The sequence below is a fragment of the Nyctereutes procyonoides genome, unplaced genomic scaffold, assembly GCF_905146905.1.
Source record: "Nyctereutes procyonoides isolate TBG_1078 unplaced genomic scaffold, NYPRO_anot_genome, whole genome shotgun sequence".
Taxonomy (NCBI): domain Eukaryota; kingdom Metazoa; phylum Chordata; class Mammalia; order Carnivora; family Canidae; genus Nyctereutes; species Nyctereutes procyonoides.
In genome coordinates, this window is record NW_026575032.1 from 16,121,615 (window position 1) to 16,265,615 (window position 144,001).

Consider the following 144,001-nt stretch of genomic DNA (forward strand, 5'->3'; position numbering starts at 1 on the left):
CCTACTCTTAATTTAGAATGAGGTGTAAAACATCAAATCATTTTGACCAGTTTAATAGTAGTACAGCCAGTATTCAAACCCAGGTCTGCGTTGATTTCAGAGTGCTTCCTTCTTTCTTCACCAACGTGCCCCCCCCCCTTGGCCTTGAGGGAGTACAGTCGGAGAGAAAAGTGATACATGGGGGAGGAAGAGATCTGTTCAGTGAGAAATGGCCAGACACCCGAAGCAAGTATTTTGTAGTACATGTGCGCTACAGTATAGAAGCAAGATCCAGAGGCCAGCTCGTGGCTGCCAGAGCAGATCTCAGTTCCTCTGATGAAGGTAGTTCAAAAGTAGAACATCTAATACTGTTTGCATACTTTGGTTTCTTTTTTCTTTTTTCTTTTTTTTTTTTTAAGATTTTATTTATTTATTCATGAGAGACCCAGAGAGAGAGAGAGAGAGAGAGAGAGAGAGAGAGGAGAGGCAGAGACACAGGCAGAGGGAGAAGCGGGCTCCATGCAGGGAGCCCGACGTGGGACTTGATCCCAGGACCCCGGGGTCATGCCCTGGACTGAAGGCGGCACTGAACCGCCGAGGCACCCGGGCTGCCCTGTTTGCTTACTTTGATGGTAGCTTTTTAGAAAGAAGCAAGAACAGTTACTCTAGGAAGTGTTTCAAACTAGAAGAAGAAATTGATGCAGATATTCTGTATTTGAGCCATTTTTTTTAAAACATCCAAGATTTTACGATAGTGAAGGGAATGTTGCATATAATTAGATAATGTGTTTTAGGCTTGAGGAAGTTTATATCCAAGATATAAATTCTGAGAAGGGATAAAAACACATGCTCATAATCGTAATTGATCTCAGTTTTAGAAAAGGAAAGGCATCCAAAAAAAACGAACGTACTTGCAGAAAGAGCTTTTTTTAATGCCATGTATAAAAATATGGCACAGGCAAGCTTCCATCTAGAGGAGAGAGATACCAGAATGGTAGAGGGCTGGCGCTTGGGCTTCTAAATCCAGGGGAGGGGAAAACAAGCAACATCAGGGAGAAGGGCCCGGGTTCTAGGTGAGGACAGCTCGGCCCAGTATGGCCTAGAACTGGGCTCCATCTCTAGGGCCTCCGTTTTCTCATCCACAGACTATTGCGTCACACCTGCCCTGCCAACCCCATAGCTTTGTGAGATGTTTGTAAAATAATGCAAACTCTCGTGTAAAATATACACAGGATCCCTGAACTTCACTTCAAAAGTTCAGAGCAAGACAGGGGAAGGGCATTGTACCTGATAAATACCATGGGTGTTCTAACAACCCACTCTTACTATTCCACAAATCATCATCTTTTAGTTTGAAAATGGAGAAATAACAGGGTCAAGAAAATTAAGCCCCAAGTAGGTGAGGAGCTGATAGAATGGCAAGATACTTTTTTTCCTACTTGTGCATACATGAGGTTGTAGGTGATCTGGTTCTTTAATCCCATGAGAGGATGCCAACCCTACTTTGATTTGTAAAGTAAAAAATAGTGCCTTGAAACAGAATTTTCAAAATTCCAGGCCCTTGTCTCCTGGATTTCTGTGGGAAGTTCGGGTCTAAGAAAACACTCACCTGAGGTTAGACGTGCCGACACGGCCAGTCCTCTTGACAGAAGACCAGGAAAAGCTTTGTTGCTGGTAAACTGGATCATATGATTCTCATTACTGATCAACGAACGTCTCTTTCGCTTTGTCTTCCAAGACCTTCAAAGCCAGACCCTACAGCTGAATCTTAATTAATCGGTAACATTTTACAATGTTGTGTTACCGTATGCGATCTGTAATGCTTTCATCTTTTTGCCATTCTTTTTTCTTTGCCTACTTTTCTTTTACCTTTTTTATCTATCATTTTGACTTTCACTTATTCTTAGGTGATGTGAACTGTCACAAATTCTTTTGGAAATAAAGCAGAGTATAAAGGATCTTGCTACGTTAAACAGATTGAGGCCTCTAGATGGAGACAAGTTGTGTACAAGAATGGCAGCGTAGGATCACGGAGCCTCCTCTCTAATATGGAGAAGCACCACTCAAGGACTGTGTCGGACCTCTCATTGTGGTTCCCACAGATTGGTACACCTGGAGAGAACACACAGCAAAATTCTGCGGCATTGTAAGATTTAGTATGTGAGAAAAGGATCATGACGTGGTAGGATAGGATAGACTTAACTCCTCAACTAACCTCTGCCCCCACCCCACCCAACCCCCCCTCCCCCTTTTTTTTTTTAATGGGAGGGAATGTAGGTTGAGGCTAAACCTAAACTAAATTGGGAGGCAGGGGAGTTCTGTTTTTAGGTCTGCCACTTACTAGCTGAACTGAGACCGAGGAGTCCATTTTTTCCTGAACTTTAGTTTATTTGTAAATACAGGCAATAGGTAAGAAAATCTCTAAGGGTTTTTAAAACATTAAACTGAGGCACTTCAACAAGATTTGCCACTGCTCAAAAATATCTTTGCAATTTTGTGGAACTGCTTCCGTATCCAGTTTGATGAAGGTCTCAAAACCAGTGTGAATTTAATAGCCACATAGGGCATCACCTAGCTTGATTCACATCAGTTTCTTAACCTCAAGTCTGGCTATTTCTAAAACTAAAATCTTCCTCAGCAGAGAACTTGCCTCTATTATTTATGTTTTAAGTTTTAGGCACTGCTCCAGGAAGCAATTCAAAAGTATTTCTGAACAATGGTAACGTTGTTGGCATTAGTATAGCTTCCCAAAATAACCTGTTAAAGGGGCGAGGCACCTTAGCACGGTGTACTGTTGTGTAAGACTCTTTCATTGTAATTACAGAGATGTTAAATAGGAGATAAAGGCCTAAGAATTGATGAAATCTACAGTTCGTAGGCTTTTCAAAAACTCCTTGTAATACTTAATAGATGTATCTCAAACTACCACTGAACATTTTAGAAAAGCTTAGGTTAGGACACAGATCCTTGAACATAAAGCTTTCCTTGATTGTATCTGGATGGCAATGTGGTTCCCAAACTTGAGGGCAACAATGAAGTTTCCTAGAGATATTTTAAAAATCCTGCTGCCTGGCTCCCGCTCCCACACACTGTAATTTAATTAGTATGGAGTGTGACCTGGGCAACAGGATTGGTAATTCTTTCCGGGTGGTTCTAATGGGCAGCAACATTACCATTGTGTTACAGTGAACTAATTAATGTGCTACAGTAACTCAGAAATAATTTGCAGATAAGCAGTATTTCACCTGTTATGACAGTGATGGTATCACTTCATTAAGGAAAGTCTTCTAAAATAGACATTTTCTCAAAGTTAGACATTACAACAACGGGATGGGGAGAAACCTCTTGGGAGAAGACAACTGTTGGTTTACAGCCTATTTATAGTTGTTTTGTTTTGTTTTTGATATGGAGGGATTTTTTTTTGTTTTTGAGATGTATTTATTTGAGAGACTGAAAGAGAGCATGAGCAGGAGGGGCAGGAGGAGGAGAGGATCTCAAGTAGACTCCACCGAGCCCGGAGCTGGATGCCAGGCTCAGTCCCACAGCCCCGAGATCACGAATGGAGCTGAAGCCAAGAGTTGGACACTTAACCGGCTGAGCCACCCAGGCGCCCCTGCAGTATTCTGCATTAAGCAGTCGTGTCCTGTCTTAGAAGTTCGCACTTTAGAAGTTGGTGATATATTGTGCTTAAGTCCTGAACTCCGCATTACTGCTGAGTCAGTGTTCAAAAAACAGTTACGGTTGCTTAAAAAGTAAAATAGATGAGAATCCAGTCCATTTCCCTGCTGCCATTGAGGTTTCAAAAAGCCTCGGAAGGGTGGTGCAGAAAGGCCAATCAGCACACTTGAAAGGGTGAATAGTAACCTCGTTCTCCTTCGGACGGGCATCACTGTGTGCCGCCCTCCTGCAGAATACGGTTGGTCTTAATTATGGGGTTGGTCTTAATTATGGGGGACGTGATCGTAACAGAGGGCTGAAGTCCAAATAAATCACAACTACAGAGGGGTTGTGTTAGGAGTGGGTCAAAGCTATAGTAACGGGGAGAAGGTGCAGTGACACTTGTGGAACTAGGGTAGGGTTATTACTCCTGCTTGGAGCAGGCCAGGTGACTTCAAATAAGAGGAGCTTAGGATACTTCGTAAATAACCCCAAAGCCCAAAGGTGGTCTTTGTGTAGAAGTTTAGCTGGTCGTTGCTTACACACGACTTTTTATATATACAGTGATCAGAGCTGCCTTCTCCATGGTGAAGTACTGCAAGGTGTGAGGCTAGCAAACGGGGATGTACCGGGTGCCCCTCCCCTACCTGCTGCCAAGGCCATCTCCCTGCTGGGACTGCCCTTTTATTTTCATATCAACCTCTGGCTTTTTTTTTTTTTTTTTTTAAACTCTTACTCGCGTAGCCCTTCCTGCTATCCTTGATAGCGCCACCCACCCCATCTGGAAATGTTCCCTCCTTTGTGCTTTAATTCTCTGCCAACAGCCCTTCATTTCCCTGCAGGTTCCTGTTCCTCCCCCTAACCCTCATCTTCAAATTCTTTATACCTCTTAGTCACTAGACTCAGAATTCAAAGTGGACCACTCTGCAACCTGGGTGTTTTCAAGCCTATTTCAGAAATTTTTATTTTGATGTCTGTCACTTCTAACTCCGTAAATAAAGTGAACTCCTATCTCAGTGAAAGCAGAATGGTCTAGAGAGTAGCTATCCATGGTCGGGCCCAGTGAGGTACAGGTGCCTGGAATGTCTGTAGGCCAGAGACGACTAAAAGAGCAGCAAGAGGGGCACCTGGGTGACTCATTCAGCTCAGGTCATGATTCTGAGATCCTGGGATCGAGTCCTGCACTGGGCTCCCTGCTCCTCTGGGCTCTCCCCTGCTTGTATGCCCTTGTTCACTCGTTTTCAAATAAATAAGGCCTTTTTTTTTATTTAAAAAAAAAAAGAGAGAGAGTAAGGCTTGGGAAGGTGGGCAGAGGCCGGATCAAAGGACTTAGATTTTAGGAAGAGATGCCATTGAAGAGTTTTTTTTTTTTTTTTAAGATTTATTTATTCATGAGACACACACAGGCAGACACACGCAAAGGGAGAAGCAGGCTCCCTGTGGGGACCCCGATGCGGGACTCATCCCGGGACTTTGGGGTCACGCCCTGAGCCCAAGGCAGACACTCAAAAACGGTTGAGCCACCCAGGCTGTCCCGCCATTGAAGAATGTAAAGCAATTGCAGCGGAGTGACAAAATCTGCATTTTAGAATGCGCTCAACTTGTAGCATGAGAAACGGATTAGAGGGAGGTTTCATAAGAGGACAAACAGCGAAGGTAGGGGGGATTGGGGAAGGAAGCTATGTAAACGTACCATCAGTAGGATTTGATGAATGACTGGAGGTAGGAAGTAAGTTGTCTAGAGTGGTACAGGTTTTTGTGTGTGGCGTGAGTAATGGGCTGCGTGTAAAATTGTTATTTACTGAGGTAAGAACAGATTTTAGAACAGAGGTCATTCAGGAGGAAACAAAATCCTAGGCAATTAGATAAACCCATCTGAGCCTTAAAACCCTAGGCTAGAACACGTTTGGGAGTGGAAACCACAGGCATGGATGAAATTATCTAACCATTAAGTTGAAGTGAAATCATGATAGTAAACACTATGAGTGCTTGCTATATGCCAGGCACTGGCTCTAAGTCCTTAATATATCCATTTAATTCTTGCAAGTACTCTCTGAAGAGACCCACAGACAGAATCTTGCAAAGCATTAACGCTAAATGGGAAACTGAAGGAGAGCAAAGCAGACTCAGACGACTGAAGTAAACCAGGAGGAGGATGTCGTGGAAAACCAAAGGATTTTTAAGAAGTAGGCTGAAACACAACATCACATAAAAAAAGGAAGTGTCTGTTTGATTTTACTACTGGATTGTTGGGCTTTAATGAGAACTGTTTCTCTGAGCCAGGATTCAGCTACCTGAAGAGAGAGTAATAGCTATAAAACTTGTCGGAACAAGGAGACCAAGAAGGTGTGAAAGGAGAGGAAAGGCTGAGTACAGGAGGAAGACACGCCTGCCTCCTTCCTGAAACAGGTGGGTAAGGATGGATGCCAGAGTGAGTAGATGCTCTTAGGGCAAAGGGTCCAGAAGTGGAGGGAGTTCACAGCTCGTGACCTCCAACCTTCTCTTCAAAAGGTATACTGGTCATTTGGGTAAGGCCGGCGGTAAGGCCGGAGCTGTTGCTGGAAGAAGACCTAGGGAATAAACAAACAGACTGCTGGTGATGGTTCAAAGGCCCTAAGCGAGGCTGGAATACATAGTGGCATCAAGCCATTGTTTTTAGTTCTCTAAGATACTGGTCAAAAAAGCAAATGTAAGCTACAGCGGTTTACAGCTTGGATGGGTTAAGACAAAAAGCCTTACCACTGATAATCCGCAGAAACACTCTGATCAGTACGTACTGTTTACATCTGTTTTTCCAAATGTAGACCTCAGGTGTACTTAAAGAGACAGAAAAATGTCTAGGAAGAGAGGTGGAGATAACCTAGGTAGTTCTGACCTACCCCAGTTAGAACCGACTAGAAATACATTGCGGGTGGGCGTTATTCACACAGTACTGAGTCCCGTTAGCTGTCCTCCACGGCAATAGACTTAGATTCTTAGCAGATGTGTTACCAAAACCAGGACACTGAGCGTTCAGTATGCTCAGCATTTGGGGAGAGGTGTAGGTAGGGTATAAGCTATTTACTCTTTGCCCTCTAAAAATATGGGAGACAGGAGGACTAGAGAAGACGATACAATTAAGCGCCAGAGAAAACTGAAATAAATATTTAGGAAATGTTTTGAAAGTAGGTAGAATTTGAGCTTAATTCCCAAATGGGATAAGAATGGAGTTTTTCTTTGAGCTTTTATTGAAAAGTACCATCAGGTATGTTTATGGAAAAGACAAGTACAGAGGGTGCTGTCATAAAAAAAATCTCTGTCGACCTAAGTATTGGTATCTGATCAAATGCACAACTGAAGGCCACAAAACATTAAGTATCAGTTTATTTAATTTCTAAAAGATGTAAAAATAGACGACTTTTCTTTGTAGTAGAAAGAGCATTAAGATGTAGAGTCACAGGCCCTAATTTGGTGTGAAATTAGGAAGTTCATGTAATCCCTCCGGTACCTCCATCTGCTAAGTTTGTAAAAGGGCTAGGGTATTACTTGATCTTCTTAACCCTCCAAAGGTCTGGTCGAGAAGTAACTGGTCTGATTTGAAATACAAATTCTTTAAGTGTGGCCAACATTAAAATAATAAACTCATTATGGTAAATAGAACATTATAGTTCATGATAGAAAATAAGTGGCAACATGCAGATATTTGCCAGATATTGATGTAATGGAACAAAACAGAAGGAAAATTTCTTCACACAGTAGGGAAGGAGAAATAAGACTTCTTAACTAAAACGGTGTCTCTATACTACTTTTGAGTATTGTTATAAATACCAGAGACCAAAACACAACATAAATTTCGTTTCTATATTTCAGAAAACCTACTTGAATACACTTTGAAACAAGAGTACAACAAAATAGAATATACTTCAAATGTTGAATATACAAACTATTATAGTTCAAATCTGAACACTGGTACTTTCCCTCTTAAACTTCAACTAAAAAAAAAAAAAAAAGGAAGGAAAACAAAAAACGAAAACACCAGGTATTAGAGCTACCTGACAAAAATTCATGCTGAGCCTGAACGTCCAAGTGACAGAAGAACTGAAACTGATATGTCTGCACAGATGCCAGGGCTAAGTGAGTGACACAGGCAGGTTACAGCAAAAGGCCAGAGCCAACTGTTAATTTGTCCACAATTAAGAAACTGACAGACTTAAAACTACCATATAAAATGTTACATGTAAATTCTATAACAATACTGTGCTAGGTACAAGATTTTTAAATTTTTTTCTTTTAATAAAAAAGCTTTACACAAACAAGCCATTAGCTTATTTCAATAAAGAAAACTGAAAATTAGTCTAAGGCCTTTGTTTTAAATCAGCTTAAGCTATATGATATAAAAAAAAATCGCACTAGATCTTTTTTGCTATCCTCTTTCTGAAAAGCTTTTGGATCCATTTTCAATTCACATTCTAAAATACCTATATTAGCAGTCTTCACATAGCACCAGTTAAGTGAGTTCTGTGTGAACACAGTAATAATTGCTGGTATGCATATAAAATGCATCAAAAATTGCTATATGTAACAACGAGATCACCCATCCCAACCCCTCCCCGCTGAAAACTATAGAACCTCTTACAGAATGTTAGTGTTCCAAGTCTTAGTGTAACTTGCTATTGTAGTGAGTTGCTTGGTCCCTTTCAATCCTCCTCCTCCTCCTCGTCGACAGGATTCAGTTGTTTCCTACTGTAAGAGGCAGTTTTCTGTCAGCATCTCCGTATGTACGTTCATTTCCCACTGAAACATGGGATAGGTAATTTATTTCCAGTAAGTCTGATTGTTTTCTTATATGCATTAAAAATGTTTTAAAGTCTTTTGACTTTTCTTGATGACCTCCCTTGGGAACATTTGTTAGTACTCCCACTAACAGTCTAAAGCCCACAGCAGAGCTGCTCTTTCATTTCTCACATGTCACCAGTCCTTCCGTTTTCATAGTTACAGGAAGGGCAATAGCTGAAGGCGCACTGACAACCACTACGTGGGTCACTGTCTTATTTCCATCTGCCGGTTTTTCTTCTTGTACCAGCTGCAAAGTTTTCACGTCATGTTCTTGCTTTTTTGCCACCGCTTCTGATTTTACCTCTGGCCCTTTTATGACCGCACTGATAACTCGCGGGGGAGTCTGGCCAGATGCCTGTTGGGTAGGCACTGATAGTCTCATTACAGGTGTACCGTGGGCTATTGAAACAGGGGTAAGTGCTCTCACAGCCAGCGGGGTTCCGACAATGTTAATGCTTCCTGACCCAGTCAGATTTGACTTTGTCTGCAGTTGACACTGTGCAAGTTGTGTAGCTGGGATGGTGATAATTTTGGCAGGCTGCATGGTGATTTTGTCTCCATTTTCAGAAGAGGCTGGCATCACAGTAGGGATTGTCTGAATAACTACCTTTGGAGAGGTTGCTGTTGTGGGACTAGTGCTGGTTATCAATGGTGCACCTGCATTAACTGACTGAACTGCCACAGTCGAGATTTTCTGACCCAACGATGTCATTACAACAGGTACTTGCATTGCCACACGAACTGTCCTGGTAGATTCAAAAGAGTTGATTTAATGTTAAACAATAGGTTTTTTGAGCAAAAAGATGATGCAAATCTAATGTACAGAAGGAATGTTCCCAAATTTTACAGGTATATGACCATTTAGAATATGAAACATCATGAAATATATTTTTAAAATGCTGCCCACATTAAGTTCCATCTGTAAAACCATAAAAAACCAATTCAAGTTAGTTGAGACCTCTACTTTAACAAAACAAAATACATTTAAAAGATCAAGCACTTTTTTTTAACATCAAGCACTTTTCAAAGTCTTGACAGTAGATTCTTAGGCTGCTAACGGTAAAAAAGGAACGTAATCGTTTTTTGCTAAAGAACTTGCTAAGAAATAAACACAAGTAGTTTCCTTCACTGACCTTGGAGCTGTTGTTGCTGACACAGATGCGGTGGTAGTAGGACACCTGGATGGAGTATCATGACCAGGGGAAGTGATATTCACAACTCTAGCTACACCTTTCTCTGCTCTGGAGCAGTTTAGAGATGAGTTTTTGCCACCACGAACAGAAGCTGCTTTCAGGAGACTCTCTGCAGACAGTGATACTCGTTCTAATGACTTTTCATCAGTAGCTGCTGCTAAATCTTCATTACAAGTTTCACTTTTGTCATCATCTATGACCACTATGTTTTTGGGCATATCCTTGAACTGATAGACAAGCCTCTGTCCTTCGACCTTTGCAAGAATACCCCTTTGGTAATAATACCTGTAATGGAGACAGTACTAAATGAGTCAAGTGTATTGTACACACACACACACACACACACACACACCGCCCAAAAAAAAAACCCACCATGTAGAAACATTCGCTTATTCCTGTTAGAGATGAGAAGGAGCTCTTATTGGCTGGGTTGTTTAAAAGGCTAAGAATCTGACTAGGAATGCAGGTGGAACCTGGTACCAAAGGTCCTTTAAAACTTTAGGTCTATAAAGTAGCTAAAAGTTCTCATTCTTAAAGGAAATAATTCAAACTAAATACTGAATATTGTATCTTACAGCATCAGCAAAAATTCAACTCTGATTTACACGGGTTATAAGAATAATCTGACATTATATAGAAAAATTAAGCTGTGCTTAAACAGGTAAATCTGTGGGACATGTGAATACTGTCCTATAAACTATGTGTCCATTTACAAACATCCCTAATTAGAAGCCATCTACACTGCAGTTTTGTGGGTTTCTCAAAAACTGACAAAACTTCAAAGAAATTTTCCTATTAAGATAAATCCACAAGAACTGAAAAGCTGTATTGGAAACTATTATTTCATCTGGGTTTAATTTTCTTAAAGGCCTCCCAACTTCCTGATTAAGGAACAGTCCTAAGTGTTAAGACACATTTTTCCAATGATGGCTGAGATTTCAGACATCTAGACCAAAATCTTTATCTCCATCTACCTCCAAGTCCAAGAACTCCTCTAGAATATCCCCCAAAATTCAAAGTTAGAAAAAGGTTAGGTTTTTAGAGCTTTTCTATTAAACAATTAATAGATAATACAGAGGCAAGTAGGTTTTGTTTAAAAATTCATTTCCTTGTATTCCTACCTCAGAGCTCGTCCCATAGTTTCATAGTTCATATCTGGCTTGTTCTTATGCTTTCCCCAAAGTTTAGAGACAGCCTTTGAATCCACAAGCTTGAATATGCCTTTTTCTCTCTGGGTCCACTTAATATACCGAGGACAAGTATTTTTATCCTGGAGTAGATCTAAAAGAAACTCCCACAGATAGGTTGTGTTTCCTTTGAAGAAATGAAAAGACATTGGTTAAAAATTCATTAATATAATTAAAAGCAAATAATCAGGGACACTTGGGTAGCTCAGTTAAGCATCCAACTCTTGTTTTCTGCAGATCATGATCTCAGAGGACTGAGTCCCATGTCAGGCTCTGCACTGGGTGTGCATCCTGCTTAAGACTCTCCCCCCACCCCCCACCCCACCTCCACTTGTCCTCTCTCAACAACAACAACAAAAAGCAAGTATTTAACTACACTGGACAAAAATTCACTACCTAATGGTAGAACAACTATCCTAGCAGTCTGTCATTAAGTATTTGATTATATGAGCAATCATTTATACAGTAATCAAAGTGTGTTGCCTAGTAAGTTTCATATACACTATATTCCACTGTAACATAATCCTAAATATATTTGTTAGTCACTAATAGTTATGATACTAATATAATAGAGGTCCTGGATTTTGTACTATTATGCATCACCTTATACTAAATTGAGTTCAGTAAAGGCAAGGCAAAGGCATAATGCGTAACACAAAGTGAACCTGAATTAAACAGAATTTTCTAATTTATTAATTTACATAGATCTAAACCATGAATAAAATTTGCACCAGTATGTTTGCTATATAAGCCCCAATTCCATGATCAAAATTCATCAAAAAGCATTTATTTGCGGAAAAGGCAAGCAATACACAGTGAAATCTGCAAAACTTGTAGACATCAGTCCTAGTGTCTTTAAAAGAAACCCATTTTAATTTTCTTTCAGGTTTTAAGTAATCTCCACACCCAACATGGGGCTGGAACCCCAAGATCAAGAGTCACATGCCCCACCCAATGAGATAACCAGGCACCCCAAAACATATTTTTCTTTGATTCACCATTATGCAGGAACTCTGAAGTGCCTAGCGTATAAATTAGTACAAATTACCCATGACTCTTTAAAAAGCTTTCCATTACCCTCTGGACTACTAGTTAATTTGGATTTGATTTTCAAGGAGACCTCCCACCTCTTAAAAACTGGCAGGTTCTTTTTTTTTGTTATTGCTAATCTCTTTCTACTGGTCACGATGCAGACCAGCAATATATACTAGGATTTCATCATATATATGTGAACAGTTGAGTAAATACGTTTGTGCTTCAGCATTAAAGTAACACAGCAACTCCTTTAACTAGTCGAGCATTCATCAAACGCTAACTATAACATTTGATCACATGACTATCCAAATCTGAAAATGAGGTATTTCTGCGGAATAACATACTCATTCATCATACACTATATGCTTAAGTGTAGTAGAGGATACAGAAAAGCATGTAAAACTTGGCCCCGGGGTGCCTGGGTGGTGGCTCAGTTGGTTAAGCATCTGCCTTTACGTTCAGGTGGTGATCCCAGAGTCCTGGGATGGAGCTTGTCTCATCAGCAGGGAGCCTGCTTCTCCCTCTCCCAGCACCCCCTGCCCACCTCCCCCCACCACCCCCCCTCCTGCTGCTTGTGCTCTCTTGCACTCTCTCAAATAAATGAAATCTTAAAAAAACAGACAAAAAAAAAAAAAAAAACCCTCAACAACACTCCTCAGGTTCTCTTTGGATACTCACTCCACCCCAGTTCCCACCCTGAAGTTAAAACTCAAAGTTCTCTATCTCATTTTAAGGAGAACAATTCAGAAAGGGAAGCCGCATTTATCAGATAAGGTAGCTCATTAAGCCTATGACAGACATTATCAGCATTTAGATTGATATTTTACAGAAGAAACACTGGATCTTTTTTCCTTAAGATTTTTAAGTACTCCTATACTCAACATGGGGCTTGAACTTACAACCCTCATGATCAAGAGTCGCATGTTCTACTGACTGAACCAGCCAGATGCCCCCTATTAGATTTTTAATTTTTAATCTTCGCAATTCAACATGTTACCTCAAGTTTGATGATACAAGACTGAAACTTTGGCAAAAACAGGTGATCACAACGTGTTTCTCCAGTGTTAGGCATAAGGTCTTTGGGTACAAGAGACCAATGATGATGGAAATTATTTAAAACACAGTAAAATAACTACAGACTTACAGTTTATCTAATATTTAATACTATTATGTAAGTTTTAAAGTTTTCAACATAAAAGACAAAACCTAAGATGTTAGAAATGTAAAATGACCAAAGACAGAAAAATATCCTAAATTTATCCTATGTTGAATTTTATTAGTTCCTGAATAAGTAACAGTTAAATGTAACTGTATTTTTTTTGTTCTAAATTTCTCAATAGACTTAATAGAACTTTTTTTTTCTCCCCTAGAGATTTAATTTTTGATTTAATTATTTAAGAGTAGATATAAGACCATCTGTTGAGGATAGAATAAACCTGAATATATTAATCCAAAATCTATCTATTAAATATTAGTCTAAAAACATTCACAGAAATGATAAATTCTGATTATCAGAACATACCTAAAACCACGATTAAAACACTACCTTAAATCATCTAACAAATTAAGAGTGCAGAATGTGGGAGGCTTGTCATTAATTTGATTTCAATGAAAATAAATTCTAAAGCCAAAATATGGTAAGGTTTTTTTTCTGATTCCCGGTATGACTGAAATTGGTTGACTAGGAGATTGAATTCAACTTGCCTTGAGAATTCTTGCATTACTTCTATCATTGAAAAAATTAGGTATTAGAAATAACTTAGTTATAAACCTACCCCCCCTTCAATTCCAAGTGGCTCTATGTGAAGAGGAATGCTGTTATACACACGTACCTCCCTTAAGAACAATGGCTCTTAAGAAGGCTGTGCATCAGTCTGCATTTTATTTATTTATTTATTTATTTATTTATTTATTTATTTATTTATTTATTTATTTTTTAAAGATTTTGTTTATTCACAAGAGACGCAGAGGGAGAAACAGGCTCCCCTTTGGGAACCCGATGTGGGACTTGATCCCAGGGCTCAGGGATCATGACCAGAGCCAAAGGCAGACAGACGCTCAACCACTGGGCCACCCGGCCATCCCCAGACTGCATGTTAGATGGCCTTTTCCAAACACAAATGCCTACTACCTTTTATTCCCCTGCAGTGTATATCTATGGCTATAGAATCTCAGTGGGGTAGGAACTGGGAAAAAGCTCCCCGAGGCAATGCTCATATATATCTCTGATTAAGGATACTACTACTACCAAAGACAGTACTTCACCTGTAGATGTATTGGAAATAATGGTCTTCACACACTTTCTTACAAATGCAAAAAATGTCAACTGAAAAAAAAAAATCATCTCAACCTCCAAAACAGCCCTCCCCAAATTACCTTTTCCTTCTCTGGGTTTCTTCTTTATACCTAACTCAGGAGACCCATTGGAAATTGGTGATTGCTGGGTCTTTGGTTTACGGCCAACTGAAAAAATAAGATTGAAACCACACATTGAAAACAGGAAAAATAATAGAAGCATGATTAGCAGACTCTGATAACACATTACTCATGAAATTGGACACTAATTTGTGGATTAATATACTCAGTGTGTATACAAAAAGTTGCATTTAAAAGGAGCATTAAAAGCACTTCTGTAATTTTAGATTACAGCAGTTAGTTGGCAGTAATTTCAGTGTATATGGCAAGTCAGGTGCTACCAACCTATTATTTACTCGGTCAGAGCCTCAATTTGCTAAACCTCTTCCAATAATGTATAGCAAAGGAAACAAATTCTAGAACAAAACTTTTTTTCTTTTCTGTTCTACAGGATTGTTAGAAAAAGCTTTACCTACCTATTGCAGAGGATCTGATAATCTGCGAGGCCCTTTGAGCTCAAACGGGGAAAAGTAAAAAATATTATTTTAAACACTCAACTGCTCTGAGCCAATCAATTCACCAGAATTTAAGCATAAGTGTTCAAATTTCCCCACCTTGATATGCAGGTACATTATACGGATAAAAAAATTAACTATCTCCCATATTTAGTAAGTGTGCCCTTTTATAAAACTTCACTTATTCACGAGAGACCCACAGAGAGAGGCAGAGAAGCAGGCTCCTCGCGGGGAGCCCGATGTGTGGGACTCAATCCCAGGACCCCGGCCGGGATCACGCCCTGAGCCCAAGGCAGATGCTCAACCACCAAGCCATGCAGGCGTCCCAAGTGTGCCCTTCCTTTTGCTTCTCTTCACTTCTACCGTAAGGTTCTCTCAGACAGACTAGCATCCACAATGAAAGGAAAAGCAAAAGCTAATAATTATACCAAAGAAGGCATAAGGCTGAAATGCCTTGTTTTCAATCCTCAGCACTGGTAAAAGAATGCTGGCTGACCAGGGGAAGCCTCCAGAAAGGCTGGGAATAGTCGAGTTTATTACAATTTGCAGATTGAGTATATTATTGCTAATTTGGTGACTGTCATACATCTAGGATTTCTGATGTCACTCTGCTCTTCATTAGCAGAGTGTATTTAGAGCTAAATAAATACCTAAAAATCAAAGTGTTTTAATTTATTTCAAAATACATAGCTATTCTCGGATTTCATTATGGTAACTAATCAGTAAGAAGTGTGCTTTGGCAAAAATAAAAATGGAAAGTTTCTCTGGTCTCCTTTATTAGAACAGAAATTAATTTCTCAATTTACAGAGTATAAATCAATCAGTGATAAGACTCAAGCAAAACAAAAAACAAAAAAAGAACAAAAAAAAAAAAAAAAACCTTCAACTTCCTTCATCAAAACGTTAGCCCTAAAAGGCCTAATTTATTTTCATATAAAGCAGTATTTCCTAAATCATACTTCTTAAGATCTAGTTTATTCATGAGTAAGAAACAAGGTTCTACAGTCAAATTAACTTTAGAACACTGTCTCACAGAGTCACAACACACTCTAAAATTGAGTTTAAATAAAAAGTTTAAAAAGTAACCTAACTTTGCACGTCCCAAATGAACTTAAGCACAAATAAATACATAATATATGTATAGTTATAATATACATTATAAATAATTTCTAAATGATCATTAAGATCATCTATTTTCAAATAAAAAAATTAATTTTAAATTGGCAAATCATTTCCTGGTTTATATCAGACCACATAGGCAGATCAATTTATCTAGAGGTCTTGGTTCCCAGCTTTTTATGGTCTTTTTCATCTTCTTTTAAATCTAAAAATTTCCTGGGGCACATGGATGGGTCATTCAGCTAAGTGTCCAACTCTGGATTTCGGCCAGGGTCCTGATTTCAAAGTCGTGAGACCAAGCCCTGCCTCGGGCATGGAGCCTGCTTGAGATTCTCTCTCTGTGTCCACCCCCAACCCCTAAAAAAATAAATCTAAAAATTTTCTAAATATTTTTTAATAGCTCCTATCAAATACAACCAGCCAAAGGCGATAGTGAGGAAGTGGGTAAACAGGACTATTAATATGTTTGCCTTTTTTTTTTTTAAACATTTACAGCAGCAAGTAATCCTTCCTTAAAAATTCTCTCGGTCATACCTCTCACAAAATACATGTAATCTCACAAAATACAGGAGGGAAGACACTCAAACCTTATTCTTCACTCTGTCCCTCACAATAACGAGCATAGACCCACCAACACCACAACAATTTGAAATACCTCTAACAAATGAAAGAAATTACCATTATTTCTAACACAAGTTTTTTTACTTTTGCCTTTGATTTCTAACATGTGAAAAAAAAAGATAAAGAAAGTGGAATTAGATGAGTACTCATTTATGCAGAATTTTATTTCTTTCAAGTTTTACTTCCGATTCAGACAGGAAAAGGACCCACTTGCTGCCCATCTCCTAGTGCTGTTGGAGGTGTGAGGGGCCTTCGGCCTCACCCATCAGGATCGAGTGAGGAGAAGTTTCAGCAGGAGTCAAATAGTAAGTGGAAATGAAATGCTCTTTACCCACTGATGAGTTTATTCCACTTAAAAGTCCTTGTTGGCAACCTTGGGTGTTTTAATTAAGACGGAAGGTACAGGGGAGAAAACAGCATTGGGCTTTTTATTGTAAAGCCCACAAAAAGAGTGGGAAGATAAGATGAAAAATAGAAAAAGTTAAAAAATAAAATGTTTTTTAAAAATAACCAAGTAAAAAAAAATAAAATAAAATAACCAAGTACCCTAAAAGGATCAGAAAGCAGACAAGCAGTGAATCTCTGATCTTCCTTCTGCTTGTCCAAAATTCGTTAGAATTCTATTTGCAGGCAACTTTCTTCAGAGCTCAAATATCAACTCCTTTAAACAGTAAGAACATCAACACAAAAATAAAATCTCGATTGATTGATACTCTGAGAATACCTAGGTAAAGATAACATCAATCATAAATCTACAGCATATATTTCCTAAGTCCCCTGATGGGGGGAAAGATATTTCACCCACTTTTCTGGAAATCTGTAAATATACTCTACCTTTTTTCTTTTTCATTGGTTCATGGCTATCTGGTGATGTAGGAATAGGAGAGGTATCCATTGGTTCAGATTCTTCAGTTGACACCTCCACTACGGTTTCTGTAATGACATCTGGCCTCATAGCAGCATGGATAAATTCTGGAGTTGATACACAAGGAGGGACAAACACTTCCACTATAAAAAAAAGTTGAAATATTAAAATTTCCCACCCCCATTAGTACTTTTTCTCATGTGGACAATTCAATATTTAATAGAGGTGAGGTTCATTTAACAATTCATCAAAGTAGGGTAAGAGCCTGAAGTTACTTTGCTGAATATGGAATACAGTTTAAAGTATGTTAGGAAATAAATGCAAAGAAAATCACCTTGAAGGAAAATGTTAATCCCATAGGTAAGGTAGGGGTCATGAGGAATCACCCCCTTTCTTCACATTTTTACATACTTTCAAGCTTACTGTAGAAGACTTTTGAGTTATTCTGACAATTGGGAAAACATTTGGAAATAAAATAATGGAACAATAGTGAGTTCTTTAACAGTCACTTTCCTTCCCACTACTGCCCACCATTATTCTCTAACTAGGTAAAACATGCACATGGTATAAAATTAAAAACATTCTTATGTGTCTCCAGTGAAAAGAAAGCACTTACAAGATCATTTCAAAATATGAAGAAAAGAAAAACCTGCTCATCAAAGCCCAAGGAATATCATCTTTCAATATCTAAAATTTTATCAAATGTAACAGTCCTGCCTGATGTCTTAAGGTCACTAAAACAGTACATAGAGACTGCCATTTGGTGTTCTGTTAGATACAACAGTGTTGCTCCAGCTTCCTTCCAAAGTGCCTGAATAGTCATGATATGTCATTACTATTTCAATTAAGAGACAGTTAATACTACTACCGTGGACTAATACATTGACTGCGCTCGCTTCAGCAGCACATGTGCTAAAACTGGATTAATACACTGACCGATATGCCCTGATTTTCTTCTCACATCACTGAATAATACATGGCATTCCTATTCTAATTGAAAAGTACAGTCGCTCTTGGTAGTTATTATAAATCCCTCTAATAAGAAGGGCCAATATTATTGAATTAAGTCAAATTAACACTCGGGCATTAAAATTAGAGGACAAAATGGCTCTCAAAGGCACTCTTAAGGAAAAAGAGACCAAAAGAGAAGGAAACTCTCAGCCTGAGAGAGAGTATGAGGAAATGGTGAAAGCTATCTCCTCTCTCCACCAAGGAAGGTTCCCTGGAGCTACTGCCTATTTACCACTGAATACAAGATAGAAAGTAGTCACGGGACACAACTCCCCCACCCCCACCTGCCACTCCCTTAAGGACTGACTACAAAGGTTAAATAATTAGTACAAAATTATAAATTTACCCAGAGTTAAGGAAATAAGACATAACGGCATAAAAAAATAGCAATTTAACAAACATTTATCTGTCTACGGTGGGCATTTTCTGTATCATTTATTATAAAAAAAAAAATAAGTATTTCAAGTATGTGAGACTTGGGAACTTTGACAAAGATCATTTATTGCTGCTACAGGTATTCATGCATAATAAACCTTGAGAACAACGATAATCCCCGCGTATTTAAGAAAAAAACCCATTGTAGATACGCGAAGTGACGTGACGTGTTTAATATAAAAAAGAACAAGTCACATACCAGGACTTCTTGAATCCCTCAAGCAGGTAGGAGATTCCATATGAAGCAGGGCTTCAGCAGCTTCAATTGTCTTATCTGTACAGTGTGCATTACTGCTATGAACTGATGCTTCCACTGGGGGGAAAAGAAGTTCTACTCAATTAAAAATGCACTGAATACATGACTAAATTAAAACGTATTACTCTATGAAAAACAAATCAATTCTTGTGTGGATAACTCTAAATTAAGTCACTGACACATATCAGTCCATATAAATTATTTACAGAAATAATTTTAAAAACGAAATCACTAGTATCTGTACTTTGCAAAATGGATGTTGATTATCAAGCAATGATTACTGAGAAACTTCTGAAATCTTATCGAAAGGAAAACAAAGAAAGACCCTTGAAATCTGAACCCTGTATCAATTTTAGAGCAAAACTAACTTGGAGGTGGTGGGAGGATGGCTGGCGATGAACAATCCCAGGAGGTCAATGATGTATCGTGATATACATACAGCCACTGAAATCAGGGGCAGGAACTTGCAGAATCCGTCAGAAACATGCATTTCCTAAGTTAAACGAATTACTCGGATTCTTACAGACCATCCGAGGTGAGTGCACCAGCACAGCACCAGATACCCAGGAACTCAATTCCCAATAACTTTGTCTCTTCTTCTTCAAGACTTCAATTTTTTTCTGGTTTTACCCAATAAATTTGCTTTTAAAGTGTCTACGTCTGTTTTCCTTGAAGCCTTTTCCAATCCTGCCACCTTCTGTAACTCCCTTTTAGCACTTACCCTATGCTGTGCTGCTTGAATAACTAGTGAAAAAGTCAAGTATACAGCGATCGTTTGGCTTTTCAAGTCCAAGGTTGGGTCCTAGACTCTGCTACTTACAGGTTACCCTAGACCAGCAATTTAATTTCTTGTAAGGCTCAGTTTCCTCTTTCCCAAAACGGAGGAGTATCACTTAACCTCATACAGTTGTGAGAATTAAGTGAGGTAATTAATACTCATAAAAAAACATGTACAATGCCTGGCAGATGGATAAGAATTCAATAAATGGTGGTAATTTCTTATCATTTCTGTTAAGATTCTAAGTTTCTTGAGGTTGTGGGGGCTATCTTACTTCATCTTTATTATCTGCTACAATTCCCAATGTAGATTTTTAATACAACAGGCACGCAAGGATTTCTTTTATATATTAAGGTTAAGAACAACCCAGGGAAACTGGCCATTCAAACACAAACTTATATAAATTATATTACCTTAAAAATATTGGATATTCTACTTGGTTCTGAAACATGAATATGTAAGTTTTTAATTTGATAGATTTTTCTCAAGATGTCCTCTAAAAAGACTAAAAGGAAGTATTTGTACATATCTTATAAACTGTATCACAAATTCACAAGTTCTATACAATAACGATACGAATTTTTAGAAACTGCTTCCAGCAAACTTTAAATTGAAAAAGAAAATTTACTTAATGACAAAATTCACTAAGCGCTAATCTAAAGCCTTAAATAGCAGTCATTTGGAGAGCATTTATTAAAAGAAAAGAAAAAAAAAAGAAAGAAAAAAAAAATCCAGCGACTGTTTTACCACCTGTTGCACATCATCCACACTCTCAACCAAGGTACTGGGTCTCTCCAGTTGCTCTTTCCATTTATGGAAATCTGCTCAAAGCTAAACAGTTCCAGAGAGGCAGCCAAACCTCTAAGTAAATCTATCTTTAGGTGACCCTGCTTACTCTTATCTGCGGCTTCACTGAAGCAAAGGATTCAATCAGTCCTTCTAGCTCAACTTTAAGAAACTTAGTAAGTATAAGATATATTGCCATTCTCAAGAATTTTTTTCAGTGCTTCCCACAATACTCACATATACTAAAGAACCCTGGAAAGCAAATTCTCAGGGTTTTATTCTAGGAACTTCATTCTCTTTAAAGTCTGCTTGTGTTGCAATTTAGGTGTTGTTTTAGGTGCTATTAATAAACTATCCCGGGTAAACCAATTCCTTATGTAATTGTATTAAGACACACCCTAAAAACCTTGCCATATTAAATAAAATAAGTGCTTCAAAGACTTGATAATACAGCAACAGAATTTTACCCAAGTTTTTAATGTTTTCAGTTATAAGCAAAATGAGGCATGCCTAACTAACAATTACAAGTAATGGTGCCCCAGGTTTTTATGTAGTTTGAGGCCCATTCATAAAACCATGATTTCACGTTAGTCATGTCCTTGGAAATCATTTCTTAAAAAGTGTATTTTCTTGCTCCTATCTCTGACCTCAAATTCCCCTTCCCCCTAAATTCAACATACTATTTCCCAGAAATATTTCACATTTACAGAGTAAAACAGAACACATACAAACTTAAGAATGCAGTTTATTAATTCATATTTTAAAATTAGGGTGAGAATATCAAAAATGCATACGTTCTCTGTGAATATTATCAATCAGATCTAGTACTCTATGTACAGTCAACATTTGGGTGTTGAGCATTTACCACATATGCCAGACCCTGTGTTATAAATGTGAAAGGTAAATGTGAACGGATCTCTGGCCTTGTGAGGCTTGTACTAATAGTTCAGAAACATAAACAGTAGTATCAAAAACACAAATGGAAATAAAACAGTTCAAAACTAACGAAAGGTATAAAATAATTTACTCTGTAAGCTAACAGCTTGTTAAGTAGAGCACTGATTTTTTTTTGATGCTTTCTAATTCTACTTTTTTGTCATTTTTATCAAGTAACTCTGAGCACATGCGAATAAATACCTAACAGCTCATACTTAGATCAATTTACAATAGTGTACCTACCAGTTTCCAAGAATACTTCACCATTTGAAAAAGAAAGCACTTTAAAAAAATTTTTGTTGATATGTCAATAGTTTTTGATAATTTTTGAAAATTTTTCAATTCATTTCGTTTAACTCAGTAATTAAAATACAATTTAAACTAGAATTATGCACAATTCTTAAGGATAAACATGAATTTAACAGTGTCGTACAATCCAAGGAAGCAAATAAGCACACTATAGGCAAGGGCTGAAAAATCCTTATCTCTTACTTAAAACTTGATTCACTGGTATCTTTTTAGACCTGTGTATGAAATTAATGGGGGGGGGGGAGCAATTCCTTTTAAAAATAGAAACAATGAAGCTAAAAGTAATCTGACAGGTATCATTTTCTACTTGAAGAGTAGTACTTGGGTGTTGCTGGTCAATTCCTCTTGAAGAAATAAACGTATCAAATAAATTTCAAAAGAATTTTAACTTTGATCATAGTGCCAAAAATCAAATTTGCTCATGTCCTCCTTTACTATTGGTAAAACTCTTCTTGTTCCATTTCCAGCTTTCTAATCAACTGGTGTTTGTATGGTAGACTATTCCAGACTCACTCAACAGCTGTTACAAAATACCAAACTTGGTAATTGAGTCTGACAAGAGACATACCTCTCAGCTTTGCAGAAGAGAATACTGGCAATGGATCTAGCTCATAACAAAGTTCTTAAAGTCAAAAATAAAAGTTAATAGCAATTTAATTTGAGAGCAGTGGGAAAAAATTAGAAAACCCTTCCCTGAATGATAGTAGTATGTCCCTACAAGCAAAAGACCATAAACTAATAATACAAGGTCATCCCTCAAGCAGGCAGAAGCAGGCACCTGACTTACCATAGCTTATCTTCTAATGCCCCAAGGCATAATAGGTGAGTGGAGAATACAAATGAATGTAATAAAAAGGGGGGGAGAGGAGGGAAAGGTGGGAAAGGTGGAACTCTGGGACACTCCATCTTTTCTGGTTTCTCTGACTTTCTAATCAATATAGTCACAATTTAAAAGTTTAAAAGGAAAAAGGAACTAAAATTATTTTCTGAAACAGGGCTGAGGGCTGCCTGATGAAAATACAACGTGAGCCACGTATAATTTTCAAATTTCCAACAGCCAGATTTTAAAAAGTGGAAACTGAAATTAATGCCTTTCCTTTAACCCAGGATAGCCAAACTATTGTCACTTCAAGATGTAATCAATATAAACGTTTACCACAGCTTGTTTTTAAGTTTACATTATTTAAAATTTTTAAAAATTAAAAATTCAGTTTTTCAGCCACAAATACAATAGCTACTGGCTATGGTACTGAAAAGTGCAGACCAAAAAAACAAACAAACAAACAAACAAACAAACACTGCAAAACAGCTACTCTCAAACTTTTTTGGTCAAAAGAAACTTTCACACTCAAACTAATGAGGACCACAAAGAGATTCTGTTTATGTAAGTCCTAATTTTAGACATTATTCTATTCTATTCAGAATTGAAATTAAGAAGACATTAAAATATTTATCAATTCATTTAAGATAATAAACCTAACACTTTTAAGTAATTTAATGAAAAAATAGCTTTTCTGTAATAAAATTAGTGAGTAGCTTGGTTGTACATTCTTGGTAAATCTTTTTAATACATGGTAGAAAGCAGCTGGATTCATATTTGCTTCTTCACTGAATTTCCTGTAAAATCAAATCACGTCGCCTCTAGAAAACTCTGAAGGTGAAAAGGCAAATAATGTCTTAGAATTATTATGAAGACAATTCTGACTTTACAGACTCCCTGAAAGAGTCTAGGGACTCCCCAGATCCTCAGATCAGAGGTTTTATTTCAGTCTTTAAGAACTGCAGCTAAAATTTATTACCAAACATAGTAGTAACACCCAATTCTATCCTCATGTCTCTATAAGCTTTAGCTTCTAAACAAGCGTACAGATGAAAAATGATGACTCCGTTTTCCGTAAGTACAGCAGAGCAGCACTTTGTCCACTTACACATAAAGGATTTTTTGTCAAGTTTTTCATAAATACTTTCTTTGCATCCCTTTGAACATTTAAGCTATAGATAACACAAGGTCTCTAAATAATCATCAAGAACATGCTCCTGCCTGCCCTTCTCCACCAGCCACATGTTTCTAAAGGAAATTGTTTTATGTTGAATTATCCTGATTGAGTCCTTAAATACTGATGTTACTTTGACTCATTTTTTTCATGAATTTTACTAATGATGCTGCAGTGACTTCTGAAAAGTAATTTCTTAAACACATTTTTAAATGGTTTATTTTTTCTTTCTTTCTTTCCTTTTTTTTTTTTTTTAACGGGGGCCTGGGTGGCACAGTCAGTTCAACCTCCGACTCTTGGTTTCAGCTCAGGTCCTTCCTTATCTCAGGGTAGTGAGATTGAGCCCGGCGGGCGTTGGGCTCCGTTGGACTCCAAGCTCAGCACAGAGTCTGCTGAAGTTTCTCTCCCTCTCTCTGCCCCTCCCAGCTGTGTTCACGCTCACTCTCTAAAATAAATAGATCTTGAAAAATAAAAACAAAAAGTGAATGTCATTCTTCCAGTTTTATTTCAACACATGCTTCATCTTTTCACATCCTAAATTGTTTTCAAATTTAACTTTTCAAGATTGATACCAGATATTTCCATTTACAGTAAACTGGAAATAAGATTTTCAAGTTCAAATTTCACAATGAACTTTGACAAACTAGACAGATGTGTCTTATCAGTTAAAACACTTAAGCTAAATTTCCAGAAAACTCCCTCCCTCCCATTTAATAACAGCGACCTAATAGAACAAAAGTTGGGTGACCGTATCTCTCAACTCTCAAATTCTCCAATTTAATTCTCAGTTTCTCAAAAAAGAAGAAACAAGTCAAAGAAAGTATACTTGAAAATAAGGCAGAACATTTTAAACTGAAAATCTTCCAGGAAATCTAGATCATAGGTACACAATACTTTCACATAAAGACTTTTTCCCTATAGGCATGTTTTTCCTGTAATCTGTTATATACGAAAGATCAACTGTGTGTGTGTGTGTGTGTATGTGTACATATATGACACACATATATATATATATATATAAAACTTTTACGTATACATAAATGAAGATGATCCAACACTGTATCCTAGTCTCACTCAATGTATAGACCGACCTGGCTGCAAGTTCCAATTTGGCACAAACACTGGCCAGCAGAAATGAACCTCCCAATTACGTAACGACCTTATTAGAGACACACCTCATTCACACCATGTAATGTAAAAAATCCGGAAAGAAAAAGAAGCCTTCACCTTCCACTAAATTATTGAAACGACTTACAATTCTAGAGCCTTAAAAGTTATGTAGAGATCACCTAGCCAATCTTGTCCTTTTACCAAAATACGAAGCGCTAAAGAAGTTAAGTCACTAACACAGAACTAGTTCTGTGACAGTGAGATGCGATCCTCCTCTCCTGACTCCAGGTCAAGGCTCTTTCTCGTACATCAAAGTTCCACAAAATGTGTCAAAGTCTTCACCACAAAAGTATCTTGTATGTTGAAATAAATGATCTTTAATGAACAAGCGTATTCATTTCATTCTTACCTCAGACTCTTCTGACAGGGAAAAAAAAAAAAAAAAGCTGGTAACTAAAGCTGAAGCCGATAACTAAAGTCGATCGTTAAGCCTCAAAAGAAGGAAAATCAACAGCAAAAGTATATCCCCTGGTACCCTAACGTAACAACACAGCACCGGTAATAGTAAGTGCTTTGTAATTGCTTAGAAGCAACAGTTATGCTGCCAATATTCAACCTAAAGCTCACCGCCTCTTAAGTCTTCACCAGTAATCAAGCCATTACAGCAATCACCGCAGTCAAATCAGCATTTCCGTACTAGGGAGATTCACAGCTGTGTCCCCACTCAGACTGTAAGACCTTTGTAAGGAGGAATCCTGCCTCACACACAGCCCCCTCAAGGGGGAAAAGGAAAAAAGGCACCCGTCTATCCTGCACATACGAACTCCACAAACATGCCTCTGCCTCTCCCGACATCCCTGGAAAGTGGCGGCAGTGGAAGTCTTTCCTGAGCGAGATCCGTGGCTCTTCATCCGCGGCCACCTTCCTCCCTCTGCACTTGGGCCAATCAGCAAACCTGTCTCGAGTTCCTTCTACGACGCGCGCTCGTAAAAGGGCTCCAGGCTGCACGGAAATGGTGGAGGAAGCAACCTGAGCACGACCGCATACGTGTAAGACATTCCTCGCAGAACGCTGTCCTCCTAAAGGGCACTTCGGCTGTTAAGATCCACGAATGCTGAGGGAGCGCGCCAGGGCCGGAAAAGGACGCTCGACCCCAGAATCCAGAAGCCGCTCCTCCCAGGGGACAGGCAGGCCGCGCTGCAGGCTGGACCCGCTACAGGTCTGCGCTCCCCGCGGAGCACCTGCGGCCGCTCGGCAAAGCGGCGGCGTCTTCGTTGGCAACGGCGGCCCGGAACCTGCAGAGGCTCGGGGCTCCCGGGGCCACCCACAGGCGCAGGCACCTCGGCACCGGCGCCGGAGCCCTGTGCCCGAGTTGGCCGACCCGGTACGCGGAGGGCCGGAGGGCCCCAAGGTCTTCCTTCCTGATCCTTGAGCTCCTGCGAGTGCCTGAAACAACTGGGAAACGGGCTGCAGGGGCCGCGCCGTGAGCCGCGATTTTCTTTCCCTTGGGGCCTTTTCAGTCGTGGGATGGGACACGCTACAGAGTGCGAGGCGGGTCGCTGCGCGCCCCACAACGCCCAGCCCAGCCGAAGCACGGAGGCCACTCATTCGGGCTCAAAGTCCTGCGGGGTCGGGCGACGCGCCCTCGTGGGCAGGAGCCCCCCCACCCCACCCCACCCCACCCCACCCCCGACGGCGCGGAGCGGGTGCGCCCCGGGCCCTTCCGCCTCCGCCGCGCCTCCGCGCCGCACATCCCCCACGGCGGCCACTTCCGTGTTTACACTCCTCTTCCCTCCAATTCCAGGCGTGCATTGTCAGCCTCGCTCCCGCCCCGCCGCCATTGGCCGGCGAGCGCCCGGGCCCGCCCCCCGCGGCCAGCGTTCTCGCCTGGAACCTGTCGGCGAGCAGATTGGGACCCGCGGCCCGTCAATCGGCGCCGGGCCGGCCTCTGCGCGGCGCTTCCGCTGCGGTGGGAGGCCTGGGGGAGGGGAGCGCAGGGGAGCGCAGGGGAGCGCGGGCCGCGCGGGGCCGCGCGGGGCCGCTCGGGGCCGCTCGGCGCCCGGGCTCCCCGCGCCGCCCGCGCCGCCCGCGCCGCCGCCCGCGCCCCCGTGCGCCCCAGTAAACGTGCCGCCCCGCGCCGCCGTCCGCGTCCTCCCCCGGGACCGCCGCCCCCGAGGGCCGGGCAGCAGCCCGCGGGCGGGGACGGGGCACGGGGCAGGGGCACGGGGCAGGGGCGGGAGGCGGGCCCCGAGGCACCCCCGGCTCCCCGGGGGGGACCGTTACCCCGGGCCCCGCGGCAGCCCCGGCCGGGCGGGCGGGCGGGCGGGCGGCGGCGGCGGAGGCGGCGGACAGCGTGGCAGGCGCCGCGGCGGACAACGGGCTCGCTCACTTCCTGGTTGCCGGCGCCGGGCTCCAGCGCTCGCGCCGCGCGCCCCGGGCCCCGAGTCGGCTGCGGCGGGTCCCGGCCGCCGCCCGCCGAGCGCAGCCCGCGGCGACAGCGCCCCTCCGGCCGCAGGCGCCCCCGCGGCGCTCACTTCCTGATCCGCCGCCTCCATGGCCGCGCTCGCCGCCCCCTCCCCGGCCGCCCCGTGACGGCGCCCGCCGCCGACCCCGGCCCCCCCGGCCCCCCCGGCCCCTCCGGCCCCCGCCCCCGCCCCCCGCCGGCCGCCGCGGCGCGCGGGGCGCACTTCGCGCGTCCCTACCGGCGCGGATGAGCAGATCCAGCTGGTTCGCGGGCCCCTCCTGCAGCGACGTCGCCATGTTTACCCCGGGGCTGGAGCTGCCGCCTCACATTGGCTTCACCGCGAGCCGCGGCGGCGGGGGAGGAGGCGGAACCCGCGGCCGGGCCACGCCGTGCGCCCCACACACTCACGCACTCGCACACACTCGCACGCCCGGATCCTTGCGCGCCGACAGGAAGCCGCGGCCGGCCCGCCTCCCGCCTCCCGCCTCCCGCCCGCCGCCGCCGCCCGCCTCCCGCCCGCCTCCCTCCCGCCTCCCGCCGCGGGGCTCAGCGGCCCCAGCACCAACGGCAGGGGCGGCGGCGGCGGCGGCGGCGGCGGCGGCGGGCGGGCGGGCGGCGCGATCCTTCCGCCCCGCGCCCACACAGGAAGTCCCGACGCCCGCTCGCTCGCCCGCCCGCCCGCCCGCCCGCCGCCGCCGCCCCGGCCGCACGCACCTGAGGCGGACGCCGGCCCGGCCCGGCCCGCGGGGGAAGCGGCGGCGGCGGCGGCGGAGGAGGACGAGGAGGAGGACGACGACGACGACGAGGCCCGTGCCCGGAAGAGCCCCGGCACCTCGGCCCGCGGCGGCGCGGCAGGTGACCCCCGCGGAGCGGCGGCGGACGAGGAGGATGAGGAGGCAGACGGCGGCGACGACGAGCCCGCCACCCAGGGGCCGCCCCGCGGGAAGCCTCACTGAAGCGACCCCGAGGGGCCGAAGCCCCCGCCGCCCGGGGCTCGCGCGCGCGGGCCGCCCCGCAGCGCCGTCCGCACCGTGAGTCGCCGGGAGTCCCCGGGACCCCCCGCCCCGCGCCTCGCTCCCCCGGGCCCCGGCCCCGGCGCCGCGCCCCCCGCCGCGCCCCCCGCCCCGCCCCGCCCGCAGCGGCCGGGAGCTCCCTGCCCCGCTCCACGCAGCACCTTAACGGGGGCGGGGGGGGGCGGGGAGGGGGGGAGGGGGGGCGGGGACACCGGGGACACCGGGGAGCCCTGGCCGGCGCTCACACCTCTCACCAAAACTGACCCGAAACCGGAATCTCCACCGTCAGGCAGGAGCTTTTCGCTCCCTTACAAAGGAAGAGCAGCTCATCTTTTCCGGAGGCAACAGGTAACGTGGCCCAAGAAGGAACACGCAGCGCGCGACTCGATGTGCAGCCTGATGCGGAACTTCCACCTCGCAACTGGCCTCTTGAGACAGATCCTGACAGGTCCGTGGTACGTGAGAATCTGACTCTTCCACACGCTGATCCCACGTATTCCCCCGCCTTGCCCTCTGAGCGCCAGAAGAGGAGCCGCACCGTGTACGGGCGTGGGACCATGGCTTCAGAAAGGCCGAGGACATCCCTGTGAGTGTGCAGCTCTTGCAAGAACACCGCTCCCTGGGCTCTGTGCGGCCCTGCCTTGCTACCGAGACCAGGCTTCCAAGAGCCGCCGGCACTTCCGAGAAACCAAAAACACCGCATTGGAAACAGCGAGTAAGGAAGGGGCGGCGGCGGCGGCGGCGGGCGGCGGCGGCGGCTGGAGGTATGGCCCGGTACAGACTTCCGGGAAAGCAGCCTGCACTATACATCCAGAACCTGAAAGGTTCACACACTGACCCCAGGAGTGTCATTTCCTGGACCTTGCCTGAGGAAGTAAGACACTCAATGGACCTTGCCTGAGGAAGTAAGACACTCAATGGGTTGTTCCCTTAAAAAGAGTTTGAAGAATCTTTAACAGCACAGTAAGATAGTAAAAATACACACGTGCCAAGTTTTGGATATGTATTTCTACCACCACCATGATTCAAACTCTGTAGGACATGTGAACAGGTGTACGTAATATACTGTATGCACGTGTGCACACTCCTCTGCATTTCTCAAGTCTTCAAGAGTAAGCAGGCGTTAATAAGCAGAATAAAAAACTGAGTAAGGATAGCTTATCATGGTAGACACTTGACAGAAATTCACACTCTACTAATGACATTACACAAAGGTCTCTCCTACATCAAAATCCCAGCTATGTCCTACGAGGGCAAAAAATAAATAAATAGCTACCTCTTCCTGAAACAAAAGCCGCTATGCGGCATGCTTTACCTTCACTTTTTTCACATGGTCCTCTCCATGTTCCTGTGAAATACATATTACCGTTGTCCTCATTTTACACATGTGCAATCTAAGGTTCCTTGACTGAGGTCATACAGTTCATGGAAGGCTGGTCCAGGATCTGAACTCAAGTACTAACTCCAGAGCCCTCAACCTCAAACACCACTGAAGCACCAAAGCAACAAGACCTTTCTATTAATTATAATGCATTTAGTACCTGTCCATTTTCTCATCTGAAAATTATTTTTTTTCTTTTTTTCTTTTTTTTTTGTAGAGAGTGAGCAAGCAGGGCAAGGGCAGGAGGAGAGGGAGAGAGAAAATTTGAAGCAGGCTCCACGCTCGATGTGGAGCTCAACATGGGCCTCGATCTCACAATCCTGAGATCGTAACCTGAGTCGAAATTGAGAGACATGCTTAACCGACTGAGCCACCAAGGCATCCCTGAAAATTCTTTTATATTCCTTCCTTCAAGACATAGAACCTGGGATCCCTGGGTGGCGCAGCGGTTTAGCGCCTGCCTTTGGCCCAGGGCGCGATCCTGGAGACCCGGGATCGAATCCCACGTCGGGCTCCCGGTGCATGGAGCCTGCTTCTCCCTCTGCCTGTGTCTCTGCCTCTCTCTCTCTCTCTCTCTCTCTCTCTCTCTCTCTCTCTCTCTCTCTGTGTGTGTGTGACTATCATAAAAAAAAAAAAAAGACATAGAACCTAATGCCCTTCTCCCTTTGAGTGTGGGCTGGCCTTAATGACTCACTTCTAACCAACAGTATAAAGCTGAAGTGATGGTGTGCGGCTTCAGAAACAGTCCACTTGATCCCTTCCTTTCAGGTCACTCTACGAGAAAGCCAACTGCCATGTCTTGAGTACACTCAGGTAACTGTGGAGAGGCCCTTTAGGCAAGAAACAACGGTATTTTGCCGACAGCCTTACATCTGAGCTAATTTGAAGACCGGCCCGTCAGCCCTAACTAAGCTTTCAGAGGACTGCAGCCTCAGGAAACACCCTGAGCTACAGCCAGCAAGTAAGCTACTCCCCAATCCTTAACCATAAAAACTACCATAAATGGCTGCTGCTTTAAGCTGCTAATTTGGGGTAATTTGTTAGCAAAGGAAAATTAATACAGAAGGAAGGCATTTAAACTCTTGTTACATTTCACAGCTTAGGCTTTTAAAAAAGAGTAAAGTTTATAAATAACTTTAACTTTTAACTACAGAATCCTGAGCAGTTCTTCCCATTTCTTAATTCTTTATAGTCTGGGCATCAACTCTTTTTATTTTTTTATTATTTTTTTTTAATGATAGTCACAGAGAGAGAGAGAGAGAGGCAGAGACACAGGCAGAGGGAGAAGCAGGCTCCACGCACCGGGAGCCCGACGTGGGATTCGATCCCGGGTCTCCAGGATCGCGCCCTGGGCCAAAGGCAGGCGCCAAACCGCTGCACCACCCAGGGATCCCTGGGCATCAACTCTTAACCTCCAACCTCTCCATTTTAAAAATAAGTCTTTATAATATAATCATTATCATTACAATCTAATATAACAAAAAAAATAGATTCCTTTGGCTTTTTGATTTTACTGTCCCATAGTAACCAAAATGGAAGACATTCTTGAGAGAGATATAAATATATAATTGTTACCAGTACCATATAAGTTCCAGATGTTTTTATTTTTAGATTACCTTGATGATTTCATTTGTGCTTTGCATTTAACTAGTATAAAGAATCATAAAATGTTACAGATTGAAAAAATCCTAGAGAAACATCACCTAGAGGTTTTCAAAAAATAAAGAACCTGAATATCATGATCTCTCTTCCTCACTACCATAAGTTAGATACATTACATTTTAAAAACCAAATATATGATTAATGTGCTCTATTAGATACTAATAAAAACAAAAGGCACAGACTTTAAAGTTTAAAAAGAATTATGGGTTGGAATCTAAGGGAGTAGACATTCCATGCATTAATGTTATCTTCCTACAATTCGGAAGAAGGATGCCAATTTCCTGTGTTAGTAATAACAACTCTCTAACAATGAGAAAGTTATTTAAGAATCACCAATTTAGGGCAGTCAGGGGTGGCTCAGCGGTTTAGCGCCTGCCTTTGGCCTGGGGCATGATCCTGGAGACCTGGGATCAAGTCCCACATCAGGCTTCCTGCAGGGAGCCTGCTTCTCCCTCTGCCTGTGTCTGCCAGGAAAAACTGAGGGCCCAAGAAATTAAATAATTTGATCAGTCATGTATTAGCTTAGGATTTCAAGGTCAAAAATTCTAAAGAGCAATCTTCTATAAAATTTAGAAATTAAAAAACAGATGAAAAGGGTTTTTTTTAAGATTTTATTTATTTAGGGACGCCTGGGTGGCTCAGCGGTTAAGCATCTGCCTTTGGCTCAGAAGGTGATCTTGGAGTCCCGGATCGAGTCCCACATCGGGCTCCCTGCATGGAGTCTGCTTCGCCCTCTGCCTCTGTCTCTGCCTCTCTCTGTGTGTCTCTCATGAATAAATAAAATCCTTAAAAAAAAAAAAGATTTTATTTATTTATTCATGAGTGAGACAGAGGCAGAGGGGAAGCAGGCTCCCTGCGGGGGGGTGGGGGGCGGGGGGGGGGGGTGGACTCTATCCAAGACCGCAGGATCGCCACCTGAGTCGAAGCCAGACGCTCAACCACTGAGGCACCCAGGTGCCCCAAAATAGATTAAAAGTTAAATCCCTTTTACTGCTACTGTATTTATGAACTATAAGTTGCAAAATGATTGAAGTTTTGCTTTTTAATGTCAAAAGTTAAAGCAACGGTTAATGTCTTTCTGACAAATTGAGAAAAAAAATGAAAAAAAATTTTAAGCAGTGAATGGTAGGAGAGTAAGAAGAGGCCAGATGGTCTAAGCTTCCTGATACAACTGAATTACTAACAAAATTTAAAGCTGGGATATGATGTGTTGGCCATGTTTAGGAGAAAAAAAGTCAAGAAAACTACGCTATAAGAAAAATATGCTTATCCAGGACAAACTGGAAATCAAGTGATTTAGGACCACTCAGCAAAGCTTAATTCATCAGCCTTGACAACTGATGTAGTACAGTCTACAGATTTACAGAGAAAAAAATGAATTATTTCACATTTTATACTATTATCTATTTGCAGTTTTTTATACTGATTTACTTAATAGTTTTTATAAAGTATTATTAAAATGAAGGTGTTTGAACCCATAATCGCATATTCATCCATTTATTCAACAAGTAATTATCTAGCACTTGCTTTGAGCAAGTTTCTGTCCTAGGCATCTATTATTACACCTGGTAGCACTAAGTTATATAACAAAAGAAAAAAATTAAGCCTTCCTAATTCACACAGACCTCCCACTAAGGGTCGAATCCTTAAAGACAGTATGATACATGAAATTGATTATACATGAAATTAGAGAAATAGTATATACTACATTTGGACTATGACCCTGGAAAGTTAAAGTATTTATATGTAAAAAAAGCCTTTATAAAGGATAGATTTTTAATGAGGGGTTCACAAAGCCAACGTTTTGTTAGTACAATGAGCATTTTTCTAAAGAGAAGGCCATGGCTTGTTTTAGATTCTCAAAGAGATCCATGATTACTAAAAGTTATTTTATCATAAGCTACCTTGCCATATGCATTTATGGACTACAAACACTCTACACTGAGTAAAGATTCATTATGTACCATTTTTAAGATGGATAGTTTGGGGGCACTTGGGTGGCTCAGTCCAGTTCCTGGTTTCAGCTCAGGTCATGATCTCCCGGCAGTGAGATGGAGCCACAAGTGGGGCTCTGCACTCAGCGCAGCACAGAGTCTGCTCCAGATTCTCTGTCCCTGCCCCCTCATGTTCTACCTCTCTTTCTAAAATAAATAAATAAAAGCCTTAAGAAAAAAACCTGATGGTTTGGTTTAGATTCACGTCTTCTGCATTTAACTTATTAAGTTATCCTGGGCGAGACCCTCCTTGAGCTTGTTGACTCTTCACTCTATGGTTTACGCTAGGTAGACACACTGCTTCTGATTCTTAGCAGCCACTCCTAGAAGACTGATATTGTAGCTAGTCTTTTCTAACAGATATTAGACAAACGGCTCTTTCCAAATAGCATTTATTAAGCACCCATATGTACAAGACCTCCTGCAAAATGAGTTTAAATAATTGATCTCTATATTTAGGTAACATTTATGACAAGTGATTTCAAGGGCTTGGGTTTGTTATCATTAGAGAATATGGAGTATCTTGAATACTCTGGAAATTTTTTTCAATTCCTGTGAAACTGTGTAAGAGCTAACACATTCTCATTTAGCATGTTCATGAAAAAAATTTATAATGGAGTTAAATACTATAACCAAATACTATTTTGGTTGATTCCTAAAGGAATATTCAGAACAACTAATTTCTTCACTCTTACAAGAGAGCTTCTGCATTCTACCCACCCAAAAGTTCCTCTGAGGTCATCACTGAGCTTTGAATTGCTAAATCCATCTATCTCCACTTAGTCTTCACCTGACTCTACTTCTCTGAACAAGTGACATTATTAATCACTGCTACTGAAAACCTTTCCTTCATTTAATTTTCATGAGAATAAACTGTCCGCCTTTGTTTTGTTTTGTTTTGTTTCCTATTTCAGTTGATTTCATCCACTTTCGCACAACCCTTAAATGTGGTTTTCTCCCAAAGTGGGATCCTTAACCACCTTCTCTCTTCATCCTTCACTCTCCCAAGAATTGTATTTATTGTCCAGTGACTGCCAGGGTTTTCAATATTATTTCTTTACTGATTCAAAAATCACTGACTCCAAGCTTGACTTATTTTTTTGGATCTAGGTTCTAATCTCCGATTATATAGCAAACATCTTTATTTGGCTAACCCACTGGTACTTAAAGGTCTTTTATCTACAAATCTCCTTTGTTTCTTCTATGAATAACATTACCATCATCCCAGGTTACAAATCTGAGTCACTTATGATCCTAGTTTAGGAACATGTCTACTATACAACTTTTGAGGAGGATTTAAAAGATACATGAAATTATAAAAAATAACGTAACAGTCACCTTCCCAACACCCAGAACCAACAACTGTTAACATTTTGTTATTTATGCCTAAAAATGTTTTATTCTCCCTAAGAAATAACACATTACAGGGGAAGATAGCATCTTTGAATACTACCACCCCCAGTTCTCATTCACCATCCCATCTCTCTGAAGAAACTACTATCATTAAGTTTTATCTCTAGTCCTCTAGTCTATTTTTTACACTTTTATGTTTTTGTGTACGTGTGTGTGTGTGTGTGTGTGAATCCCAGAGTAATATATATACTATTTTGCATGCTTTGGGTACATAAATGACAGTATTCTATATATGCCATGCTAAAATTTTCTTTCTTTCCATTCAAGATTTACATTCTATCCATGTTGGTATAAATAAATATAGCTATGCTTTTTAGATGCTACACATTATTCCACTGCATGAGTTTATCCCACTTTATTCATCAAACTATCTACTGGTCAGCAAATAAATTTATTTCCACTTTGAACTTTTATGAACAATGCTGCAAAAAACTCCTCCGTGTTTCCTTAAACATGCATGCTAGATTGTCTCCACAGTATATAATATAAATTTTTATATACAAATAGAATTTTTACATAATAGAGTAAGTGCATTTTTAATTTTATGTCACTCACACAAAGTAGCTGTGAAAGCCTAAAATTCCACATGATGTTTTAAGAGTATCCACTTCTCTCAAATTCTTGTCAATATAAAATATAATCAGACTTTAAAATTTTTTCCATCTGTTGGCTGACAAAAAAACTGTTGTATTAATTTGCATGTACTTAAGTACTGAGGTTACTTTTTCACGTACTTATTGGCTATTAATACTTCCCTTTAAACTGCCTAGTCACATGCTTTGTCATTTTTCTGTGATACTTTTTGTCTTATTGATCTATAGAATGCTAACATATTCTAGATGATAATTCAGATATGTGTTGCAAATACCTTCTGCCAAACTGCTGTTTGACTTTTAATTTGGTTGGTCTATAGTATCCTTTGTCCTACAAAAATTTAGACTTTGATGCAGTCAAATTAATACACATTTTACCTTCCAATGTATGTTAAATAGTCCCTGGAATAAAAAGGAAATCATAAAGAAACTAAGAAATATGTAGAAATGAATTATTAAAATATAGTATGTCAAATAGGTGTGACACAACAGAGAACTCAGAGGTCAGGAGACGAAAAGGTCTTAAATAAGCTAAGCATTTGATTCATAAAGATGGACAAATCAACAGAACAAAACCAAAGAAATAGAAGGAAAGAAATAATAAAGAATAGGAAAAATGAATAGAAAACAATAATTGTTTTTAGAGAGGGTGCAGGAAGGGGCAGATGGAGAGAGAGAGATGATTTTAAGCAGGCTCCATACCCGGCACAGAACCCAATGGGAGCTTGATCGCATAACCCTGAGATCATGAAGAGTCAGATGCTTAAGGAACCAAGTCACCCAGGTGTCCCGAGAACAGTGATTTTTAAAAATAGTACAGATTCACAAAAATCAAAAGATGATTCTGAAAAGATTAATAAAACAGACCTCGGCAAGAATTATCAAAAACAAAGCGCAAATATAAAGCTAAAGGGGGAGAAATAACCACAGAGATGATACATATAAAAAATAAGTATTATGAACAATTATATGTTAAGTTTAAATGTGGATGACTTGTATAAACTGTGTAAATTACATAAAGAAGAAAATAAGTACTAAGTAGTAAAGAAGTTAAAATGTAGTCCAAAACCTCCTTTCCATATTACTTATGAAAGGTCCTAAACTTAAAGGAAAACAAAGCAAAATGATGAGCAACATGTATCTTTAAATGCAAGGAGAGTTCAACATCTGAGAATCGAAAAATTAACTGGCCCCATTAATAGATTTAAAGGAGAAAAATTATGATCTACCCAAAAAATGCAGAAAAACCATCTTTAACACAAAACCAAAACCAAAGGCATAGAGGGGAATTCCCTATACGCTAAGACCTACAACAAACATTAAACTTCAAGTTGAAATTTGAAATACAATACAAGATCAGGAACAAAATAGTGATGCCAATTATTATCACCACTCCTCATCATATTGACCAACATTGTAAGAAAAAGATGTAAGATTACTGGAAAGAAGAGAGGAGGGCTCAGTTGTACCAGCTGAAGCCCTCCTAGACTGGTGAGCTCCCAACTGATGCACAGATGACCACTGATAGGGAAATCAGCGCAGCTCATCTCAGCAGAACCAAATGGCTAATCCACAGTCTCAGGAAAACCAAGAACTAGTTCTCATTTTAAACCAATAAACTTTAGGGGGGGTGGTGGTTGTTAGGCAACAATAGCTGACACAAGTAAGGAGTTATGGGTATCCATTACTGGGCGACTACAAAAATAAAATGTGATGGGTATCTACAGTGGAGTATTGTGCAGCAATAAGCAGCAACACATTAGATACATACAAAGCAACATGCATGGATGTTAAAAACAGTAGTTACCAAAAAGAGTAGGAAACAGTAGGATACATAAGACCATTTATATAAATGTTAAATATATACGACAGCATATACACAATATGTTAAAAATATGTATTAATCAAATTACATTGGATGCTTATGAGCAAGGGAGATGACTGCTGCATAAATAAAAAAGGGTAGAAAGGAATACATCAACTGGAAAAATAAAACAAGAGGGTATGAAATAGAGAGCTAAACCTTTTTCTTTATATAAAAAGTCAATTATCTTAATATAACTTATTAAATAGTCCATCCTTTCCCACTGACTTATAAATCTATGTCTATTATAGAGGTATAATGCCAGGTATAAATACATTCTTACTCCGTTTCTGGGGTCTCTAGTCTATCCTCATAAACTATCTGTCTGCAGGCCAACAACACATTTAAATTTTTTCTAGGGGGATCCCTGGGTGGCTCAGCAGTTTAGCGCCTGCCTTCGGCCCAGCGCATGATCCTAGACTCCTGGGATGGAGTCCCACATCAGGCTTCCTACAGAGAGCCTGTTTCTCCCTCTGCCTGTGTCTCTGCCTCTCTCTCTCTCTCTCTCTCTCTCTCTCATGAATAAATAAAATCTTTAAATAAAATAAAATTTTTCTAGGGCCTTAGAATCATTCCTTGTAGGAAGGAGGGCAAGCACCCTATAATTTGTTCTTTTGCATAATTGTCTAGATTTTTGGATCTTTACCTAAGAGTTTATCAGATTCCTCCAAAACCAAGTCCTCTCGAGATTTTGACTGGAATTGTTCTGAATCTATAGATGCAGAAGAATTAACAGCTCTATCTTGTCCATCTTTCCATGTGAGTTTGTGGGTTAAGGATGAAAGGAAATCAAATGGTTTTGGTCTATTTTAAGTTGTTTATCTCTTCACTTATTTATGCCCCTCAGTAAAGTTAAATTATTATTTTCATAAAGGCATTGCATATTATTGTTAGATTTATTCCTAGATACCTATTTAAGTTTTTACCATTGTGAATGGGATCTTTTTTAAAAAATGTTTTTATTTTTAAATTTTCATTACTGAAGCATAGCTGACAACCAACACTTTGTCCTGTATTAATGGACCTGTTTGTGGTTTTTGTTTGTTTTGTTTTCTTTTAGATTCCACATATATTAAATGAAACTGTATGATATTTGTCTTTCTCTGTCTGACTTACTTCACTTAGCATATTATATCCTCTGGGTCCATCCATGTTGTCACAGATGGCAAGATTTCATTCTATTTTTATGACTGAGTAATATTCCATTGTGTGTGCATGTGTGTGTGTACCCACCACATCTTCTTTATCATTTTCTGATTATTGTTCCTGTATACAGTAACCCTGATTAACTCTCTAAGCAGGTTTAAAATCTATACAGTTTCTTAGAATTTTTGTGTTAGTTAAAACATTGTGAATACCAATTTTGTTTCTTCCCTTCTGATCTTCATGACTTTTAGTTGTTTTTCTTACTCCCATTCGCTAGAATCCCTGGAAATTATGCTTGTTAGAAAGATGGGAGCTGACACCCTGTTTCCCTATTATAATTAATATGATATTATTTAATAAATACATATATCAATAATAAATATGATATTTGCCATAAATCTTTAATATAGACACCTTATCAAGTCCCAATCCAGATTAAGAGTCTCAGAAGATGGTGAATTTTAACAAATGCTTTTTGGATCTACTGGGATGATTATATATGGGTTTTCTCTTTTAATCTATTCATATGGCAAATTATATTAACAGATTTTCCAATGGCCTTCTTTGCCTTCCTAGTATGTATTTAGTCATCATGTATTTTTTTTAAGAGTTTATTTATTTGAGAGAGATAGAGAAGGTATGCACATGAGCAGGAGGGAGGGGTGGAGGGAGAGGGAGAAGCAGACTCCCCGCTGAGCTGAGAGCCCAATGCATGACTGGATCCCAGGACCCCGGGATCATGACCTGAGCCAAAGGCAGAGCCACTCAAGGACCCCATTTTGTGTTTTTTAAACCAGTGCTAGATTTACTATTATTTATTTAGAATATTTGTAGCTATTATGATACATAAATTCAGCAAGAAACTTACTTTTTTTAAATGCTGGGTCCATTTTAAAGTTAAGGTTTACTACCTCCATAAAATAAGCTGGGAAAGCTTTCTCTCTTTTACTGTTTCCATAATAGTTTGTATAATAAGGCTTATGTATTCCTTGAAATTTTAGTAATAGGCCTGGGTCTGATGGATTTTATTTGAATGAGGAAATGCATATGTAAAATTAAAGAACTTAAAAGCCTGACTTGAACGTTTTCTATTTCTTCTTGAGTCAGTTGTAATTTACATACATTTATATTTTTTTAATTGTCCACAGGTTTTCAAAGTCCTTAGCAACAGGTTGTTCATAGTATTTTCTTATGATTTTCAAGCTATTCTATTGGTCATATTTCTTGTTCTTCATAGTGTTCATTTTTCTTTGATCTGTCTTCTCAGAGGTTCATCTATTCTTTTAAACTTTGTGGTTTTACTATTTTCTTTTATATTTCATTAATATTTATTTTTTATCTTTATAATTTCTTCTGTTTAATTTGGATTTATTCTGTTGGACCTTTATTACCATCTAGGTGAACATATGCTCACTATATCTTTCATATTTTCCAATAAGTGCATTTAGAGCTACTAAATTTTCCAGTGGGTTCTATTTAAATCACATCTCAAATTTTTATATGCAATGCTTTCATTGTTATTTAGTTGCAAATATTTTATAGTGTTCATTTTCTCTTTCATCCATTAATTAGTGAGCCAATATAAAGTATTTTGATTTTCACCTCGTTTTCTAATTTTATTGTATTATGATGAACTGATACATTTTGAATGATACAGATTTTCCGGACATTGTTGAGATTCATCTATAACCTAGTACACAGTTAAAAGCTGACCTACATATAACTGAAAAAAAGTATATAACCCTGTACAACATTTTATTAGGTTAGGTACAATGTTCCACATATCTCTAGTTTATGAGGTTTGTCAATCCTGTGGTTCAATTCTTTGATCTAATTTTTCATTTTTTATCTGTTTCATTTTTCAATTTTGGCAGAGGTGTGTTAAAGTCTCATGTTTTGTAGGCATGTCCACTACTTGCAATTCTAAAAGTTTTTGCTTTAAATGATATCTCAAGGCTATGTTGTTAGATGCATATAAGTTTATGATGATTCTATTTTCTGGGTTGTTCCTTTTAGCAGTTTGAAGAGTCTCTGTCCCAATTAAAACTTTTTTTAAGATTTTATGTATTTTATTAATGAGAGACACAGACAGAGAGAGAGAGAGAGAGAGAGAGAGAGAGGTAGAGACACAGGCAGAGGCAGAAGCAGGCTCCATGCAGGGAGCCTGACATGGGACTCGATCCTGGGTCTCCAGGATCATACCCCGGGCTGAAGGCGGCGCTAAACCACTGAGCCACCTGGGCTGCCCCCAATTAAAACTTTTTTACACTAGGGATCCCTGGGTGGCGCAGTGGTTTGGCGCCTGCCTTTGGCCCGGGGCTCGATCCTGGAGACCTGGGATCGAATCCCACGTCGGGCTCCCTGCATGGAGCCTGCTGTGTCTCTGCCTGCCTCTCTGTCTCTCTCTGTGTGACTACCATGAATAAATAAATAAAATCTTAAAAAAAAATTTTTTTTACACTAAATTCTATTTTATTACACCAGCTTCCATTGGTTAGTATTTTTTGGATGAAGATATTGTTCTATCCTTTTTATAACATTTTGTTTTGTGTATCTGTTAAAAATAACACAGACTCATGTTAAGATCACAATAGATTATTTTAATATAATTTCTGGTGTTTTGGACTTATTTCTACTATCTTGATTTATGATTTGTATTTCCATTTTTTCTCCTTTGTTGCCTTTTATTAGATTGGTCAAGTTTACTTTATTTACTACCCCCAACTTAGTATTTTAGAAGCTATACCTTCTATTTCTATTATGTTAGTATGTGCTAGTTGCTTAAAATAAATGTCCTTTTCACTTCTCATCTTCTCCAGATCACATTTCACACAGTTCCTAATAACTATTTTATTCAAAGGCCACCACAGTCTGGTTCCACTCTATCTCTCTACTATATGCCTCTACAAAGCCATACATCTAGTTAAACCATATTGCTCGTCAATCTCTAAATAAAATACAAAATTCCTGGCATTCTCTTCTGGTTCGTGATGTCTTCTCATTTACTCTCTCATTCAATCAACAAATAATTTATTGAAAACTTACTTGGTGCCTAACTCTGAGCAATACCAGTAAATGCAAAGGATAAGGTCCCTGGTTTTATGAAGCATCATGTGGAAACATTAAATAAACATAAATAGAACAGAATGGAACACCATGAATACATGAATTCAGCTAAGTTAACTGGTGGTAATTGGCTTCCGTCTTCCACTCTACCCTCAAACAACTGTCACTGAAATACACAACTACCCACCAGGTGGCACCAAACCACAACTGGACCTTTGACTGATTGGGATGCCTTTATCTGAGTCCTGGAACCCCTTCCACACATCTTCCTCAACACACTGTGTTGGGTCGTTTTATTAAACTCACAATAAAGCCATATTTTATGTGATCTAAGGTTTTTAGAATTATTTAATCACCTCATCATGGGAGTTTACTGTATCACAAGTTGTAGATACTAACCAAAAAAGAAAAATGGGGGCCTAGGACAAAAAGAACAGAACAGCCTCTAGTTGAGACTGATGAGTACCAGCTAAAGGCAATCCCTCTCTGAGAAAGTGACATTCAAACTGAGATCTAAAGAATGACCAGGAGTATGAAACCGAAAAACTGGAAAGTAAACAGTGTTATGTAAGCACCCTATGAAGGTCAAGTTTGGATTTGTGGAACTTCAAAAAGATAACGGTGTGTGTGTGTGTGTGTGTGTGTGAGTACTAGCATGAAAGCGGTGGAATATAATTCATCAGAGTATAATGCTTCAGAGCTTGGACTCTGGAGCCCTACTTACTATCTGAATTTAAATCCTTGCTCCACCACTTAAAGAGCTGTCTAACCTTGGAAGGGTTACTCAGACTAAGGTTGTTTAGAATATTAATATATTAATATGTCAAGCCCTAAGAACTATTCCTGACAATATAGTAAAGAAATTTTAAACATTAGGGTTTTGGGTTTTTTTGTTTTTTAGGGTTTTGGTTTTGTTGCTATTATTGTTTCCAAATGATTGAGAGGAGCCAAATTATTCAGAGTCTTAAAGGCCATGCTGAAATTTCTGAATATTATCCTAAGTGCAATTAGAACCTACTGAAAGGGGAAAAAGAAAAAAGAAAAAAAAGAAAACCTACTGAAAGGTTTTAGGGCAGGGAGTGTAATGATTAAATTTACAAATATATTTTAAAAATCATTTTGGCTAATATGTAGAGAATACATTGCTTGGAGTAAAAGGGAGAAAGGCCAAGAATGAAGACAAGAAGTTAGAAGGCCAATGGCCATGGTAGTAACCTATATAATAACAAATAACTACAGATTGGTCTAAGTTAGTAGCAACAAAGATGGAAAGAAATTGGTAGATCCAGCAGGGAGTCTGCTTGAAAGATTCTCTCCCTCTACTACCCCTCACTCCCAGGAGCTCTTTCTCTCAAATAAATAAATAAATCTTTAAGAAACAAAGTGGAAAGAACTCAAACATCCAATTACGATCAGGCATTGACCTTAATCTAGGAGAATATGGGATATCTATTATAAAAACTGGCACTCTGTCTTAAAAATGCCTAAGTGAAAGAGAAGAAATGGGTTATATTTTCTTCTCTGACATACCCAATGAAAAAAATTATAGAAACATAAACAATTTTCAAAATAACAAGGAGTCCCATCTCATTTCCTACCCACTCCCAAGTTGTAACTAAGCACTGCAAACAATTTGTGTTTTTTCATTGTCCTGATTTTGTGAATGGGAAAAAAAAAAGTCGCTCATGGGTTTTCATGGTCCCATTTCCACACATAAAAAAATTAAAATGGTGACATTTAGGAATGCTTAATTCCACTTGACTTGCTCCTCTGCCCCTAAACCCAGAGGCCTTAACTGTCAACTATGCCCTCACGATGAAACTTAAAATGTCCCACCACATAGCAATAATGCAATAATGTGGAACCTTTAAATTAGCTACCCTATTTGGCAATTCTTTGTCTTTCCTCAACTTTCCCCAACCCTCCCTACTCCATAGTATTATTTCCTTGAATGCTTGTGTATCTTAATTTAGTTCGTAAGCTTGAAGCCAGGCCCCATGCCTTATTCAACTTTGAATCACTTACTCCCTAGAAGCCACGACGCTGTTTGAATATAAGTACTTTGTACATATAAATATGAAGCCTACCAGCATCTCAACTGTACTTAATGAGTACATTTAATTTACTCATTAATTTAATGAGTATCATATGACAGAGGAAGAGAGAGAATTTCTGCTGCTTCAAAATGTTCGAAAAGAAATGGTCTTATTAGCTTAATTGAGAATATTAACTCTAAAGAACAATTTCAGGAGTTGTTCATTTATGTGATCTGAGCTGTGACAGAGCAGTTCTATAGTATGGCAAATGTATATGGTTTCTCTGCTAGATTCTACGATTCTAAGCACCTTGAATGCAGGTATGTTGCCTGTCTGGTCTGCCCCTCTAGTCCATGCTTAGAATACTGCCTGGCATATAGTAGATGCTCAATTAATATTTACTGATAAATTAATTCATAGGAATTCATTACATTATCTCATATAAACCTAAAAGAGGGGCAGCCCTGATGGCACAGCAGTTTAGCGCCGCCTGCAGCCCACAGCGTGATCCTGGAGACCCTGGATCAAGTCCCACATCAGGCTCTCTGCGTGGAGCCTGCTTCTCTCTCTGCCTCTCTCTCTCTCTCTCTCTCTCTCTCTCTCTCTCTGTGTGTGTCCATGAATATATAAATAAAATCTTTAAAAAAAATAAAAATAAAATAAAATAAATAAACCTAAAAGAATTTTAGTATCTCCCCCCCACCCCAATAACAATCTTTGGTGATAGGTCTAACACAGTATCATAAAAGCTACTACATTAACTGGGTTTTCACAATGGCAGCAGCTCTCTTCCAGCACTATCATTCCTAATAGTCTAGGCAATGGTTCTCAAAGTATGACCCCTCGGCCAACATCAGCATCAGCATTACCCACCGAGGGACTTGTTAAAAATGTGAATTCTCAAGTCCCATCCCTGATCCACTGGAGGTGCAGCTCGCAATCTGTATTTTAACAAGTGCTCCAGAGGATTCTGATGTGTGGTCAAATTTGAGAACCACCAGCCACAGAAATTTTTGTCTGGAAATAGAGGGATCTCAAAACACAGACAGGTCATAAAATATTACATGAGGCTTTAAAGAAATATACTACATGTTCAAAAATTAGAGTGTCCTACAATAAGTTAAATGAGGTCAATCAATTTAAGAGACATAGAAAGAAAATTACCACTACATAGTTGAGGGCCATTTTTTTTTCCTTAGCAAGGATCATAAAAGTGTATTCAATAAGCGACATTTAAAATGGCTTTCAGATCCCTACTATGAGTTATTAGGGAAAAAACAACAGCGGTAGACAGAATTACAGAGCAGGAAAGTATGAGAAAAATAGTACATGGATGAGACCTAGAAAAACTGCTTCTCGTATTCTAATTGAAAGTAAGCACTTTCATTTCAAATAAAGGCACAATCACAATAGTTCTGGCAATATCTGTGACTTTATAACCAACAGAAATCATAAATATTCTCATATTTATAGTTATTACAGAGATCTCAAAATATAATTTATGGTCATCACTAGTTTGAAATTACAGGCATAAATTAGATCTGCCACTAGCTCTCATTATTTAATGCATTAGTAACGAGGCAAGTGCATTAATATATCACAATTAAAAATAGTCTGAAAGCTACATTTTACTGTATTTGGTTCCTTGGTAATCCTAGATATTATATTTTATATATTTTAAAAAATTGTTCTGTGAGAAGGCCCAGAGGCTGGAATTCACCACATGATCAAAGAGGCCTGACACAAAAAAGATGAAAAAAACTCTAGAAAAGTTCATCGCTACGTTGAAAATGTTCTTTGACCCCCTTTAAGTGATGCCCTTTCATGAATCTGAGAAAACCCACAAGCCTCTTTCCCAGTTTACAAGTGGGCATGAAGGACGCATAAGGGACAACGACGCCCTTTCCTGAAACAACATTGTACCAAGGCACGCAGCTTTGCATTCTGGAAAGAAAGGCAAGCTGCGACTACCTTAATCTCTATCATTTTTAGTTTAGCTTAAGCGATGGGCACACCTATAGCTCCGATCTACAGAGGCAGACCATTAGTGGAAGGTGAATAAAAATGGTCAACCAACTAGTAGGGAGTTCTGAATAAGAAGCTAAGGAGTTCAGACTTTATTTTAGGTAATGCCTTGATTGTCTTGTTTTACTTTTCATTTACAGTACTATTTGGGAAACAACTAAATTTGTATAAGAAAACAGACTTTGTGGGGATCCCTGGGTGGCGCAGCGGTTTGGTGCCTGCCTTTGGCCCAGGTGCGATCCTGGAGACCTGGGATCGAGTCCCACATCGGGGTCCCGGTGCATGGAGCCTGCTTCTCCCTCTGCCTGTGTCTCTGCCTCACTCTCTCTCTGTGAATGTCATAAATAAATTAATTAATTAAAAATAAAATTTAAAAAAAAAAGACTTTGTTTTTTAAAACTCTTAAGAGGCTTTCCACTGCCTTTTAGATAAAGCCCAACAAAGAGACACAAACCTTACAAAGTCGTCAGCAATAAGACTCTCTTACCTCTTCAGCTTCATTTTAATCCCCTTTCCTTCCCATAACCCATATTCTAGCTATATTCAATTCCTTCTATAATTCAAATAGTCCGTGTTTTTCTTCCTCCAGACTTCCAACCATGCTAGTCTCTGCTTGGCTAATTACTTCAAACCCTTCAAAAATATGCTCAAATGTCACTTCCTCAGGGAGGCACTCTCTGGCCTCCTAGGCATTCCCCAGTGGTATACTCCCTAAACCTTTCATTAATCCTTTCATAACGCTCATCACATTTGATTATAATAACATGTTTAATTGTTCATTCCTCCATATAACTGAAAGCCTGGTGAGAGCAAAGACAGGGTCTGTCTTGTTTACCACAAGACACTCAGCTCTGAGCCTGACAGCTACAGCCCTCAGTAACAGCTGGTAGAGGATGAATAGATGGATACTTTGCCTACAGATAGGTTTTAAAGCATACCTACATTTAAGAACCTTTAGCTATCCCTACTTGACATTTATAAACCTTGTATACTCATTTAAAATTCTATATAATCCATATTTAGCCTTCTCCTCCGTCTAAATGAGTAAAAATTTACTACTTAGACACATTGTTATATAGTGAAATTGAGAATTAACTAGTGTTTTAAAAATTAAAATGTTTGGTATCTCAGTTGGTTGAGCAACCAACACTTGATTTCGGCTCAGGGCATGATCTCGGGGTTATGAGGTCAAGATTCTCTACCTCTCTCTCTGCTCCTCCCCTTGCTTGCTCGTTAACTCTTTCTCTCTCAAATAAATAAATAAAATCTTTTTAAAAAATAAATAAAAATAAAAACTAAAAGTCTGAGCACAAAAGAATGAGTGCTACTAGTTTCCAAAAGCAAACGCTCTTTATTGATCTGTTTTCTAGCTATATATACTTCTCTTTCCTTCTATATAAAACATGATTCTTAGAGCATACAAATACCATTTAAAACCATTCCTTTTCGTTTCTGCTTTATTAACTGACAAGGTAGTTCTTTACTTTTGGCCACTATTTTTTCCTTCACATAACAACCTGTAAAGCATATATTCAAGTGCACTAAGAATCAGTTGTTATTTTAAAGAGCCCTTAAAGGATCCTGTTTTTCGATTATAGGTGACAAAGCAGAAGCTTTGTTTCATTTTCTTTTTGGATCGCAAAATCTGTATAAAAAGTAACAGCTACAATAAAACTCTATTGATTTAAGTAAATGTGTCATATTAAAACACTCATCTTCTACACTCTTCATAATTCAATACCTTATAGCTACTTTGTATACTTTTAAACACTATGGTTAAATGATTTTTCACTTAAACACCCTCTATTAAAAGACATGTAAAGAATTTAGTGACCTTACTCAGCATATACGGGCTTCCACAAACACAACTCACCTCCATTTTTTATAAACTTGATACTTGTAAGGTCCAATTCCCAGTAAATAGGGATTTTCAGGAATATTCCTAATAGCATGATACCGTATTTCATTAATTCTAAGATGTACTTTTTTTTTTCACATTTTAACACCTCTGAAATCAAGATGTGTCTTACAACTGATGGTATCCTAAAATTTATAATTGGCAGCATTTACTTCTTTTATTGGTCTAAAAATGTTTCTTACAATAGATTGTATCTTGGCTAAATGAGACACAGTTATTAAAATATTTTAAACTTTTCTCTAATAATGCTTTCTAACTGGTCTAAATCACAGTACAATTATAATTCAAACAGTTCTAGAATCAAAACTAAATAAATTTAAGATTCATGTTTTACGTTTTTAGAAAACTAGTGACTAGGCTAAACTCAAAAAGTAGATAACTGAAAGAAAATGCTTCTTTAAATAAAAATGCAGGAAAAGTTAGATTTAAGAAGCAGAAATAACAGAAATGAAAAAAAAAAAAAAAGACTTGAAGATGTTCAGTCAGTAGTAGCTTCCAAGGAAGTGGAGGCATGAAATAGCCCTAGAGCTTAATCTATAAAAAGAAACAAATATTAGGAACATGGCAGGGGTTAGCAAAGATAACAAATTATTTAGGAGGAAAGACACTGTTGTATTATTTTTCTCTCCTTAAGGAGGAATCATTGTCACCCTTTAAACAAAAATATGGTAGAAGTAGTTGAAATAATTGTAATTAAATGTAAAATTGTAAACATTCTTAGTAAATTAAAAACCAACCTACCAGCATTGTCTTCCTTCTGGCTCAATCTGTTTCACCTTCAGGTAATCCTAGGATAGGGGCTCCTTTTCAGATCCCCAGTTTTTCATGTCGATCTTCTACCTCCCTGTGGCAACAATATGTTCTAATTAAAAGAGTCCTTTTGTGCCACAGGGAGGATTTCTGATGGTATAACAAATACAAAAGTTATCACAGCTCATCATGAAGTCAAAATAATCTTGAGATTTTTCAAGAAAGAAATTTGGCTCCTGAACTTATTTTTTAAGACAGAAATCTCGTTTTATTTTTTAAAACTGCACTTTAAAAAGCTAAGCTTTCATTTACTTAAAAAAAAAAGCAGTTCTTTCTTGTTGAATTATGTAAAAATTCTTATCATTTGTCTACCTTTTCAACTAGTCTCTAAACACAATTTTGTTGATCACAAAAAAGTTTTCTTGAATTATTTAACTATTAACACCAAATTTTTATGTTTTGCTACCGGGTTAAAAACCAAAGTCCTGGTCCTAAGGATCAGAAGAGAGAAGTAAGAAGCTACCAGACTGCTTTCAGCCATGTCTTTTGTAAAGATTAATAAATCTACTTGTATTACAAAACATGATGTTAATTTTGCTTAAAATATACATTTTTAAAAGACCAGCAGGAAATATAAAAAGCAGTACTTGCTGTTCCCTTGCTGGTAAGATTATAAGTGATTTTCACTGTTTTTCTTTTTAATACTTCCCAATTTCTCCAATGAGCATGTATTGATTTTATCATAAGAAAAAAATCTAATTTAGGTATAAGAATGAATGATTAAAACCTGTTGTGACCTTCAGATGAAGTTAATCTAATATGACAACATTATGGCTCTGATATATTTTGGATGGTCATATTTATGTTTTTGGATGACTACCTTTTTATATTTTAAATAACACTGAAGTATTCAAGGTTTAGCATATAAACCTTTTCAAAAAAGAAAATATATTTAAGATTTTATATAGATGGTTCTCAGTTATCTGCAATACTGAGGCAAAAATCAATTTATTTCAATCTTTATTTCCTAAGAGCTATGTGTTAAACACTATATACTATATTCAACAAAATTTAAATATATGGTCTCTGTCTTCAAGAGACTTATATATCCACTTTGAAAACAGAAGGAGTATGTATACACACAAGAACAGTATAGGAAAGTAAATGATCAAGTGCTTTAGTCCAGATGGTCTAACACAAGATCAGGAAAGAGCATCCTTAATGTAGGCCATGACCACTGTGGAAAGCTTCATGTAGCTGGGCCTTGAAGAAATGGATAATACCTAATCACAGTATTGACAGAAAACTATACTTGCACAAAAGCTCAGAAGCATAAATAGCAAAGTCCAGGCAAGGGGTAATAAGGAAACCTAGAATACAATGTTTCAGTAGATAAGAAGGCCAGATTAAGAAGGATCTACTGGATGATTCCGTGGGTGACTGATCTTGGCAGAGGAGTGGCTTTTGAAATCTAATAAAGAGCTTCAGAAGAATGATAAATGTAGGTGCCAAAGCACAGTAACTTAAGGAAGGAATAACAAGGAAAAAGCACAGACTGAAGGTATAGAGCATTTGTTGTTTTTTTTTTAAAGTGAAGTCAAAGGAAAGAGAAAAATAAAACAGAAGTAAACAAATGTTCTGTTTTAATGTATAAAAGACCTTCTCCATATTTGAAGACATAAGCAAAGGTCCTAATGAAGTTAAGGAAATACTTATGGAGCCCTTACTACATCACAAGCACTGTGCTTTGTATATTTATTTTATATAGTCCTCACAATCTTGAATTACTATTTTATGACTGTGAAACAGACACAAAAAAGTTAAACACTGATAGGTAAGTAATAAAGTAGGAATCTGAAACCAAGACTAACTATCAATATTCTTCCCTTTTCTTCTAAAGACAACTACGTAAAAAGGCTTTAAAAGAAAAAAATATTAACCTCAGGAATAGGACTTTCTATCGTATCTGACTATTCTTGGCTCTTCTTCTGTTCCTCAAAATGTAAACATTCCCTAAGGTTACTTCCTTAATCCTGTGTCCTTTGTTCTTGATCACAGAGAGTCAAACACAGAATTTAAATATCTTTCCCTTGGAGAAATCTCTCAAATACCTTTGCTTTTGGAGATTCCATTTATTTCCATGGCATCAATTACTGATTTCCAAAACCATCTCTCCTTGACCTTTCTTTACTAAGCTTCAGTTGTACTAGATAACTTCTATTTGCCCCTCCAGATCTATTCTCCACCCTTCTTGATGCTGCTCTCTGTCCCAGAAGGCTGACTTCAACATCCTATTGTTTTAGATTGCACTTGGTCAGTGGAGAGCCTTGGCAGGGGATTAGAGGCAAGAAGGAGAAGAAAATCAGAGTCCTGATTCCCTGGCTCCCTCTCTGTGCCATCACCCTCAAGCCAGCTGTATCCTTGACCAAAGGTTCCAGATTCTCCCAAGGTGATCCTCGTTCTCCAGGGCTCTCTCCTTCTGGTTTCCAGCAATCATTCCCTCCCTGTGGGAAGAAACAACTCTGCTACTGCCACCTCTGAACTACAGTTCTATTTTTTATGGTCACCCTATACTTGCCCATATATTTATGACTAGTCATTTATTAAATATTTTTAAATTGTTCTAATTTGAGTATAACATCTCCCTTGTGATAGGACCCTAACTATACATTTGTGCACCTTTAAATACCTAAATATTTCTCCTTAGAAGCTCTGCTTCAACTCAAAATCAACACTACCAGACTTATATGCTTCCCAAAACAGTCTTGCCTTCCTCAAATCCCTATATGATACTACGGCCATCACGTAGGGTTAAAAAAACTGAGTAATATCTACCTAACTGTGCCTGTCCCCCTAATTTGTCATGTCAAGTATTGCTAGATCTGGGCAGCCCGGGTGGCTCAGGGGTTTAGCGCCCCCTTTGGCCCAGGGCCTGATCCTGGAGACAGGGGATTGAGTCCCACATCAGGCTCCCTGCATGGGGTCTGCTTCTTCCTCTGCCTGTGTCTCTCCCTCTCTCTCCCTATGTCTCTCATGAATAAATAAATAAAATCTTAAAAAAAAAAAAAGTATTGCTAGATCTTATGTAGTAGTATTACTTAGATAAGCCCTTTCTGTTCCTGTGGTTTCTACCTTGTTTAACTCAAGTCATCCCTTAACTCATATTACAACAGCTAGTCTTCCTGCTTCATCCCTTCCCCTACAATCATCCTGTATCTCCTGAGATACTAATTACATAGTACTTTCTACTCAAAACCTTCCAAGTCTTTCTGCTTCTTACATGCCTAATCACTAACTCTTGGATTCAAATGGTATTTTAGTCACAACTCTTAATTGAACTCCCTGTCATGGTCTCATTTACTCAGTAACTTCTAAACTTGCCTTAAACTTCAATATTCCACCCATTATTAATTATATTTCCCTCTGCCTTTCACTTACCTCCTATCTTGTCCCATCCAAATCCCACCATTTGTCCTCCTTTACTTTCTCTAACCATTCCCTAATTCTGTAAATTGAACTTTCTTCTGAAAATTTCTTTAACTTCGTAAATAGCATTCAGTTGATTCTATACTGCCTTATATTTTCAATATAATATATATTATATATTATTAACTTATACATATATGTAAATTATTAACCCCTTGAGGGAAAGAAACATGTTGAAGAAAGTACCCTCGTACATAAGAAATGCAAACTATTTACTGATATATTATCATAAATTAAAGTAGAAGTTTAAGGGGATAAATACAGTAAGTTAAAGTGCAAAATGAAGAAACAGATCCTAAATAGGTCAATCTACTCAGCTAAGCCTTAAAAGATTTCTATCAACATTTAGCTACTATTAGTTGCATTGGCATAAACTTAACTACTTGTTAAATGGCAATCTGTCTAATAACCTTTAAAATTTGTATGTATTTTATACATACGTATGTATGTGTATATATATATATACACATATATAATTTTTTGAGAGTGAACATAAAAGCTACATCTTCAAATCTTAGTAGGGAATCCCAGAGACTCCTCTCCATCCCCAACTCACCACCTCAGTCTATCTAGCAGGCCTCCAGAGCTGGTGGGGTCTGCAGCCACTGGCAAAGGTACTTTCAGCCTGCCAGTCAAGACCACCCTTCACTCATACTCCATTACCATTCCTTAAAGACACTTTATGATTATTGATCTCCAGTTATCATCAAAAAACAATTTTATTTTTTAAAAAGGCAATTTATAGATGAATACGCTTATTTTTAAAGTCTCAAACATGTTTGGTTTTTCCTATAAAATTTGAGAGGGTTACTATTACATATAAGCTCTGTGAGGAAAATGTACATTTTCTTTGTCTATACAAAAGGTGAAGCAAAATAGCCTACAGTTACAACTAACAAAATGAGAAATCATTTTATACATAAAATAATTAGGATGGCTAAATGTACATCACTATATAATTTTAGTACTCCTGCCTGGATTTCATCATGAACATTATTTCTGTTGGAGACATATACATATGGGTATATAGGAAAAAAAGAAGAAAAGCTTCAGTGTAAACATGCAGGAAACGAATAAAACAGGTCAGTAAGTGTAATTATGAACATTTTTAGACTAATATAATTTAAGTTATAATACAGGAGCATTCCAGGAAGTAGTTCCTAGATGTACAAAAGGAAATCTTGTTCTATACGATCTCATTTCCACCAATTCACCAAATAAAAACTGCTGTAGACATCTTATAAATACTCCTTTTCCTTTTCTCCCCAGTCAGCTTCTTTTCCAAAGCCTATACATATCTGGAATTTAGGTTAAAAATGTCTAGCACCACAAGAAATGAACCTGATCCTAATCAACTACCTAAAAGGAAACATACATTAGGATTAGTCATAACAGCTTTATTTATCTGTATAGGTTCTAGATATCAGAAGAATGAAAAAATATTTATTCATATTTTAACTTGTTTAAAAATGCATTTTATTCTTTATGGGGTGCCTGGCTGGCTCAGTCATTAGAGCATGGGACTCTTGATCTCGGGATTGTTAAATTCAAGCCTCATGCTGGGTATAGAGATTATATGAAAATAAAATCTTTTTAAAAATGCATTTTATTCTTTAAATTAAAAAATTAAGCTTAGATTAGCTGATTCTAAACTAATCTATAGATATTAACAATCCTTAGAAAGTTACATTAGCCACATGTATTTTCAAGTAAGTCCGTATATTGTAGTCTCAAGTTCTACATGCCTTATGATGAATAAATGGGAGTATTTTAAATTGTTCTAATTATACATTTATGAGATGTATGAGCCAGCAGATTTCAGTCTGAATTTGGCATTGCCTTTAAAAGAGCTGTAAATGAATTCTAAGTTTCACAGTGTTATTCTATAAAGAGAGACAAGAATAGCTATACTATACTATTCTTTATTTTTTGAAGTAATAAAGCAAACATACATTTTTAAAAAATGTTTAAGATGAACTTCTCAAGTACTTTTAGACTATTTTAGAATAATGTGAGTTATTTACTAACATTTCCTTTTAGTGTTGAAGAAAAACCAATCTAAAACATATTACCAACTAGTCAAAAACCACTTTTAAAATATCACAAAAGTAACTGTTCTTTTTAGCCAGATGATGTATATTCCGTTTTTCAATATCACAATCATTCATACCTGTGCCCAGCAAATGACTGTCATCACCCTTAGAGTTCAAGATAACTAAGTAAAATCCTTTGAACAGATGATATTCGCTTCCTATTTGAAATTGTTTTTACCTAAGTAATTCAATGAAGCACTGATCATCAATTTATACAATCAATAAGATTTGGCTGATCTGCTCTGGCATTTTATTTTATTTTTTTTAAAAAGATTTTATTTATTCATTCATGAGAGACACACACACACACAGAGAGAGAGAGGCAGAGACACAGGCAGAGGGAGAAGCAGGCTCCACGCAGGGAGCCCGACATGAGACTTGATCCTGGATCACGCCCTGGGCTGAAGGCAGCACTAAACCGCTGAGCCACCGGAGCTCAGCCCTGCTCTGGTATTTTAATGTGATAAGTATCCATAATTTAAATTTTTTAAAATTTTTTAATGGGAATTTGTAGTTTTCATATTTTAAAAAGTTTCCCATTTGTTACCAAAATAATAGTCTTTTTTATTTTTTTTTGATCAAAACATTTTCCAGGGGACGCCTGGGTGGCTCATTGGTTGAGCATCTGCCTTCAGCCCAGGGCGTGACCCCAGGGTCCTGGGATCGAGTCCCACATCAGGCTCCCCGCACAGAGCCTGCTTCTCCCTCTGCCTGTGTTTCTGCCTCTCTCTGTGGGTCTCTCATGAATAAATAAATTTTGAAAACAAACAAACAAAAAACAAACAGAACACTTTCAAGAAATTTCAAACCGGCTCTTTTTTTTTTCAATGTAAGCTATCATGCTTTTTTCCCTTGTGCTACTAGTTTTGTTTAGTTACACTCTAGTTATACTTCCATAATAAAATCAGTTACAAAATCTACTTCAAAATATCATCCTGCATAATACTTTTAACTGTTTTCACAATTCTTTTCCTCAAGAAGAAAATTCATCTCTGCCATGATGCTTCTGGCTTCAGACTGGAAAACTCTCCAAAACCCTCAAAAAAACATGCATATATCTTCCTGCCACTTCCATTATCTACTGTCCGTCACGTACCACTCCAGTCTAGTCACAAAGTCTCTATAAAGTGTGTAGCTACCTATTTTGAGAAAATGAACTGATTATCCCTTCACATGGGGTTTGCAGGCACTGCTGTAATCATTGCTCTGCAGAGCAAGGTAACTTTTAATCCCTTAGCTCAATAAAAAATAAAACTGGAGAGAAAAAAACAAAATAAAAGTGAAACTGGAGGAAGGGCAGCATTAAGCCACTAAGCTAGACTAAGCTAATAGTCTTAGGGTGTGCTACTGGGCCTCCACAAGCAGAGAAACATCAAATATTCAAAATTTTTAATCATGAGACTTTGCTACATTTATAGAAATTTATCTAAATACTTAAGAACGCTGGGGCAACTGGGTGGCTCAGTTGGTTAACTCTTAATCTCAGCTCAGGTCTTGATCTCCTGGTCATGAGTTCAAGTCCCATGTCAGGCTTCACGCTGGGCATGGAGCCTACATAAATACATATGTACGTACATACATACATACTTAAGGGTGTTCATTAGAATTATAAACCAAGTATAAGGATTCTTTTTCTCCATTAAGAGCTAAAGATAAATTTTAACGTTTATTATTATAAAAATAGTCATTACAGTCTTTCTGGTAAAATACTCTATTTTCTTTATGGTCAGTGGCAAAAATGAAATGGTTTCCAAGAATTATATAGATTAACCTCCAATTAAACATATAGTTATCTCACCACAGACAGATGAAATACCAAAATTTCTCAGAAGACAAAAAGGGAAGAAGACTCTGATAGACTGTTAGAAAGATGCTCCTGATCTAAGAAAAAAGGAATCATGCTGCTCCACCAATTCAAAGAAATTCTTAATTGGTTATAGAATGAGAATACTGTGTTTGTTTTTGAATTAGTTACCCTCCTATACTAGCCTAAAGACTTCTATAAGTAACTAGTCAATACTCACACTCTTAGAAAAAAAATGTTAACAATAATTTTATTATTATGGGCCTATAAACTTGTCCTTAGGGTCCATGATTTGAAACCTGTTATACTTCAAAGAATTGTAATGTTGAACTTTATAAAAAATTCCCTTCAATGAAAGATTTGCCACCAGTTTCCAAAGCAGAAAGAGGTTCTGTGGTATATTATTCATTTAGCAATAGTAATGTGGACACATCAAATAAGAACTCACAAGTAATGAACATTTTATGAGACTTCTACCTGTTTCCACATTTTCGGTCTCGACTTCTTGTTCCTCGGCCACATCTTGCATCATGTAAGTCTCATCATCATAAACCAGGACCTGGGCTGCATAGCCCTGCTCTAACCTGGCACTTGGAACTGGCTCCACAATCACTGCTGGATATTCAGAAACCTTTTCACTTTCCTGTAAGAGCAAATTTAGAAAACAACCTTTTAATTCACAAATTCTGGATTTACTTATAAATACTTGAGTTCACATAGTGTCAAGGGGGCTACACAACAAGTTTCACGTATTACGAGTATGAATGTAAAAACCAAAACGAGATGAAAAGGGAACTTTAATCATCTTTTCAAATCTCAGGAGGTAAGACATAAACATTTTAAATAAGCAGGACTTCAGAGTTAATATGACAAATTAAAAACATGCATGTAACTGCACTGTCTCACAAAACCCACAAAAACAAAGTAAAAGACTTTTTAACACAAATCCATAAAGAGAAGAGATAAGAGCAACAAAGGAGAAGAAATAAGAGCAACAAAATTTTGGAAGATTGAAAGTGGATGGGTAAGTGTTATGAAATGGTTTAGCAGACCCGGGAAAGCCAAATCACAGTCTGGCAGCAAAAAGAAGCTGAGAAATGACACACTTTACAGTGGAGAACCCACAGAAGGCAGTACCCATTACTCCTGGAAGTGGAGCAGCAGGTGGTAGAGAAAGGAGGGGTTCAAACAGGAAGGTTCCATTAAAGCTGTTTGAAAAGCACTTTAATTCCTAGACCTGTTCCCTCCTCCATGATGCTGGGCAACTGGCCCTCATCTCAGCAGAAGATTGGAGAATTAACTTTCTGGTGAGGGAAAAACAAGAGCATCTTTTGAGGTATATTAGGCACATTTATTAGCATTGATCCTGCATTAAAAAGAGAATTTTCAATCAGCTTTTTAGTCCTCCACTTTTAATCATGACCAGACAGCCAAGTATTATTAACCATCTAAGGAAAAGCCTCTACCACAGAATACACACACACACACACACACACACACACACACACACACACATAGTCATATTCCTCAGACAGGTAAGATATTATATCCATAAAACAAGAACAGAATACAATTTAATAAAGATATTTAAAAAGAAAGAGTTCCTAGAAGTTAAAAACACAATGACTGAAATAAAAAAGACAGAGGGTTGGAAGATAAAATTGAGGCAGTCTTCCAGAAATCAGAGAAAAAAGATAAAGTTTTGAAAAACAGGACAGAAGACAGAACAGTATTAGAGGACCAGTCCAGGAGGTCCAATATCTGAATAATAGAGTTCCAGAAGGAGAAAATAGAGGAGGGGGAAAAAAAAGTTGGAAAGAAATCAAAAGAATTCCAGAAAATTTCCTAGAGCTGAAAGATACAAGCTGCCCATTTGAAAGGACCCACCAGATACTTAATATAAAAAGTTAAGGGAGAACTACACTGAAGCATGCCACTGTGAAACATCACAACGCTGGGGACAGAAAGGAAGATTTTAAAGTTTCTAGAGAGAAAATACAGGTCACATGCAAAGAATATGGACTCAGACTTCTGTCTTCTCAACAGTCATATTAGAAGGAAATGACAGTGAAACAATTTCTTCAAATTGTAAAGGAACATTATTTCTAACCTAGAATTCTTCAGCCAGTCAAATCACCTTATGAAAATAAGATACCTTCTCAGATACAAAAGATCTCAAAACATTTACCTTCCATACATCCTTTCTCAAGAAGCAAGCGGAGAGTGTATTTCATCAAAACAAAAGTAAAATTTTAATAAAGACAACAACTCAAGATAGAGAATACAGGAGATCCAAAATGGGAGAGATGACAGTAATCTTCAAGAGAATCTTGTGAAGAGAGATTCCGGGATGCCCGCTATGCACTAGATTTATAGGGCCACCAGTCTGGATTGTAGGAACATGATTCTTGAGACAGCATTATAAACTGTCATCACCAAGATAACCACTGGCATTGCTCCTAAGGACAGAGTGTCCAGATAAGCCTATTCCTGGTTTTCATTCATATTTGGTTTGCTTTATCTATTCACTCTACCTTGTATTGCTACCTGGATCAGTTAAGACTCATTTCACCTCCAAGATGTGTTCCGCTTTGATCTACCCTTAAGTGTTGGAAGAAGACCACAAAGCCTAGAAACAAAACAAAACAAAACAAAAAACAACCAACCAGCATTCTTTCCCTGTGACTGCATGTATACCTGCTGAACAAACCTTCAACACCAGATCATACTATTGCCTGATACCCGACCAAGACGGCCCTATGTTTCTAAGAACTAACTCATAACATTGCTTGCTGATTTCCTGAGTAGAACCTCTTGAAACTCAGTGAACCTGATGCCAGACTACTCCTCCTTTTCCTGGAAACTGTAATCTAACTGTGGTAATACTATCCTTCCCTAACTCAGCTTGGAACATTAATCATTTTTTGAAAGTAAACAACATGTTGTTTAGGAATATATACAAAAAAAAGGAATATATACAAAGACAAAACTATAATGGAAAGTAAAGGAATATTACCATTTATTAAGTCAGGATAATGGCATCTCTGGGGTTATTAAGAAAGGGGACACATTTAATATTCCAAAATACTACTAATTTCTATTTTTTTAACCTGATTGATACGTACTATTTTTTTGCTCTTAAACATATATTTTATACACTTCATTTTGCATCAAATATTTCACAATAAATTTTAAACATATTAAAAACAAATGTATAATAAATTAAAAATAAGCAAGCATATGCTGAATATTAACATTGAATTTCCTACTCTGTAAGACAAAAAAAATTTAACATTAAAAAAAAAAAAACATCCTGGGGCGTCTGGGTGGCTCACTTGGTTAAGCGACTGACTCTTGGTTTCGGCTCAGGTCACTATCTTAGGGTCCTGGGATCAAGCTCTGAGCCCCCTGTCAGGCTCTGTGTTCATAGGGAGTCGGCTTCCCCTCTCCCTGTGTCCTACCCCTTACTCAAGCACTTTCTGTCTCTCAAATAAATAAGCCTTTAAAAAAAAAAAACAACTTTTTCCACAAACTGGATATACTAACAGTTGAATCTCTATGCTGCCTGCTCAGCTTTATAACCACAACCTACAGGCAGCGTCACTTAGCTGTAATAGCTGTTAATGAGAAGCGTGGGGTAAGAAAAGACTGATGAGATCTACACTCATCAAAAACTCAGAAAGCAACAACATAAGTAGCATTTGAGGCTAGTACTGACCCACCCAGTAAATATTTGTATATAACCCAAGAGATTTATAACTTCTCTCATTCCTCTGAAATCTAAGAGTATTATTAATGGTAACATTAACCTGAAATCATTTTATATTGTGAACTCTCCGCCTCCACCTTACCAGCAGGAAATAAATTTTCTAAACTATGAAATACTTGAGGTCTAGAAGTCTGCATAAAGCCAATTCCCCCATCTATACTCTCTTCTCCACCAATTAGGATTCTAGACCTACTCTTCTCTCTTAAACATGTTAGTTGGGTTTTAAGATCTCAATGGTTCCTTCTCATTAACTTCTTTAAAAAGATTTTATTTATTTGAGAGACAGAGAGAGAGCACAAGGAGGGAGGAGAGGGAGAAGCAGGCTCCCCGATGAGAGGGAGCCCCCCTGTGGGGCTCCATCCCAGGACCCTGACATCATGACCTGAGCCGAGGGCAGACGCTTACCCGACTGAGACGCCCCATCCTTCTCCTTAATTTTTATAAAAAAGAAAAAAATCTTTATTAAAAATGTTCAATTCTTTCAACTGAACTCCAGATCTTTGCTTCTTTTACCTGTATACCCTCTCAAAAGATAGTTTAACTCCCTGACTAGTTATCTACACCTACCTTGTGATCTGGATTCCACCACCACACTGAAACTATTCTCTTAAATGTCAAGAAGGACAAAATTCTATTCCAGCTTTCATCCTCCTTTCCCTTTCTGCAGACTCTTACACTCTTACCTCACTTTAAAAACTGTCGCTTCCGTCATTTTTGTTCTCTCTCTACCACTCTGCTTTTAAGCATCTTTGATTCTTCTTCCGTCTCCAGCGACTAAAACATAGCCAACCTTCTATGGTTCTGTCTTCAGCATTTCCCTTTTACTCTCTTCTACCTTCCCTGGCAAGGCCACCCATTCTTAGGGCTTATTTTAAAAATAGCACCTCTATACTAATGATTACTAAATATTTGTCTTCTCCTCTGACTCATCTCCTGAACTCCCGAACCAGATTTTAAACTACCAACTTAACATCAATACAAGAATAATCAGCTAATACTCTAAGCTTAACATGTTTAAATGTTAAAACTAACTAACTAAATAAATAAATAAATGTTAAAACAAATTGTTAACATCTGTACCTGTTTCCCTGTCCTGTGTTCTTCTCTCAACCTATTTCTTCACATTTAAAAAAATTACAATATTCATACCTCTCAAAGTCCCTTGAGAATTAAATATCCACAAAGTACATACACTTAGCACAGCGTTTAGAACAAAGTAAATACTCGATCAGTGACAGCTAATCATCATATTGTAACATTAGCAATAGTATTCAAACCTACTATTTGCCCTCAACTTTGGAAGGCATCTCTTCACACTATAATCAGAATTGTCTGTATTACTTCTTTGTACAAAAAGCTTTCATGACTCCTCATTTGTCTAAAACGAAGGTTGAACACACAAAACAATGGTTTTTAACACTCTGAAATATAACCCTCAACCCACTTGTTAGGTGTTGAATTGATTCAGATTGGGGGATGATAGAAGACTTCCTAGAACTGGGTCATGAATGGATGAAAAGGATGTGGAAGGCAATTGTAGGCTACAGGATGAACACGAGCAAAAGTCAGAGAGGCTTTCACATTGGGGAATTAGGGGCAAAGCAAGTAATCAAAGAGCTATGAGAAGTAATGCAGGAAATAAGGCTGCAAAGGTGGGTATATTAATTCTTGGAGCTACTATAACAAATTATCATAACCTGGGCTGTAATGCTCCTGTGAAAGCCCCTGCTCTTCCCCACCCTTCTGTTCCATTCTATTCCATATTCACCTGAGTCAATTTACCAGATCATACAGTAATTGTATACTTCATTTTAAAAGAATACTCAAATTGTACTATTTTATATTTGCACTATAAATGAGAGTTCCAGTGCTCTACAACCTTTCCAACACACGGTATCCCTCTGTTATTTTTGCCATTCTGCGTAAGTATGTAGTAGTATCTCCCTCTGGTTTTTGTTTTTAAGATTTTATTTACTTATTTGACAAAGAGAGAAAGCACAAGCAGGGGGAGTGGCATGCAGAGGGAAAGGGAGAACAGGCTTCCTGCTGAGCAAGGAGTTGGATACGGGGCTTAGTCTCGGGACCCTGGGATCACGATCTGAGCTGAAGGCAGACACTGAACTGACTGAGCCACTCAGGCACCCTTGCCTGTGGTTTTAATTTGTGTTTCCCTGACAGTGAATAATATTGGGCATTTTTATATGCACTTATTGGCCAGTCATATATTATTATCCTTTCAAATCTTTCCCCCATTTTAATGTATTACCTCCAACTTACTATGTATTCTGAATATAAATCCTTTGTCAGTATATTTAGTATTTTTCCAAATTTTGCTTCATCTTTTTAAAGATTTTTTTGAAGAACATTCATTTTTAATTTAAATAAAATTCATCAAAAAAAATAAATAAAAATTCATCATTTTTTTCAAGTTTTTTCAAGTTTTTGTGTTCAATCTAAAGAAACCACTGATCCAAAAAATTTTCTCCTGTGTTTTCTTCCAGAAGTTTTTATAGTTTAAACATTTAATTCCAGGATCAATTTTGAGCTATTCATGGTGTATGATGTCAGAAAGGATTGAGTTCATTCTTTTGCATATGGATATCCAAACGTTTCACCATTGTTTAAAAGACTATCCTTTCTCCACCAAATTACATTGCCACCATTATTGAAAAATAATCAGTCTTACGTGGCTCCATATTATGTCAACTGATTTACATGTCTATTGACATATCAAACTACACTGTCTCAATTACTGGAATGTCAAGGGAAATCTTTAAAGCAGGTAGATAAGCCCTCTGACTTTCTTTGATGTAAGTCTTCCGATCTATAAACATGGTATAACTCTTCATTTATTCAGGTTTACTTTCTCTCAACATTATGTTGTGGTTGTCTCCATACAGATCTTTTAGTTACTTCCTTAAACATATCCCTATGTTACTTTTATGCTGCTAACCAGTACTTTTTTCCCCTAAGATTTTATTCATTTATTTATTTATTTATTTGAGGGAGAGAGAGAAGGTAAGCAAGAGTGAGAGACAGCACAAGCAGGGAGAGGGACCGAGGGAGTGGGAGAAGCAGGCCTCTGCTTGCTTAGCAGAGAGACTGACTCCGTGCTCCTGGGATCATGACCTGAGCCAAAGACAGATGCTTTAACTGACTGAGCCACCCACGTGCCCCAAAAGCACTGCTTCTTAAATTTCATTTTCCAGTTGTATTTCGCAAAGACATATGAGCGTAGTGGAATTTTACATATTCACATGTTCTAAATTTATTACTTCTAACAGTTGTATAGATTTCTTATTAAATTTTTTTAAAGATTTTATTCATTTATTCATGAGAGACACGGAGAAAGAGGCAGACACAGGCAGAGGGAGAAGCAGGCTCCATGCAGGGAGCCCGATGCGGGACTCGATCCCAGGACCCCGGGGTCACAGCCTGAGCCAAAGGCAGAAAGTCAACAACTGAGCCACCCAGGTGTCCCTTCTTAGGAATTTCTATACACATGACTGTATCATTTAGAAATACAGACACTTCTACTCTTCTCTTCCAATCTATACGTCTTTTATTTTTCTTACCCTGCAGCAAGGTCACCACTGCAATGTTGAATAGAAGTGATTAGAGCAGACATCTTTGCTTTACTATCAACCTCACAAGGAAAACATTCCTTTTTCACCTTTAAGCATGATGTGGCTGTGGGTTTTTCACAGATGCACTTATAGGGTTGAAGAAGTTGCCTAAAGGGTTTTTTGTGCCTACTGATATGATCACATGATTTTTTTTTGTTAATGTGATAAACTGCACTGATTGAGTAAACCTACCTTATTGGGACATAGATCCCTTTTATATGCTACTGGGTTTAAATGCTAGTATTTTATCAAGAATGTTTTTGAATGTGCCCATGAAGGACATTGTAGTTTTCTTTGCCTGTGTATTTTTTTTTTATTTATGATAGTCACAGAGAGAGAGAGAGAGAGAGAGAGAGAGAGAGAGAGGGAGGGAGGCAGAGAGAGAAGCAGGCTCCATGCACCGGGAGCCCGACGTGGGATTCAATCCCGGGTCTCCAGGATCGTGCCCTGGGCCAAAGGCAGGCGCCAAACCGCTGCGCCACCCAGGGATCCCCCGCGCCTGTGTATTTTTTATCTTGGTATCAGGATAATGCTGGACTCAAAATGAGTTAGGAAATGCTATGATGTCTATTTCCTAAAAGAGTTCTATAAGATTGTTATTATTTCTTCCCTAAATGCTTGTTAAATCATCAACAAAGCCAGAGCACCTGGGTGGTTCTGTCAGTTGAATGTCTGACTCTTGATCTCAGCTCAGGTCCTGATCTCAGGGCTCTGATCTCAAGGTTGTGAGTTCAAGCCCTGCCGTGGGCTCCATGCTGGGCCTGGAGACTACTTTAAAAAAAAAAAAAAAAAAAAGCAGGCCCAGATGATTAATAAAGCCACTTTGCCATGGAAATTTCTTTGTGGAAAAGGTTTTTACTAGAATTTCAATTTATTTTAAGATAGAGGGCTATTCAGACTTTCTATTCCTGTTGGAATGACTTTCAAGGATTTTGTCCATTTTATCTGGGTTAAGAGGCTTATTGGCATAAAATTGTTCATAATATTTAGTATCTATACTAATGGCTCTTTCATTCCTTATACTAGTAATTTTTGACTTGCTTCCCCCCCCCTTTGGCTGTCTACTTAGAGATTTATTAATTTTATTAATCTTTTCTTTTTTTAAATAAAGATTTTATTCATTTATTCATGAGAGACACAGAGAGAGGAGCAGAGACACAGGCAAAGGGAGAAGCAGGCTCCATGCAGGGAGCCCAATGCGGAACTCAATCCCAGGACTCCAGGATCATGCCCTGGGCCGAAGGCAGGTGTTTAAATGCTGAGCCACCCAGGTGTCCCTTATTAATCTTTTCAAAGGACCAGCTGTTAATTTCCCTAATGTTTGTCCATTTTCTACTTTACTGACCTTTATCTTGGTTATTTCCTCCCTTCTACTTTGGGTTTAATTTTATCCTCATATTCTAGCTGATTGAGATAAAAGCTTAAATAAAAAAAAAAAAAGCTTAAATGATTTTAGGCTACACTCTTTCTAATATAAGTATTTGAAGCCATAAACTGGGATGCCTGGGTGGCTCAGCGATTGAGTGTCTGCCTTTGGCTCAGGGCATGATACCTCAGCCCTGGGATCGAGTCCCACATCAGTCCCTCTGCCTCTGTGTTTGCCTCTCTCTGTCTCTCATGAATAATAAATAAATAATCTTTATTTTTAAAAAAAAGAAGCTATAAATTTCCCTCTGTGTACTGCTTTACCTACATTCCTCAAATTTTAATATATTGTGTTCTCATTTTCATTCCATTAGGATATTCTCTAATGTCTCTTGTGATTTCTTTTTAAACCATGAGTTCTATAAAAGTGAGCTGTTTAGTATCCAAATATCTAAAGATTTTGCAAACGTTTTTGTTAATTTCTAACATAATTATGCTTTGGTCAAACAACTTTCTCTGCATGATTTCAATCCTTTAAAAATTATTGAATGTGGGACACCTAGGTGGCTAAGTCAGTTAAGCATCCGACTTTTTTTTAAAACATGGACTATTTTATTTTATTTTGGTAGAAGGATTTTTAAAAATTTAAATTTAATTAATAACATATAGTGTATTATTAGTTTCAGAAGTATAGATTTCAGTGATTCATCAGTTGTGTGCCCAGTGCTCATTACATCACATGCCTTAATGCCAGTCACCCAGTTATACCATCTCCTCACCCCTATCGACGTCAGCAACCCTCAGTTTGTTTCCTAAGATTAAGAGTCTCTATGGTTTGTCTCCCTCTCTGATTTAGTCTTGCTTTATTTTTCCCTCCCTTCCCCTATGATCCTGTTTTGTTTCTTAAATTCCACTAGTGAATCATATAACTTTCTTTGCTTGATTCTGCTCAGCATAATACCCTCCAGTTCCATCCACATTGTTGCAAATGGCAAGATTTCTTTTTTTTTTTTTAATAACTGAGCAGTAGTCCGTTGTGTATATGTACCACATCTTCTTTATCCATTCACTTGCCGATGGACATCTGGGCTCTTTCCATAGTTTGGCTACTGCAGACACTGCCGCTATAAACATTGGGGTGCAGGTGCCCCTTCAGGTCACTTCACTTGTATCTTTGAGGTAAATACCTAGTAGTCCAATTGCTGGGTCGTAGGGCAGCTCTATTTTCAACTTTTTGAGGAACCTCCACACGGTTTTCCACGGAGGCCGTACCACCTTGTATTCCCATCAACAGTGTAAGACGGTTCCCCTTTCTCCACATCTCCACCAACATCTCATTTACTGATTTGTTAATTTTAGCCATTCTGACTGGCATGAGGCGGTATCTCATTGTGGTTTTGATTTGTAAAAGTGTTCAGTGTGTCTCTGATGCTGAGAGATGTCGGGCATTTTTTCATGTGTCTCTTGGCCATCTGTATGTCTTCTTTGGAGAAATGTCTGTTCATGTCTTCTGCCCATTTCTTGATTGGACAGTTTGTTCTTCAGGTGTTGAATTTGGTACATTCTTTATAGATTTTGGATAATAGCCCTTTATCTGATAAGATATTTGCAGTATCTTCTCCCATTCTGTGGTTGTCTTTTGGCTTTGTCAACTGTTTCCTTTGCTGTGCAAACGCTTTTTATCTTGAAGTCCCAGTAGTTCATTTTTGCCTTTGTTTCCCTTGCCTTTGGGAGCTTTTCTAGAAGCAAGTTGCTGTGGCCAAGGTCAAAGAGGTTGTTGCCTGTGTTCTCCTCCAGGATTCTGATGGATTCCTGTTTCACATTTAGGTCTTTCATCCATTTCGAGTCTACTTTTGTGTATGGTGTGAGGAAATGGTCCAGGTTCATTCTTTTGCATGTGGCTGTCCACTTTTCCCAACACCACTTGTTGAAGAGACTCTTTTTTCCAGTGGATATTCTTTCCTGCTTTGTCGAAGATTAGTTGATCAAAGAGTGGAGGGTCCATTCCTGGGTTCTCTCTTCTGTTCCATCGACCTAAATGTCTGTTCTTGTGCCAGGACCACACGGTCTTGATGATCACAGCTTTGTAATAGAGCTTGAGGTCCGGAATGGAGATGCCCCCGGCTTTGGTTTTCTTTTTCAACGACCCTTTGGCTATTCCTTGTCTTTTCTAGTTTTTTGTTTGTTTGTTCGTTTAAGATTTTATTTATTAGACACACAGAGAGACAGAGGGAGAAGCAGGCTCCATGCAGGAAGCCTGACACGGGACTCGGTCCCGGGGCTCCAGGATCAGGCCCTGGGCTGAAGGCGGCACTAAACCACTGAGCCACCCGCGCTGTCCCTTTTCTAGTTCTATACACATTTTAGGATTACTTGTTCCAGCTCAGTGAGAAATGTTGATGATATTCTGATAGGGATCGCACTGAAGGTATAGATTGCTCTAGGTAGCATAGACATTTTAACAATATTTTTCTTCCAATGCATGAGCATGGAACATCTTTCCATTTCTTTGTGTCTTCCTCAATTTCTTTCATGAGTGTTCTATTATTTTCAGAGTGCAGATCCCTTGCCTCTTTGGTTATTCCTAGGTATCTTATGGGTTTTGGTGCAGTTGTAAATGGGATCCACTACTTAATTTCTCTTCCTTCTCTTTGTTAGTGTATAGAAATGCAACTGATTTCTGTGCACTGATTTTATACCCTGCCACATTGCTGAATTTCTGTATGAGTTCTAGCAATTTTGCAGAGGAATCTTTTGGGTTTTCCACATAGAGTATCCTGTCATTTGTGAAGAGTGAGAATTTGACTTCTTCTTCCCCACCCCAGTGCCTTTTATTTCTATATGTGTCTGATTAGTGAGGCTAGGACTTTTAATACTATTTTGAACAAAAGTGGTGAGAGTGGTAATCCCTGCCGTGTTCCTGACTTTAGGGAGAAAGCTCTCAGTTTTTCCCTGTTGAGAATGATATTCACTGTGGGCTTTTTGTAAATGGCTTTTATGATACTGAGGTATGTTCCCTCTATCCCTACAGTGTGGAAAGTTTTAATCAAGGAAGGAAAGCATCCAACTTTTTATTTCATTTCAGGTTGCTCAGGTTGATCTCAGAGTTGTGGGATCGAGCCCCATGTCAGGCTCCTCACTCAGCAGGTAATCTGCTTGTCTCCCTCTCCCTCTCTCTCTGCCCCTCTCCCTGCTTGCCCTTTCTTTCTCTAAAATAAATAAATATATATATTTTTTTAAAGTATTGAGATGTATGGGGCATCTTTGTGGCTCAGTTGGTGGAGCATGTGACTCTTGATCTCAAGGTTGAGTTTGAGCCCCATGTTGAGTGTAGAGATTACTTAAAAATAAAAAAAATTAATAAAAAACTATTGAGATATATAGCCCAGCATATTCTCTATTTTGGTTCACTGTCTATGTGCACTCAAAATAAATGTGTATTCTGGTACTACTGGGTAGAGAGCTTCTGAGAGGATTGCAGCTTTTTTTAAAATATTTTTTTCTTTATTTATTTATGATAGTCACACAGAGTGAGAGAGAGGCAGAGACACATGCAGAGGGAAAAGCAGGCTCCATGCACCGGGAGCCCGACGTGGGATTCGATCCCGGGTCTCCAGGATTGCGCCCTGGGCCAAAGGCAGGCACCAAACCACTGCGCCACACAGGGATCCCAGGATTGCAGCTTCTGAGAAGAATGCAGCAATCTCCAGCTAATACTGTGGATTTATCTATGTTTTCTTTCACTTCTGTCACTTTATGCTTTATGTATTTTGAAGCTCTAATATTGAATGCATACCTATTTCTTGACAAATGGTCCTTTTATCATATAGAAAATATCTATCTTTATCCCTGGTAATATTTTTGTCCTGAAGCCACTTCAGCTTTTTTATGATTAATGTTTGTAGTGTATTCTTATACTCTTACTTTTATGCTATGTTGTTATACTTAGAAGGAGTTGTTTGTATGAAACATAAATAGATTTGGTTTTTAACCCAATCTGACAATATCTGCATTTTAATTGCACTGTTTAGAATATTTGCATTTAATATTACCAATAAAATGGGATTTAAATCCACCCCCTTGCTCTGTTTGTTGTTTCATTTATTCCTCTCTTTACTCTGTCATCTTTTGAACTGAGTCTTTTTGAACTGAGTTCATCTTTTTGAACTAATTTTTGAATTAAAAATTGCTAGCTATCCATAGTTCTTTGCTTTATTTCCTAGTGGTTCTCTAAATTTTACAATATGCTTACCACAGTTTATATACACGTAATGTTACTTCGTGTATAATGTACAAGCTTACTATAGTATTCCTACAGTTCTCTCCTATCCTTTGCTTACTGTTGTCATACATTTACTTCTTCACGTTGTAAACCCCACAAGACACTGTTATTGTCTTAAACAAATATCTTTTTTTTAAAGTTAAGAACTGATCTTTAATTTTATGTTTATATAAATATAAATTTTATATTTACACATTTCCAGGGCTTTTCATTCCTTTATGTAGATCTATACCATTCGGTATCATCTACCTTCTGCCTTAGAACTTTTTTTTTTTTAAAGATTTTATTTACTTATTCATGAGAATACACAGAAAGAGAGAGAAAGAGGTAGAGACACAGGCAGAGGGTGAAGCAGGCTCCATGCAGGGAGCCTGACATGGGACTCAATCCCCGGTCTCCAGGATCACACCCTGGGCTGAAGCCAACACCAAACCGCTGAGCCACCCGGGCTGCCCTGCCTATAGAACTTCTTGTAACAATTCTTATTAACAAAAGTTTGCTGATGACAAATTCACTTTTCACTTCACTTTTGAGAGATATTCTCACTGGCTATATCCTTATAGGCTGACAAGTTTTAGTCTTGCTACGTTTTAAAGAAGTCATTATCTTCTCACTTGCATAGTTATCAGTATCAAGATGTCTGTTGTCACTACATTTGTTTTTCTGTTTGTAGGATTTTTTTCTCTGCATGCTTTCAGGATTTTCTTTCTGAAATTTGCTTTCAGCATTTTTGTTATAATGTGGCCCAGTGTCAAAAATAATAATAATGTGCCTCAGTGCCTCTGCTTTATTCTGCTTGAGGTTAAGATTCTCAGATCTATGGGTTTTTATTTTTCATCAAAATTGAAAATTTTGATGGCCATTATTTCATTTATTTTTTTCTGTTTCCCTCCACTCCTCTCATTCTGGGACTCAAATTACATGTTATTTAGACAACTTGGTATTTCCCACAGATAACTACGTCTTTTTTCATGTTTTTTTTTCAGTTTTTCTTTGTGCTTCATAATGCAGTTTCTATTGCTCTCTTCAAATTTATTTGTCTTCTCATCTGTAGTACTTAATCTATTTTTAATTTTATTCAGTGAAATTTTCCTTACAAAGTATATATTTCATCTCTGGAATTTTTTTTTAATGTCTTTTATGCCTCTCCTCTGAGGTGCATATTTTCTAACATCTTGACCATATTTATAATGGCTGTTTTTAAGTCTTATCTGCTCATTTCATCATCTCTATCATTTTTTCTTGTCTTGATATATTTTTTCTTCAGGTTATAGGTTACATTATTCCTGCTTCTTTGCATTTAACATGGTTAGGTGTTAGATATGTAAATTTTACACTGTTGGGTACAATTTACATACTGTTGTCATATCTTAATAATGTTTAAGTTCTTTATGGATCAAGGGGCACCTGGCTGGCTCAGTCAGAAGAGCATGCAACTCTTAATCTCTGCATTGTGAGTTCAAGCCCCATGTTGGGTGTAGAGATTCCTTAAAAATAAAATCCTAAAAAAAAAAAAATCGTTACTTATGATCAACTTCTTCAAGGCCTCTTTTTTACCTTTTAGGTCAAGTTTGAACTACTCTTTATTCTACGGCTACTACAGCCCTACTGGAAGGCATAACACTTCTGGAGTCTGTAGGAATGTCCTGAGCATTTAATAAGGACTCTCTCTTCTAGCTGCTTAGGACTGAACTCTAGATTTTTCGGTATATTACTGAATTTATACCTTTCTGGTCATTCTTTGCCTGGTTTCATGGAGTTTCATATTATATCTGAGCAGCTTATTCAGCTAAAGATCAGGTTACTTGAGGCTGAATTCTGGTATTCTTCCTCTGAGCAGCTTCTTCCTCTCAGATACTTTGCACTTCAAATTAGTCATGTTTGTCTCTCCATATTCCAAATATTACTTCCTCAATTCAGTGAGACTATCACTCTTTGCTTGGGTTCCTCCCCACTATGCTAGATCCAGAAAGTTGCTTCAAGCAATGAGTCAGTACAGGGATTATCTGCTCTTCTCCTCTTCTCTTAAGAAACACCCTGCTGTGCTTCCTGATGTCCAATTGTCTTAGTCCATTCAGGCTGCTACAACAAAATAACACTGATGTGGCTTATGAACAGTAGAAATTTATCGTTCATACTTGTGGGAGCTGTAAGTCCAAAATCAAGGTGCCAGCATGACTGGATGAGGGTCTTTTTCCAGGTCAAGGACTCCTTATTGTATATCCTTACACAGCAGAAGGAACAAGGGATCTCCATGGAACCTTTTAAAAGAGCACTAATCCCATGCATGACAGTTCCTCCCTCATGACTTAATTACCTCCCAAAGGCCCTAGTTTCCAATACCATTATGTTTGGAGGGTAGTGTTCAACATATGAATTTGGGAGGGGGGGTCACAAACATTCAGGCCATAGCACCAATGTTTCAGAACTGTGCTTTCACTTGTTTGTTCATTTTTCTAGTTGTTTATGGTGGGAATAAAAATCTGGCCTCAGTTATTCCACAGAACTCCCAATCTTATTTGTCTGAAAGTAGATGCTCTCTAGAATTATATTTGCTATGTTTGTAAAAATGTATGTAAATCCTCTTATTTTTTCAGCATTAACTCTGACTTTTATGAGACTTACCTGGTATACATTTCCTTTTCAAAAACTCATCTGGTTATTCCTATCTATTCTTCCATACAATCTATACATCCATTATCAATTTCCCCCAAACTTGCCCTAACATTTGATAGAGATGGAATAAAATACATAAACTGCAGGAAATTGACATCCTCCACAATATTGACTCCTTCCATCTCTCCTATCCAAGTACAAAGTATATCTCTTTATTTATAAAAGTCTTCTTTCATGTACCTTCTTTCATGTACTTCAATGTCTTCAAAGAAGCCCCATATGTCTTTTACACTTATTCCTCAATATTTTATATTTTTTGTTAAATTTCTGAAAGGAATCTTAATTTCCATGATCTCTTCTATTTCCTTACAAAGGATAGCTAGATATTTTTTAAGTTAATTAAATCAGTGTACCCACCAAACTACCAAGCACTGTTATTAGTTCTAATTGGTTTTCATGGATTTCCTCTGGTTTTCCCAGGTAGAGAATCATATTATCTGAAAATAATAATTTGGTCTTCTAACACATATATGTTTTCATTATCTTATCTGATTACAGGAAAAATATTAAATAATAGTTATGGTACTGCCCACACTTTAGAGGAAATACTCTAGTACTTCACCATTAAACAGGATTCTGGCTACTGATTTGTAACAGTTATTTTTTTACAATGTTACAGAAATATATATTTATATTTATATTATGAAGAGTTTTTATCAGAAATAGATATTTAATTTCATAAAATCTCATTTCATCAGTTATTTTATCCCTATTAACATGTCATAGATCATGTATCCAATTATTAGGGCTTATATATATATATATTAACTAGGTTTTTTTTTATATTGAAATATCCTTATGTATCTAAAATCCTATTTGGCACTGGACTCCATTTTATATATTTATTTCTATTCTATTTTTTATTTTTGCATCTATACTCTGATAAGTAAGCAGGTATCTTTGGTTTTTGGTCTCTGTCAGAAATAAAATGATTCTAATTTTATAAAATGCATTACTTTTATAATCAGGTCTCTGTCAGAAATATAATTATTCTAATTTTATAAAATTATTACTTTTATAATCAGGAATATAATTATTCTAATTTTATAAAATTATTACTTTTATAATAAGGAATAAAGTTTAAAAAAATAAAGCCTAAAAACCAATAACTCTTCAAATGCCCACAACTTTTTAAACATTTATTTTTTTTCTTCAGATTCTAGAGCTGTGATTATAAAATTTTAACAGGTCATTTTTTTCACCCCACCCCACATTCTAGAGTATAGATATTAAATCTATCTTTCCATACACTATCCTCAAAATTTCCTCTGTAATATTAGGAGATATTTCAGATACTAGTGGCTTTTCAATTTCTTCCTGGAATTCTCTTCCCCTAGGTGTTCCTATTTCTATAGCCCAAGCTGTTACTTTGTTTAGATCTAAACTAAAATGCTACTCTTTCAGAAACTGTTTCCCTGACCACCCTAACTAAAATATCCCCTACCACCTCTCTATTTCTAGCCCTGATTTATTTTTCATAGCCAAATATTTTTATTCCCAGTGCCTTAAAAAGTACTTGACACACAGAAAGTGGTCAATTAATATCTGCTGAAGGGACAAATAAGTGAAAGTAAGTGGGTACCTATATCGTATAATTTGGAGAAAGAGTTCCCCAAGAACAATTTCTCCCATTCTAGTGCCATACTACCTAAAATGCCTGTGACTATCTACCACATAAATCATTAGTCAACAACAATGCCTTGGTGAAATGATTTCATTTATCAGATTCATTCTTATATAATAATCAGTTCTCCAGACCATGAACACTGGGTTCCATATAAAGAAAGAAAAATATAGTGTCTTCCAGAAACTGTTGTATTCTTTTTCCCATATTAATGTTACCAAACCAGTACAAGGTAAATATACTCTGCCTATTACTCCTGGTGGTTCCCTTCTTAGGGTTAAATACTACAGAGTAAAATTATACAACAAAGAGGAAGCACTGGAAAAAGAAATAATAATTGGTCTGGGTGATGTGAAGGGGATAGTAAGTCCCCTGAGTCCCTGATCTCCTTGGTGAGTCATACCTAGAAGTGATTATATAGAAAGCGAATCTTCAAGGAACAAGTAGAAATCGATGAAGAGAATTAAGTATGTTCTCTAGCTGTGGCTCCTCTTAACGGAGTTTGAACCAGTTTTAGAGTCAAATACAATAAGAACATTCTGGTTACCAAGTCCACTGAGAACAAAGAAAAAGTAATATCTTCAGTTTATCTCCTTCCCACTGAATTTAACCATAGTTATCTTGGAAGACTGAAGAGACACAAACAAGCAAGAAAAAGAAGCAGACTCCAAAAACAGCCTAAATCCTAACTTATTTCTTGGTTCTGTCACAGTATCATATGCTGGTACTAAGGACCAGTAACAGCAATATCTTTCACAGAATATAGAGAAAACAGATTTTTGAAATACAGCCAACTTTCCGTTTGTCCCTCTCATCTCTGACCAAGTATCTGCCTATTATTGTAACAGCGTTACCATATTCTAATTTAGATCCTTCCCAATATTCAGTCTTTAGTGAATGGTGGGAACAGAAGTCAGGCCCTGGAAGTCCATATGTTTCTGGTACTGTTATTTTTCTACTCTATCTCCTATTCTTTAATGTTATCAATAACAAAAAAATAACCAGATATGTTAATGATGCAGAGATCTATATGTATAAAATTTCAAAACTTTTCTGATTTACAAACCATCCAAATTCTTAAGTATATACACATAGGATTAAAATATGATAGATCTTCACACTGAATCAGATAGAATAACAAAAAAGTATAGATGACAACTAAAGGAGATACAAAATTCTAATTTAAGATGAATATAATTTATGTATTTAGATACAGTATATACCTATATAAACACTTTAATCCAAAACAATGGATTTTTATCAGGAATTAAAAATCTATCTCAACTAATACTTTCTGTGTTCTTTCTTTCAATTTTTCCTCCAGTTCATTCCAACATATACATGCTCCAACAACTCAGATGAGCCTGGCAATACCTACATCACATCAACCTTCTACTACCTAAATTTTATGAGGGCACATGACATGTACAATTTCATGCATCATACATTTAACTCTACTCAAAAATACCTATTTCCCATTAATTTCAAAATTAGTTTGTATAATGATTTCTATGAACAAAACAGAAATGTAATACATTGGATGCCTAACCTCTTGATTTTCTACTCCATTGCTGGAAAGCTCCAAAATAGAACCTCCATTGTCAACCACTGCTGATGTCATTGTTACTCCCTGAGGAAGCTTCAAACACTATAAATCAGTGTAATTTAAAGGTTCATGGATGATTGCCAGTGGTACAGGTTTGCATTATGTTTTAAAAGTCAATAGACATGGAGTGAAGGAGATATCCAGAAATCCAGTCTTCTAAAGATGATTAGCCAGAGAGCCTAAAAAGAGGAAGAATTTGAAAAGTTATTAAAAATATACAGGAAGGATATAAAGTACAACCTATTTTATAATCTAATCTTTGACATTTTTGTAAACCAAGAAAAAGGAGCTTAGGCTTATAAAGCCAGCGTCTAGGGGATCCCTGGGTGGCTCAGGGGTTTAGCGCCTGCCTTTGGCCCAGGGTGCAATCCTGGAGTCCCGGGATCGAGTCCCACGTCGGGCTTCCGGCATGGAGCCTGCTTCTCCCTCTGCCTGTGTCTCTGCCCCTCTCTCTCTCTCTCTCTCTCTCTATGTCTATCATGAATAAATAAATAAATCTTTTTTTAAAAATAAAATAAAATAAAAAATAAAGCCAAAGAGTGGGTGCCTAAAGAGGGCACTAATGAGCATTCTACTTCTTAGAGCTGTCAAGTTCATAAACAATTTATTGCAACCAAGCTATTGCACATGGATGACCTTATGACATTGACATTCCAAGAGATAAAATGTTATAACTTTGTCTTTTTATGAAGATGTACTTTTATTCCCAAAATATTTTGGTAGAAATTTTAAAAATCTTTTATGCATTGATAACAAAATATGCTAAATCAAGACAACTTCTAAAACTATTTGCCTATTTAGCAAACTAAAAGATTTATTGGTTTGTAAATATTTCACTATTCTTTGGCTCATTTGGTTTCTTTATTTGAATAATATAATTACACTTGTCTTTTGCTTATAGTAGCAATCTCATTTTGTGTTCACATTTTGAATACCATATACGGCATATAAAATGGATTAATCTGAGTTGTATATTTATAATTTCAAATAGAGTAGTTTAAAAATAAAGTAGCAAAATCACTTGGAATGCCTTTAGTATTACTTTAACATTCTTAACTTCTCTATAGTTTTTTTGCTATAAATGATGTGATGAGCCTTAGGTGTTACATGTTGGCAAACTGAATTAAAATAAAATAAAATAAAGTAGAAGTATCCTGATTTAGGGAAAAAAACTAGTTTTTTTGCTCTTGGTTAAAAATTCATTATAGCAGAGGTGCCTGGGTGGCTCAGTAGGCTAAAGAGTCTGCCTTCAGCTCAGGTCATGATCCCATGGTCTTGGATCAAGCCCCCCCCAACAGGCTCCCTGCTCAGTGGGGAGCCTGCTTCTCCCTCTCCTGCTCCCCCTGCTTGTTTTTTCTTTCTCTCTTTCTCACTCTCTCTCTCCCTCTGCTCTTCCTCTCTCTCTCTCTCTCTCTCTCTCTCTCTCTCTCTCTGTCAAATAAATCAATAAAAATCTTTAAAAAAAAATTCACTATAGTAGCAGCACCTAGATAGCTCAGTCAGTTAAGAGTCTGACTCTCAGTTTCCACTCAGGTCATGATCTCAGGGTCATGGGATCAAGCCCCGTGTAGGGCTCTGCTCTCAGCAAGGATACCCTCTCCCTCCGCCCATCCCCACCATTCATGCTCGCTCTAAAATAAAATCTTTAAAAAAAATTTCAACATAGCAAATGGTTTCAAGTAAGCATAATTCAAACCTTTTTCTCCTAGCAGAGATGAATATTGATATATACATATATCATCTAGATTTATGCATTAGATTATTCCTAAAAAGTTATATTTTATTTGATTTTATATAGGTTAGTTATATATATATTTTTATAGTTATATAAAATAGTTATATTTAAAATTATATTTATTTAAAATAGTTATATTTTAAATTTTTCATGGAGGAATTAAAGATTTATTTCTTGCAGATGTTCATATAAAAATCATATAATGTAGAAGAAGTAAGCATATTGAAAGAGAAATAAACATATATTTCTAATAAATCATTTCATTAATATTATATCCTACATTAAGTTTGACCACTGGCACTATACAGATATGAAATAAAATAATAAAGAATTTCCATAAATTTATACAATAAAATACCTGGGGAAAAAAAGCAGAAATTTCATACCTACTATATAAGATTCATTCAGAACTATAAGTATTCTTTTTGATCTCATCACGGAAAATGGGATAGGATGTATTAATATCTTAACAACAAAAATTAGTAAAAATCCATAATCCACATCACACTAAAGCTCACTATTATCATATTAGGGTAATGACTATTTTCAATTTCTGTTTTCTTAACATAAAGGTAATAATAGCAGAAATAAAGTTTACTTACAATTTGAATGTTAAGTAGTGTAAGCATCCTTCACTATTTTCACAACTTGGCAAGAGCTAAAATATAAACCAGCAATTCTTTGGAACTACTGTTGGGAGGAGGAAAAACACAGTATTAATATAATTCTATTTAAAAATATTTTGTCCAAAATAGGTATGATTAAGACAATATGTACTTCTTATAACAAACCATCTCCAAATCCTGAGCATACATTATATAATAAACATAATAAAAAATTATTTCTAGGCTACTGGAGGAATCAGAAATTTTAAGTCACCACTAAATTGCCGAATTCATATATTTGTTATACTGGATCTTTTGAATAACAATAGATCCAAAATGCTACAGCCTATGCCTCATAGTATGGCTATATTTCCATCAACCGACAGGAGTGGTTCCAGGTATAATAACCCCTGATGCCTAGAAATACAAAATCATGTTTAAAAACACTAACTCACAAAACCACTGTAAAACAAAATCAATATTCTATTGCCTATTAAGTCACTTTCCGACTCTCTAACCCTCCAAACTTAGCTTCCATATACGTCCAAACATCCCAAGCTTCCTCAAATAGCCCTCATCCCTTCAAAGGCTAATCTAATGACCCATGTACTGGATGTAAGGTCTTGCTCCATCAATCATTCCCTCCCTTTCCTTAATCTTCTCTTACTTGACATTGGGTCCTCTCCATTAACATCTCAGCATTTGTAAGACATTTTCATCTTAAACATAGAAAAGTCTTCCTCCATGACCCTACAAACCACTCCAGCTACTCTTCTAGTTTCTTCCTTTCTCAGAGACAGATATAAAAAAAAAACAAACTTCTATCTTCAATATCCACTTCCTAATTCTTCAGGTATTCTCCCTTTTATGGGAGTTTGGCAACCATCACCACCAGCTGAAATTTTTACTAAATTCTGATCGTCAGTTAAATCCAATGGATACATCTGTTTTCATAGGACTTACTGTCTCTGAAGTATTTGACACTATTTATCATCATCCCTCCTTGAAACTCTATCTTGAATTTATCCTCTCCCTCTCTAGCTACTCCTTTTCAGTTTCCTCCTATAAGCCAACCCCTAATTTTCAAGGAGTTTAGATCAAGAGTAAAAATGGAAGCCTACATTCCATATGTCTAAATATTTTAAAATTATACATCAAGCTAACAAGTTGTTAAATTATTATTCTATGCTCCTATCTTGATATGTATACTTTGATAACAACCTAAAAGGCTACGTTCTGATTGGAATTCTCAAACCCCCTCAAGTTCTATAGGAGCATGGGAGTCACTCAAGTTCTTTGGGAGCCTGCCCCTTTTTCTATTCCCACCTTTAGCTCTACTCCATACTATAAGGAGCCTCATATGTATACATGTAGACATCCCATCCTACATATGTCCAAGTTCTGGCCACATGCCTGCAAACAGCAGCTTCTTGGTCATTCCTTACAGCAAGAGAAGCCCATACATGTGTTCAGTCAAGAGAGAAGAGAATCAGAGAAGAGGCTTTAGAAGGGCCACGTGGGCAGGGAATTCTGGGGTTCAAATACTCAGAACTCAAGTCTAGAAATGGGTACCAAATGGACTAGTTCCCTTGTGCTCCCCTCTCTCGCCACACACGCATACACACATACACGCCTCATCCCATCAGGAAGGGTATATAGCTCCACGAAGGTCAGGATGGGGACCTTCACAAGGTCATAAACCACAAGGCCTAAAGCGGGTTCCTGCTTGGCAAAGTCAAAGAACAATGTTACTCTCTGGTCAGCCCTTACATGGAGGTGTTTCCAGAATCCCATCCCTAATCCTCTTCTGACTCTTTACACTCTCTCTAAGCTATCTTATGTATTGCCATGGCTTCATGCAAATCTCTCTTCCAATCTAAACCATTTTAATGGGCTCCAGTTTGTCTACTAGACACATTCTTTTTTTAAAAATATTTTATTTATTTGAGAGAAAGAGAGGACATGAGCAGGGCGAAGGGCAGAGGGAGAAGCAGGTTTCCTGCCGAGCAGGGAGCTTGATACAGGCTCAATCCCAAGACACTGAGATCATGACTTGAGCTGAAGGTAGACACCTAACTGACTGAGCTATCCAGGCATACCTGTCTGTTAGACACTTCTTTGCCTACTTCTTTGTGAAATTAAAAAGGGTATAAATAAATAGTAAGCATCTATCCCAGGATATCCCAAACATTCCATCAATTAATTTAAGTCATTCAATGAATATTGAGTACCCATTATATGCTAACAGTTTTCAGTGTTAAACGTACAGTAGCAAATAAAGCAAAACTCCTCATTCTTATGGATCTTAAATTCCAATAGGAAGAGATGAAAATAAACAAAATAGGGATCCCTGAGTGGCTCAGCGGGTTTAGCGCCTGCCTTAGCCCAGGGCATGATCCTGGAATCCCAGGATCGAGTCCCACATCAGGTTCCCTGCATGGAGCCTGCGTCTCCCTCTGCCTGTGTCTCTGGCTCTCTCTCTCTCTCTCTCTCTCTCTCTCTCTCTCTCTATCTCTCTCTCTGTATCTCTCATGAATAAATAAATAAAATCTTTAAAAAAAAAAGAAAATAAACAAAATATGTTTGGCATACACATAGATAGTGATAAAGGCTAAGGAGACAAATGAACCAAAGGGAAAGAGTATTCAGCAGTGAAGAGAACTATAATTTCAAACTGGATGGTCAGTGAAGGATTCACTAAAAAAGTAACAAATGAATAAAAACCTGAAAGTAGGGAGTGAACTGTGTCAGTGACTGAGGGAGGAGCCCTCTAGTCAAAGGAAAGGGAAATGCATATCTCTAGAATGGCATATGTCAGATTAGTTCAAGGATCAGCAAGGAGGCCAATGTGGCTAGAGTGAAGTAAGCAAAAAAAAAGTAAAAAAAGATGAGAGTGAATAAGGAGAAAGGATCATGTAGGCCCTCCTTGAAGTCTGTGACATTTACTCCAAGGAAAGGAAAGTTTTATGCAAAGAGATGATTGATTATTATAAGAATCATTCAAAGCTGGGTTGAAAACCGACAAAGGCATAAACAGGGAAATCAGGAAGCTACTATAATAATTAAGTGAGAAATGATAGTGGTTAAGATCAGGGTGGTAGGTTCTGGAGAAAGTAAAAAGTCATCAACTGTTAGATATAGTTTGAAGGTAAATGGACAAATTTTATAGCAATCTGGATGTGAATATGAGATAAAAAGAAGAATCAAGAATGAATCCAAAGACAACAAAGCACATTGGAATTGGAATAGCCATTCAATGGGATAGAGGAAAGTGTGGGAAGAGAAGTCCAATGTGTCCCAAACTAAACCCACTTCTTCCTCTGCTAGGAAACATATTACCTCTCCTGCTGTGCTAGCTCAGTAAGCTGCCTTAACAGCCACACAAGTTGTCTAAAAAGTAAAGTTCCTGAAGTTCAGAGTTCCTGAAAAACAGGGTTCATCAACACTATCATATTCTCTCACTCTTGACCCCATTTCTATAATCTTATATCCTCCCTTAGCCAAGGTCTTATTATCATTTCTCTATATTGTTTTAACGGGCCCTGAGTTTGCCTCTTTATCTCTCATCTTCCCATCGTTCAACTCTACCTTCTGCAATATCAGGATGATCCAAGATGCAATAATGTTAGGCCACTCTCAAAATTCTTCAATAGTTCCTCATCACCTGTGCAATGAAATCTCAACCTCTTTGCAAGGGGAGTGCAAATCTTAACTTAGTAGGAACAAGCAAGGGGATAGGTCAACTTTTCTCAAGTTATGAAATGTTCATTCTTATATGCTCAGGTACAGAAATCACAAATCCAAACCATGCTCACTTGTCCAGTTTCATCTTCCTTTATTCCCTTTACCTAATGTTAAACCACATTGTTCACAGTTCTGTATGTCCTTCTCTCTCTCTTATCGTGAATATCCTTCCTTTGCTTGCTCATTTGGCCAATTCCCAGCTGTCTTAGAGGTCTCAGGCTGTAAGGTAACCTGATCCCCTCAGGCTTAATATCATCTTCTAGGACTCTCTTCCCCCAGCCACACATGTACCTCCCTCATAAAAACATCAGAGAAATAACAACTTCCAGCAGATCCTTCACATGCCACCTCTTAGCAATCTTCAAGCCCAACTTCCTTCCAGCCCCTCTAAAATCCTGCTCCTCTTTACCTTCCTGATCTTACATCTACTTTCCCAAAGTACCAAGTTTTAAAAATCTGTGGTTTATATCATCTAAACTAGTGCCTTTCATACGGCAGATACACAATAAAGACGTGACGAGTACAAGCATAAACAAACATGTTCCAATCAGACAAGTATCTTCACTGTTCACTTACATACCATGCTCATCCCCATCCCTATTCCCTTTGCTAGTGCTCTTCTCTCACCAGGAATGCCCTCTTCTTTGGTTATTCAAATTTTTTCCCTACAATTATGTCATCCCTTCCCATCTCTTACTACACCAGTTCTTTTAATAATCTTTATTTTTTAAAGGTTTTATTTATTTATTCATTTACTTATGAGAGAGAGAGAGAGAGAGGCAGAGACATAGGCAGAGGGAGAAGCAGGCTCCATGCAGGGAGCCCAATGTGGGACTCGATCCTGGGACTTCGGGATCACACCCTGGGCCAAAGGCAGACGCTCAACTGCTGAGCCACCCAAGCATCCCAAATAATCTTTATCGAGCACTTAGTATTTACCAAACACAGAACTATGCCAGGAACACAAAAGTGAAGTCAGAACTTAGCCTTCAAACAGCGTAAAGTCTAGTAAAAAGAAACTATATAAAAGCAATTACAACCATGTAAATCCCATTAAAGAAATTACAAAGTATAGAATATATAAAAAGGAACATCTGAGTCAACCTCAGGGAGTTCTAGAAAAACTTCAGAAAGGAGCCATCATTTGCTCTGGGACTAGGAGACAGGATAGAAATTGGTGTAGAAATGAGAACTTTGAATAATAAATGCTATCCTCAGGACTGAAAAAAACTGCAAAATGATAAAAACTTAAGTATCACTCAGAAGTAAATTCTGCTCAAACTATAATTTAGGTGCTTAGCGTACAAATCACACTCTCTTCAAAAACAGTTTGTGTTCTCAGAATATACCCTAAAAACTATAGAACACTTCTGAAAGAAATTGAGGAAGACACAAAGAGATGGAAAAATATTCCATGTTCATGGATTGGCAGAATTAATATTGTGAAAATGTCAATGTGACCCAGGGCAATTTACACGTTCATTGCAATCCCTATCAAAATACCATGGACTTTCTTCAGAGACTTAGAACAAATTATTTTAAGATTTGTGTGGAATCAGAAAAGACCCCGAACAGCCAGGGGAATTTTAAAAAGGAAAACCATATCTGGGGGCATCACAATGCCAGATTTCAGGTTGTACTACAAAGCTGTGGTCATCAAGACAGTGTGGTACTGGCACAAAAACAGACACATAGATCAGTGGAACAGAAGAGAGAACCCAGAAGTGGACCCTGAACTTTATGGTCAACTAATATTCGATAAAGGAGGAAAGACGATCCACTGGAAGAAAGACACTCTCTTCAATAAATGGTGCTGGGAAAATTGGACATCCACATGCAGAAGAATGAAACTGGACCACTCTCTTGCACCATACACAAAGATAAACTCAAAATGGATGAAAGATCTAAATGTGAGACAAGATTCCATCAAAATCCTAGAGGAGAACTCAGGCAACACCCTTTTTGAACTTGGCCACAGTAACCGGAGAAGGACAAACAGTGTATGTTCTCATTCATTTGGGGAATATGAATAATAGTGAAAGGGAATATAAGGGAAGGGAGAAGAAATGTGTGAGAAATATCAGAAAGGGAGACAGAGCATGAAGACTTCTAACTCTGGGAAATGAACTAGGGGTGGTGGAGGGGGAGGAGGGCAGGGGGTGGGGGTGAATGGGTGACGGGCACTGAGGGGGACACTTGACGGGATGAGCACTGGGTGTTATTCTGTATGTTGGTAAATTGAACACCAATAAAAATTAATTTATAATAAAAAATAAAAAAAAACAGTTTGTGTAGGGCAGCCCCGGTGGCACAGCGGTTTAGCACCGCCTGCAGCCCAGGGCGTGATACTGGAGACCCTGGATCGAGTCCCATGTCGGGCTCCCTGCATAGAGCCTGCTTCTCCCTCTGCCTGTGTCTCTGCCTCTCATTCTCTCTCTGTGTTTCTATGAATAAATAAATAAAATCTTTTTAAAAAAAGTTTGTGTATAACTTTATTTATATAAAGTGCAAAAGCAAGGAAAACTCAAACTATGATATTAGAAATGGGATACTATATTTCAAAGGGCTAATATCACAAATACATAAAGAACACTTAAAATAGAGGAATAAAGGACCAAAAAACCTAAGAGAAAAATACAGAAAACACAATTCACAATAGCAGATATAAAAATGGCCCTTAAACATATGAAAAGATGTTCAAATTCACTCACAGAGAAATGCAAATATTTTAAAAATTTTCTTAAAAATAAGAAACCATTTCTCTCATCTATCAAGTTGGTGAAAAATTAAAGTGAAAAATTAAAATGTATATTGTGTTGGTAAAACTGTGCACCCTTATACATTGCTGGTGGGAATGCAAACTGATACAATTTGGCAATATCTAAGTAAAGTATATACACACCCTTTTTTAAAGAACTTTTTTAAAAAATATTTTTATTTATTTAATTTAGAGAAGCAGAGGAAGGAGCAAAGGGAGAGGGAGCAAGAATGAATCTCAAGCAGACTCCCCACTGAGCATGGAGCTGAAATTATGACCTGAGCCAAAACCAAGTGGGATACTAGCCCACGGAGCCACCCAGGAGCCCCTTAAAGAACTCTACTGAGATACAACTGACATACCACTCAGTTGCCCACTCAGAGCATCTAACTCAAGGAACCTGGGTGGCTCAGTTGGTTAAGTGTCTGCCTTTGGCTCAGGTCATGATTCCAGGGTCCTGGGATCCAGCCCTGCGACAGGCTCCCTGCTCACTAATGAGTCTGTTTCTCCATCTTCCTCTGCCTGCTTGTGCTCACTCTCTCTTTCAAATAAATAAGTAAAATCTTTTAAAAATAAAGTATATAACTAAATGACCTTTAGCATATTAATGGAGTACAATCAATCAATCAATGGGATAACATAATCACAAAAACTAGAAGACATCTAAGATTCAATTTAACAAAAAATGTACAAAGACCTCTATGGAGAAAATCATAAAATTTATTGAAAGGAATTTAAAAAGTCTTATGTATTTGTAGAAATACCCATGCTCATGGAAAGGAAAGCTCAATATCTTAAAGATGTCAACTCTCACCAAATTCATCTAACAAATTTAATGTATTTCCAGCCAAAAATCCCAAAAGCGTTTAACAAAAAACTTAATAGGGAAAAAAATAAAAGTATGTAAAAGAGTACAGGGCAAAAGTCAGCTAAGACCCTCCTGAAGAATTGCCCTAGTCTATACAGTTAGGCAGTAAGTAAAATAAGTAGCGGTTTATATACAAATATGCTAATGGAACAGAATATAAAGGCCAGAAAAAGACTCAGGCATATTGGAAACAATATATGACAGGAGTGTATTAAAATCAATGAAAAAATGTAATAAATGACACTGAGACAAGTAATTATCCATACAAGATATTAAATCATTACACCTCACACCATTCACAAAACAAATTACAGGTATGCTAACAACCTAAATATACAAAATATTTTGCAAAATTAGAAGAAAATATACAATACCTTAATGAACTCAGAGTTAAGGAAAAATTACTAGTAAGACATGGAAAGAAAAAACAAAGAATTAATGAACTTGACTACGCCAACTTTTTTTTTTTAATGCATAACAATGCAAACCAAAAACAAAATTGAAGGACAAGAGACTGGGAAAATTTATTCCCTTCCTCCCCCTCCCAAAAAAGGGAGGGGAAAATACACCTACTAATTAATAAGAAATATATATAATCAAAATTCTATTAAAAGATTTTTATATAGGGATCCCTGGGTGGCTCAGCGGTTTAGTGCCTGCCTTTGGCCCAGGGCGCGATGCTGGGGTCCCGGGATCGAATCCCACATCGGGCTCCCGGCATGGAGCCTGCTTCTCCCTCTGCCTGTGTCTCTGCCTCTCTCTCTCTATGATAAATAAATAAATAAATATTTTTAAAAAAATATTTTTATATAATCAAGATACACATGGGTAAATGTAAAGTGAATTCTTGATAAGGTTCTAGTTCTCATGTTGAATGATGGATTAATGTGTGTTTGTTAGATTATTAAAAAAAAAATAAACAGCCATTCTTGGGCTAAGTATTTAAGTGTTTCATGGATCAAGGATTATGACTCACCTAATCTTGTATAACTGGGGCCCAAGGTAGGAGGTTCAAAACCATTTTGATTTTATTAGTTTCCCATCTGAAGTATGAAAACCTAAATCGGTTCTTTTTAAATATGTCATATACACTGAAAAATACTAATCCTTTGACAAACTGTCTTTTTTACAATTTAACAAGCCATGTGTTTCTCATCGAATTGCTTCTTACTGCAATTCCTAATTTGTGAGAAAGCTATAACAGCACAGGGGTTAGTCATCTTGTTTACTACTGCAGCAACCATATCTAAACAACCCCAAGGAAGGAAGAAGGGCAATTCCATTTATATGATATTCAAGCAAAGGTAAAACTATAGGAACAGAAAATCAGTGGGAAGGAGCTGACCTCCAAGGGCACCAGGAAACTTTCTGGAGGTGACAGAAATGTTCTTTAAAAAAAAAAAAAAAGATTTTAAAGATTTATATATTTGAGAGAGAGAGAGAGCACAAGTGGGAGGGAGTCTCAAGCAAACTCTGTGCTGAGCGCAGAGTCCAACCCAGGGCTCCATCTCACGACCCTGAGATCTGCACCTGAACCAAAACCAAGAGTTGGATGCTCAATCGAATACACCATTCAGGCACCCCTTGGAATGCTAGAAATATTCTATATCTTGATTGTGGTAATGATTGCACAATGCTAAGCATCTGTCAAACTCATGGAAATGCAAAAAAAAAAAAAACTCATGGAAATGTAAGGATGAATTTCACTATATACAAACTTCAAAAAACTTGACTTTAAAAGAGGGAGAGGACAGTGTTGAAAATTAGAAATTAACTTATTAGAGACACTCTTATTCAATATTAACAATATTATGATGTTAAGAACTATAGCTTATAATCTAAATCCATACACAATTAATTCACAACTGATCCTTGCCTGTAGAATCAGTAAATTCTCAAATTCTCTCCCCTCAAATCCTTATTATTCTTAGCCATTTTACTGGTAAAATTAAATGTTTCTAATATGGAACTCAATTCCTGAAATACTTTTGATTTATATATTCATTGTCCCATTTTTTAAAATTATCTACAAAGTCTGACAGGAATTATATAGTTTATAATGCTAATAGTCTCAATATAATAGTCTCACCATGTATTTTTCTAGTTACTGAACCACACAATTTATGCATTGTCTATTCATCCTTGGACCCTAATAGTAGGTATAAGTGTCCCCCTTATTACATGAAGATTATTTTGACAGTATGATTTATATTTAAGAGCTACTATGATTTAACAGGTAAGAGCCTGTTGGCTACTGCATCCCCAGAACACAGTAGGCACTCAGCAAATATTTGCTGAATTTTGGCTTTACCTCTGACTACATAATCTTGGACAATTATTTATCTCTTTAAACTTCAATGTCTTCATCCAAAATAAAATAGTAAAACAACTCTGGGAAGTAGGTGTGTTTAGTTTTTTTCACTCTTCACATAAAGCGTCTGGCACATTATGTGCACTGAATGTCATTGAATTTATTATTATCATCTCTTTGGTAGAATGTTGGAACTGTATATTTCTAAAGCTTGATGTAAGAATAAACCAGTAGCAGAATAGATTATGCCTAAAACCTAACCTAACTATTCTTCATGCAAAATTGAGCTGTTCATTTTTATAATTTAAGACAAAAATAAGCACAATTTTTTTTTTTAAGTACAACATTTTAAAGGTATAAAAAGCAGGGGCACCTGGTTGGCTCAGTCAGAAGGCCATGCAACTCTTGATCTCAGGGTTTTGAGTTTGAGCCTCATGTTGCATATAGAGATTACTTAAAAATAAATAAATAAATAAATAAATAAATAAATAAATAAATAAATAAATAAAAATAAGCAAACAAAAAAATGAATGCACTTTTAAAAACAAATAAATAAGGGGCTCCTGGGTGGCTCAGTTAAGCATCTGACTCATGATTTTGGTTCAGGTCATGATCTCAAGGTCCTGGGATTGACCCCACGTTGGGCTCCACACTCTGAGTCGGCTTGGGATTCTCTCTCTCCCTCTTTTGCCCTTCTCCCCCACCTCATTCTCTATCCTGCTCTAAAATAAATACAGTAAAATCTTTTTAAAAAAATTTAAATATGAGATGCCTAGATGGCTCACTGGTTGAGCGTCTGCCTTTGGCTTAGGGTGTGATCCCGGTCCTGGGATCGAGTCCTACACCGGGCTCCTGTGCAGGAGCCTGCTTCTCCCTCTGCCTGTGTCTCTGCCTCTCTCTGTGTGTCTCTCATGAATAAATAAATAAAAATCTTTTTAAAAAATAAAACTAAAAATTTTAAATAAATAAAAGGATAAAAAGTTAGTTAATGAAGCTTTTTAAAAAAGATTCCTTTGAAATGGGAGTGAAGCCATTCACTAAGTCTAAGGAGTATACACTTTAGAAATATTTGGGCCCATAAGTCAGGACTGGAAATAAATCTGGCAGCAAGAGTTCATGTCATGAGACCTACTTTAGGGCAAGGTGATTGATCCAGATATTTAAAATTGGATGCTAGAAATTTATACAATAAGAGAAATTTATATGATAAATGCAGTTGTAGAAATTGCACAGGATAAAAGAAAAAGAGCTCATTTTATAAAAGAAAAAATTAGATGGAAGAGAATAATCAGATAATTGAGTGAAACAGCTCACCAACTGTAAAAAGTCTTGCATTTCAAGAGTCCCATACTATGGATAACAGTATTTTTAACATCCTTATTTACTTATGGCCCTGACATTGTTATCCAATTAAGATACATTTTCTTAATCCAATTAAGATACATTTTCTTAACTTTATATATTCTTATGCACAATACGTATGAATGACATATAAGAAGTGAATTTATATAATCTCTGACTTCATCTAAATTGTTTACAATATTTTGATGCTTTCCTTGAAAGCATGCTTTGGTTGGTTTCTTCAACCTAAGAATTACAATGGCCAGGTTCCAGGTGTAACCTAATCAACGATAACTTATTCAAAATATTTTAGTATGATGATTAAAATCTAAAGAGACGTATCATATAAAAATACTCTGGGGATACCTGTGTGGCTCAGTGGTTAGGCATCCAACTTGATTAGCTCAGCTCTTGATGTCAGGGTTGTGAGATTAAGCCCAGCATCAGGCTCTGTGCTGGGCATGGAGCCTGCTTAAGATTTTCTCTCTCCCTCTGTCTCCCCCTCCACTTGCACATGCGCACAAAGGCACTTGCTCTCTCTTAAAACAACATTTCAAAATACTCCAAATAGGGGATCCCTGGGTGGCGCAGCGGTTTAGCGCCTGCCTTTGGCCCAGGGCGCGATCCTGGAGACCCGGGATCGAATCCCGCGTCGGGCTCCCGGTGCATGGAGCCTGCTTCTCCCTCTGCCTGTGTCTCTGCCTCTCTCTCTCTCGAATAAATAAAATCTTAAAAAAAAAGAGAGAGAGAGAGAGAGAGATACATAAAAGCTTAGAAGTCTTGTTTCAACTGCATCATGGTAGCCAAGCAAGTCCTTTACAAGACAGAGGTGGTTGGGACATATGGCAGGTTCCCAGTCATTAAGAAAGCCTAACATCTAGTTAAGTTCTATTCCAAAAAGCAAACTGGAAGAAATTTTCTTTCTTAAGGATGGATAAATTGCCAGTCCAGCAACTGACATTCTAATATCTTGGTATATTTAATTCTAAAACCTTAACTAACTTCCTTACTTTCAGGATTAAAAAAAGAAAAACTGCTTTATATTAGAGAATCATTTTAATATTTTAGTATATGTGCTGCTGAAATGAGCACAAACTGTTTAAATATCTGATTTGATAGGACATGAATCCATTAAAGTGAATTTATCCTAGAGGACAGTCAATAATTAGCTTAGTTTACAATATTTTTCCTTCTTTTCTCAAACAAAAGAGGGATAATAATAGGTAACATTCATACAGCACTTGCTCTGTGCCAAGCATTGGTTTAAATTCATTATATGTGTTAACTACTTAATCTCCACAATCCTACAAAACAAGCATTATCATTCCTATTTTATATTTGGGAAAACCTGAGGCATGGGGAGATTCAAATAATTTACCCAAGGTTAAGCAACAGACAAGTGACAGAGTCACAATTTCAACTCAAGCAGTCTGGCCCCAGAGTCCATCTATACTCTCAATCTTTAAGTTTTTCTGTCTCTTGGTTATACAGGTGTCTTTGTTTTTGTTTTATTAAAACTGTAAAAAAAAAATGCATAGAATGTCTCCCACCCCACCATGGAGATTTTTCTCCTTATTTCTAATTGGCTCATAACATGGGCTAATTAGAAGGCTTAAAACGTTTTAAGTGGAAATTATATAGTGGACATTATATATATCTTATCTACATTAAGTATATAGATCTTTTTTCTCTTTCAAAAAAAGTGGGGGAGGGGCATGGACCGGGGGGGGTGTGTGTGTGTGTGTGTGTGTGTGTGAATTCTTCAACTCACAGATTCTCTCATATCATTTCTGTAGGCCTTAGGAAGAAAGTGAAGGCATTAGAAAGTCTTTCTACTTTGCTCTCTTCAGGGTTGAGTTTGTTTTTTAGAAAGAAATTTTGGTGTGGAATTCTGTATTAGCAGCAAGCGAATATTCTCAGATATAGGGCGTATATCAGAATTCAAGTTTACCCATTATTTCAAATAAAAGAACTATCTAAAACCACAATATAAACGTTTTCATAGTGCTAAACGAAAAGGTCCCCTGCAGGAGTGCCTGGCTGGCTCCCCTGGTGGAGCATGCAACTCATGATCTCAGGATGGTTAAGTTTGAGTCCAAGTTGGGTATGGAGATTACCTAAAAATAAAAATCTTGGGGATCCCTGGGTGGCGCAGCGGTTTGGCGCCTGCCTTTGGCCCAGGGCGCGACCCTGGAGACCCGGGATCGAATCCCACGTCAGGTTCCCGGTGCATGGAGCCTGCTTCTCTCTCTGCCTGTGTCTCTGCCTCTCTCTCTCTCTCTGTGACTATCATAAATAAATAAAAATTAAAAAAAAAAAATCTTGATAGATGATTGATAGATAGATGATAGATAGATAGATAGATAGATAGATAGATAGATAGATAGATAGGCAGGCCCCCTGCAGAAGCAACAAGACCTAGGCCACTTTGAGGCCTAAACTATTTACAAGGTGACTCTCTTTACCTAATGAAGCCAAGGCTTACAGCTCCCCACTCAGGGCCTGGAACATGGGCACATATGGGCCCATAGAATGTATAATGAACAGATGACTGAACAAATGCAGGCTTATTTTTATTTGAAGGACGAAATAGCATCTTCTCCACTGTACCTAGGTCTCTAATTGACAGGCAAAGGTAAATAAACTGCTTCCCCAGAGGTTAAAACACCAATCTTCAGGGCGCCTGGGTAGCTCAGTCAGTTAAGCATTTGCTTTCAGCTTGGATCCCCATCTCAGGGTCCTGGGCTGGAGTCCCACTTCCGGCTCCCTGCTCAGCAGGGAGTCTGCTTCTCCCTCTGCCCCCCTTGTAATCTCTCTCTCTCTCTCTCAAATAAATAAAATCTTTAACACACACACACACATACACACACACAAATCCTCAGCTTCAGCAGGACTGAATCTTAGTCTTGAAAAAGTGGGTCAGGAGTCTCACAGATCTCAGCATACAGTTGCATTCATGGATACAGTAAGATATGCAGCAGGCAATAAAGAAGAGAGACAGGTATAAAATGGAGGAGTCCACCAGCAGGCTTCCCTATACTCTCTCCTTCCCATGAGAGGAGGGCATGCAGAACTTACTCGAAGCCCATCAACAAAAAAACACCAACGTATGTGCAATGTTTCTGCCCAGGGAAGCCCATCAGAGAGAAGGCACCCAAAGTTTGATTGAGGGCTGCTCACATGGTACCCTCAGCCACGTGTATGCCAAAATTCCAGACCCCCAGAAAGAAAGCAGGTGTTCAACATAAACCACATTGTTTGCACAGTCTAGGCACAGTGAATCAACCTCATCAGTTACTGGAAACACTCTGAGAGCGGAGTTCCCAGATGCCAACCATGGGCCAACCCTGCAAACAGGCCTTTCCAAGGAGAGCAGTCTCAGACCTACTATCTTAACTCTTTTCCATGCAGCAAGTTATTTAACTTCTTGAGGTCTCAGATTCATCTGTGAAAAGGAAAAAACAACAGAAACTACCTCACAGCTACTATGATTATTATAATGTAACTATCATAGTATTGTTATCCAGTGTGATGGCAAGACTTCATAAAGATCACTTCATGGTAATGATGAGAGCTACAGAAAGTTGCAGATAATGTAAAACTTCTAACTTCATCTTCAACCCAACAGCAACTTTTAGAGGATAAAAATCATAAGGATCTGGAATGAAGAAGACACAGACCCCCACCTTCTCCTATAAAAGATATGTGAAGATTAAGATGCTTTATCATTAAGGGCACCCGGGTGGCTCAGTGGTTGAGGGTCTGCCTTTCCCTCAGGGCGTGATCCAAGGGTCCCGGGACAAAGCCGCATGGGGCTCCTTGCAGGGAGCCCGCTTCTCCCTCTGCCTACGTCTCTGCCCCGCCCTCTGCCTCTCATGAATAAATGGATAAATCTTATAAAAAGGAAAGAAAAAAAGAGAGAGAAAGAGAGAAAAGAAAGGAAAGAGAAAGAAAGAAAGAAAGAAGAAAAGAAAGAAAGAAAGAAAGAAAGAAAGAAAGAAAGAAAGAAAGAAAGAAAGAAAGAAAGAAAAGATTGAAACTTTGGCCTTCCCTACGACCCAGCAATTGCACTGTTGGGGATTTACCCCAAAGATTCAGATGCAGTGAAACGCCGGGACACCTGCACCCCGATGTTTCTAGCAGCCATGTCCACAGTAGCCACACTGTGGAAGGAGCCTCGGTGCCCATCGAAAGATGATGGATAAAGAAGATGTGGTCTATGTATACAATGGAATATTCCTCAGCCATTAGAAACGACAAATACCCACCATTTGCTTCGACGTGGATGGAACTGGAGGGTATTATGCTGAGTGAAGTAAGTCAATCGTAGAAGGACAAACAGTGTATGTTCTCATTCATTTGGGGAATATGAATAATAGTGAAGGGGAATATAAGGGAAGGGGGAAGAAATGTGTGAGAAATATCAGAAAGGGACACAGAACATAAAGACTCCTAACTCTGGGAAATGAACTAGGGGTGGTGGAAGGGGAGGAGGGCGGGGGGTGGGGGTGAATGGGTGACGGGCACTGAGGGGGACACTGGTCGGGATGAGCACTGGGTGTTATTCTATATGTTGGCAAATTGAACACCAATAAAAAATAAATTTATTATTAAAAAAAAGAAACTTTGGCCTTCAAGTATAGATAAGAAACCAAAGGACTTTGCAATTTAATATTTATTCTGAAATTAGTATACTGTTTGCTTGTTTTATCCCAACTCATGAATTTAACTTATTTTCTTACATTATTTATATAGCTTAGCCCTATAATCAATCTACAACAATGTCCCTCTAAGCTTCCTTATCATCTCTGATTATGGCTGAGTAGAAACCTATAGACCATATAAATTACCAGATTAGAGAAATTTTTTGGTTTTGTCTTTTTGGCCAAATTTATAATCCAATAATGTAAATTAACATATGCTAGCGTGGGAACCAAAACAAATTAGCTTTATTCTATCTTAAGTGAATCATATCAAGGATATTAAAGGCATTAGACAATAGAATTTTTTTAGTTGTCTGGATTTTATCCTGTCCCAAATCATCTTGTCATTCCTCTGGAATGAAGTAAAAGGCAAAGGTTTTTTTCTTACATGCTTAATGCAAATCGTTCTATCACCCCACCAACACAAACTAGAATATAAGCTCCATTAGAACTGAGCCATAGCTATTTTAATCACCATTGTATACACACCTCTCAGAACAGTGTCTGGCACATAATAGACAACAATTTTAACTCCTGACTCAAGTTTTCTTGTTCTTGCCTTCCTTCCTCTATTTTACTATCACTAATATATATCCCTGTGTGTCCTTCGTTAAGGCTCTTTAAATCATTTGGGGGGGGGGCAGCCCTGGTGGCTCAGTGGTTTGGGGCCGCCTTCGGCCCAGGGCATGATCCTGTAGACCCAGGATCGAATCCCACATTGGGCTCACTGCATGGGGCCTGCTTCTCCCTCTGCCTGTTTCTCTGCCTCACTCTCTCTCTGTGTGTGTGTATCTCTTATGAATAAATAAAATATCTTAAAAAATAAAAAAATAAATCATTTGGGGGGAAAAAGGAAGCACCTTTTAACAACTATATATACAATACTGAATATAGTCAGATTAAATGTTAGTGAATAAAAACGGCAAAGAAATATATTCAGATACACACTGCAAACCAATATTAACACAGAATTAGAGTAATTTAAAAGTACCCTCCAAATTATGATATTATACCTGAGTTGGCTTGATATAGCTAGCTTATCTGAAATTTTCAATATATTTCTAACACCAAAAAAGTGTATTTTAAATATTATAGAAAAGCACAGTTTGTTTGCTTGAGAGAGAGAGAGAGAGAGAGAGAGAGAGAAGGCACAAAAGGGGGGCAGGCACAGAGGAAAGGGAGAAGCAGACTCCCCACTGAACAGGGAACCCAACACAGGACTTAATCCCAGGACCCTAGGATCATGACCTGAGCCAAAGGCAGCCATTTAACCAAGGGAGCCACCCAGGCACCTCTAGAAAAGTACATTTTAAATATTAAAAATATATATGACATTATAAAGGGAAATACTGGAGGTTACTATTCACTTCACATAGTTTACTGTCGTTTAACAAACAATAGTAATATTTTGAAAAAGTAGTTTATAGTCATAAATTTTATTCACATAAAGCTTTAGAGGACTATATTCCACTTTGTCTAATCTGAAGTGACTTGAAGTCATATTTATTTTATGTTAATATTAGTCAAATGAAAATAACTGTGAAAATAACCATTGTATACACACCTCTCAGGTGGTCCCTGGGTGGCTCACTTGGTTGAGTGTTTGCCTTCAGCTCAGATCATAATCTCGGGATCCTGGGATGGATCCTGAATGGAGGCCCCCATTCAGCTCCCTGCTCAGCAGGGAGTCCAGTTGTCCCTCTGGCTCCCACCCCTGTCCACCAGGCTACTTCATTCTCTGTCTCTCAAATAAAAACTAAAATCTTTAAAAATATTTAAAAAAAAAAACCTGTGACTGTTTTTGCTAGTGAAATAGAAAGGAAAAATAGTTCTATTTAGAGAGTCACCATACAACTAACTACATCATGTTATCTGTAAATTTTAGCTCATAATTATGAATAGTTGAGAGTATAATTTTATAATATTAACAAATTAGTTAAAATTGTTATCAGGGCAGCCCCGGTGGCACAGCGGTTTGGCACCGCCTGCGGCCTGGGGTGTGGTCCTGGAGACCCGGGATCGAGTCCCACGTCGGGCTCCCTGCAGGGAGCCTGCTTCTCCCTCTGCCTGTGTCTCTGCCTCTCTCTCTCTGTGTCTATGAATAAATAAATAAAATCTTTAAAATAAATAATAATAAATAAATAAATAAATAAATAAATAAATAAATAAAATTGTTATAAGAATCTCTGTCATTGTTATAACTGTATAACAAATTTAAAGTTTTGTGGATATTGACATTTTATTTCATTTTTAGGTAGCTAATTTTCAAGTTAGAAACGTTAGGAAAAGTGATTTTCCCTATTGCTCTTTATAAAGCTAAAATCATTTAGAGAAAAATCTAACATATATTTACTCATACTCAAAAATCATTACAAAATAAAATTACAAGCTGAGTTAACTCTTTAGTCAAGAATGAAGATCACTAAAAAAATAAAATAAAATAAAAATTAAAAATAAATAAATAAATAAATAAATAAGAATGAAGGTCACTATAATATTTTTCCAGTGGGTTCCCACCACATTTAGAAAAAAAAAATCTGAAGTCTTAAACATGGTCTTAAACATGGTCTATATAAAGAGCATCTCAGGTTAGCCCACCCCACTTCTCTGACCTCAGCTCCTTCACTGGCTTCCTGAGCTACAACTACGGTGGCCCTATTCTGCAACAAAATAAGCTTATTCTGGACCTCCCATTCCCTAGGCTACAGGCTCTACAGATCATCCACAGACTGAATCCTCCTCACCCACTACACAAATATCACCTCAAGAACCATCCCTTTAAAGGACAAACATTGGGATCCCTGGGTGGCACGGCGGTTTGGCGCCTGCCTTTGGCCCAGGGCGCGATCCTGGAGACCTGGGATCGAATCCCACATCGGGCTCCCGGTGCATGGAGCCTGCTTCTCCCTCTGCCTGTGTCTCTGCCTCTCTCTCTGTGACTATCATAAATAAAAAAAAAAATAAAAAAAGAATGTTTCTTTAAAAAAAAATAAATAAATAAAGGACAAACATTATATGTTCTCCTCATTCATTTGGGGAATATAAATAATAGTGAAAGGGAATAGAAGGGAAGGGAGAAGAAATGGGTAAGAAATATCAGAAAGGGAGACAGAACATAAAGACTCCTAACTCTGGGAAACAAACTAGGGGTGGTGGAAGGGGAGGAGGGCGGGGGGTGGGGGTGACTGGGTGGCGGGCACTGAGGGGGGCACTTGACTGGATGAGCACTGGGTGTTATTCTGTATGTTGGCAAATTGAACACCAATAAAAAATAAATTTATTATTAAGAAAAAAAAAGAGCCATTTCTATCATGGCTCCCCAGTTCCAATCATCCATTGCCATGTAGCTCCCTCATCAGTCTCTATCTGATATCACAATAACCTATTTTATTTCATTATGTTTATCACTAAAATTATCTTATTTATGTTTAATGTTTGTCATCTCTACCAGAATGTAAGTTCCATAAGAGCAAGTACTGCATTTATCTTGTTTACTACAATCTCTCAAGAACCTAAAATGAATTAATACTATACTATTAAATGTAAAGGCTAATATGAAGATTTCTGGGGTTTTTTAAAGATTTTTATTTACTTATTCATGAAAGACACACAGAGAGGCAGAGACACAGACAGAGGGAGAAGCAGGCTCCATACAGGGAGCCCGACATGGGACTTGATTCCCCGGATTCGGGACCATGCCCTGAGCCAAAGGCAGATGCTCAACCGCTGAGCCACCTGGGCTGCCCTCAAGTTTCTTCTATCTTTATCACTATTCTCCACCTCCTTTTGAGATCTTTGTTCATGTTAGTATGTAACCATAGTTTGTTAGCATCCAAGTTGCTTAACTCCGGCAAGAGACAAACCATCCTTGATGGAACCATCTTTAGTGGCAAAATGATCAGAAGTCAGGCAGATTTTGGATACTTTTTGGCAAAATTAATATCAGGTTTTTATATCAAAACTAAGTAAGTCCCTAATATGAAGATTTTGATATTTTATAACCATTCTCACACATATTGCTGTCTTAGGCATCTTCCATTTTTTTCTATGCATTAACACTTACAGTAAGAGAACTGGTTAACTAAAAAATATGTACAGCAAGAAGACGTTATACTGTATAAGCAGCTCAGAAACTGACTCAAAGTTTCAGAATTAATGGTATATCTTTCAAGTTATACACTGATCCTACATATCAGTAAACATTAGAAATTATAAGTAAATTGTTAATTATGTCTAAATAAAAACTATCAGATAAAATTTAGCATTTATGAGTAATATACACTCCTGTCTATCATAAGATAGATAAAAATTATTGAACATAATTAAGAAATAAAACAAGCAACATTTTAGAATTTAACATAGTTTAGATATCATCTTCTACCTAAAATGTAATTTTATCTGCGATTAAAGAGATCATGTTTAAAGAATTAAAGGAAAGCATGACAACTATAACTCAAAAAATGGGCAATCTTAACAAAGATACATTACTACTACATTAAAAATATAGGAAAAAACGGAAATTCTGGAGGTGAAAATACAATTCAAGAGTTAAAAAGTAAAAAAAAAAAAAAAAAAAAAAAGAGTTAAAAAGTAATCAACCAAAATTTAAGATTCTCTAGCAGAGTTCAATAGCTGATTTGAGATGACACAAGGGTCAGTGAACTTGGAGATCCATCAACAGAAATTATCAATTCTGGAGAAGAGAAAAAAAGAATTTTAAAAAATGAACACAGCCTCAGAGACTTATGGGATACCATCAAACAACCAAAGTACATTTATTGAAAGTTTCAAAAGGAACAAAAAGGGAGAAAAGGACAGAAAAAATATTTGAAGATTATGGTCAGAACTTGCCAAACTGTTGAAATCTATAGATTCAAGTTTAATGAATCCAAAGTAGGATAAACATAAAGAGATCAACACCTAGACATATCATTATTGAAAGCTAAAGGCAGAGAAAATCTTGAAAGCACAAAGAGAAAAACAACTCATCAGAAACAATGGAGGTCAGAAAGCAGGAAACAACACAAGTCAAGGTGCTGAAAGAAAAAAAATCTGTAACAAAGAACTCTATATCCAGCAAAACTATTCTTCAAAAATAAAAGCAAAATAAAAGCAATCCCAAAAAACAAAGATTGAAATAGTTCATTGATAACAGACCTGCCACACAAGAAATCTCACAGGAAGTCCATTAGACTGAAAGAAAATAACCTGTCCAAAAGTCAAATTCACAAAAAGAAATAAGGAGTGGGATGCTTGGGTGGCTCAGCAGGTTAAGCATCTGCCTTTGGCTTACATCATGATCCTGAAGTCCCCCGATTCAGCCCTGCATCAGGCTCCCTGCTCGTGGGGAGCCTGCTTTTCCCTCTACCCCTCATCCTACTCATGCACCCTCTCTCAAATAAATAAAATTAAAAAAAAAAAAGAGGAGGGACATCACTACCTACACTAGTAAAATTAAAAGTATATCCAAGAACACTCTGAACTATGTGCCAAAAATATTAAATAGCTTAGAAGAAACAAACAAATCCCAAGAAACACAATTACAGAAACTACCTCAAAAATAAGCAGAAAATTTGAACACACCTGTGACCAATAAAGAATCTGAATTAGCAGTTTAAAAATTTTCCAAAAGAAGAAAATCCAGGCCCAGATACTTTCAGCAGTAAATTCTATCAGATGTATTCCAAGAGATAATAATATCAACTATTCACAAACTCTTATAAAGGCATTTCTTTTTTTTTTTTAATTTTTATTTATTTATGATAGTCACACACAGAGAGAGAGAGAGAGAGAGAGAGAGAGAGAGAGAGAGGCAGAGACATAGGCAGAGGGAGAAGCAGGCTCCATGCACCGGGAGCCCGACGTGGGATTCGATCCCGGGTCTCCAGGATCGCGCCCTGGGCCAAAGGCAGGCGCTAAACCGCTGCGCCATCCAGGGATCCCCACAAACTCTTATAGAAAATAAAAGAGGAAATACTTCTCAATTCATTCTATGAGGCTAGTATTACTATGTTACAAAATCCAAAAATATATTTAAAAAAAAAAACCTACAGACCAGTATCTTTCACAAACACAGACACAAAAATGTTCAACTAAACATTGACAAAGGAAAGCCAGCAACTATAGTAAGAATTATATGCCATGACAAAGTGAGATTTATCCTAGGACTAAGGCTAAATTTAATATCTGAGAATCAATTAATATAACGCACAATATTAATGGAATAAAGGACAGGGACCACATGATCATTTAAGATACTGAGGTGACCAACCATACTGGTTTGTTCAGGGCAGAAGAGTTTCCCAAAATGAAGGAATTTCAGTGCTAAAACCACAACAGTCTTGGGCAAACTATGACAGTTGGTCAAGCTAACAGATGCAGAAAAAGCATTTGACAAAACCTAATACTCATTCATGATAAAAACTCAGGAACAAACTAGGATTTAAAAGGAATCCTCTACCAAATATAGAGATGTTCTATACAACACCTATGCCTATAGTAAACAATATTGCATTAAATACTTAAAAAGTTCAGGAAGTAGATTTTGTGTTGTGTTCTTACCACAATAAAATAAAAAAAGATTAAGTATAAGATTTATACACTGAAATTACAAAACATCACTGAGAAAATTAAAGGTCAATAAATCAAGAGAAATTTTCATGTTCCTGTATCAGAAAAGTAAATATTCCAAGATTTATAATTCTCCCCAAACTGACTTACAGATTCAATGCCTACCCATAAAAACCCCAAGACTGTTTTGCAGACATTAATAAGCTAATCCTAAAATTCTTACATTGGGCCCAGAAGAGCTATAACTTTTAAAAACAAAAACAAAACCAGAGGCTTACACTACCTGGTTTCATAAGTTACCACTGGGCACAATAATAAAGACGGAGTTAGTCTCAGCTAGTGTAAAGATAGATATATAGATAATAGAACTGAGTCCAGAAATAAATCTTTACGTTTATAATCAATGGAGAAATAGTTATCTTTTCAACAAATTGTTCTAACACAATCCATATTGCAAAAGATGAATTTAGACCCTTACTTCACACCATACATAAAAATTAACTCAAAAAAACAAAACAAAAAAACAACAAAAATTAACTCAAAATAGATTCTAAATCTAAGAGCAAAAACTATAAAACATCTAGAAGAAAACAAAGGAGAAAACCTTCGAGACCCTGGATTATGCAGAGAGTTCTTACAACAAAAGCATGATCTATGAAAGAAAAAGCTGGGAAATTAAACTCCATAAAAATTAAAACTGGGGGGGGGGCACCTGGCTGGCTCAGTGGAGCATATGACTCCTGGGGTTATGAGTCCGAGCCCCACATTGAGCCTAGAGCATACTTTAAAAAATAAAAACTCTAAAAATACATATATCTTAAAATTTTTTGCATCTCAAAGAGCTCCAATAAAAAAATGTCAAGACTAGGAGAAAATATTTGCAAATCACGTATCTAATAACAGGCATATGTCCAGAACACATAAGGAACTTTTACAACTCAAGGGGCCTGGGTGGCTCAGTCGGTTAGGCATCTGACTCTTGATTTCAGCTCAGGGCATGATCTCAGGGTTGTGAGACTGAGCCCCAGGTCAGGCTTCCCACTCATCGAGGAATCTGCTTGATTCTCTCTCTCTCCCGTAAATAATTTTTTTAAAAGAAGAACTTTTAGAACTCAATAATAAAATAAAAATGGGCAAAGATTTGGATGGCTACTTCAACAAAAATGATCTATTAATGGCTAATAATTATATGAAAAAATAGCCAATGCCAGGCAGCCTGGGTGGCTCAGCAGTTTAGCGCCGCCTTCAGGCCAGAGCCTGATCCTGGAGACCCGGGATCGAGTCCCACATCCGGCTCCCTGCATGGAGCCTGCTTCTCCCTCTGCCTGTGTCTCTACCTCTCTCTCTCTCTCTCTCTCTCATGAATGAATAAATAAAATCTTAAAAAAAAAAAAAAAAGAAAGTAGTCTAGGGGCACCTGGCTGGCTCAATCTGTGGAGTACTTGGCTCTTGATCTTGGGGTCATAAGTTCAGGTCCTACACTGGGCAGAGAGATTACTTCCAAAATAAATAAATAAATAAAACCTTAAAAATAAAACAATAAAGTGGTCCAGTTTCATTCTTTTGCAATGTAACTGTCCAGTTTTCCCAGCACCATTTATTGAAGAGATGTTTCTTCCGTTGTAACTTCCTGCCTCCTCTGTCAAACATTATTTGACCTTATAAGAATGGGTTTATTTCCTCGGCTGTATCCCGTGCTATTGATTTATGTCTGTTTTGGGGGAGGTACCATACGGCTTTAACTATATAGCTTTGTAGTATAGTTTGAAATCAGGGAGATTAGTATCTTCAGCTTCATTCTTCCTTCTCAAGATTGCTTTGGCTATACGGTCTTTTGTATACAAATAAAATTCTATACAAATTTTAGGATCATTTTTCCTACTTCTGTGAAAAATGCGATCGAAATTTTGATGGAGGTTGCAATGAATTTGTAGATTGCTTCAGATAGTATGGATATTCTAACAATATTAATTTCTCTAATCCAGGAGTATGGTTTATCTTTCCATTTATTTGTATCATCTTCAATTTCTTTCATCAATGCTTTATAGTTTTCAGAGTAAGGTCTATTAACTCCTTGGTTAAATTTACTCCTCAGTATTTTATGCAATTGTGAATGGGATTGTTTTCTTAATGTCTCTGATAGTTCATATTTGGGTATAGAAATGCAATAGACTTATGCACATTAACTTTCTATGCTAGGTACATACCCAAGAGAAATGAAAACATAACCACAAAAAAGTGTACAAAAATGTTTAAAGCAGCATTGTCCATAATAACAAGTGAAAACTCAAACGTCCACTGTCTAATAAGTAACGTAGTATATCCATACAATAGAATATTAGTCAGCAATAAAAAGAAACAATGACATATGCTACAACATGGGCTTTTAAAACAGTATGCTAAAACAAACTAGTCATGAAAAATTACATATTATATGATTCTTTTATTTTTTGAGTGTGTATGCTTTAAGCAAGGGCGGGGCGGTGAGGCAGGGGAGAGAATCTTAAGAAGGCTCCACCCGCAACTCCATCTCCCCACCCTAAGATCAGGACCTGAGCCAAAATCATGAGTCGGAGCTAAACCCACTGAGCCACCCAGCGCTCCTGATTCTACTTATAAAAAAAAAAAATGTCCACAATAGGCAAATCTATAGAGACAGATCAGTGGTTGCCTAGAGCTAGGGATTTTAGGGGAAAAAGAAGAGTAACCATTAATGGGTATAGGATTCCTTTTTGGGATGATGAAAATGTCTTAAAATCGATTATGGTGATAGTGGAAGAACTCTGTGAATATAGTAAAAAAAAAACGCTTAATTTTACACGTTAAATTTAAATTGGTGAATTGGATGGTACATGAATTATATCTCAATAAAACTGCTACCAAGACAGACAAACAAACAAACAAAAAAACCCCACCTTGGTGTATGACCTGTGAGTAGGTAAAGCCATCAACACTGGTTAGGCCTACCACATCCAAAGTCAACATCCTAATATTTAGGACAGAAAAATCTCAAAGTTATAAATACCTTCCAATCACACTCTGATAATTTTGTAAATCAGTGTGTCTGTATATATACACATATATGTATACACATATATGTGCATATATATATATATATATATCTGAAATGGGAAGCAATGATTAATCAAAGTAACTAGTTCAGTCCCTAACCTTTAAACATAGGATGACAGTAAATATTCAAACTTCATATGCCCAAGATATTTCAATTTCCTACTTAATGTGTGCACTAGGAGAGAGCTCGGGGACATTCGAAGGAACACACTGCATGAACTGCACTGCACGACAGTACACAAACTTGCATCGCCCCTAAATTCCTTACCTGTAATCTAGTGATTCCCAGGCTTGCATAAAGTCGCCTCTCCCTCTTAAAGAAAGGAAGAAACTCTGAAACGCGAGTGCCCCGCCCACCTTGGCAAAGCGGCCGTCCCTGTCCCTCCGCGGGGCCGGCCCTGCTCTGTGTCACGGCCCTAGACAAAGTGCGCGTTTCCCTCTCTACAGCGACTCACAGGTAAAGAGGAAAGCGAATCTGATCACCAAACGCAAGATCGCTGCTGTATCATCACCGGATTAAGACGTAGACCACGCAGCTGAGGGTAAGTGGCCACCAAGGGGGGGAATTTTGCAGGTCCTGTAATGAAGTGCCCCTCCCCCCGTCCTCCCCCCTCGTGTAAACGAGGACCAACAACTCTCGGGCTGCTCCGCGGCCAGTGCAGGTCCTGGAAAGGGGGCCCGGGGGCGGGCGCGCGGGAGACGCGGGGAACAGTGCAGCCGGGGCTGCTCTCGGCCCTTGTGGGGTGTTTTCTCCGTCCTTTACCGACACGGAGCAAAGCTGTCCCAGCCGAGCGGGGGCGCGGGGGCTCGGCTCGCGAAGGCGCGGGGGGCTCCGCAGCAGCCGCCCCGGCGGAGCCCCAGGCCCCCTCCCGCGCGGTCCCGGGGGGCAGCCTCGCCCGGCGGGGACCCCAGGGCGGCCGCGGGACGCGCGCCACACGGCCCGTTTTTGTTTGGTTTCCAGCCCAGCCTGCGCGCAGCGCCGAGCCTCGAGCCGGAGCTCCGGCCCCCGGGGGCAGCGGGCGGGCAGCGGGCGGGCAGCGGGCGGGCGGGCGGGCGGAGCGGGCGCCGGCGCGGAGCCGAGAATAAAAGAAGAACCGCGCACAACCTGCCACGCGAGCCGGGCGGGCACCGGGAGCGGCGGCCGGGGGGGCCCGACGGGGAAGGAGCGCGCGCCCGGCCCCCGCCGCCCCGGGGCCGCCCGGTCCCGCCCCGGCCCCCCCGCGCCCGGGACGCGCTTCCTGCGGGCCGCCCCCCGCCCCCCGCCCCCGCCCCCCGCCCCGGCCCCGGCCCCGGTCCCGGCCCCGGCCCCGCCGCCCCGGCCTCCCCGCGGGGCAGCGGCTCAGCTCCGTCCCGGCCGCACGGGCGACTCGCGGAGATGTAAACACGGCGGGCGGGCGGGCGGGCGGCCGCGCGGCCCATCCCCCGCCCGCGGCCCCCGCGCCCCCGCGCCCCCGCGGCCCCCGCGGCCCCCGCGCCCCGAGTCCCGCCGCCCGGCCGCTGCCCCGCGGCGCCCGGCCGTTGTCACCGCCGCAGCCTCCGGGGAGCCGCCGGCAGCGCCCGGGGCGGGGACCCGGACGGCGAGGCCCCGGCGGCCCGCGCTCTTACCTGCTCTCCGCCGCGCCGCTCTCCTCCCGGCCCGGCCGCCGACTCGCCCCGAGGGGCCCGGGGCCTCCCCGGCAGCCCGAGCCGCTCCGCCGGGAGACGAGCGAACAAAACAGCGGCGGCCGCCCCGCGCAGCGCCCCGCCTCGCCCCGCCCCGCCCCGCCCGCGCCGCCCGCGCCGCCCCGCGATGCCCAACCGCCGAGGCGACGGCGGCGACACAGAGCCCGGCGCGGGGAGCAGTGGGGGCGCCCGCCCCGCCCTCCGCCCCCCGCCCCCCGCCTCGGCTCCTCCCCCTCGGCCTCCTGCCGCCGCCACCAGGACACTCGCGTCCGCCTCCCCCGCCCGCCCCGCGCGCCCCTCCCCTCCCCGCCCTTCCCCGCCCCGCCCCGCCCCGCCCCGCCGCGCCCCTCCCCGCCCGTCGCCGCCGCGCCTGTCACCCGGGGCCGGCGGTTCGTGCCCCGCGGGGCCCCGCGCCCCCGGCCCGCCCCCGGCCCCCAACTTCTCCCGAGCCCGCTCGCCCAGGTCAAGGCGGCACACCTGTCCCGTCCCCGCTCGGGGCTCCCGCAGCCGCCGCCGCCGCCACCCCAGCCCTCCGCGGGGGCCCCGCCGTGCGCCGGGCGGGGGGGCGCGTGCACCTGCAGCGCCCGCTCCCCGCTCCCGCTCCCGCTCCCGCTCCCGCTCCCCGCCGCCCGGGCCGCACGCCACAGCCTCCCGCGGCCCCGCTGTCACTCCGGCCCCTCCCGGGCTCAGCTCCGCGCTCGGCCACTGCGGCCGTTACCGGGGGCCGGGGCTCGGGAAAACTCCCCGCGCACGTCCCCCCCCCCCCGCCGCCCGCCGCCCGCCGCCCGCCCAGGCTCCACTCCTCGGCCGCCGCCAGGGACGGGCGGGGGCGCGGGCCGACCGAGCGCGCCGCGGCCCCGCCCCCTCCAGGCCCCGCCCCCTCCAGGCCCCGCCCCGCCCGTGACGCTCCGGCCGCCCCGCCCCCCCGCCTCGCGCCCTCGGCGCCGCCCGCTCCTCCTCCGCCGCCGCCGCCGCCGCGCCGCGCTCGCCCGCGACCCCGCCCCGTTCCCAGAAATGACCCCCGCCCGGCGGCCCCGCGGCGCGGCGGTTGGTGCCCGCGGGGGCGGCGGCGAGGGCGGGCCCCGCACCGAGCCTTTGTCGCGCCCCGCTCGGCCCGCGGCGGGAAGGCGGCGGGAAGGCGGCGGGAAGGCGGCGGGAAGGCGGCGGGGCGCCCCGGGCGGGGGAGCCCGGCAGCGAGACCCGGCGGCAGCCGCACGCCCCGGACCCCCTTGGGCACCGAGGGGCCCCGGTGCGCGGACGCCGGCGGCGAGGAGCTCCCGCGCGCTGGTGCGGACGGACGGACGGACGGACGGACGCGAAGTTGCGCCTCGGCCGGTTCCCGCGCCGCCACGCCCGGCCGCCGCCCGCTCCCTGCCGCCGCTCCCGGAACAAAGCGACGGGCGCCCCGGGGCGCGGACCGACCGGCCGCGTGCGCTCCCGCCTCCTGCGGCCGCGCTCCCTGCACCCCCTCCCCCCCCCGCCCGCACCCACGAGGCCCGCACCGCGCCCCCTCCCCCCCCGCCCGCACCCACGAGGCCCGCACCGCGCCCCCGCACCCCCCCCCGCCCGGGCTCCCCGCGCCCGCCTCCCGCTTCCCCGCGGCTCCTCGACCAGCCGCGAGGCCAGGGAAGCCCCTGGAGGCAGGGCGTGGGGGCCCTGGAAATGCCCCAGGGCTGCGGCTCAGGTCAGAGCCCCGGCCGCGCCGCTGTCCCGGGGAACCGCGAATGTGGGGGCCTCTTCCCCGTGGGGGTGCCGGTGGGATTCTTCTTTCCCCACCTGGAAAAGCCACTCTGGTGACTCCTTAAGAGAGTTGTTTTTTGGGTTTTTTTTAAGACTATTTATTCATGAGACACACAGGCAGAGGGAGAAGCAGGCTCCACGCAGGGAGCCCGACGCGGGACTCGATCCCGGGACCCCGGGGTCACGCCCTGGGCCGAAGGCGGGCGCCCAACCGCTGAGCCACCGGGCGTCCCTTTCTTTTTTACTTTTAAACGTGGGGGGCAGCCGGACAGCAAGCGGGGGGCTCATGAGCAGATCCGCCTCACTCCGAGGAAGTTTCACGGGCCCCTTAGTTGGAAAACACGGCGAGCTCGGGCCTTCTCTGGAACTAAGGAACTCGAGCCTTTAAGCACAAGGCACCGGGCACCGCGAGCGCCCCCCGCCTCCTCCAGGGCAGCTGGTGTCCGCTCCCCCCGCGGGTACCGGGGGCCGCTGCGCCCTCGGGGCGCCCGGGGTGACCCTGCGCATCCCCGCGCGGCAGCGCTCGGGCCGAGGAGCCGCGGGGACGCAGCCCGACCCGGCCGTGGGAGCGGGTCTCCCCTGCCGGGCCACCCCTCTCCTACTGCCACCTGCAAGGCGCCCGGAACGTCCCAGGTGGCTAACGACGGCGCAGCACCTGGTCGGTCCCGGACCTTCCGCGCTCCTCCCCGGCGTGCCCTTTGCGACGCGGCTCAGCGGTCCCAAGTAGCGGCGCGAGGCGCCTGCAGCCCGCGGGGTGGCCGTGCGGGGCCCCGGGCCTCAGGCGCCTGCAGCCCGCGGGGTGGCCGTGCGGGGCCCCGGGCCTCAGGCGCCTGCAGCCCGCGGGGTGGCCGTGCGGGGGGCCGGGCGGAGGACGGCGCGCGGTTCCGAGCCCGCCCGGAGGGGCCTCGGCGTGTTTCCGCCGCCTGCCTCGCTCCCACGCCTGCCTTCCGCGGTGGGAAGAACGGGCCCGGCAGTCAGTCTGCGGGTACAAGGAGGAGAGCCTGCAAGCGGCCCTAGAAACAGCCCCCCCACCCCACCCCACCCCACCCCCCCCAGCTTGCAGCCAGTGACCTGCAGGGGGTAAAAAGGGATGGTATTGGGGGGCGGTCTGCTACCCAGGATCCGTGTCCCCGTTGCTGGCTGGAACCACAGGAGATGGAGCCACCTGCTCTCTTGGTCCTGGCCTTGGAGGCGCCAAACTGGTGCCTCTGGCTCTAAAAACCTCCTAGCGGGTCTTGGAAAAAGGCACGTCTCGTGGAAGCCGAGTGCAGACTAGGAAGTTTGTAGCAAAGCATTAAGACCTCAGACTCCGTGGGAAAGGGGTGACGTGCTCAGTGGTCCTGGCTTAGGAATAGAGACGGTGACATCTGCAGGGGGTCGCTCACCTGCTCTTGCCTCCCGCGTGCCCGGGCCGCTCCTCGGTCGGTTGAGTGGATTAAGCGCCTGACTCTTGCTTTCTGCTCAGGTCATGATCCCAGGGGTCACGGGGTCCAGCACCTCCTCACTGGGCTCCCGGGCTCAGTGCAGAGTCAGCCTGTCTCTGCTCCTCCCCCTCCTCATACTCTCCCTCCCTTTCTAAGATAAATCTTTTTTTTTTTTAAGTTGTTCTTCTGAAAAAAAAAAAAGAAGTTGCTCTTCTGTTTTGATAGCGTACAATTTATTTTGTAATTACGCAGGTGCTTCATTAATACAGTCTCATCGTCAGTTTTCAAGTAATACAAAACAGATGTTTTAGAGAGTCAGGTCTCCTTTTGTATTTCCCTTTCCACTCCTCACCCTGCATCCATGGTGGTCTTTCCACACCTCTGCTCTTCCATAGGTAACCATGAATGATAATTTAGCGTTTCAGCTTCCTGACATTTTTCTGTGCGTTTATATACATACACACGTAGTTATGTAGACTAACTGTAAATGAAATGGTATGTGTATTCACAGGACACTTTTTTCTTTTTTTTTTTTAAACAGGACACTTTTATACTCCTTTTCTCCATTTATTACCCTTTGTTCATTTTTTACCGAAGAAAGTCTTTAAAATTTCAGCCTGTCTTCAGTATGATGGGTTAACTAAGAGAAGAGGTTTTTCCTGCTTTTATACCAGAATGTTAAATGTGGGGCACCTGGGTGGCTCAGTCGTTAAGCGTCTGCCTTCAGCTCAGGTCATAATCCCAGGGTCCTGGGACCAAGTCCGGAGTTGGCCCCGGGCTCCCTGCTTCGTGGGGAGCCAGCTTCTCCCTCTGCCACTCCCCCTGCTTGGCCTTGCTCTCACCCTGTCTCTTTCTCTCTCTCACTCTCTCTCTCTCTCAAAATCTTTTTTATTTTTTTATTTTTTTTTTCAAAATCTTTTTTTTTTTTAATGTTAAATGGTAAAAGGAGTTTTTAGAGTCATTTTACGGATGGAAGTGATAATCAACATAAGGAACACAAAAGACTAAATTCTTCTAGTGCTAGCCAGTAAATCATTTTCCTCTCCCAAACTGGAAATTCTCTTGCTTGGGATAATCCTTGACACTTGAGTTAGGGTTGATTAAATAAGACTGTATTCCCTTACAACATTCCAGAGCAGGTAGTCCAAGAGAAGGGAATGATGTGCTACCTTTTCTGACGTAGCCTCAGGAATCTCACACACACACACACACACACACACACACACACGCCAGTGAGGATTGTTGGAAGCTGGCTACCCCAAGGACATTGTGCAGTAGTGAACTTTGAATTACTGACAGTCTTTTTTTTTTTTTAAGATTTATTTATTTATGATAGACATAGAGGCAGAGACACAGGGAGAGGGAGAAGCAGGCTCCATGCCAGGAGCCCGACGCAGGACTTGATCCCGGGACTCCAGGATCGCGCCCTGGGCCAAAGGCAGGCGCTAAACCGCTAAGCCACCCAGGGATCCCCACTGACACAGTCTTAAAACCTGTTGGATTCCATCATCGCAGGTGGGCAAATCCCTAGGTTTACCAACAACTGTGTAGACTTTACAAGAACAGCCAGAAAAATCTCTTCTTTTGCTTCTCCCTACAGAATAAGTGGTTCTGGGTGCTATTGTCCAGTTATATCGTGGTATTAACCTACATTATTTAGAAGCCATTATGTCCATCCCTTCCACTACCCCTTTCTGGGCTTCTGCAAGGATGACTACTATTCCTGACTCTCCCATACTCTGGTTCTGCAAAGGAACCCAGTCTCCAGACTCACTTTTGTTTTAGGCATCATTTTGCCTTGTATGCATCAGAATCTCTTAAACATTATGTAGTAAACAAGTTATAAGAGGCTTTCCTCAGAGAATGGCCAAAACCAAAATAATAGGGGGTGGGGAACCTATTATGTTTCTAGAATCCAATGAAACAATTCTTGAGGATGAAATTTGTGCCATCAAATGCAATCAGATAAAATAAGGAAGTACAAACTTTTGAGTATAGAAGAGAAGCTAAATCCTCAAGAAGTACACATGTGATTTTACCATGTAATGTTTTCTAGTAAAATAAGTCCTTAAAATCATTTCATACTTTGAGTTCATGATATATTTTTAAAGTAGCTTTATCTTTAAGATAGTGCTTTAGTTGGAAGCATTTTATTCTATCAGCAAATTACTTTTAGCATACATTTCATTGCTCTGTTAAAATATTTGAAGGGTTAGGATAGATTATGTTTTATTGTAGTTATAATTTCTAATATTTTCAATGATAAAACCAATTTTTGTAACCAGATTTGCCTCCTCGTTTTTATTTTTTTTTTAAGATTTTATTTATTTATCCATGAGAGAGAGAGAGGGGCAGAGACACAGGCAGAGGGAGAAGCAGGCCCCATGCAGGCAGTCGGACACGGGACTCGATCCCAAGTCTCCAGGATCACACCCTGAGCTGAAGACGGCGCTAAACCACTGAGCCACCGGGGCTGCCCTCCTTGTCTTTATCATAAAAATTAAAAATCCAAATGAAATGTACGTAAAGATATTAGTGATTTAAGATCATATTAATCTTTAGAGTTTCTAAATGAAATCGGTTTCTTAATAAAATTCAGGATAAATGCCATAGTTTTAATTAAAATACAAAGATAAATATAGTCCATGGGGAAAATTCTGAAATAAATTTCCATATTTGTGAGCTGACCAGTTTTCAAGGGCGTGTAACTGTGTCTTCCATGCTACTAAGTTAAAATGAATTAATAGAAATTTTTCTTTCCGTTCATTTCCTGGATCACTCTAAAGATTAGAAAGGCAAACTAATCGTTCTGTTTTTTTCCACGATTTATTTGCTTTCCCCTCTGCTGTTTTTTCTTACTGGTAAACTAACCAGAGTGAATGGCAATATTTTAGTAAGAGGAAATAATAATGACAATAATAACAATAATATTGACCACAATTAGTATAGTGCTAAATACTTTGTATTCTTAATCTTATGAATTACCTACAAGTATCTCCATCTTACAGGTCACATTGAAGGGTCAAGCCACTCATTCACAGTTACACAGTTGACAATAGAGTTGGATACTGGATCCTTCAGAGCTCATGCTTTAACCACCAGTACTTACTTCTAAAGCGCAGGCGTGTTTTAATGGTTCCTGACCAAACATCAAGGACAAAAAGTATTGCCCTCTTCCTCAGCTTTGACACCAGCCTCATGTCTTACTCCCCCAATTTTGGGGGGCTTGGATGCCACCTTGCAGCTCTATTTCACCTCTGTTTGGGTCCCCGTTCTGCCTAACGTAGCAGATGCTGCTGCAAATGACAGTTGAGTGTTTCTGGCCACCTTCCCTATCTCCGTCTCTCCAGACACTCCTTCGTCCACGGGTTGCCAACATATTCCCTCTACTCCAGTTCCTGTTTCATGTCCTTCCTGTCTGCTTTATTGTGTCTGAGTAGACCTCCCACATCTGCTGATGACACTGACTGCTATGCAAAAAAGAGACAAATTAGGGTCAGGAGAAGAAGCCAATCAATATGGAGGATGAAGGGGTCACTATGATTAAGAAGAACCATAATTAAAAAATGTGAATACCAGGCAGAAAAAGAATGGGATAAATGGGAAGATGGGTTGAGAGTTTTAAAATACTGTGAATCTCAGGATGCCTGGGTGATTCAGTCAGTTAGGCCTCTGACTTTGGCTCAGGTCATAATCTCAGGGTTGTGACATCCAGCCTGGCCAGGAGCTGCATGCTCAGCAAGAATCTGCTGGAGATTCTCAACCTCTCCCTCTACCCCCACCCCCACCCCCACCCTGGCATGCTCTCTCTCTCTCTGTCTCTCTAAAATAAATAATAAATAAATAAATAAATAAATCCTTAAAATACCGTGAATCTATACGAGTGACTGGAAACTGGTGAAGGAGAGAGGGAAATAATAATAGTTCTATAGTTAAAGTTAATATTCAAGAGTTCATGATAGGTATTGTAATTGATAATGTCTGTCCTTATATGTGATCAGAGTCCTAAATACCAACAAAATACTTGTGAAATTTAGCATCATCTTACCAGTGCTGATTGAATGTATACTTTCTTTTCATCTTTTTTTTTTTTAATCGTCGTAACAACCCAATCAGGAAAGTAACCGTTGTCATTTGCAGATTATGACACCGAGGTCTTGAGAAAGACCACCGGCAAGTGAGTAGTGGAGCCAGGCAGGAAACCCAAGCAGGCTGGCTCCATGCTCCCAACATTCTGCTCAGCTTCCTCCTCCTCTGCGTTGTCCTCCCCAGGGTTAAAGGCGAGACCAGGCCAGCTTCTCCCTCCCCCGTGCTCTCCTTATGAATAAGCCAATACCTCTGACCTGTGATTTGAAGCAAGTGAATTCACAATTCAGCAAGTCTACAAAGTGTCTTATAATCTACTAGCAGAGAATTTTCAGAGCCCACCTACTAAATTTGCACTTTTAGTTGGTTACCTGGGTGGAGAAAGAAAATTAGTATGTTAACAAGGATTAATTATGTTACTACTCAGTGTGTCTGAGGAGAAAGTAGGTCCCTTTGTGATCAGTATAAGCTAGAGAAGTAAGCTTGAAAACAAAAAAGATTTTATTAATTTGAGACAGAGAGAACACAAGTTGGGGGGAGGGGCAGAGGGAAAGGGAGAAGCAGACTGTCCACTGAGCAGGGAGCCGGGTGCGAGGCCCAATCCCAGGACCCCTGCTGGAAGGCAGGCACCCAACCGACTGGGCCACCCAGGCTCCCCAAGAAGTACACTTTGACAGATGGAAGAGGCAAGGTTGGAGTCTCCAACCTCCAGCTTTTAGTCTTTCAGATCTGTCAGGAATATTATATATTTACTCTAACCCAATTGTTGTGCTGTTAAGAACACTGAGGCCTGAAAATAAGTGACTTGCTTTTGTCAATGCGGGCAAGCAGAGTCGGAATTTGAATCCAGCTTTTATTTTTACAAGCTCCCTTTTTGAGGTCACTGAGGTGAAGGTTGGGGAAGAGGAAGGTCTTTGGATATGTTGACACCCTTGAGCGTGGTGGGGAAAGTTTAGCAATAACAGCCTCCCTCTCACTGACCAGGTCGGGCAGGGCAGGAAAGGGAAGGATGGAGTAAGATGACGAGGGGCAAGAAGCCAGGGGTAGGACGACTGAGATAGGCTCGGACCTGGTGAGCCCGAGAGAGAAAGTTGGGACATTAAGGAGCCAAGGCAAATCTCAGGAAGCTACAGGAGCTAAAATTGATTAGGCAAACTGGGAACTCAAATGTAGGCAGTTATCGACGTTACAATTGTGTCTATAGCCAGTTATACCCACACGTTCAAAATTATTTTGCTTCTCAGTTTTTCCTCAGGGTACCCAGTATATTTTTATAAGGTGCTTTACACCTATTATAAGCCAATTTTGGTGGTTTTCCAACATTTGTATGATGGAAAACTTAATCCTTTTTATATTGTTCTATTGAAATTTTGGTCTTTAATTTTCTTTTTATTTTTTTTTTACCATTAACTTGCAGAGCCCTTTATTTATTTTTAAGATTTTATTTATTTGAGAGAGAGATAGAGATAGCAAGAGCACGAGCAGAAATGAGAGGGAGAAGCAGGCTCCCCAGAGTAGGGAGCCCCATGTGGGGCTGGATCCCAGGACCTTGGGATCATGACTTGAACCGAAGGCAGATACCCAACCGACTGAGCCACCCAGCCATACCCCCACCCAAGAACCCTTGAATCACTACTGTAGTACCTGTTGAATTAGGCAGGAACTGGATATACTGAACTCCCAGGTGATGGGCTGAGAAGCACAAGGGACAAATTTGTATTGAAGTAAGATACAATCCTGGTTATCAGACAGAATGAGTAGCACTGAGTCTTTTTGAGTATAATATTTGTAAAAGACAACAGCAGGTGCTTCTGTAAATGGTCTAGATACTTTGAAAGGAGATTAATGATTAGTTCACAGGACCATGGTGCATGTAATTGGCTTTCTGAAACCCTCTCCCCACAAAAATACATTAACTGGGATCCTGCTTTCCAGTAGCAGGTTTTTGGGGTGTGATGAATGAATGAATGGGGCAAAGGAATGAAAAAATAAGATAAGACAACAAGAGTCTTTTGTGTACCCCAGGTTGTTTCTAGTTGTTTCTATAATTACAGCAAAACATTTCAATGATCTAATGCAAGAGCCGGGCCGGCTCAGTCAGTTGAGCATGTGACTCTTGATCTTGGGGTTGTAAGTTTGAGCCTCACACTGGGTGTAGAGATAACCTAAAAATAAAATCTGATTTAAAAAAAATAATAGGGCAGCCCCGGTGGCCCAGTGGTTTGGCGCCGCCTTCAGCCCGGGTGTGATCCTGGAGACCCAGGATCAAGTCCCATGTCGGGCTCCCTGCATGGAGCCTGCTTCTCCCTCTGCCTGTGGCTCTGCCTCGCTCTCTCTTTCTCTGTGTCTATCATGAATAAATAAATAAAATCTTAAAATAATAATAATAATGCAAGAAAAAAGAGAACACAAGTTATGGTAAATTCAGGGTCTAAGGTCATTCAGTTTGCTAGGTAAAAACATTTCACATTTGGGTACCTGGCTGGCTCAGTTGATAAGAGCATGTGATTCTTGATCTTGGGCTTGTGAGTTCAAGCCCCACATTGAGTATAGAGATTACTTAAATAAATCATCTTTTTTAAAAAAAAGACTTCATGTTTGGGTTTTTTTTTAATTGTTAGAACTTATAAAGTTCACATAAATCTGAAATGATTATTATGAAGGTAGGGTATGAAAAATCTTGGTGAGCTATAAAGAGAGGAAATGTTTATTTAAAAATATTCTCGGGGATCCCTGGGTGGCTCAGTGGTTTCGCGCCTGCCTTTGGCCCAGGGCGTGATCCTGGAGTACGGGATCGAGTCCCGCGTTGGGCTCCTGGCATGGAGCCTGCTTCTCCCTCTCCTCTGCCTGTGTCTCTGCCTCTCTCTCTCTCTCTCTATGTCTATCATAAATAAATAAAAATAAGTTTTTAAAAAATAAAATAAATTAAAAAAATAAAAATATTCTCATAGGAGACTCCTAACTCTGGGACACGAACAAGGGGTGGTGGAAAGGGAGGTGGGCAGGGGGTGGGGGCACTGAGGAGAGGCACTTGATGGGATGAGCACTGGGTGTTATGCTATATGTTGGCAAATTGAACTCCAATTTAAAAAAATGTAAAAATTTAAATTAAATTAAAAAATAAAAATATTCTCATGGGACACCTGGGTGGCTCAGTGGTTGAGCATCTGCCTTTGGCTCAGGACGTGATCCGAGGTCCCAGGATCAAGTCCCACATCGGGCTCCCTGCATGGAGCCTGCTTCTCCTCTGCCTGTGTCTCTGCCTCTCTCTCTCTCTGTCTCTCATGAATAAGTAAATAAAGTCATTTAAAAAATAAATAAGTAAACAATATCCTCGCAGTTGAGTTTTGAAATGTTATAAAGGAATATGGCTTTGCTTTTTTTTTGGGGGGGGGGGATGGCTTTGCTTAATCAAATATAACTCAAAGCCTCCAAGAATTAGCCCAAGAAAGTGTATTTCCAGATTGAAAGGGACAGCAGATTACCCGCACCTCTCTGAGAATTGAGTCTTCCCTGTGACCCTCACTTTGATTATCACTTCCAGTCCTATACCGAGCTGTAAAAGATGCGCCTCCCAATTAACATTTTGTTGTACTCTCTGCTCTAATCTCATTAGTTGTGAAGATCTCTAGCTTTCCCATCCTTCTCCTATACTTTCATTCTTACTCAAGACTCCTGTAATTCAACACCAGGGGGGGTACCTTTGGGTTTTGACCCACTCGCTTGAGAGCTAACCCCATTTTCTGAAAACCAGGCCTTGGTTCTTTCCCTACGTAGCCATGCTATGCCATGTGACTTTGCTCTCTTTGGCTAAAATGGACTGATTGAACCAGCAAGGTGTACCTCATCTAAACTAGGCCTATCATATTTTGTCCTTTTAGGAATTTGGAATTGGGACCAACAGGCCATCTACAGTCTCTTAATGTGTCTGGAATCTTGTGTATATATAGGTTGGTAGTTGCGGAAGAGCCATAATCTACCATATGAAAACTAAGAACAGGGAAAGCTAAGCCTGTGGCTCAGCCCCAGCAGAAGCAGACAACAGAAAGCAAGACAGAAGTGTGTGGGTTCCTGGTAGCCTTAGGGATCCAATCCATTCCAGTGGCTGGAGATGAATCCAACTTGTGTAGTGCCTAATGCTTATATAACTGCAGGACCCCTGTGAAAAAAAATTAAAATTATGAATATAAAATTAGGTGTGAATATGCATACTTATTTAGAATGGGAAATAAATCACCAAAAATGACAGGTTTTTTTTAATTTTTTTAATTTTATTTATTTTTATTTATTTATGATAGTCACAGAGAGAGAGAGAGAGAGGCAGAGACATAGGCAGAGGGAGAAGCAGGCTCCATGCACCGGGAGCCCGATGTGGGATTCGATCCCAGGTCTCCAGGATCGCGCCCTGGGCCAAAGGCAGGCGCCAAACAGCTGCGCCACCCAGGGATCCCAAAATGACAGATTTTTAAGAGCTGGTCAATATCTCATATATTGGGGACACCTGCGTGGCTCAGCAGTTGAGCCTCTGCCTTTGGCTCAAGGCTGACCTCAGGGTCCTGGGATCGGGTCCCACATAGGGCTCCCTGCATGGAGTCTGCTTCTCCCTCTGCCTATGTCTCTGCTTCTCTCTATATTTGTCTCTCATGAATAAATAAATAAAATATTTTTTAAAAATCTCAAATATTACAAAACCCAGAAAGATGAAATATATACTATTTTATTTTACTATTTTATTTATTTTATTAATCAACTGCCTGACATGCCTCTTACTTTATATTATTACATTCACTGTCTACATATTCTTTCATTGCTTCTCCGTGTGATGAATTTGCAAATATTTTCTATAGAAAGAATACAAAGATAATAAAGTTTTTTTTTGTCTAACTGAGAATATTAAAATTTGTCTTTTTAAATGTTTAAAAAGATTTTATTTATTTATTTATTTATTTATTTATTTATTTATTTGAGAGATTGAGAGCAGAGGAAGAAAGAGAGCCTGAGCAGAGGGTAAGGGGCAGAGGGAGAGGCAGATTTCCTGCTGAGCAGGGAGCCCAACATGGGGCTCAATCCTTGGACCCCAAGATCATGACTTGAGCCAAAGGCAGACACTTAACCGACTGAACCACCCAGGTGCCCCTAAAATTTGTCTTTTATTACTAATAAATTAGAAAAGTTTCTATCTGCCTCATATCTTGTTATTAATTATGCCATATGAGTTATTAAGATAGTTTCCAATTTAAGGGAACTTCCATCACATATTCTCATAAACAAGTAAGATTTCAGCACATTCCACTTTTCTTATGCGGTAAGTAATCTTAAATATTCTTTCAATTGAAAACACTCATTAATAGCTGCTATTTGAGGTTCAGTGATTTGTGATTGAGTTTTATGTTATCTCTGTAGATGTCACTATTTATTGTCAAGTCAGTCATGTGTTTATATCTTTTGCAAATGTGTTTCACTCCTTTGTCAACTGTGGTATGAAATAATCCAAAGCTTATTCATTACTTATTTGCAGATTCACCTTTTCCTGTGAATGACTGCTTTTGGTATTATCTGAAATTATGATATTGAATTTCACTATGTAGTATGACTATCATCTTTTTCACTTTTGTTTCATAGTCCTTTAATTTGTATCTAAATTTAAAAATAGATGTTCAAAAATAAATACATTTTTAGATGACAAAAGAAGGTACTCCTCATATCTGTCCATAACTGGGCATCGGAAGTGATGTGGTTCAGGACATACTGCCCCAAAATTTGGCGCTTTGGCATATTAAATATATTTTTTGGCATGTTAAATATTTTAAGCTGAAGGAGTTTGATAAAATGGCAGAAGCAGGAGGGTCACTCTGACCTCCTACCCCGTGTCCCATAAAACCCTCCTGTAAGAAGCGCCCTTTCTATACCCAGAGGAAAGGAACATCCTTATCTCTGAGGACAAAGGAAGGCCAAGAAAAATCCTAACAAAGGGGACCTGCTAAGTTTCCCCACTTTATTACAATTACATCATACTCCCTAACCTATCATATCTTACATGACTGTCATCTCTTCATCAAAGCTAGCATAAAAGAACATATAGGTCTAATGGTTTCTTTGGCTCTTCAATTCTGTATGAAGATTCTCGTGTTATGTAAAACTTGAATTAAATAAATGTGTATGCTTTTCTCCTGTTAATCAGTTTTTGCCCTTTTACTTTTCAGACGCAGCCAGGAACCCTAAGGGGAGAAAAGAAAACTCTCCTCCCCTACAAAGGCCTCTGTAAAATGGCCCACTGCCTATCTCAGGTTTACTTTCCAGTACTTTCCCTGATAGAGTCTTGGCAACAGCCACAGTGGCTTTCACCCATCAGGCCCTGAGCTCTCCCACCACGTGCTTTTGCTCACGCTCCCCCTACATAGAACTCTCTCTCTAGCTCTGCGTGTCAGAGTCTATCTCAGATATCCTCTCCTCCAAAAACTCTTCCCTAATTTTCCAACAAACTTCCTATGCCCTACCCCAAATGCGGTTTTTTCCCTGCTCTTGACTCATCGTAGCTTTTGTTCCCTACCAACATTCGCTAATGACATTATATTTTGCCTTAGCTTGGAATCATTGTATACAGCGGCCTCACATCTTACGTAAGGACTAGGCCTCAAAGTCAGTGAGCAACGGAAAAAAAGTTATAGTCTAGAAAATTCCTGGGAATTTCTTACAAGGTGCCAATTAGAGAGCAACTTACTGCTCTCCCTAGGTCAGCGGCACTCTGCTTCGTCATTGAAAGACATCACTGTTGCAGCCCAGATGAAATGAGGTGGCCTTCACGGAGAGACCCTCGTATATAAATACTACCAAGTCTTCAAAGCTAAAATCACCCACAGCTTGGTGACAGATCTGCGCTAGGAGTGTTACAGGATCTGAGCAGGACAGTTGTTCATTTTCCATAGCCCATTCCCTCCGAAGCACATGCCCACCGACGAGAGTGAGAGGAGTGACCGCCCTCCCCGTCTGATTTTTCTCTCATTCTCTCAATGCAATTGTTGAAGTCATGTAAATTAAATGTGCATAAAAATGGGATTTTATAGTAGAGAAAGTATTGAAGAGTGGTTCAGGTAGAGACTCTGGCACTAGACTAAGTGTGTTTGATTCCTGGCTCCACCACTTAATAGACATGTAACTCAGCCAAAGTATATAATCACTTATTTTCTTACACCCTACTTTACATCTGCAGAAAGGAACAATTATGGGGCCTAATTAATAAACTTGTATGGATTAGGTTAATTGATCTATAAAGTAATACTATGTACCATCTGGGTTTTACACGAAAATTGAATGAGCTAATATAAATAAAGGACTTAGAACAGTGCCTTGGCATACATTAGTACTCAGTATCACCAATTAGGATTACTTGTCTATCTCACTTTCCCCATATGTTTGTAAATGATTAAATGAGAAGCATTTAGAGCAGTGCCTTTCACAGAATAAGTACTCTGTAAACCTTGGCTATTATTATTATTATTATTATTATTATTATTATTATTTCACTAATATTCCACCATTATTATTCCAGTGGAATTATAAATAATTCCACTATTATTCCAATAATAATTCCACTATTATTCCATTATTATTCCTGTGTCCTCCCTCCGCAAGTTTCCTGGGGACGGGGACATCATCTTTCACAATTTTACATCCTTGCCATGACTCCTGGGATATGTGAGTCATTCAAAAAATAGGTTGAAAATCAGATAATGTTCTCCTCCCCCCCAAGATCTTGAATTACATTGGTTTTATTTTTTTTATTTTGTTTAAAGAAATCATTTCAAGGCATCAGAGCACTGAGATTATTTTATTTCATTTACTTAAAAAAAATTAATCTCTCTGCCCAATGTATGGCTCAAACCCACAACCCTGAGATCAAGAGTCACATGTTCTACCGACTGGGCCAGCCACATTGATCTTCAGTTTTACAAGCTTTTCTAAAGAAACAAAACAAATCTATATTCATGAATACCTGAATGACTTTCCTTCCCTCTTAAGCTGTCTTTACCATCTTCTGCAAAATTCTTCCCAGCAAGAACTCCCCCAGATGGCGCTGAGTAACTTACTGAGTAAGGGGTTACTCAGGTGCCAGAGTTGGACTGTTAATTACTTGGGGATAAATGTTGATTTTGGCTTCCTCGGGTTTTACTAAGGATATTTGTGCTATAGAAACTGATCTTGAAAGCTGGCGATTCATCATCTGTGGTATGAAATCACCTTAGAAATAAAGCTAGGATACCAAGAAATATATAATTTTAGATCTGTAACTGGATACAAATCTTTTTGTGTCTTAGATGTTTTTGTATCTCTTATTTTTTTATTATGTATTTTAAGTAATCTCTACATCCAGTGTTGGGCTCAAACTCATGACCCTGAGATCGAGTTTCTTGCTTTCCTGACAGACGCCCCCTTTTTGTATCTTTTTTTTTTTAAGATTTTATTTATTTATTTGAGAGAAAGTGATTGAGTGGAAAGGCAAAGAGCACAAGCTGGGGGGAGAAGGGCATGGGGAGAGGGAGAAGCAGACTGTCCGCTGAGTAGGGAGCCCCACCTGGAGCTCCATCCCAGGACCCGGGGATCATGACCTGAGCCAAAGGCAGATTCTTAACCAACTGAGCCACCCAGGTGCCCCCCATTTTTGTATCTTCTAAATAAAAATAATAATACCAACTGATCCTCCCCCAAATGTGACGACAAATAGAGTAATAAACACAATGCTTAGAAAGTTAATAGGACTACAAGTCTCTTAGTTAAAAGACTCCATTGTCAGAGACATTTTTCTCCTCTTTCACGGCTCCTGTCTTTCAAAGGGACCACATGGAGAGATAGTGAAAAGGAGACTCTCAAACAGCATCATCCCTGAAACAGCCTTTCCAATCAATGGGATGACGGAGGTGTCAGCCAGATAGAGCTTTGTTAACCCAAGTAGAGGTCAAATGCTCCTCTTTCTTGGTTTAACAAACGGAGAGATCTTATTCTTCTAGCAACTGGTGTGATCATTTCTCTTAGGAATGAGACCTACCTGTTGGGAAAGTTCCAGGTTTAGCCAGCAGAGAAGCTGAGATTTAAGTGTGAAGAGCTATTCATCAAAAAAGGAGAATAAGGGATCCCTGGGTGGCGCAGCGGTTTGGCGCCTGCCTTTGGCCCAGGGCGCGATCCTGGAGACCCGGGATCGAACCCCACATTAGGCTCCCGGTGCATGGAGCCTGCTTCTCCCTCTGCTTGTGTCTCTGCCTCTCTCTCTTTCTCTCTCTGTGACTATCATAAATAAATTAAAAAATTTAAAAAAAATTTTTAAAAAAAGGAGAATAAGGGGAGGAATTTGTTGATTGCACTGAAGGGGTAGGGGGTGGAGTTGGAGCCATAGAGATGATAAAAAGTTAGCTGTGCCCTATGAGATGCATTCATTCAGCAACGCCACAAACCCGGGGCAAAATTATCAGCCTCACAAAGTTCATGGTGGGTATGGGATTCCAGTGCAAAAACAGTGAAGAGCATGCTTTTAAACATCCATCTTAGTCTAAGGTCCAGAGAACCCCAAAATGAAGCAAGCTTTAGGGGATCTTAGCACAAGAGAGCATTTTGCTTACAAAACCAAGCAGACCACATTCACTAGTAGAGCAGAAATAAATTATAAGAAGGAAACTTCCTCACTGTATTAATAATTTTGAGCAAATGTGGGAAAGTACTTTAAAACAGAGAATCCTCTACTTTATTGTAGCACCTACCCTTATCCTGTCTAGAAATTAAGACCCCTTAGACAGAGATAAGAATTTTATCCTTTCTTATCTGAAGATTTAATTTTTTAAGAATAAAGTTGGCCAAAAAATAATAATAATAAAGTTGGCCTTGGGGTGCCTGGGTGATTCCGTCAGTTGAGTGATGGACCCTTGGTTTCGGCTCAGGTCCTGATCTCAGGATCATGATTTCAGGGTAGTGAGACTGAGCTCCACACTGGCTCCAGGCTCAGTACCAAGTCTGCTAAAGACTTTCTCTCCCTCTCCCTCTGCCTCTCCGCCCACACACACTTGCTCTCTCAAATAAATAAATAAATAATAGTAAATAAATTTTTTTAAAAAAGAAAAAAGTTGGCCTTTTTTTTTTTTTAAGTGTTGGCCTTTATTCTCAGTAATAGTAGCATATGGCTATTTGGGAAAAGTTTAAAAATTTGAAAGAGTAGATCCACGCCTTTCATAAAAATATAATTTATTTTATTTTTAGAGTAATGTCTACCCTCAATGTGGGGCTCAAACTCACAATCCCAAGATCAAGAGTCGCACACGCCACTGACTGAGCCAGCCGAGCAACCTTTTTAAATTATAAAATAAATTGATATCTAGCTTTCTGAAAAATGCAAAGATCATTTTCAGTAGTACCCCTGGAGTGAATAGCATATGCTAAGAGTGAATTAATGGTAGAAGCTATAAACTGTCATTGTATCTTCAAGATAAAAGATAAAAGGAGAAATAACTTTGAGTTTTATCCATTGAATTATCGGGACTCTTGATGGCACATGACAAAGTGAAAATTAATAATAAGAAACCTTGGGGATCCCTGGGTGGCTCAGCGGTTTAGCACCTGCCTTCAGCCCAGGGCGTGATCCTGGAGACCCAGGGATGGAGTCCCACATCAGGCTCCCTCCATGGGGCCTGCTTCTCCTCTGTCTGTATCTCTGTCTCTCTCTCTCTTTCTGTGTCTCTCATTAATATATAATTACAATCTTTAAAAAAATAATAATGAGAAACCTCATGGGTGCTTGGCTGTCTCAGTCAGAGGAGCTTGCAGCTCTTGATCTCAAATTCATGAGTTCAAGCCCTATGTTAGGTGTAGAGATTACTAAAAAAACAAATAAATAAACTTAGAGGGAAAAAAAAGAAATAAACCTCACTAAAATGGAATCAGGAGGTTTCAGTAGGGGTACTTCTCCCATCCTATCATTTCTAGTAAATTGAAGACCCAACAGGAAGACCTGGACTTGACCTTGCACATGGATACTATTTGGCTCCCCTCCCCCCAACAGCTAAGCCAATGAAAAGCTATTACATTTCGAACTCTCGGTTTTCTCCAGTGGACTTTTAGTATATAATGGTCTTCCAAACTTGCTCCTTTTCTCCATTTAAAAAAAAAGCATATCTTTCCTTTGTTCTCCAGACTCAACTATAGTTTTGCCAGCTGTTTATTTGCCCCAGATTGCAATTCTCTTTTATTCCTGAATAAACCTATTTTTGCCGGTAAAGTAACTGGTAGTTTGTATTTTTAAGATTAACAACAAAAACTGACTTGAGCCAGCTAAGCCAAATACAGCAATAAACTTATTGGCTCATGTACCCAGACCACCGGACAGGCAAGGACAATTGTAACAAAGCCACTCACTTTCAGGATGCTCACTCTCCATCTTTCTTCTCTGCTGCTTTTAGTAGTTTGGCTTTTTCCCTAAGCCAGCTTGCAACATTAGAGATATTGGCTCATATCTTCAGTGTCCCTGAGCATCAAGGGCAAATTCTTACCAAAAACAAGAGTCCTATTTCCATAAGAATAGAAAAATGTTGGGAGAAAAAAAATTTCAATATCCTTCTTTCTTTGGCTGCCACCACCTCCACCGCAACTTTAGAAAGTTAATAGGACACACACGTACACTTCTTCCCATACATACAATTCTAAACATGTCCTTGCACACCCACCAGGCACCCTTGTCCCACCTACAGAATCTTCCTGCCATGTCAATTCATGATCAGGATGTTGAAGCATTTCATTTCCTTACAACTCACAAATAAACAATAAATCTGGATATCCTTGATACCCCTAAGTAAAAAATAAGACAAACATTCCTTTCAAAGTAAAGTTCAAAGGAGGGTAAATGGAAAAAGCAATACATACACAGAACATAGGCCCCTTCTTCCTGGAGAGGCATAGCAAGTCTTTTGTGCCTCAGAGCAGTGAAGCTTGGAAGGGGCTTTATAGAGGGCATTACTAGGACTCTACATGTCTATATGTCGTAGCCAAATGGGAAGAATTACGAATTTATCAGTAGGGTGCAACTGATGTAGTTTTCATGTGATGACATTTTGAACCCAAATTTTTTTAGAAGCTGCTTGGACATAACTAAACCCACTGGCATTTAAATTACATGGAGATTAGAAAAAGAAAGAGAGATGCCATGAATACAGATATCAAACCATTACCCTGATTACCCTGTATACTTTATTAATGGCTTTTTTATTCCTTTTTCTTTTTCAAAGTCAGCTCTCTACCCAACGTGGGGCTTGATCTCAAGATCCAAGATCAAGAGTAGTATGTGCTCCCAACTGAGCAGGCCAGGAGCTCCTACCCTATAGGCTTTAAACTTACACAATGATACCTGTCAGGTTTGGCTCAGTAAGAGTGGGGGAAAAAGTTGAAATAAAAAATAAATCAAAAGGGGCACCTGGGTGGTTCAGTCTGTTGGGTATGTCTGTCTTTGGCTCTGAGTCGGGCTCCCTGCTCAGTGGGGAATCCGCTTCTCCCTCTCCCTCTGTGCCCCTCACTCCACCTAGTGTTCTCTCTGTCTCTCAAATAAATAAATAAAATCTTCAAAAAAAATTAATTAAAAAAAATAAAAGGAAAGAAAGAAAGACCTAAACAAGGAAACGCATACTTGATTTCTTTCAGAATAGACATTTGCACCTTAATTGTTGCATTGTGCTCAGGATTTTAGGCAGATTTGAGTAGAAGATAAAGAAACTCCTAAGGGAGAGAAGGATAATCTTCCCTTTTTTGAGAAGAATATTTAGAATATTATAAGAAATATTATAATTTCCTTATTTTTATGAAGTAACAAACATATTAGCAAGTATGAATACTGACAAAAAAAGTAAATCCATGAAACAGCCAGTACCTAAAGAACATCTTGGGAAAAAAAAAAAAAGACCTGTTTACAAGACATCAAAGACAATTAAATGAACAACAGTACAGTAAATTATTTGGTTCTAGATTGTCCCTTTTTAGTATTTAGATTTAAGTTCATCGGGTCGATTTGAAGCTGGCTGAGGTGGTGCTGGACCATATTGTACCCAGATATCCCTGCTGTGGGGCAACCATGGGAGAAGAGTCTGATACTGAGCCCGACTTCTAGGTGTGCCCCCAACTGAAGGGTTGGGGTGGAGACAGTGGAGCTGGAGGGGGGGGACCAGCTGCCTTAGGATCCTCAGTGAACAAGCCCTCTAAATAATTCCTTATTTTACTTCAGAGTTCTAGGTTCAATGGATCTGTAAAAATGTAGTCATGAACTACAAAACTTACTGTAGATGTTTCAAAACTATAAAAGTTTTATGACAGTTTAGTTCACACAACTAAGCAAATACAAAAGTTAAGTTTTTGAAATAAGAATTAATACCCCATCACTCACATACAATTCTGTAATTCTGAATGTAAAGCTGTTGTTTAAATAAAAAATAGAATGGAATTTACAAAGAAATAGATTATTTGAGTTAATTTTTTTTATTCTGAATCTTCCAGTTCCATTTGTATTTATTTATTTAAGAAGAAAAAAAAACAGAGAAAACTATGTAAGGCTAAAAAAAAAATTGCAACATTACGTTGATCTTAATTTATAGAGATATATAAAATCCATAATAGCATCATCAGAATAACTAAAATATTATTTCAACATTTACAAAATTAATATAAATCACAAATTTCTTCCTTAACTTCTTTTTTTGTGCTATAAAGCAGCCCATGTTTCTTTCTCCTAGTCTTTTCCCATAGTGTTTTTGAGTTTTGTGTCTTTGAGATTCTTAGATGGTGGAAAAATGACTCCTCAAATATACACTTCAAAATTAAATTAATAATTTTGCTGAAAATGAAAAACATTACCTTCATATTGAAACTTTCCTTTCTTATTCTTGTATCTACAGGAGAAAAAATATGTAAACATTCTAAGTGAAAAGAATATTCAATATTTCAGTAACTTTATTTTTTTTAATTTAATTTTTTAAGATTTTATTTATCCATGAGAGACACACAGAGAGAGGCAGAGACACAGGTGGAGGGAGAAGCAGGCTCCCAGCGGGGAGCCCGATGTGGGACTAGATCCCAGGACCCCAGGATCATGCCCTGAGCCAAAGGTAGATGCTCAACAGCTGAGCCACCCAGGTGCCTCTTTTTAACTTAATTTAATTTTTAAGTAAACTCTACACCCAAAGTGGGACTTGGACTCATGACCCCAAGATCAAAAGTCCCAGTTGCACCAACTGAGCCAGCGAGGCATCCCTCAATGTTTCAGTAACTTTAATGAATTATTTTATTTTAAAGTTAAAGTAAACTGTACATTTAAAAATGGTTAAGATGGTAAATTTTGCATTTTATGTATTTTACTGCAATAAAAACAATTGAAAAAGAAAATATAGAATTAGACTGATAGAAGGCAGTGCCTCGTAGGTACATCATTAAATTTGCTACCTAACTGATTAGTTGCGTATTTTTTCATGACCAAAAATTAGTATGTTCCAGACCTGAACTGTCCAATATGGCCGGCACTAGCCACATATGGCTTTTAAGCACTTTTGTTGTAGTTTGTCCAAATTGACATGTGGTGTAAGTATAAAATACCCCAGGTTTCAAAGACTTAGTAGGCCCTCCTCCCCCCCAAAAAGGTAAAATAGCTCAGGTATAATTTTTTTATTGATAACGTGTTCATAATATTTTAGATATACTGAGTTAAACTATTAAAATTAGTTTCACCATTTTTTTTTACTTTTTAAAAATGTGGATACTAAAACATTGAAAATCATACACATAGCTGGCACTCTATTTTCGATGAACGGTGCTGTTCTGCACAGACTTTCTGACAGCAGGAAGAGCTTAGCCCTTGTCTGCACATCCTGGAAAAAGGGAGGTGAGGAACAGTGTGGGCAGTTCTCCCAGAAAAGGAAAACCTCAAATACAAAAAAACCATTATTCCTACAGTGGGATACTGAAATATTTGTTTTGAACTATAGGAGCCTAAAATCTATTCAAAATCGTCATTTTAGGAAATTTTGCTTCATAGTTTTAAACAGAAAGGCTAAATTCTCTGACAATCTACCCACAATATTTGAAAAGGAAATTTTCCAGTGTGGTGTGGATTAAAACAGTCACCTATAGTATTTTTCCTTCTAGAATAGGATTTTAAAGCATTTACTGCAAGATTTCCAAAAAACAAAAAAATGTTTTTTAATAGAACTAGGTGGCAGTAAGACCAAAACTATTTGTTTCATTCTAATCTAGTCTTTCTTGGTCCATATATTTAGAAAATGAATGCACAGACAGGGTCTTTTCGATGATTTCCTTTATTTACATGTAGCATTTAGATTCAGTGTGCAGTCGACCTCAGTCAACCCTCTCAGGTCAAGCTCTTCTTCAAAGCATCACTCACAAAATCTCAAACCCGATGCTTTGCCCCAAATCCCAAGTCCTTTCTAGCTTGAAAGAAAACTCACACGAATACTCATTTCCTGACTGCTGTTGTGGTTGAGTTGGATTAGGAATCCCTCTCAGTCAAGTGTCCCTCCAGCCTTCTGCCCTCCCAGCCCCCACCCTGCACCCTCACCCCGCACCCCCCAACCCCTGCCGCCTTTCCCTGTAGAGCCTGGTGTTTGAAGCTCTCAGATTTAGTGCCCTCTTCTGTCTAAAACTTTCATGCACATCCAGGCAATTGGATGCTTGTTCTCAAGCAGCCTGAAAAAAACCTGCAACTATTGGGAGCAGACCTAGTAGGTTTGTAGGCAGGTTGAAAATTGTGTAAATGGAAGCTTCTAAGAAATGTGGGAACAAGCAAAGGGTCTCAAAAGGACTTTGTTTTCAGATCTTAAGAACAATATGGCTGAAAATTAGATTTGTCTCACTTTCCTTTTCCAAAACTATGCCTAATATTTTTGCATTCACGGTGTTTCTGATTTAGTGACTATCAACATACTTTTATGCATCAACAACACCCAGTCTGCTTGCTTTCTTGTGAGACAGGGTATGTTATCTGTTTCATTACACTAATGTTGAAATCTCTTTAAGTTGTTCTGACAAAAGTGAATGTTTGTTTTAATTTATGCCACGTTCTTGATGACAGTCCCATTGCCTTCCCCTTTACCTGCTAGAGAGGCAGAGGGGGACACAGGATAATATTCCTCCATTCTAATCAGATTGGAACTGGCATGTAGGAGGAAAATACTCACTTTGGGGGCATCTGGGACAGACACTCATAGAATAGAAAATAGGAGTTCCACGAAGGACACCCTACGGATGGCCACTCGGGATTCTTTCCCCAGCATGGCCCTTGCCTTTGCTCCTGTCCCCAGCGACCCAACCTCCCAGAACTGCATGTCCTGCACTGCAAGAAGTGAGAGTACACTAGCCATCACTTTACAAAGCTTTGAGTTTGGAAAGTGTCCTTGACCTTGACCACAATTAAATCACGTTGCCGCCAATGGTACCAGGTGTCCTGGTTATATCTCTTTGTCCAAAAAAGTGATAATTCTCACAGATAATGATTCTCACGGTCAAGAGATAAATTTACTTCCTCACGAAATGTTGATTCTTACCACAGTATAACTTTAAGGTCGCTACAATGAATGTTGACCTGCATGTGCCGTATTCCTCACTCTCTCAGTGGGGGGACTCTCTCCTGGGAGTTAGGGGACCTATCTAAGTTTCAATCCTTGTATTTGCTGCTAACTGAACGTGTGACTCACGAACAGTCACATTATAAATACTCTCTAAGCCTCAGTTTTCTCATCTGTGTTCTTGCGAGGATCAGAGGAGCGGACATGCAAAAATCCTTTTTAGCCTATAAGACCAAAGGTGTTGCTAACTAGACATAAAATTAAACAACCCCTTTGGGATTTGAAAACGAAACCATTTGGGAATCCAATTTGATGTTTTGCTTAGTAAAAGGGTTCTGTTTGCTATAAAACTTTAGCAGCAATATTCCTGTCCTCAAGGGCTTACGGAGGCCTTATAAACCATCATGATTGAGATGCATCCGGAGAAGAGTTTCCGCTCTAGTGAATCACACGCTCCCAGATCTGAATGGTCAGTGTAAGATTTTTTTCTGAATATAATTTTGATTTTTAAATTGCAGTATTAAACACATATTATGTGTTATAAGATTTTACCATCTTAACTATTTTTAAGTGTACAGCTCAGTAGGGTTAAGTCCATTCCCATTGTTGTGCACAGATTTCCAGAACTTTTTCAGTTTGCAACACTGAAACTCTCTACCCATTAAACAGCTCCCTGTCTTCTCCTAGCCCCTGACAACTATCATTCCATTCTCTGTTTCCATGGATTTGGCTACTTTACATACTCCAAAAAGGCGAAATCATATAGCATTTGTCTTTCTGTGACCAGCTTATTTCACATAGCAGGGTGTCCTTAAGTTTCATCTATTGTTGGATACTGTGGACAAGGTTTCCCCCCTTTTTAAGGCTGAATATTCTACTATGTGTATATACCACATTTCGTTTATCCGTTCGTCAGTCGATGGACATTTGGGTCACTTTCACATGGTTTATGTAATATTTTTGTCAAAATGACATTATGGGGATCCCTGGGTGGCGCAGCGGTTTGGCGCCTGCCTTTGGCCCAGGGCGCGGTCCTGGAGACCCGGGATCGAGTCCCACGTCGGGCTCCCGGTGCATGGAGCCTGCTTCTCCCTCTGCCTGTGTCTCGGCCTCTCTCTCTCTCTCTCTGTGTGTGACTATCATAAATAAATAAAAATTAAAAAAAAAAAAACAAAAAAAAACAAAATGACATTATGTTCCGAGTCACTTAGCTCGTTTAAGATCAAAGGGACACGCACACATCACCTTCAGTCATAGGATGGGGGTTGCCAGAAAGAATGTTAGCTCTCAAGATTGCCTCATCCGGCTGCCCATACTTCAGGAGATTGTGTAAAGCAAACTAGAGGAACTGGGACATTTCTTCACAGCAACGATCTTAGCTAAAACAACTTCCCAGGATCCCTGGGTGGCGCAGCGGTTTAGCGCCTGCCTTTGGCCCAGGGCGCAATCCCGGAGACCTGGGATCAAATCTCACGCCGGGCTCCCTGCGTGGAGCCTGCTTCTCCCTCTGCCTGTGTCTCTGCCTCTCTCTCTCTCTCTCTCTCTCTGTCTCTCATGAATAAATAAATAAATAAAATATTAAAAAAAAAAAACAAAACAAAACGACTTCCCCTCTTTTTGGGATACCTAGCATTTATACTTCCCAAAAGAGATATTTCATTTGAGCCAGTTTCTCACCATCTATTGTAGAGTATTATCCTGGGGAGCAAACTGCTAGCCAGTCACCCTTAGAGGCAGCTAGCCCACCTCATGCCTTGTTGTCGCCTTGACCTTGGGCTCTAGGCCTCAAGCCAGTTTTCTATGAGGACCAGGACAGCAGGCTTAGTTTCAGCTTACTGCATACCCCAAGGAGACTAGCTCAGATAGGAAGCAACCACTCAGACTCCCTCTTTAGGACGGGGCTCCTAGTATATACCTAAGAGAATGTATATTGCCTAATAGAATATATATTGAGATATATATATATTTGAATTACATGTCTCTTCCATTCTTTCCCTTAGCATTCATTCACCCATTCATTCACCCATTCATTCATTCACCCATTTATTTGTACTGTCACTCAACAAAAATATATCAAGTCCTCTGCTGTCTAATGCCTTCATTACCCCCTCCCTCCTACTCTCTCGAAGGCCCTCAAGGTACCCTGTATTCATGCTCCAGACCTCTTCAGGCTGCCTTTTTTTTTTTTTTAAGATTTTATTTATTTGACAGAGAGTGAGAGAACACAAGCAGGGGGAGCAGCAGAGAGAGGGGGAGAAACAGCTCTTTGCTGAGCAGGGAGGCAGACGATGCAGGGCTCAATCCCAGGACCCTGGGATCATGACCCAAGCCGAAGGCAGACACATAACTGACCGAGATACCCAGGGTCCATCAAAATGCTTCTTTACATAAAAAATTATAGGGTCGGGCAGCCCGGGTGGCTCAGCGGTTTGGCGCCGCCTTCAGCCCAGGGCATGATCCTGGAGACCCTGGATCGAGTCCCGCATCGGGCTCCCTGCATGAAGCCTGCTTCTTCCTCTGCCTCTCTCTATGTCTCTCATGAATAAACAAATAAAATTCAAAAAAAAATTATAGGGTCAGTGTTTTGATCCTTCAGATATCTGTTTTTAATGAATTAATTAACACATTAATCAATGTGGAAAAAATGGTATTAACTGGTGTCAATGTGGTAAGTCTTTTGAGTAAATTATTTGCTCGTAAAATAAGGCCTTTCTGAAGACAATGCTTTCACCCAAAGGAGCAGGACCACATAACCTGCTACATAATTTGTGGGACCCGATGCAAAATGAAAACGCAGGGCTTCCTGTTCAAAAATTAAGAATTTCAATATAGCAGCAAGCAACAGAATATTAAACCAAGCACAGGGCTCTTCTAAGTGTGAGGACTTCTGTATCTGCACAGGTTTCACACTTGTGAAGCCAGCTCTACGAAGCAGTGATGTCAAGTAGGCATTTGAAGCCACATAGCAGGCCATTAGGGAAGATGATCTAGATGGGCAGTCCTTTGAATTATACCATGTAGGCAAGTTTGTTGAAATAACTCATAAAACCATATCTATAGGGGTAGGGAAAAGAGTCAATCTTTTTTTTTTTTTTTTAGATTTTTATTTATTCATGAGAGACAGAGACACAGGCAGAGGGAGAAGCTGGCTCCCTACAGGGAGCCCGATGTGGGACTTGATCCCAGGGCCCTGGGATCATGACCTGAGCCAAAGGGAGACTCTGAACCACTGAGCCACCCAGGCCTCCCGAAAAAAGTCAATCTCTCTGGAGGTCACTAGACTGTAAAAAACAGAAAGAACAAACAATAGTAGAGTAATAAGTTAAATAATGTGCCCAAGGTCACATATTCAGTAGGATTTGAGCCAAGACTACAAAATTCCCGTTCACCCCGTCTACCTCTTTGCCTGCCTATATAATGTCCACATTATAGTGTCTGCAACATGGTATCCGCAAGACTTGGAAACATAAGTAAAATAGCATATTTAGTTTGTTCACATTGACACTTGGACCATTGCTTTAAACGTACCTGAAAAGGCATCTAATGGTCGAAAACAGCATATTGGGTGTATTTTTTGAAAATGTAACTCACATAGTGTTTATTTTATTTTTTTTTTTAAGATTTTATTTATTTATTCATGAGAGACAGAGACAGAGAGAGAGAGGCAGAGGGAGAAGCGGCTCCATGCAGGGAGCCCGACGTGGTACTCGATCCCGGGTCTCCAGGATCACACCCTGGGCCAAAGGCGGCGCTAAACCGCTGTGCCACCCAGGCTGCCCTCACATACTGTTTAAAAATAAATTTATCTTAGTGGACACAGTTGTACAACATTGTGAATATACTTCATGCCAAAGAATCACACACCTACAAATGGTTAAAATGGCAAATTTTGTTATGTTTGTTTTAGCACAATAAACTTTAAGGTTTTGTGCTAATATAGGTCCCTGTACACCTAAAATGGTTAAAATCATACACCTAAAAATGGTTAAAATGATAAATTTTGTTATGTATGTTTTAGCACAATAAACTTTAAAGTATCGTGCTATATAGTTACCTGTATAAGTCTGTTTGTGCCACCATAAGAAACTACTACAGATGGAGTGGCCTAAACAACAGAACATTCTGGAAATTTGAAGTCCATAGTGACAGTGCCAGCAAATTTGATTTTTTTTTTAAGATTTTATTTATTTATTCATGAGAGACACAGAGAGAGGCAGAGACACAGGCAGAGGGAGAAGCAGGCTCCATGCAGGGAGCCCGATGAGGGACTCGATCCCGGGACTCCAGGATCACGCCCTGGGCTGAAGGTGGCGCTCAACCACTGAGCCACCTGCCCAGCAAATTTGATTTCTGATAAGAAGTTTCTTCCTGTCTTGCAAATAGCCACCTTCTCCCTGCATCCTCACAAGGCCTTTCCTTTGTGCATGTGTGTGTGTGTGTGTGTGTGTGTGTGTGTCTGTGTGAGAGAGAGAGAGAGAGAGAGAGAGAGAGAGAGAGAGCCATCGAGCACAGTGGTATCTCTTCCTCTTCTAAGGAAAACACTCTTATGGGACAGATTAAGGCCTCACCCTTATGACCTCATTTAACCTTAGTTACTTCTCCGAAGGTCCTAACTCCAAGTATAGTCACATCGGGGTTAAAGTGTCAAAATATACATTTGGGCAGACACAACTCAGTCCGCGGCAATACCTTTGGTCACCATGTCTTTCAACATGCCAACATAGATGGCGCGAATTTATAGTCCTGCCCTCTGTGTTTGCAAATGCCTACCCCGCATTCTCCCCAAAAGTTTCATATTAACAAACCCAGCCTGTTTCGAAAATGGATCTTTTGGACCTTCAGAGTTGGACAAATGTTCATTGTTGCACAAATAGGAGCTTCGACTAAAGGACGTAGGTCAGGATATACGTTTCATTATTAAATGGCTCAGACTCCGGACACCTCAGTGGCTCAGGAGTTGAGGGTCTCCCCTTCAGGCCCCCCACAAGGAGTCTGCTTCTCCCCCTGCCTATGTCTCTGCCTCTCTCTTTCTGTGTCTCTCATGAATAAATAAAGAAAATCTTTTTAAAAAAATTCTAAATAAATAAATGCTTCAGACTCTCAGATTCATCTTCTTGCTGTGAGCTCCTCGCCCCCTGCAAATCGTGATGCGTCCTTGGGCCTAGGAGGCACCCGTGGCTCATCCCTTGGAAGAAGCTTTCGTGTGCACCGATGTACTTGGCCAAAACCCTGATGGAAGAGGGGCCGGGGTGCAAGATTTAGAAAAGATGGGAATGCTGGGGTCCCTGGGTGGCACAGCGGTTTGGCGCCTGCCTTTGGCCCAAGGCGCGATCCTGGAGACACAGGATTGAATCCCACATCGGGCTCCCGGTGCATGGAGCCTGCTTCTCCCTCTGCCTGTGTCTCAGCCTCTCTCTCTGTGTGTGTGTGACTATCATAAAATAAAAATAAAAAACAAATTCAAAAAAATTGTTTATTTAAAAAAAAAGAAAAGAAAAGATGGGAATGCACTGCTGAGAAAGAACCCAAAAAGTGTTCCAATAGATGAATTAGGTGAAATATTGAAAGAATGTGGAGGGAGGGGTCATCCTGAGCAATGGGATTGAGAAGAATTCTTTGATTCTGAGTTCCACAGCCTTGGGGTGCGGATTTGATCACAGCTGCTTCTCTAATCCCTAGCGGCAGCTGAGCCTTCCAGAGCCCTTTTTTCATTCAAATTGGTCAGGGAATCGATGCCCCTTTCTCTGTGTGGATCTCCTTGCTAGACAGGAGGAGGCCCTCTAGTCCTACCTGCCAGGTGAGAATCCAGTAGCAGTCTCTTTAGTGAAGTCCTCCTTCAGGCTGCAGAAGCTCCCCTGCTTACAAGAGAGGAGAAAGTGCAGCTGTGGTCACTTCCTTGCTCACTTTTCCTCCTTCCTAGGTACAGTGATCTCAGACTTCTTTCCTGATGGACAGAGCCCTGGTGAAAACGCAAGAGCAAAATACTTGACAATTATTTTATTGTTTACATTTAAGAACAGCTTTGCTGCTTTTATTATTATTTTTTTAAATAATACATGCCCATTTTAACATATTCAAGCCCAGGAAAGTGTAAAGCACAAAGTAAAAAGTCACCTAGAGATTTTTTGTTAAAAGATTTATTTTTAAATAATCTCTACACTCTGGGATGCCTGGGTGGCTCAGTGGTTGAGCACCTGCCTTTTTGGCTCAGGCCATGATCCTGGGGTCTGGGATCGAAGCCCACGTCGGGCTCCTTGTGGGGAGCCTGCTTCTCCCTCTGCCTGCGTCTCTGCCTCTCTCTGTGTATCTTTCATGAATAAATAAATAAACCTTAAAAAAAAAAAGAAAGAAAAAAGAAAAAAAAACCGGTAGTTCAAGGAACACCTGTAAGCACGCCGCCTATCTTAATCAGTTGTTAACATCTCTCTCCCTCTTCCGTTTCTCCCTCTCACTTTTCTCTTAGAGATATTTCTTATTCTTAGGCAAACAAGCTCAGCCATGCACTTAAAAGAACATTTATTATATCTTATCCAAAATTTCGAGATATTCTCTGGCAAGAAGTTTTTCAGGTTATCCAGTCACCTGTACTTCGAGAAATGGAAGTCCTACGTTTATCAGTTCGTATTCTACTTGTTTTTCAGAGAACATCACACAGTTCTTTTATGGTTCCACAAAAATAATCGGCTGCAAATTTATTCTTTATAGTCCTCTGAAAAATAATTTAATTAATATATTATTTCTGCAAAAGCAACCATTGCAGTCAACTCCTTCTACCTGTGACTTGTGTGGTAACATGCTTCTTCAGTCTCTTACATGTCTGTTTAAACCCTCTCTATATATTTAATTGTATTTTCACGAAAACCTTGCCCTCATTTTGCTTAATTTTTAAAAAGACTTCTAGAGGGGCACCTGGGTGGCTCAGTCGGTTAAGCATCTGTCTTCAGCTCAGGTCATGGTACTCTTGGGCTGAACAGGGAGGGAGCCTGCTTCTCCCTCTCCCTCTGCCCTCCCCCTCCCTTCCCACCTCCCAACTGGCCTGGCCCATCTCTCCATCAAATAAATAAATACAATCTTAAAAAAAAAAGACATTAAGAGTATGTACAATAGGTAAAAAAAATAAACCCCAAACTGCATCGTGCTGTATTTCTGACATGGAAAAGAAGCAAGAAGCATCCCAGGCAGAGGGATTCGCATATACAAAAGCCTTGTGAAAGAAAGAGGCGGGCGTATTCTCTCCGAATAGAAAGAAGGCTGTGTGCTGGAGGGATGAGGTAGGTGGGCTGACCCTCAGGGCCTTGAGGATAGTGTTAAGTTGCTAAGCTACTAAGGGTTTAATTAGATTTGTATTTGAAACGACTCTGGCTGCAGTGGGAAGAGCAGTCTGGAAGGCACCGGAGTAGGTAGAGGTAGAGCAATAGAGATTATTGGAATAGCCCTAGCAAGGAGTAGTGGCGTGGAAGGGGGTGCTGGTGGGAGTGATGGGGAAAAAAAAGCAAAAGAGAAAGAGAATAATAGGTGGGTAACGGTCTTGCTAGAGTGAGGAGTAAGACATTTTCAAGGGTTCACTTGGGCCTATCCGGGGATGGAAAATCAGCTGACAAATCGAGGCCTCCCTGCTGTGGAGGCCATGGAGGCTCCATGCTTGGATCTCTTGTCAAGGAAGAACTTGCTGTGCAGTTGCGAGGGAATTACTCACCTAAGCACCCCTCTTGCTGGGCAGCCCCAGCGCGCTGGCGGTCCTGGCAGGGGTCCCAGCGCTGACCCAGGCTGCCCAAAGCTGGACCCCCCTTACGGCCAGTCGGCTCTGTGTGGGTTGGCTGAGACTTTGTGGGGTCTGCTTAGGCCTGGGGCTCTCTCTGCCCTCTCCCGCATCCTCCCTCTTTATCGTTCACAATAGATCTCAGTCTCCTTCTCTGACCCTACTGACACATCTGCTAAATAATGAGGTGAGGGATATCTGATGAAGGACATCTGACCCCACTATGACGGTATCTCCGCAAAGGCCCTCACTAGGCCACGGTTCACTAATTGCTAAATTTTCTCAGAGTATTGGGCAACCAGATTTTCCCAGGCTTCTGAGGAGTCCTGCGTGTTGTTTTGGAACAGCTGCCTGGAGATGCAGAACTCAGAGGGAGCAGAGCAAGGAAGAGACAGTCAGGCCTTATCTTCCCTTCAGGCGGAAGGACAGGCTATGGAAAGAACTAGGCTCGGCCTCTTCTAGTTCACTGGGAACTACGAATCATTGCTTTCCCACCCATAATGTTATTTAACACTACAAAACCCAGACTTCAGAAACTGTACTTTTGAGCCAAAGGCCAGAATTCACACCTATACAAATTTTTTTCCCTGAATGTATGAATTTTTCCCTGAAAGAAAGCTATGTTCCCACTGCCACTAAGCTTAGGAAAAAGTTGGTTCAGGGACAGAAGGAAGCTAAGGATTTCTCCTGTGGCTCACAGGAGAAAAGATCTTCCTTCCTCTTCTCTTTGGGATTTAGCAGGGGTTGAGAATTGTTGTGTCTGGATTCTGAGGCAGAGATATGGGGATGAGAGCCGTGTAAGCAGGTTTGGTGGGGACACAGCGAGCTGTCCCAGATTAATTACCACAGGGTGGGAACCTAACAGGGAGCTAATGTACCCAGGGACCCCAGGGCAGATCTGGGATGAGCTGTAGTCATGAGGAAGGATAGACCGAAGGCCGGCAGGCAGGGACAAGGGGCTCTTGCCCTAAGAAACCACCCTTAAGGAGTTTTCACACCAGAGTTCACTCTGAAAGTGTGAAAATGACAGAAGCGTAAGGCTGATAATAAAATTAAGCCCAGACACCACCTGTGGATAAAAATAAGCTCTATTTTATTTTATTTTTAACATCTATTGACCACCTTTTTTTTAAAAAAAGGTAATCTCTACTCCCAATGTGGGGCTTGAACTCAGGACCCCAAGACCAAGGGTCACATGCTCTACACAGTGAGCCAGCCAGACACCCCCCAAATCAACTCTGGATATATTGCCTGCCTGGGTCAGGACTGTCCCCAGAACTGGAAAGCCCATGGTTATGGCATTGGACCTGGAAAGGCAAGGACTATGGAGCATCGGTAGTTGGCTGCAGGGGAGCTATTTCTGAAAGGCTTTCCGCACCCATCACGTATGGCATTCAGATCACCCAACTCCCACAAAGCATCAAATAGATAAATTCTGGTTGCTGAGCCATGACAGGATGCTGGAGAAGTAGAAGTAGGGCAGCTGGTGGGGGAACTTGAGCAACAGCCTCCCTCAGGATCAGGGCACGATGGTGTCGTGAACTAGAGGCCGTAGTGGAGATAGAAGGAGGTGGGATGAGCTGGTAAAGAAGAGAAAGCTGCCGAAAGAGAAAGATGAAAACAACTTGCCAAAGTGGACTACGTGGGAAGAAAGGTGAGGCCAACAGCAGAGCACAGGGAGGACTGGCTTGGGCATTTATTTTAGGAGGACAGAAGCAGAAAAGCTGGGACAGAGAATACACAAGATTTATTCAACTTCTACTATATCCCAGGACTGTTCAAAGGAGTTCCATGATCTTAAGTCATTTAATCCTCCCAACAACTCTATGAGACAGGCACTATTACCATCCTCATCTTACAGAAGAAGAAATTCAGCCTTGCGCGGGCTGGGGGAGGGGAAACTTGCCCCCAGTGCCCGTAACTAGTTAGGTGGAAGCGTTGAGATTCGAACTCAGGCTATTGGCTTCGCACTTTGAACTCTTCACACCAATAGTAAAACCCTGCACGTGGGGAAGCTGGTAGATTTGATGGTGGGAAAAGCTGTGAATGAATACTTAGGAGCGTTTGGAGGATCTAGGATGTGTCTAGACTAACAAACACAATAGCCTTTTTTCATCTTGGCCACTAGAGGGAAGAGTGGAATATCAAAAAATTAGTTATCTTCATGGATTCTCAATGGCTGATAATTGGTATTAGTTCTTTCCCTAACATTAGCAGTATATACGACTTTAAGATTTTTTTTTAACTTATGGAGATCATTTTCAGATAAGACTCATTAAAGCATCCATAAATGTTTTTCTATTACATATACATAGGTTTTATATATACATATAAAATTAGAGAGTATGAATATATATAAATATATATATACACATATATATTTATACTAAGTGAAAGAAAATAGACACAAGAGACCACATAGTATATGATTCCATTTAAATGAAATGTCCAGAGAAGGGCAAAGCCCTATAGACTAACGTAGATTAGTAGCTGCCCGGATATGGGCTCAGGAGAATGGGGGTGACAGTGAATGTACATGAGGGATCCTAGTGAGAGATGAAAATGTTCTCAATTGATATGGTGATGGTCACATATGTAAAATAGTAAAATGTCTGTACAAAAAAAATCATTGAGTTGTACACCTGAAAGGAGTGATTATATGATACGTAAAATACACCTTGAAAAACTGTTGGAAAAAAATAAATGTAATTTTTTTTATGAATTTATTTTTTATTGGTGTTCAATTTGCCAATATTTAATGAATCAAACAACAACAAAAAAACCCATGGATTCAAAAAGATTAAAAATATAGGTTTAGGGCAGCCTGGGTGGCTCAGAGCACCTGCCTTCAGCCCAGGGCCTGATCCTGGAGTCCTGGGATCGAGTCCCGCGTCGAACTCCCTGCATGGGGCCTGCTTCTCCCTCTGCCTGTGTCTCTGTCTCTCTCTCTCTGTCTCTCATGAATAAATAAATAAAATCTTTAAAAAATATATAGGTTTATATACGCAGAGAAATGTCTAGAGTCACTGTTAGTAGTGATTAACTCTCAGAGATGCTATGGTAGCAGCGCCTGGGTGGCTCAGTCAGTTGAGTATCCAGCTTGATTTCCGGTCAGTTCATAATCTCCGGGTTGTGAGATAGAGCCCCGAGCTAGTGGTGATTCTCTCTCTCTCCCTCTGCCCCTCCTCACCACTTGCTTTCTCTCTCTCTCTCTCTCTCTCTCTCATAAATACATAAATCTTAAAAAAAAAAAACAATGCTATTGTAGGGGAAAACTGGGAACTGTTTTATATACTCTGTCTTCCTGTATGATTTGAGGGAAATAATTAAAAATCTAAAAACTAATTTTTAAGAGATAGGAAGTTAAGATGCATGAAATGCAATGGAGTTATAATTTCATATCTAATGATATATTTAATTGTGGATCATGAACTTTAGATAGTAAAATATGACTCCTTTTTATACATTTATTTTCTAATTAAAAATGAATATATTTTCCCTTTACAGTAAAAACTGCAAAGAGCTTAATTCAAAAAGAAAATACTGGGCAGCCCTGGTGGCACAGCGGTTTAGCGCTGCCTTTGGCCCAGGGCATGATCCTGGAGACCCTGGATCGAGTCCCACGTCGGGCTCCCTGCAGGGAGCCTGCTTCTCCCTCTGCCTGTGTCTCTGCCTCTCTCTGTATGTCTCTATGAATAAATAAATAAAATCTTAAAAAAAAAAAGAAAGAAAATACTCAGATAGCTTTTTTTGTTTTTGTTTTTAAGTTAATTTCAGCACAACGTTTATTGTATTTTATAGATAACAGGGCATTTTTTTTTAGCTCAGCAAAGGTCTGGGGCTTAGTTAGATCAAAGGCTTTTGAGCTTGGACCCTATGGAGTGAAGCTGAAAGATATTCTCTTCTCATCTTTATTTGCATCTGCAAGTTGGTGTGGGGATGGTAGGAAGTAACTTTTGTGAGAGTCGAGGTTGGGATGTGGAGCCTTTCTTTGAAGGTTCACGTGCATCAGTACGTGCCCGACGGCAGAGAGGGCTGTGGGGAGCCACGTAGGGATCAGTTAAAGGGACTATGAGTTGAGATAGGAGAGGAGGGTCCTCGCGAGGACATTTCCTAGGGAGAGGGACAGTCTGGACTGAGGATCCAGACCTGACTCCCTGGAGGCAGATGCTCACTTGGGGTCCAGGGTGCAGTGGAGGCAGGAACTTGTCCCGACCTAGACGCTATTGGGGGGCCTTGAAGAACACGTCAGCCTGTGCTCAACTGGAAGAGCTGTGCCAGGAAGGCCACTTCTGAGAGGGACACTGGCCTGGAAGAAACACAGGCCCAGCCATGGTGACGGAGACGGGAACAGAAGCCGTGCTAACAGGGCCCGGGGCTGACAGGAATACACCTCAGAACACAAGCCTCTCCAGGATGAGGAGCTTCGTCTGTCTTGGTGCCACGTAGTGGGCACGTCGGAGCTGAGCAGAGGAAGGAGGCCATGAGGGGCCCAGACGGGCCTCAGGCCACGACAGCTGTCCTGGCAGCAGGCAGGCCCCAGAGGCCGTGGGCAAGGGCAGCGAGGCCTGGAAGCCAGTGATGCATGTGTCCTGCACGATTTACACGTAAAAGGGGGACATTTCACTAGCTCGTTTTTAAAAAGTCCAGGGGGAGGGGGCCCTGCCATCCCTCAGATTGAACTCCCCCTCCTTGCTGGCCTGTGCTCTCCTGGAGCCAGGTCCCCTACCCGAGCCAGCCACCTCGCAGCACACGACAGACGCGTTTCTACACATAGCATGTGCCAAGGTTTTTTTTAAGATTTATTTATTTATTTATTTATTTATTTATTTGAGACACAGAGAGTGGCAGAGACATAGAAAGACAGAGAAGCAGGCTCCTCACAGGGAGCCAGATGTGGGACCCGATTCCCCGACCTGGGATCAGGACCTGAACTGAAGGCAGATGCTCAACTGATGGGCTACCCAGGCGTCCCATGTGCCAAGTTTCTGAAACAGAATTGGTAACTTTGGGGAAAAAAAAAAAAGAAGAAGAAGAAATGGCACCTTTGTGTGGTTCACAAACACAGTTGGAATCTAGCTTAGAGTTTGGGGAGATTTTGGGGGGGTGGAGGGGAGAAAAGGTGGACAAAAAATGTCAGGAAATAGGCCTTAAAATATAAAATGATAGTAAAACACGTTCTCTCTGAAGCGGATCACACTTAGAATGTAATGGTTAGGCTGTAGCTGTATGTGTTATTCATCCTGAAAAAAGAAGATTTACATTCAAAAAGTCTAATAAAACGCCTTATTGTTTTGTGTCTTTTGAACCAAGAAACTCCCAAGAATGTCATAATCGTCACAATGTTTTATTGCCTTCGAAGAAAGGGAACCTTCTTCTGGTGGGAAAGTGAAGCAACACAATCCAGCTGGCGTAGCTGAGACGGAGCAGCCAATAACACACCTCATTAGTGGCAAGAAGAGTTGCCCGTAGGTGCTGCTGTTCTGGTTACACAACATCTATATTTAAAAAATATATATATATATTAGGGGTCCCTGGGTGGCGCAGCGGTTTAGCACCTGCCTTTGGCCCAGGGCGCGATCCTGGAGACCCGGGATCGAATCCCACGTCAGGCTCCCGGTGCATGGAGCCTGCTTCTCCCTCTGCCTGTGTCTCTGCCTCTCTCTCTCTCTCTGTGTGTGACTACCATAAATAAATAAAAATTTTTAAAAATTTAAAATATATATATATATATATTAGTTCGCGTGAAAGCATGGAAATGCTTCAGGCATGAATACAGCAGTAATAGTGCAAAAGGACCAGAAAGGCCATGGAATGGCCGAAAATGTCCCTAGTCTGTGATTATCTGGTTATATTCCAAGATGTTAGAGCTGCACGTAGCACGGACTGTCACTCAGCAGCTGCTCTGGCCTACGCTCTGATGAACAGTGGTGGTGCCAACAGGAATGGCCTACAGACCCCCAACATCTTAGCCTCTGAATGGTCACCTCGACTTCTCCCTTCACCTGGAATGCCCGCTGACCCAAGTCCCCACTTCTTCATCTGGCCGGTGCTCCCCATCCTTGAAAACTCAGGTGAGTGATTGTCTTTGCCCGGAAGCACTCTGTGACCCCAGTTCCCTTCCCACTTTCATAGGCCCCCGTAGCTACTCCAACATTACTGTCATCTCAATTTTATAGCACACTTTGCCTGTGTCTCTCTCTGCCTGGAATGTAAGCTTCGCCATCTATCCAGGCACCTAAATGTCCACTAATAAATGTTATTCCGGGTCTTGAAAAGTAGTGAATCGATTTGACTAAATAAAAGTAGTTGCTTAGAGAGCTCTATCAACAGCAAGCCTTGATGCTACAACGCTTTTCAGTGGTCATTAAAAGAGGAAAAAATTAAGAAGCACTGTTGAGTTTTCTTTCAGATTCTTCTCTCCAAAAGCACCATTAAGAACTCACTCTTGCTTGCTCCTTAAACTCAGAAAAATCTAAAAATGAGGATAATCACCCTTCTTGCCATTTTCAGCAAGGGCTCTTGCTGTGTGACAAAGAAAATGACCAGCAGAGATGGCTCTGGAGAACCTGGACCCTCTCCTTCTCTTCCAGGTTCAAGATGGCAGTTTTCAATCCCCCCCCCCACACACACACACCACAAAAAAATAAGAATCTAGCCTCAAATCTGCAACACCCGTGATTAATGAGAAAACTCGTCTTGAATTTCCATTTGACAGAGAAATACAGATGTAGAGCTGCAAAACCACCAGGCTCTGATCACTTGGCCAATCACAGAACCTATAACAGATCCCGGAAGGGAATCATAGAATATTTGGCCTTACAGGCCAAGCAACCTCAAAGTGGAGCTGGAAGCTTTACCATACAATCAAGGGACAATTTTTTTAGTTTTTAGTCCAATCTTTTAAATCATTTGTAAAAGATGGCATGTATTTTTCTCAGAATATTTTAGACAGGGCCATTTATTTATTTATTTATTTATTTTTAATAATAAATTTATCTTTTATTGGTGTTCAATTTGCCAACATACAGAATAACACCCAGTGCTCATGCCATCAAGTGCCCCACTCAGTGGCCGTCACCCAGTCACCCCCACCCCCCGCCCTCCTCCCCTTCCACCACCCCTTTCTTTTCCCAGAGTTAGGAGTCTTCCATGTTCTAGACAGGGCCTTTTATAAGCATTATGTGTCCTAAAGTCAGGTAGATCTTTCTTTATCCCTAACCCACATTTTATATTTCTGAAAATAAAGCAGGAAATTACTTCAAGAAAATCCTTGGCAGAAAATCAAATATTTTCAAACCATTCAGAGGAAAGGAATTTTTTTTTAAATTAAAACTTACCAAAGGGGGCAGGGAAGCAAGTAATGTCTCATTCTCAGTGTCCCAAAGGACGGGGGTGGCTATCATTCGGCTACCTATCCATCGTAATCAGACACGATTTATCATTTGCAGCTGGGAACATGTTGAGACCCACTCTTACCTCCTATGTCCCAGTAGTCCAAAGGAGATGAAAAAGCAGCTTTTTGTCTGCATTTTCTGGCCATGAAGAACACTTTGGCTGTCACCTTCAGCTCTGATTCCAAGTCTTTAGTGACTGGGGAAGTGCTTAGCTGGTTTCATCTTTTCTGAGTGTGGAGGATGCAGTAGAAAACCTGAAACACCCCCCAGAAAATGCCATTTATTTGTGCAGTCAGTCTGGGTATCTCTTTTCTGGAGGCAGAAAAGAATTCTATGACTTTTACTAAATCCTAAGATTTTGAGAGGTAGTGAATCTTAATTGAATTAATTCTCATTACCGTATTTCTTTGCTATGTTAAATATATTCATGCTCCTTTAAAATTAAAATTACAACTGAAGTCAGTGTAGTGAGTGGTTAACTTTGAGGAAGGATTAAAGTACTAGTAGAGGGATTCCCGGGTGGCTCAGCAGTTTGGCGCTTGCCTTAGGCCCAGGGGTCCTGAAATCGAGTCCCGTGTCAGGCTCCCTGCATGGAGCCTGCTTGTGTCTCTGCCTCTCTCTCTGTCTCTCTCTGTGTCTCTCATGAATGAATAAATAAATAAAATCTTTAAAAAAATAATAAAGTACTAGTAGAGTTTATATTTAATAAAATTACTCATGAATCTATAATCATTTTGCCTCTTCTTTCTACCTGGTTTTACATTTCTCTATATTAATTTTCACAGAGAATGGACGTGATTTCATTGCAGGTCGTTGTATCTTTTGAAGTCCATATGGACAAGTATTATAAGCAAATAACAACTATAAAACTATACTTCCTTAATCATCCATAACTGACTTGGGGTGCACATGTATCTTGGCCCCATTCTGTGTGCCGTGGAGGAAGGCTAATGACACATTTTGTATCCTTAGGTAGATTGTAACCCAAAGACTCAGACAGTGATATCCTCTCATATTTTTTA

General features: G+C 40.2%; 1 protein-coding gene across 15 annotated transcripts; it reads right to left on the reverse strand.

Annotated features, from left to right (window-relative positions):
• Positions 1 to 6,981: 6,981 nt before the first annotated feature.
• Positions 6,982 to 104,043, reverse strand: ELF2 (E74 like ETS transcription factor 2). 15 transcript variants are annotated; one of them, XM_055316996.1, is made up of 11 exons: positions 103,925 to 104,043; positions 76,950 to 77,037; positions 74,556 to 74,791; positions 56,142 to 56,307; positions 18,987 to 19,100; positions 17,311 to 17,448; positions 14,698 to 14,736; positions 14,243 to 14,329; positions 10,766 to 10,958; positions 9,585 to 9,929; positions 6,982 to 9,197 (listed from the first exon to the last, which is right to left on the reverse strand). In XM_055316996.1, exons 3-11 carry the CDS (start codon positions 74,625 to 74,627, stop codon positions 8,570 to 8,572), a joined length of 1,782 nt encoding a protein of 593 aa, XP_055172971.1. In that variant the 5' UTR covers positions 74,628 to 74,791; positions 76,950 to 77,037; positions 103,925 to 104,043; the 3' UTR covers positions 6,982 to 8,569. The 15 variants fall into 15 exon arrangements, with proteins under 15 accessions (XP_055172971.1, XP_055172969.1, XP_055172970.1 ...); XM_055316994.1 differs by having other exon boundaries at positions 17,311 to 17,484; XM_055316995.1 differs by lacking the exon at positions 103,925 to 104,043 and adding an exon at positions 102,588 to 103,030 and having other exon boundaries at positions 17,311 to 17,484.
• Between the last annotated feature and the right edge of the window lie 39,958 nt (positions 104,044 to 144,001).

Bases quoted from the DNA above. Each gene is read 5' to 3' on its own strand.
- ELF2 (XM_055316990.1), bottom strand. From the start codon at position 29,136: ATGCGGTGTTTTTGGTTTCTCGGAAGTGCCGGCGGCTCTTGGAAGCCT. The intron at 19,101-28,697 runs GTCAGTTTTGGT...TTTTCCCCCCAG, and splicing joins GGTGGAGATTCCGGTTTCGG to TGGAAGCATCAGTTCATAGC. The intron at 10,959-14,242 runs GTAATTTGGGGA...ATTTCTTCAAAG, and splicing joins GAAACCCAGAGAAGGAAAAG to GAAACACAACCTATCTGTGG.